Raw genomic sequence first — 144179 nt, forward strand, 5'->3', positions numbered from 1 at the left:
CTCTATTTTTCCGACGTCTGGCTCGATGCAGCTGACCTCCCTGTTCAGGGGTTCACAGGGCGGTAAGCAAGGTGCTGACAGAGCTGCATTCCTTTCTAGAAGCTCTAGGGAAGAACCCACTTCCAAGCTCACTCGCAGTGTTGACAGAACACAGTTCCTTGCAGCTGTAGGACTGGGATTCCCATTTCCTTGACCTGTGGCCCCCTCCATCTTCGAGCCAGCCATGGGGGCCACCGAATCCGTCTCGTACTTCGCATCTCTGTGGCTTTCCCTTAGCCTTCCTCGGCTGCTGTGAAGGTTTCATGTGATCACACCAGACCCACTTGGGTCTGCCTATCTTAAAGTCAACTGATTCTCACTTAAATCACATGTGCCAGCTAGGATCTTGTGGGGGCCCCCAGTGTGCCCACCATACCCTCTTTCCCAAAGCCACTCTGCAAGGTGTCAAATTTCCCTCCTTGCTAAGACTGTTGATGTCATCTAGGAGGTGTTTTGAAGTGAGGTCTGATCTGTGTTTTTGAAAGACAACTCCCGAGGCAGCATGCAGGAGAGAGGGGAGAAGGGGCACAGCAGTTGGAGAAAATCAGCTCCCATGAAAGAAGATGAGGGTGTGGGGCACCTGGGTGGCTCAGTCGTTAAGCATCTGCCTTCAGCTAAGGTCATGATCCCAGGGTCCTGGGATCGAGTCTCACATCGGGCTCCCTGCTCAGCGGGAAGCCTGCTTCTCCCTCTCCCACTCCCCCTGCTTGTGTTCCCTCTCTCACTGTGTCTCTCTCTGTCAAATAAAATCTTAAAAAAAAAAGACGAGGTTGAAAATGAAGGTGGTGTCAGTGTGGAGACAGAGCAGGGGAGGAGAAGGGAGGGGGAGGGGAGGCAGGAAGCAAGGCTGGCTGTTCCCAGGTTTCTATCCTGCGCAGCCAGGGCCATTAAGCAAAATGGGAAACCAACAAGGACAGGGAGCAGGTTTGCTGAGCGGGAAGAAGTGATTCTGATTTGAACACAAGGAACTGGAGAGACCTGAAGTATATGGACGTGAAAATGCCTCCCCAAGCCCTGGGAGGCTGCCTGCAGAACTTGAGAATACCCAAGGTAAAGCAAGAAAGAGTGGGAGCAAAGGAGGGAGGGAGGAGGAAGCAGGAGAAAGTGCAGTCGAGGCAGGAAGGAGGAGAAGCCTCTCAAACATATGACAGCCTGCTGGGGATTCAGATGCTGCGGGCGGTGCCCAGGCCACCGATGTGGGATTTGAGGCTCCCATCTGCTGCAGCACATGCATGCGCGCCTCTTCCCAGAGCACTCGGCTTCCCTGGGAAGCTGCAGCCCAGCATGGGCCTGCGCTCCTGATTTTGCAGGAATAAATGCTACTTTGGGACTTGATGGCACTCCAGATGGCACTCCGGGATTCCTGCCCACATGCCTTATGCTTCCCAGGCCCGTGAGCATCGGCACCACCTGAATTCTTCTCCATTCCTGCCTACCTTCTCCAAACTCCCACATGACAGCCACTTCTTTGTCTCGCTCTCCTTCCCCCTTCCTCTCCCTCCTCATGCCCCTGCCCCATGATACAATGGAAAGATTGTGGGCTCTGGAATCTGATAGACCTAGGTTAGTATTTTATTTAACCAGCTGTGTGACTTTGAGCAAGTTACTTAACCTGAGACTGAGATTCTTCACACATAGAATGGAATCAGTAATATGTGTCTCAACACGCCTGTTGCGAGTACCTGCCTAGTACCCTGGCACAAAGCAGAAACCTAGTCGATGTCAGCCCCCAGCCTCCAGCCTGGTGAGAGGCAAGAAGGCGCAGCCAGAGACCCCAGGGCCAGAATGACTGGTGATTGTGAGCTTTATAGTGAGGGGAACGAGTTGCCGTCTTTCTCTGCCACTTCTTACAGATATCATCTTGGGCTTGCTATCTATCCAAACTCTGCGTCTTGGTCTCCTCATCTAGAAAGCGGAGACAATAATAGCCTTTGCCTCTGCTGGGTACCTCCCATTTGCCCCTCCAGATCTACTCTCTACCTTATTCCACCTGCCCTGGGCCCACCTGCTCAAGGTGACCTGTATCAACTACGCCTTCTGGCTCCAGCTCAACCAAGGGGCCCACCGGCAGATCAGAGGAACAGAGATGAGTGGGCCAAGGTCGTCATTTCCAAGTCCCCTCCCTGCAGAATACCGTGCACCAGCTCCAATCCCAGTGACGACTCGAAACACTTCTGCCCACTGCATCTTGGCCTCAGAGTTGCAAGAAGAACACACCACAGCCAAGTACTAGATGGAACAAGGCTTTATGCACACAGAGAAGAGACAGAACAAGGTCGGCTTCCAAAGCGGGCATGGGTCCTTGGGGCCAGTAGGTCTCTCCCAGTGGCTGATATAGGGAAACTGGCTCCCATGTGCCCCTCTGTGTCCCCTCCCCGTGAAGGACAGATAGCCACAGTGGGGTTGGCCAAGTGCCACAGGACACACGTGCTTTGGACCAAAGAGTGTCCATCGTGCCTGAAACCGGGGAAGATATTCCCACACAAGGTGAAAACCTGGCCCAGGCTGTGTTGGATCCTTATCTCTCAGGAAGGAAGTGTTCCAGGCCCGAGAACACCTGTTCTTCCACGGCGAAGCGGCACTCAAAAAACCGCACAGGAGACAGCCTTTCCCCATGGTCACCTCTGGCCGCCGCTTCTCCTGATGACAGCTTCCTCAGGAGACCCTCCCAACACCGCTGTGTCCTTCTGGAGACCAGGACCTGCCCCGTCCTCCCACCTTCCCCACCATCCCCGGGTACCTCGGCTACCTGGCATTGGCCCTACTCCCTGCCCATGCCTTTGGAAGTTGTCCTTTTAGTAAAATCTCCCCAAGTTATCCTATTTCATGCCAGAACCCTGCCGGTGAGGAATGAATGGATAAATGCCAAGAGCGTGGAACATTTGCTGGCACAAACACTAAATGAGCGTTAGCTCTTATTGTGTTATTTCATCAGGTTTTCATGAAAATTCAATGAGATCGCTTTTATAAAGTGCTTAGTAGCGTGTCTGATGTGGAGGAAGACCCCAATTAATGATGGTACCAGGAGAGCACTTACCGCTCCTGATTTGACAAAGGAGAGGGAATGCCCTTTCTACTCTAAGAGGGGCACCTCTTGTCCTTCTCTTTATTCCTCTGTCCTGTGGTGCACAGTGATTATCTGGCCGGTAAGACCAGAAAAGGGACGAAGGGTAAGCTCACCGGGAGCCATTTTGGGTGACTCTTTGGCTCACCACCTATCCACAGGAATTCCAGTTGCTTCCCTTGGTCCCAGGGGAGGCACCCTGCATGGTGGAGGCTGGGTTCATCCAACTTCTCTGCCTTTCACAGCTTCACTTAAAGAGAGAAAGAGCAGAAGGCCCCATATGGCCTGGGGTCCAAGCCATTGTCTCTAATTTTGTTTTATCAGGAATAAAGCTAATAATAAAGCTAACACCTGGTTTCTCACTAGACTCAGAGCCTAGAGCAGAAAACGTGAGATGATTCACTACCTTATCAATCCTAAAGGGAAGTTGATTTTGTCTCATGTTTATTAGGATGATTCCACTAAAAGGTAATTTGCAAGCAAGAAAGAACAGCATTTGTCATGTGGGCTTCATGGGGAAATTGGCCACATGGGCCCACTTTGCAAAGCTTGTCCAACCTGGGTCTTCCATGCAGCATACTTAGCTGTTTTTGTAGTTGGGGCTAAAGATGGTGTGTGCTCAAACTTAACCTTCTCTAATATGGTCAACACTGTGGGTATTTGTCATCCGAGCTGGTTCCTAAACATTTTTAAGGCATGTCCTATATCCAAAGTCCCCATCTTATGAGGCATAATGCAAGGTAGAGGTTACTATAGAAACCAGATGGTCACTCCTTTGCCACCAGGGTGCAGGCATGCAACCCAGACCCCACCAATTAGACAAATCTGTGCTTACCTTTGACCCAGAGGGAGACCCCACAAGGGGTCTATTCCAGGAAGGGTGGTGGTGACTGCCTCCAATTTTCAGAGGCAGCCACTGTGACAAATACTGTTATTAGTGGCTGTCCCTAGCATCACCCTGTCAGATGTCAACAATGCAGGGGACAATGTCCGTGACCACTGGGGCTGGCCAGAGATGGGGGGGGTCTCCAGCTGACAAGTTCTACAACAGAATTCTGTCTCTGCACCTGTGGTCTCAAAGTCTGGCCCTCCTGAAAGTTCTGTATTTACTGGATAGCCTTCAATAATTTCCATTTCTGCAGAAAAGAACCAGAACTTGGTCTGCAGTGTCTGAAGCTGAAAACTTGGACTGAAGAACCATTGAAGCGACAGCACCTAAGACCATGAACAACGTGAGGGCAGAGGGCAAGTTATCTTCATCACCGCTGTACTACTTATGAGTTTATTTTGGCTTTTTATTCCATGTTATGCTCAGAAACCGTATCAGTCAAGAATCCTTTGGTTGCAAGTGACAGAAACCCAAATCAAACTAACTGAGCCAAACAAAACAAAAGAAAATCAAGGACTAAGTCACATAACTATAAGGTCTTGGTTTAATGTTTGCTTTAGGGACAGCTGGACCCCCAAGTTCAAGTGAAGCCAGGGCACACATTTAATTTACTTTCTTAGCTCTGTTTTGTTCTCTCTTAGCTTCTTTCTCAGGCCATCTTTCTTATCACCTGGTGATAAAACCGACTGCTGTTAGTGTCTCTAGGTTTACATCATTCTCATCCAATTCCAGAAAGAAAAGACAGAAGGAAAAGAACACAAACCCCTTGCCCCCGACATCCACACCCAATCACCCAAGTGGCACTGGTTGGCCCTGCTCAGGTTTTGGAGCGAACCCAGGACCAGTCGTTGGGTCCAGGAGAAAAAGAAATCCAACTCGTTAGGGTGGGTGAAGAGCTCATTCCTACAGGGTAGAAGGTAGTTACAGCCAGAAGATGCCCCACTGGAGCCACCCTGCATTGGAATGGGTAGGTCCCCAAAAGAAGAGGTGTAGAACCAAGAGAGCAGATTTCTACTACAGAACTGTAAGGGACGGCGTTATTCAATAAAAGCTACTAGAATGGAAACCATAGGGTTCTCCTTCTAAGATTAATACCTCTCTTTCTCTCTCTGTCCCTCTGTCTCTCCCTCTCTTTCATTCTCTGTCTCCCTCTCTTTCATTCTCTGTCTCCCTCCCTCTCTGTCTCTCTCTGCCCACCCCCCCACCCCCACCTCACACACGCGGACAGGGAAGAGGTTTCAAACGGCCCCTGTGGCACTAACAGGAAAATGGCCGTGAGGAGCGATCCCAGTATTACTCGGGGGACAGAGCTAAAGTCTCTGGTTACGTCAAGAGGAAAAGAAAAATCACGAACTGAAACATAAACTTCCTAATCGTAAGGACCGTGACTGGCGGGCAGAGAAAATCTCCTCGTTCTCCAATAGACCATCATCTTCAGCAAAACTTCAGTACATAACCGCTACTTTGACATGAATAAAGTGAGAAGAAGCGGACTGTGCTGCCACAGGAGAGGCTGAAAGAGAAAAACAAAGCTCGCTTCTGGTGTCCCTTCGTGTCCCCCTCCGATCCAGACACTGAACTTGAAGCACCACCATGAGCCAAGGATCATATTCTCGAAAAATCTGCCAGACATTCCTGCCATTGCAGCTTTATTGAATTACTACGGAGTGCAGACTGAGAAATATAAATCACGGGGAAGCAGGAAGCGCGTTTATTTCATTAGCCCATGTAGCCTCCATCTGAGGCCTGCTGGTGCCTCTCTCAGAAACAGCCTTGCAACCTCACCCTGCAAATACATTGCATTTTGTTCTGCAGCGGCAGCAAGCCCGGGGCTAGGCTATCGCTTTGTTCCTGCTTCTCCTCAAAAGTGCTTTCTGCCCAATTGAGTTGTCCAGATGGAGTGCAGAGCTTTAAGATGAGAACATCTTTGTGTCCTTTTGTTTGTCATCTCTTGGTCTCCTGGGCAGTCGCTGGCCAGACCTGCTTTTCACTTCCATTCCAATCCACCAGCCACAGAGGGGAAGAACTCGTTCCCAAGATGGGCCACAAACATCTGGAGGACATGCGAGAGCCCGGATGACCTTTGGCACAAAATGCAGTGCTCTGTAGATGGGCTGCCCGTGCGAACTACTTCATGGATGGCAGGGGTGATGAAGGCAGTCATGGTCTGAACAAAGCAAGCGACTTTGCCTGCTAAGATGACGGAGCGGAATGAGGATGGGAGGCCCCGGAGTGAGATGGACTGAGTTCAAATTCGGGCCACGCACTTACCAGCTGCATGACTTGAGCCCATGACTTCCCTCCTCCAAGCTTCCATTTCCTCTGTGGTATTAAGGTTTACTTCCAGGGATGATTGAGAGGGGGCCGCAAGGACAAAATGAGTGTCGGGGGGGGGGAGCTGATGAATATTTGTAACCTACAAAACGTCACTTGCCTTTGTCGCTGTTATGACCCCCAGTAATCTTTTGTAGGTTACATATAATCTGTTGTGGTTTGTATTTTGTATTTACAATGGGGGCAAGGGGCATTTCATAGGAGTTTCTCCGTTCATGGATTAAAAGATTATTACCCCCAGACCAAAGAAGGCGAGAGTCAGATACTGAAGCGGCTCAGCGTGAGGCAAAATCTGTCTCCTTCTTGCCACCTTTCTAGTGAGAATTCCCTTGCCTTCGCATCCTGTGCTGTTCTCCATTCTTACTGCCAGTTCACACTTAATAAATCTCTCCTGAAACTTTAATGGCTGCATAAGGTTTAGCTGACAATGACTTCATGTGTGATTCCTCTTGGGGGGACTGGCATTTATTTTGATAGGGGAAGAGGCCCTAACTTCTCTCCTAACCACTCAGAAGCTCCCCCGGAGTCCAGGGAGACATCTCTAAAATGTCACCATCTGGGCCCTTCCCACATGATCACGTTGAAATTCTGGGAGAGCGAGCAAGGAGAGGGGAAAGATAGCAAAAGAAAACCTTTAGGAGTTTCTTCTCCTTTTCCAATGTGAAGAGAAGCTTAGTGCCTGAAACGTAGTCAGTGTTCCATAAATAAGCGTGAATGGATAGATAAATGATAGAATTAGGGAATGCTTCAGCAAATATAGGAAGAGCTGCCCCATACTTTCTCCACTCACTCCCAAGGAAAAAATAAATGAAAGCTCACTTTGGCAGGGCACCTCTGAGAAATAGCCTAACTGTAACAGCACACTCCCCAGCTAATCCTTTTTACTGAAATTAACAGCAAGCAGAATAACCAATTTGCTTTTCACTGACAGGGTTTTTACCTGACTTCTTTCTGGAATGTGAGATTTAAAAAAAAAAAAAAGTGTGTGGGGGGTGGAGAACAAGATCTTGATAAGAGTGAAAAGCATAGGCTTTGATGTTTGTCATTTCTGAGTTTAAGACCCAGTTCTGCCATCACGCATCTCTGTGATCGGGCAAATGGCTTAATTTCAACTTTTATTTCTATCCATGAAGGAGAAACTCCTATGAAATGCTCCTTGCCCCCATTGTAAATACAAAATACAAGACACACAGATTGTATGAAACAATTGCTATTTCAGGCAACAAGCAATGTGGAACTATGATCCTCAATAGAAAGGAAAAAACAAGGTAATCCCTCCAATTGCATCAGCTTAACCTGGGGGCAGTTTCTGGTGAAAATCATTTCACCAGAAGGAGGAACCCAAACAGAGATCATGGCGGCCAAAAGCAGCTAGATTTGCGGGCACAGAGCACTGGAAAGGAGGACACTATGCAATCAAAGAGCCCCAGATATCTGCATAGGGACACTCTAAGCCTTTAGCTAAATACTAATCTGCTCATGTATAGGGAGAAAGCCCATGAAGCTGTGCAAAGAAAAAGAACAGGAAAAAAAAAAGAAGAAGAAGAAGAACGATCACTGGGGAGCTGTAAGCTGAACAATTCTCAGAGCTCACCCAGGACTGGAAATATTCAAGTTCCCACTGGCTAGAGTACAGAGACATTGCTGAATGCATATGTATACCAAATGGAACTTTTAGGGATGAAAAACACAATATACGAAATCACTGGATGGAATTAAGAGCATATCAAACACTACCAAAGAAAAGATCAGTGAATTTGAAAACATACCAAAAAAAAAAAAAATCTAAAACGAAGCACAAAGAGAAAAAAAAAGACTGAAAAATGTCAACAGCCTTATTGTCAAAAGTGTCAACAATATTAAGTGATATAACATGTATGTAACTGGAGTTCCAGAAAGAGAGGAAGGAGAGGAATAAATATTAAGTATTTGAATACATACTGAATTTTAAAAATTCAAATTTTGATGAAATCTATAAACTTATAAATGTAAGAAGGTCAGTGAACCCAAAGAAGGATAAAACAAAACAAAATCAAGGGAAATCATAATCAAATTGCCAAAGAAAAAAATGATAAGTAGAAAATATTAGATATTGTACAGAAAAAAAAATGTTACATACAGAGAACAAAGAGAAAAATTATCAGGGACATCCAATCAGAAACTACACAAACCAGAAGATAGTGGAGTGATAACTTCTAGGAACAAGAGATAAAAGTTGTCACTAAGATGTTATAACCAGAGAAAATATCTTTTCAAAATAAAGTTGAAACAAAGCTTTTATTTCAAACAAACCAAAGCTGAGAGAAGTTGTCACCAGCTGACCTTTACTACAAGAAATGTTAATGAAAGTTCTCCATGAAGTAGAAGAATGATACCAAAGGGCAGCTTGGAACATGGAGGAGTGAAAACACAGCAAATAAACAGTTCATAAATATGAAAGATATTGTCTGGTTTTCAATTTTTTTTTAAAGAAAAGTGGATTTTTTAAAAGATTTTATTTATTTATTTATGAGAGAGAGAGAGCACAAGCAGGGGGAGCGGCAGGCAGAGGGAGAAGCAGGCTCCCCACTGAGCAAGCAACCCGATGCGGGGTTTGATCCCAGGACCCTGGGATCATGACCCAAGCTGAAGGCAGGTACTTAACAAACTGAGCCATCCAGGCATCCCATTACTATTATTTCTAACTAACATTTACTGAGCATGTATTATGTGCCAGGCATTAGGCACTTTATATAATACTGGCTAAAAACATTGACTTTGGGTTAGACAGATCTATGTTTTAATCATACTGTAGCTACTTATTAAAGATTATTTAATCTCAGTTTCCTCAATGAGCAGAAGGCAGACACTTAACTGACTGAGCCACCCAGGCCTCCCTGGTTTTCAATTTTTAAGATAATTCAAATTTTTGCTTATTTATTTAAAAGATCATCTTAAGGTCATTTAAAACCAAAATGTAATAATGTATAGTTTTCTCAACAAATTGCACTCCAAAAACTGAAGATCTGTATGCAAAAAAAAATGAAACTCAACCCTTTTCCCACATGGTAAACAAAAGTTACCTCAAAATGGATCATACACCTAAGTGTAAAAAATTAAATGTAAAGCTACTAGAAGAAAAGAGAGAAAATCAGTACAACATTAGTGTAGGCAAAAATTTCTTAGGACATGAAAAGCACAAACCATTAAGTACTTTATGAAATGGATTTTGTTAAGATTCAAAACATCTGCTTTTCAAATCACTCTGACAAGAAATAAAAAGGCAAACCCACAGAATGGGAAAAAATATTTGCAAATATATATCTCACAAAAGCCTGTGTCTAGTATATATAAAGAACTCTCACAACTCAATAATATGAAGATGATCAACCAAATTTCTAAAATGGTGGGCAAAATATTGGGGAGACACTTAACAAAAGAAGATATTTGGCCCAAAAGCACCTGAAAAGATGCGCAATATCATTAGCCATCAGGGAAATTGACATTAAAACTATAATGAGATACTACATACTCACTAAAATGACTAAAATTTAAAAGACTGACAATGCCAAGTGTTGGAATGGATGTGGAGCAACTGGAACTCTCCTCTATGTGTTTTTGGTAATAATGTCAAACAGTACAACCACTATGGGAAACTCTGTGGTTCTTTTAAAGTTAAGCCCATGTACCATATAATCCAGCAATTCCACTCCTAGGTGTTTACCCAAGAAAATGCTAACATATGTCCACATAAGGATTTTTTACACAAATGTTGCGAGAGGCTTTATTTTAATTTTTTTTTTAAAGATTTTATTTATTCATTCATGAGAGACATAGAGAGAGAGAGAGGCAGAGGAAGAAGCAGGCTCCCAAGGAGCAGGGAGCCCGATGCGGGACTCGATCCCAGGACCCTGGGATCATGACCTGAGCTGAAGGCAGACGCTTAACCATCTGAGCCACCCAGGCGCCCGAGGCTTTATTTTAATAACAAGTTGTAGTATGTTCATACAATGGAACAGCACCTAGCCATAAAAAAGAATGAACTAGAGCTACTTACAACCACATGGATGGATCTCAAGATACCGTGCTGAATTAAAGAAGCTAGACACAAAAGAGTACATGCCATATGCTTTCACTTATATGAAATGGTGTCAGAAGGCAGGTTGGTAGTTTACCTGAGACCAAAGCTGTGGAGGATGGACAAACTGGGAAGAAGCACTAGAAAGACTTTTGGATGGTGAAAACGTTCTAGATCTTCACTGTGGTGGTGGTCGCAGGCACACACGCATATTTCAATACTCCTCAAAACCAAATTCATGTATGTTTTATTGTATGTAAATTATGCCTCGATAAAGTTTATTTTTAAAAAAGACACTTTTTCATAATTGTGTGGATAATGGAATGATAGCCCGTAGCCCTCTAGGTTGTGGTGATGAAGAGAGAAGGAAAAGTCATGCAAAATACAGTAAATGCCAGGATAGAAAATGAGTTTTTTCCCCCTCCAAAGTGTTCGCTCAGGAAAGAGATGGTTGCCTATTGTGCTGTTCACCTGGCATTTCCACTGTCCCAGAATAAGACTACATTTCCCTGTCCCTCTTCAAAGACGGGATACGTCCGTGTGACTTGTCCCATGAGACATGAGCCCCGCACCATAGTATCACTTCCGGTGGAAATGTGAAGAGCCAGGATGCATTTCCCCACACTCTCTTTCCACCAGTGCACTGGACATAGAAGCACATGTCCATATGCACTCTCATTAGCTCCAGCTTAGCCTCATGGGCAGCATCATCCCACGATTCTGGATCCCAAAAGGATCTGAGCATGTGATTATGAGTTGTTTCTCTGAAAAGGGGAGTCAATGTTTCCCACGCATCCATAACTCTTTCCTTTATCACCATGGTGCCCAGCTTTCCATGTTTATAAGAAGCCAGTCTCAGCAGCTTCCACTCCCAGGAACCATCTGTACCGCATAGAGACTGAACCCACAAGCATGGCCTCTTAGGAGCTGACCAGTGAGCCTGGTTCAGAGGTCTGCATCTGGCTTTCTGCTCTGCACACATCCTTCTGTCTGGGTGCCAAAGCCTAATGGCTGAAGCTTCTGGAATACCCCAGGCATGGCTGCATCAGATGTTTCTCAGCTTCAGTGATTCACAAATTCCTACTTGAAGGACTTTCTCAGGATAGCTATATTCTTGGAGCCTCTTTTCTCCAGCTGCCTCCAAAATGAGCTCTTCCCCACCCTCAGTTTCATCTGACAGTGAGGTGTTCCTCTGGAAATCGGATTTGAGATCATGCCTGTATCATCACCCTGCTCTGGGCTTTGAAGACATGGCAACGTTCTGTTTTTTGTGATGGAAGTTGTTGCAATGCCGGATACCAGGCGGGTCCGTACAGCCAGCCTGGCCTCCTGTGTTTCCATATGGCTCTAAAGCAGTTGCTTTGAGCTGTCAGTCCCCAGAAATGGGGCTCCCCTGAGGCCCATCAGCACAGGAGAGAACGTATAGAGCACAGTTGGGTGTGTGTGAGTACACAGATTTGGACAGAAGAAACCCAGCCCACTGGGCCCACTGCCCCACAGCATGTGCTCAGGATGGAGAAAGACTCACTCCTTCATCCCATTCCACTCTAGAAACCTGAACCAATTCTATTCATTTTATCTACTGAGACTGAATCTTCTAGAACCTGACACCATATTTGTTTGGAGAGTGCATTGACTTGGGTCGATGTCATCATCCCTGATGATGTCCACTTAACTCCTGCAGGAAAATGCCATTTACATGGACAAGGATGGTGACAAGATGGGGCTTATGATCAAGGAGTCTGACCTAAGGATCATCCCAGGGGCACAACAGAGCAGTTAAGAGCTTGGGCTCAGAAGCTGGTCAGCCAGGCTTGTATTTGATTCCAGCTCCACATTTACTAGTTGGGTGACTTCGGCAAGATACTACACATTTCCAACACTGTTTCCTCATCTGTAAAAATGGAGATCAGGGAATATTAAAACATAAAAGGAGCATTAGAAGAGATGATTCATGTAAAGGGTAAGCACACTGCCTGCAGCTCAGTAAACACTCAGTTAATATCTGTTGATATTATGCTGCCCTTCCCTGTGGGAAGCAGACAGAAGCTGTGACAGAGCCATTGCAATGTGTCCATCTGACTCCATTATATTTTCCACTTTTTAAGTACTACGGACTCAAAGACTTCCCAGGAAGTCAGGCTGGGGTCAGGTGACTGAGTTGCAGCCAGGAGGAGAAGGGTACACGTGATGTTCCCACATTCAAGCCTGACCCTTGAAAGGTACTCACTTGTGCTCTCTCTATCCCCCATTTGCACAGCTAGAAACAGAGGACGCCAAGATGGCAGACCCACGGGATGGATGAAGCTCAGGTCCCTGAGTGCCTGCGCGGAGAAGACAGGATAAAGAGAGTTGCCCAACACATACTGGACTTGGTGATAGTAAGAAATAATCATTTATCATACTGAGCCACTGCCATCTCAGGGCTTGTTACTTTAGCATAATAGAGCCTATCCAGCCTAAAGCACAAATGGAAACTAGCACAGGGAGTGGATGGGAAAACTAGCAGGTCAAGACACAATGCATCTTCCCAGTCAGGTGGAGATGAGCACCATAAATTTTTCATCACTAGGACAAGGATTGGCACAATTTTAAAAATATTGATTGCTCATTTCCCCCACAAGTCCCCACTGGAGCCAGACATTTGTGACAGCTTGGGGCAGGTTTTGTGACATGAAAACCTTAGTCTGCACTTTCTGGTCTTCACAGAGCACCACTGCGGCTCCACTTGCATGCCCCAAGCTTCGCATGATTGTGCGGATTAAAAACATCTTCTCCATAAATTTCAATAAATTGGCAGTGAATTTCTGCTGTGGAAACATATTCTTATTTAAAATTGCACATCATGGCATGTATTTCATCTGGGGACCACCTGTCACAGGAAACGGCCATTTGTAATTAAGGCTACACAAAGTCCTAGATGATCATAGCCAGTCCACGTGAGAACTTGGCCACATATGTTTAGCAAAACACCACACTCCCTGAACCGTGGTTGTCCTATGCCAATGGACCAGAAATTAACCCTACAAAGCTCTGTTTTGAAGACCCCAGGGCCTTTGTATATACAGTTCCCCTTGCCTGGAATACTCGCTCTTCATATAGCTAATTCTTCAAATCTCTGCCCAAATGTCACCTCTCCAGAGATGGCTTCTCTGACTACTCTTTCTGCAAAAGGTTCCTCCTCCCTTAATTCTCTATCTCGGCACCCTGTCCATTTCCTTCATAGCACTTACTATAATCTGTTGTTTTAGGGAGGGGTTATTTGTTTGTTTATTGTCCATTTTCCCACTAGATCTAAGTAACCATGAAATCTACCTTATTTCTAAAATTCAAGGTATATGAGCTAATAAAACCTTTTCTGTGCTTAAACCAGTTTCAGCTGGATTTTCTCATATTATAACTAATTTGACAACTAAAATCTTCCTAATGAATATATCTGCTCCCTATAGTTTTATATTGTTGTCTTTCCTGACACTATCGGTATAAATTAGAAATCTTCTAATGTCAGAACACCTGGGTGGCTCAGTCGGCTAAACATCTGACTCTTGATCTCAACTCAGGTCTTGATCTCAGGATCATGAGTTCAAGCCCCATGTTGGATTCCACTACTGGGCATGGAGCCTACTAAAAAAGAAAGAAGAAAGAAAGAAAGAAAAAGAAAGAAAGAAAGAAAGAAAGAAAGAAAGAAAGAAAGAAAGAAAGAAAGAAAGAAAGAAAGAAAGAAAGAAAGAAAGAAAGAAAAAAAAGAAAGAAAGAACTCTGAAAGCCAGGGATTATGTAATGCTATTTTATAGATGACAAAATCGAGGCCCAAAAGGTATAACTTTGTTTCATTAGCTCTGCATCCCTTCTTTGGCAGAGCCGCCCTCCCCTGACTTCGTGTGATACTGAAGGAGCGATCATTCAAGTATACCACAAGGGTAGGCACATGATCCAGGTGGGCCAATCAGAGCATCTCTCCATCTGGACCCTATGAGTAGGCAAGAGAGAGACACGTGACCCCCAGCAAAGCCAATCACACTCCTTCCTTGGCACATAAATGCTGGGATAGTAAGTATCTCTCTCTGACTTCAGGATCACACACTTAAAGGACCTCATAACAGCACTACTACCAGAAGCTATCTTACCGCCATGTGGAGAGAGCCTGCCTAGGAATGAAACCCACATCCAGGGAGAGTGAGTGAAAAAGAGGCCAATGGCATCTCTTGAACCCCTGGATCTAGCTGTGCCTGAGACATATTCCTTAGACTTCCCAGTTACATGAAGCAGTAAATTTGTCTTGTTACTTCACATGGTCTGAGCTAGGTTTCTTCCACTCGCCACTGAGTAAGGATGAAGTGAGCACCCTGAAGAAGCTCCATAAATATTAGTTCTCTCAATCTTCCTCCTTAAAGTGACCACTTCTCATTAACCTCACCAACCTATCAGTTGGCATGTAAGCCATGCCCCTCCAGCTGCTCCTATTTCCTCCCTATCCCTTATATTCAGTGACTATTGCTCTGTAATGAAAGGATTATGGATTCCCATTCATAATGAGTTTTACACTGAAGGCAACTTTGTAGAAATTAGCTCTTTCCTTCTTCATGGACCCATTAAAGTTGGGTAAAGGTAGCAATCTATGTACCCATCAGACAGATGAGAAAACAGAGGCACAAAGACACGAAGCAGTTTGCCTCATTAACAATCAGCAAGTCCAAATCGGAATTGAGATATTCTTCCCACTGCAGCCCAGCTGGAGAGGCACAGACAGACAGGTCCTAATTCGGCAGGCCACATCATAAACATCCATTCCCCAACCCTCAACCTTATCAGGTGCCTGGTCATTTTAGCCAAATAAACTCCATCAGATTGGGTTCCCAGATAAAATACAGGAGGCCCATTTAAATTTGAATTTCAGATAAATAATTTTTTTTTTTAGTATAAGCATGACCCAAATAGTGCATGGGACATACTTACACTAAAAAATCATCCATTGTTGGGCGCCTGGGTGGCTCAGTTGGTTAAGCGACTGCCTTCGGCTCAGGTCATGATCCTGAGTCCCTGGATCGAGTCCCGCATCGGGCTCCCTGCTCAGCGGGGAGTCTGCTTCTCCTTCTGACCCTCTTCCCTCTCATGCTCTCTCTCATTCTCTCTCTCAAATAAATAAAATCTTTAAAAAAAAAAAATCATCCATTGCTTAACTGGATGTCCTGTGGTTTTATTTGCTAAATGTGACAAGCTGTGTCAGATGTTCTCCCAGTAGACCAGATAAGGGGTGTAAGTTGCAATTTCTTTGCAAAGTCAGACTTTTCTTACACGGATCCCCAAACACTGCTATTCAGCACAGAGCGTGACTCTAATGTTTGATACTAGGGTAGGGTTTGATGTCATTTGCTATTGTAACTGGGATCCAGTCTTACCCTATTATATACCCTCTTTCTAAGAGCTTCCTGGAGGGTCTGTTCATGCAAGGAATAGTGGTAAAATGGGACTCAGGGTGCCATTTTATCAGAGGCAGGGCAGTGGCTTTTCCCATTGGGAAATAATGCCCATTGATCTTGGACTCTGAGCAATCAGATTAGCAGCCTGGCTGCCCTGGGAACAGAGGGGGCTGCCGAAGAAGGGACAGCCAGAAGGAGCTGAACCAGAACGAGAGAGCATGACTGGCTATTAACTTTCGATACTGTCTCTAGTCCAGTTTGAAGCAACCCAGTCAGTCGTCTCTTCTGGAACTCAGAACTGAGAACATGTAAATTTGGAAGCTGTGAGGTAAACCAAGGTGGGTCATAAAATCAGGGAGAAAGCTAGGCTACAAAAGGAGGAGGAGGAGAAAGCCGGTGTGCAAGGAGGAGCAGAAAAAAGGGCCTGTCATTCTCTCGGCTCCTCCTCCTCCAGTTCTCGTTCCTGCTGCCCTGCTAGCTGCATTTCCCTTTCCAAAAACTTCAAATAAATTCCCCCTCTGTGCCTGAGCTAGCTTGGGTGGGTTTCTGTTACTTATACCCACTCTGTCATTTACTTCCTTAACTAAGAGGAAAACAACCAAATAACGAAGCAGGGTCCCAGTTCAGTTCAGTTCATTGCAATTTATTTAATTTAAAAATAAAAACGGAAACAAAACAAAACCAAAAAAAAAAAAAAAAAACGAAACGAAACGAAAAACAGAACAAAAGTCAGTTTCCAATGAAAATACAAACACTTTGGGTGGTTATCCAGCTTTTTCCCCCCTGTAGGCTGTTCTGGGCTCAAACCAATCAAATGAACAAAGACCAATTTTGACTGGAGCCGTAAAGCATGTTGCACCAATTAAATTACACCAATATATTATTATAATACCTTTGAAATGTCTTTCAGACCAATAAATAAAAAAAAGACAAATTCAAATAAAAAAGTCAACTTTTTATTACCAAAACAAAAAAAAAATAGAAATTAAATAAAAGTCACAACACGGATTAAAAAAAAAAAAATGTGCAGTCAAGTTTTTTTCTCTCTCTCTCTCTCTTCTTTTTCTTCTAGGAATGATACCATGCCAGTAAATCCCTACAGAACATCTCCAGTTTGGCAATAAGCAGTCAGTTGATCATTCACATTTGTACTCAAGACAGCAGGCCAGGGCGACACTCCCCTGAATTTCCCCCTGGAAGGTGCTCCCCATCATCTGAAGAAGCACCGCCTTATAACAGGGATGGAAAGTCAGGGAGCACCAGCATTTTCATTCCGCCTAGGGTCTTGAAGCACTTCCTGAAAACTGATCATGCCTTAAAATTTACCTGTAAAAAGAAGTATAATTCTACTCCTTTGGCAGATGTGTAAACTAAGACACAGAAAGGCCCACAGAGGCCAGGAAAGGACCAGGAGAGCTGACATGGAATCTCCTGCTTGGTCCACCAGGTCATAAAAGTGTCTCTCACTTGTAATTCCATGGAAATGAATCAAGCATGACTTCCTTGGTTGGGGATCGGCTGGTAGGGATGATAGCACTTAATCAGGAAGCAGGGAGCTACGCGTCAGGGCTTTTGTCTCTAGTCCAGGTTTTTCCTTGAAAGGACAGAGTCAACACACAGTATGTAGAATCAGAGGATGTTAGCAGAATGTCAGAAGCAGGCAGGGGGCCTGAGAGATGGGCTAGTCGCCCCCCCTCCAGCTCTCATTAAAGGGAAAACTTAGCTTCCCAAACACTGCAGGTGCCTCAGGCCACCATCTAGTTAGCAGCACAGCAGGACTCAACTCAGACCCTCGGCCTCTGAGTGGAGGACGGTCTTTGCCACAATCCACCGTCTGGGTTGGTGGACAAAAGAGAACATGCATGTGTGGGGTTTTTCGGGGGGGAAGGGGAGAAATAGAATGATTTTCCTTAATAGTGTCATTTTAGAAGGATGGAAAATACTAAACAGACACAATCACTTGGCGAAAGGAAAAAACACATCACCCAGTAGGTAGGTGTTATACCTTAGGCGTATTGACAGCTACGAACTTGGCCAGCTGCCATGCATGCGGGACCAGCCGTGGGGCAATAGGTGCTGTCCGGAACAGATCACATAAAATGAGACAAGGCATGGGGAGCTTGGAGGCTGCAAGATGCCCTCCACGCACCCACACTTCCCACACACACAATTTGCTAACTACAGAGTTTTTTTCCCTTTGAACCTATATCGGAGCTCAGGAAGGAGGTGCAATTGAAAGAAAGAAAATGGAGGAGCTTCCCATAACACACCACTCAGCTTGACCTGAAGGCGTGCACAAAGCCACAACCCCAGAGCTGGTGACAAGGGGAGAAATGGAGCCATCTCCTTAGGAAAAGGACAGTTTCACTCCAATGAACGTTCTCAGTGCCTTACGGTGAATTCTTTCGCATCTCCCTATAACTGTTTGTTGTCTGTTGGTTTTCCCAAAAATACCCCCCCCCAAGACTAGTCCTCCTTATATATTTTTGTAGCTAGCAGAGGTCGACCATCTTGAAACAAGGCTTTCAATTTGCCCAGGCCAGTAGGATCTGAAGGCATCCCAGATTCCCCAATGAGACCATGAATTCCAAACCCAGTATCTGAAGATGTCCCATTGTGGGACTGACATCTTACCACCTGTAATCTGGGTGTCTAGAAGTTGAATACCTAGTTATATTACTTTTTATGATAAGAGTCCTGCTATACCTCTTTCCTGCCTCCTCCAGAACCATCTGGCTGGCTTCTTGGGAAATATTCCCTCTTCTGTATGCTTCCTCCCAACCCACTGTGCTCTTTCAACACCTTATTCATTTGAATGGGTGGAACTTTCTTTTCCCCCAGAGTCTAGGACTTCAAACCCATGACAGAATCCCTAGATATGGGGGGAGCACCTTATGCCTACCTTCCTTTCCTCATCCAAATATCCCACCTACACACTAACTCCCTAGAAGCAAACTCGCCCGCCTCTGTGGATTCTACACTTGGTGGATGGGGAAACCGTTTGCTATTAGTAAACAGGGTAAATGGTTGAGCCAGTTACTCCTTGGAGACTGTGGACAGCGTCACATCTGATTCATGCAGGTGAGAACCCAAGAGGCAGCATTCCAGTTAACAGTGAGATGTTAAAGAAATTGACAAGTTGCCCTCTTGCTGGTGTGGATCAATTTCCATTCATCTGCACAAAGACCACAGAGGGTCCCAAGCTCTGTTACACACCAGAGTTTTGACCTCTGACACCACCATTCTTTTCCCTGTCCATCCTCGGGAGATTGTGCTGAAGAGCAAGGCAGACATCAGGAAAGAAGTGGGAGACAGCAAGAAGCCCAAAAATCACCACGGGCTGACTCTTAAGTCCTTAGCAGTGTTCAGAGCATTCTCACTCTGCCCGAGACCCTGTCTTCCATTCCAGGTAGAGTAGCAAATTAACAAAGGCCACGTGAGTGGCATGAAAGACAAGCATAGATCCCACAGGATGCCTCAACCCAACACTTTCAAGGCTTAGCCGTGTCAAGGATGGCCACCGCATGGCATGAGTGCTACTGCCCCCCTTCCCTTTCCCAAGGCAGCCATTGCTATTCAATCACAGCACTCCTTCCCATGCGTCTAGGCTACTCACACCAGCACACCCAGCAGCCACTATCAATCGATCACCGATGCAAGTTCAGGTGGCTGAAATCTACTTGCCAACCCCATGCAGTCAGACCAAGCCAGCTCATGTGAGGAGGGAAGAAGCAAGTTCTGAGCTCATCCAAGGCAGATGGCCCCAGTCTCTCTTGCCCTTCCTCCAGAAGCATTTGGATGACTTTTAGGGATATGTTCCCTCTCCCATATGCTTCCTCCCCACCCTCTTCGTGCTGGCCAACACCACCTCCCCTGGACAGCTGGTCCTCTAGGAGGTGCCACAAAGTAAATGCCAGTTAGGACCCAAATTCTGACTGGCAGTTGGCAGGACTGGCAGAGAGCCCACTTCTCCCTTTCAGGTGTTGGCTCAAGGCTGCAAACTGGGCCAACCAAGATGGCACCAATCCTTTCTCAGCATATTGTCACAGGCCAGCAAAGAGGTAACCAGCTCACTAGCACAAGTCATTGCTCCCACGCCTCCCCCGAACCCACCCACAACCCAGCCCCACCACCCCCGGGGAGCTAGTTAAGCTTGTTGCAGATCTCCAGCGCTTTCTTGTAGACCTGAGTCACATCGTCCATGTCCATGAGGAGGGAGAAGCTGCTGTCTCCCAGCCGGTTCCGGTACCGCTTCAGGTACTGGGGTCGGGGCCGGTTCTGGAGCCCCTCAAAGTCCTGGATCTGGAGGAAGTTTTCAGCAGAGACGCAGCTGCGGATGCGCTGGCGGGCAGGGCGATTCTCCTGCAAATCCAGCAAGTCGAAGGAGTCGCTGGACAGGACGCTGTCGTCACTGATGACGCTGGAGGGCCGGCTGTAGCTCCGGGAGAGGCCCTCGGCGGGGACGCCAGGCTCCAGCAAGGATTCCAGTGTGGGCATTTCAGGGCTGACGAGGGCCGGGTCCGTGGTCCCTGCTGAGTACTTGCTGCTGTGTTTCAAGATGCCCTTCCTGCGGCACGAGAGGCCGTGGGACGTCCCCCTGGCGGGGTCCGGGGGGCTGGGGGAAGGGAGGCCACTGCCCAGCCCGTCGTTACTGTCCAACAGCTCCGAGGACTCACTGCGCTCCGGGGACGAGTAGTAACCTGACTCTCTCTGCTGGGTCTTCTTCAAGATGCCCTTCTTGGGCATCGTGGCCGACTGCTTGGGGCTGAGCTTGCCTGGCACCTCCGCCTCAGGGGGGCTTGGGAGGGGCACGGCGGTCCGGCCCAAGTCGGGCTCCATCTTGAAAGCAGAGGGTAAGGCAGGGCTCACGACGCCTTCGATGAAGCCAGTGCTGTGGGAACGATGTTCACTGTTGCTTCGCTTCTTCAGGATCCCTTTGGGCCTCTTGGAACTCAGCTTGGATGGGCTCTCGGGCACCGAGTCCTGGCCGGACTGGGCAAAATCGTTCTCTTTCTTGGACTTTTTCAGGGACCGCTGCCGCTCCAGCATGACCTCGGAGGCCCCGGGCTTGGCCAGGCCCTTGATTTTGGCTTCGGCCTCAGCCTGCAGCCCTGTGGAACGGTGGTGCCAGTCGATGATGCGAGCCAAGAGCGGCGACTCAGAGTTGTGGAGCGCATCACAGTCACAAACGCTGCTCTTGTAGCCCCAGTTCACCCACCAGTGGTTGGCGATGTCCTCAATGGTGGCCCGGCGATCGGGGTTCACCATCAGCATCCACCGAATGAGTCCTCGGGCATCTGTGGCACAAGAGAAAAAGAAGGATGCGTCACATGGAAGCCTTTGGCCTTGACGGGGCTGACGCTGCAGGGGTGAGGGGACACGTGCACTCTGGCAGGAGACCTGGTCCTGCCGCACCAGGGAGCAGGAGCCAAAGCCTTCCAGACGGTACACGGAAAGCATCATCGGGACACAACCACAGGCCAGGGCACGGTCACACCCTGGCATGTTTTTCCACAGAAACGAAGGACTGTTCTAGAACTACCGAGCTCTCCATCAACTCAGATCTTCATTAAATGGGGAAGGCCAGGGAACTGGAACAGATTTCAGACCCGACCCCAAGCAGGGCCCCACCATTCCTTCGGTGGATGTTATTTTACCAAAAGGGAAACCAGGGGGAGGTGACCCTGGCTTTTCTGTAGTCCTCCAAGGTGGGCTTGTATAAACACGCAGTGCTCAAGGTCATGGGGAAAGTGTGTCGGCATGAAAAGGACATCTAAGGCTGAGACGGTGAGAAAGAGGCTCCTTATCAAAGAGGGAAAGAGAGAAGGATGGCACACGTGGGCAGTGAGAGGTGCCATCCCCAAGGCTGGCCTTACCCCAGGCTTTTGCCAGGTGCTGAGACCCACGCCCAGCGAGCTCACCTCCTCTCCCTCTCTGACGTAAGCTGCAGCCTACCGAGCCGTCAGCTCAGAGAGCTCATCTAGATCTGCTATCCGCTTACGCCCTGGCTGAGACATTCCATGTGCACATTTCGGCTGCCAGAGAATTAGGGGAAAGCCCCGAAGGGATGTTGAGGAGGCCACAGGAACCAACTGACTCTCACAGCTTATAAATTGACTTATAAGATTAAACTGTGCTCCCCCAAAGGGAGGTGAATTATATCCTGGGAAGGCGCCACCTCCCCCTCAGCCACTTATGTGGACTAATGAGTAGCTGGCAGGGGTCAGGCAATGAAATCAGGGGTGAGCTGCACCCCTGAAAAGTAACAGGATGTTCCTTCAGTCATTCAGTAAATATTTTCTAAATTCCTGCAATGTGCCAGGAGCTGTGTTGGTACTGGTTGGGTCACCTGAAATTTCTCAAAAAACAACAACAACAACAAAAAACAAGAAACAAAACAAACAAACAAACAAAAACCCAGGCTGGTCTATTGAAAAAAAAAGAATGCGTATGCATACATATATATATATGTGTATGTATTCATTATTCACAGATTCTGTATTATAAATTCTCCTGCTCACTAAAATGTATTTGTAGCCCCAAAATCAATACCCGGGCACTCACTCTCCCTGTCATTTGTGTCCATTTGCAAAGTGGCAAAAAATTTGAGTCACCCCCAGCGCAGCACGTGTGTTCCCACCTGAGGTCGAAGGAGGTGCCGCCTCCCTGCCTTCTTGTTTCCACTCTCATGCTGTAAACAGGTGTACTTCTCACAGCCTGTATAGTCCATGTTTTTCACACTTTTGACCTTTTTGTTGGTGATTTCACTGTGTAAAATGGCCCAACGTGCTAACTATGGTTCCCAAGTTCGAGAAGGCTGTGATGTGCCTTACGGAGAAAGTGCGTGTGTTAGATAGGCTTCGTTCAGGCATGAGTCACAGCGCTGTTGGCTGTGAGTCTGATGTGAATGAGTCAACGGGATGTTTTAAATGAGGTGTCTCTGGACAGAAATATACATAACACAAGGTTATATATTGATCAGTTGACAACAGTACTGTGACCAGAGCTTGAGCCCTGTATTTGCCCCAGGAGCAGTGCGGTCTCAGTATTCACTCACTCCGTGCTCATAGCAACTTTGTGAAATGTAACTACCGCAAAGAATGAGAAATCAGCTGTGCGTGTGCACGCGTGGGCAGCATGTCTACATAGGAAGGTCTGCGTTAACTACTTTCCAAAGATGACCATGTGGACACACACTTTCCATCCACACATCACATCATCCTAGCAAGAGGTGGAGCTTATGATCTTGGTTGCCTTGACCCATAGAGCGTGGCAGAAGTGACATTATCTGCCTGCCCAGCACAGAAGGCTTGGAAGTTTTTTCTTCCTCCACCTTAGAGCCCTGAGCTGCTGTGGAAGAAGTCGAGGATTCCTCCTGGAGAGAGGGGCCTGGAGAGGCATGTCATGGAGAGGGAGCCCATGTGGAGGAGCACTGAGCAGCTGTCCCCCAGTCAGACCCAGCCCAGCTGCCATCCAAATGTCACGGTAGGAACAACCCAAGCATGGCCAGAAGAGCTCTAGCCAACCCAGAGAATGGAGAGACAGGGTACCTAGTTGTTCTTTAAACCATCAAGTTGACTCAGGGCGGTGGGGGAGGTCGGGGATAGAGTTGTTATAGCAATAAATACTGAATAATGAAACAGCGCCCATGGGCCATGCCCCTGGCTGGGGGCACAGTGGTGAAAAAGAGCAGTTGCCACCCTCATGGCCCTGAGTCTAATGAAGGTGGTATATATAACCACGTAGACTAGAAAGGACTTTATGTGGTATCTCTTCCAAAATGTGAATTTATAGTGGAGAAACTGAATCCACATGGTAAGGGACTTGCCCAAGTTCACACAGCAAGCACACAGGACTCCTAGGTTGCCTGGTGTAGAGGACATTTGTTCTAGAAATTCCATTTGGGAAGGTTTGGGCAGAGCAGCCTAGCAAGCCAGCTTTGCCAGAAGGCAAAAATCTGGAGAGAAAAAGAAGAGGAAAAGCAGGAGATTCCTTGCAGATGTTAAAACAAAAGCAAAAAAGTGTGAGCTACACACTCAAATAAGCCAACCACTCCCGCTCAATCCCTGAGCCTCCGAGGGCACGCACCTGACGGCTGCGTAGGCTCCCGGTACTCTCCGCTGCTGATCTGCCGAATGAGGTTTTTGTGATCGAAACCATCGAAGGGCATTGTTCCGTAAACTAGAGTGTAAAGCAACACGCCCAGGGCCCAGCTGTCCACCTGGAGCAGAGAGACGGGACATACAGGAGCTCAGAAGCAGGTTCCGGGATGCCTTCCGATCCATTAGATCACAGACTGTGAGCAGCCACCCCCAACGACCCCAGGAACTGAATTTAGCACTCAGCGGATGGGTTCCCACTGCAGCCTGACAATTGATACGCGGTGCGGCTGTCAGCTGCTGCAGAGCCCGACCTTTCCATCTCAGAGACCAAGAGTCCCAATCTGTGTAAGGACTTTCTTAAAAAGATTATCTCCTTGGATCCTCAGTATGATGTTGTGAAACAGGGAGGGCCTGGATTATTTTCAACCCCATCTGACAGATGGGAAGACTGAGGCACAGGAAAGCTAACTGATTTCTCCAGAGCCCCTCTCTGCCTCCAGGATGGGTGCCGGACTGGGACACGGGGCTGTTCACTCTAAATCCAGGCACCAATGCCTTCCTGCACCTTCTTCAAATGGATCAGGGGCTGCCAACTCAAATGCTTACAAGAGCCAGGCACGCAACCAAGATGAACAAAGCAAGAGAGAATGTGGGGTACGACGTGGGAGTGCATGGATCCACCTGATGGAGGCAGCCTCCCCTTGGCTAACTGCTGCCACACAGTAACGTAGGCCCGGCACTGCTAGATCCTTTCGGGAAGTCAGAAACCAGACTTTAATGCAAAGTCTCCCAATTATTGAATGTTTGGTCCATTTTCTTTTAGAAAGACTAATGTGGCCAGATAAAGCATGTTTGCTAGCCAGATCACAGGCCGCCAGCTTAGAACCCCAGAGCGAGATCATCAAAGATCAAAGAAACATTCATTACCTATGATAAATGGACAGTATCAGGTTTCTAGAGTGTTGTAAATGGAATCCAATGTTCCTCCCTTACATTCTTATTTTAGAAAGACTTTCTCTTCACTGCAATTGGTAGAGGCCCTTGGCATCCTTCTCTTCACCCTCCAGCCCTGCCTTCAAACACTCTCCAACAGATAAATATTTGGAGGGAAACATTTCAACCCACCGAGCAGCTGCTCTTTAAAGGATAAGGAGTGGATGGATCTCTCTGTAAAGAGAACCATCCTTTTAAAGAGCATAATCGCTCGCAACTCACCCATTTTCAAAATAGCATTTCCACATACACATCTCTTACAGTGGTCCTGAGAGCTTTAAGCACATAAAGAAATGAATTTCTCGTGCATTAGAAGGTTCGATTAAAACTGTATTTCCTTAGCGGAGCCTGGGTGGTGCAGTCGGTTGAGCATCTGCCTCTTGGTTTTGGCTCAGGTCATGATCAGGTCCTGGGATCAGGTCCTGCAGAGTCTGCTTGGGATTCTCTCTCTCCACTTCCCTCTGACCCTCCCACTCATGCTCTTTCTCTCTAAAATAAATGAGTAAATCTTAAAAAAAAAACCTATGTTTCCTTAATCGAAGATACATGCTGTCAAAGATATATGCAAAAAGATATTCATTGCAGAGTTAGGGGTTTTTTGCTTGTTTTTTTGGTTTGTTCTAACAGGGAAAAACTGAAAACAATCTGTCTAAATCTAGGGAATTGATTAAATTATGGTATATTCATAAAATAAAAATTATATCATCCTCAGAAACCACGTTTTTTAGTAATAACAAATTCAAAATATGTCACAATATAATTTTAAGTCAATAAAAGGCCACATGCACATATGTATACGCGTGTATATAATGATTGCCATTATTTTTTGAAATGCAGAGATCGACACTGGAAAAAAGTCTAAAAGAAAAGTGGCAAAAATATTAAGTGGGTATCTCTTGTGGGGAAAATTGCAGGTAACTTCATTTTCTAGATTTTTCAAATTTTCTCCCACGTGTCTATATTGTGGCTTTTATAATCATATAAGGAAAAGCTTTCTCCACTTGCTTGCCTTTTTGTTTGTTTGAAGTATTTCTTATATCCAGTTCCTGCCCTCCCTCCTCCCTTTGCTCCCCCACCCCCACCCCCATACACCCCAGCAACTTGCTCACCTCTGGCCCCCGGTAAGGTCTCCCATTGACAATCTCAGGAGAAGCGTAGAGTGGGCTCCCACAAAAGGTTTGCAAGAACTTGTCCTTCTGGTACAGGTTGGAAAGTCCAAAGTCAGCAATCTGCAAAGAGAAGCAAGACCCAGAGAGGCCGGTTAGCATTCCAGGGGGTACCTACCTTGAATCATCTGAGCACTAGGGCACCTGGGTGGGTCTGCCAGCTGGGTCACCATTTTTTCTCCAGTCCTTAGTCTCCATAAAAGAACCAGTCCACCCACAGGACTGGGCCAGTGACTCCCAGCCACAATCTTTGGTGTCCACAACAGATTCTGCTGGATCTGCACACATGTTCTCTTACTTACTCAAAACCGCTCCCTGCATGGACTTGACCTTCACTTCAGTTTAGACCCGCTCTGGGAAACAGCCACAGAATCACAGCCTTGACGTTTCCGACGCACAAGACAGTACACAGCTATTAATCTGGGAAGTGCCCATCTGTAGCCCCCCTAAAATCACATTGCACCCACAGTGACTTTCGAAAAGTCACACTTTGGAAAACCGTGACTGACATCACTGATACCAACCCCTTCTCACCCACCCCCACTCTCCCCAGAAGTCTATTTTGCCAACCTCGTGAGCCCAGGTGAAATCTAGGACCCCAGAGTCCTAGATTTTGAGTCACCATATATCAGCCCAAACTCTGCCATTAGCCATCTGTGTGACATGGAAACAGGTCCCTTAGCTACTCTGAGCCTCAGTTTACCCACCAGAAAATGGGAACCCAGGATCCTTTCCTGTTCTGGACCGTAGTATTAGTGTGAGAAAAAAAAAAAATCAATCACTCAAGATGAGACCATGAACGTAAACCTTTAAGTCTTCGAATTCCATACAAATGCTCTACCTAACCCTGCTTCTTTCGTACTGCACACCCCTTGGAATCACTCTCTTCTCTCCTGGTTTCTTGAAGTGTTTTATTCATTATCCTTTATGGCAGTACCCTTCCCTGTGTGAGTGTATGCGGGCGCGCTTGTGTGCATAAGTACATATAATCACATACATACACGTCATATATATACATACGTATGTACGTATACACATATGTAGCATATATAAACATACACACACACACATATATAAATAATAAATTCTCCTTGCCCATTAGACTCTGAGTCCCCTGAAGCAGGTAGCATGTTCCACATTTTCCCTCATCTTTGTGTCATCCACTGTTTAGCACCTGCCCCCACCAAGAAATACTTGTCACTCGAACAGGCAAAACACTTTGAAAAGCACAAGCCAACTAACAGAATATGCAGAAGAAGAAGAAACTTAGTCACCGCTTACTGAACAACCTCCAATGATCAGGCCCTGTTCTGAGCGCTTCACCCTCTCTGATCTAAGCCCATTTACACAACAATGTGGATATACTTCATGCCACTGACCTGTACAGCTAAACATGGTTAAAATGGCAAATTTCATGTTCTGGCTATTTTGCCTCCATTTTTTAAGCAGATCAGGAAAGTGGGGTTTAGGGAGATGTGATGAGGCATCTCAGGAGAGCTGACTAGCAGGCAGCAACGTAAAGCCGTGCCTCCAAGCCTTCACTCCAGCCTCCTGAGACGAGCCACTGTGGGCTTCTGCCATTCTCCGTGCGGATTTCCACTGGAGGCTTATAAATAGGCTGAGTAATTCACATGCCCAGCGAGCAGCCCAGCCCCGATGGTGCTGAGGCTTTCTTTTGAATGCAGCCCCAGAATAAGCCTATTCTAAAAGTCGCCCCTGAATGAATGAATGGAATGGCATTGAAAGCAGCTGGTGTATAACCAGCCTCAGAAAATGCATTCTCCAGGCTCAGATTGCATTTAATTGCCCGGAATTCCACTTTCTTAGCAAGGCCTCTGATTCACTTGTAGGAAGTTGGTTGGAAGCTTATGAAGTGTGCCCTGTCCATCAGAAAAGGAATGGAATGGCCACAGCCTGGGAGCACGTCCCAGGGCTTTGTCCTCGGGGAGCGCAGCCAAGGCGAGGCCCCAACACTGTGCGGGGCCCGGGGGCGGGGGGAGACATCCCCTTGCCACCCCGCGATGCACGATGTCCGCGGCTTCCAAATACACACACCTGTGAGAGGCACCCACCACCGCAGCGTGCAAATCCCTGCACGCACACACTCGCACCAGAGTGCTCCCAGTCCGGGCACGCTTGCTCTCTCTGCAGCCGTCCTGAGAAGCGTGTTTATGTTAGGGCCCACTCCCATCTCCACAGACTGATGTTTATCAGCCTCTCCCAGTAAAACTGTCATTTGCCGCTGACAGAAGATTCATAGAAATGTAGATTAGTCTGTGTTCTTGGCACTTCAGTGGAAAAGGAATATCAATCAACACACACACACACACACACACAGTTCTCAAACCTTGAACCACCTAAACTCGGGCGGCAGCTCTAAGATTTCACGCCCTACGGAGCCTCTATTGACCAGGAGAGCAGGAATGGCCACTGGGTATAAAACCTCTCAACGTCTCAATTTCTCATCTGTAAAGTGGAAGTAGGAAGAGCACTGACTGCCACAGTGTTGTAGTGAAAATTAAATGATGGAAAGTATGTAAAATGCTTGGAACACTCATTGGCACAGAAAAATTGGCCTCGAGAAATCTTTGCTTCCCACCCTTAAATCCGTAATAGTAGCTTTATCAACCTCACGATACTCAAAACGACACTGGTTTTTCCATTTCAGGTAATTATTTTAAAGCTTCTTCCTCAAATAAATATACTTTTTAGAAGGGAACTGCACTAAATATAAATATTAAGTAAAAGAACACAGAAGGTTTGAGGGAAAGGCGAAAGCCAAAGAGCGAAAGAAGAGAAATTTGGGAAATTTGAAAAAGTTGAAATTGGGGAAACAGTGATTTTAAACATAATAAAACAAAATACCTGAATGAAAGTCATACTTTGCTGACACACGAGTAACCTCCGGAGAAAGGTAACTACTCTGCATTTTTGCTAATGATGGGATTGTCCCCTGCCTGCTACGGGCTCCCAATCATGTCCCCACACTGGGCTGATACCCCATTCAGCCTGGGCTCTGGAAAGGATCTGAGAAGCCAACACTCAGGTCCTTAATTTTTGGAGTTTTTGTTATTACCAAGCCGTTCTAGAGGTGTGTGCTGCTGGATAAAAATCAGAGTTAGAAAGACAAAGTAGGAAGTGATTCTTCACATCTCCAAACAATTAGCCTCACTACAACACTCACATGCACCATGAAGACGCTGAGCTAAGTGAAGTAAGCCAGACGCGAAAGGATAAATATTCCATGGGTCCACTTCTCCGCAGTACCTAAAGGGGGGCTAACCTCAGATCTCTGTGAATAATCGCTGTGAGCTCACCGGATGAAAAAGGAAGTATCCGGATGCGGGTGGGTAAACGCTGGGGGAAAACCCTCAGGAGGTCAATAATATAAGTGAAGGGCTGATGGTCTTTTGCAGTGTCTGAGAGGAAGTACAGTGGGCTGGACAGATCAGAAGAACCTGGGGCTAGCCTTGGACTTGGCCCTCCTGGGTGATGGGCGGGCCCTGCCAAGTCACTCAGTCTCCTCATCTGCAAAGTGGGAATAATCACAGAACCCACCTCAGAAAACTGTGTGGGGACTGAAAAACAGGGATGAAAAGCCCTTGGAACAGTCCCCGTACCAGCTGATTCTAGATGACGGCAAGTCACTGCTGGTGGTTTGGTCTGCTTAACAATTATTTGCTAAGACCCAGTGCCCACCCCAGAGCCCAGAGGAATTATTGTCACCCACTTCTGGAATAGGCATGCCCAGAGTGAGAGGCTGCACTGCACGATGGGAGAAGTAAAGGATGCGGGGTTTGAGGGTTTGGGTTCAAATCCCAGCCCTACCTCTTACCAGCACTGAACTTCGGCAGTTAATTAATCCTTCCCTGCTCCAGCTTCAGTACCAGCTGGGAAATGATCGACCCCAAGCGATCCGGGGAAGCTCTTCACTGAGGGTACCTCCAGGATGCAGCCTCTCAGGGGACCCCAGTGAGCAACCTGTCACGACTCACCACTGCCTCAGGAAAGGCTTTTTGGTCCGTTTATAGTTAACAGACGCCCCACTTCCTGCTTAATGCTTCCAGAACACTACACAGGGCACTATGAGGCACATAGCAGGGCCATGTGGCCCTGCCGAGAAAGGAGGATCAGGGAAGGCTTCCTGGAAGAAGAGGCATTCAAGCTGAGACTGAAAGGAGGGGCAGGCAAAGAGCAGTGGGAAGAGCATACCAAGCACAGGGATCCATGTGTGCAAAGGCCAGGGAGTCAGAGAGAGCTCAGTGGATTTGAAGAGTGTGAGTCCTACGCAAGTTGCTTTCTCTGACCACCCTAGCTAAAAGCACCTGCGAGCCCCCGCCCTCACTCTGCACGGATTCTCTTCGCCACCAGACAATTACATTCTGTATTTATTTGTCTGCTGCTTGTGTCCCCAAGTGGAATTCTAAGTCCACTAAGGCAGGTACCTTATCTTCCTCACTCATCTCCATATCCTTCTCCTGGCCCCTTGTTACTGCTGGCTGAACAGCTTCAAGATTCCGAGCTCCATGATAAGGACCTGGAATGCCAGCATCCTGCACAGGGCCGGGTGCATAGTAGGAACTTAGTAAATATCTGTGGTCGAGTATATCCTGCCCCCAGGAGACACCCAGTTTGCTGACTGCGTAAGTGCAGGAATAGAGGAGAGAATGTGGCATGCGTGGATACACACGTGTACACAAACACATACATAAATGGATGAATGAACAAACAAACCGATGGGTTAATTAATGCAAGAATGCAGAGTTCTCACACGCATATAATCAAAGCCCAGGGGCCATATCCCGAGCTGCCCCGTTTGGCCTTGTTCAGCCTCTGAGATTTCTAGCTCATCTTAGCCCTGGCCATTCAAAGCTGCTTTTCTTGTCCGCAGCAGCGGCGATTCCATTGTCATCAGGGGCAACAGGCCATTTCCCCTCTGCCCCTCTACTCTGAGCCCTGGGAGCTCACCAAATTCCCAGCCCTCTTTGAGGAGGCGAGCTGACCCCAGTGCTTGGACCTCTTCTTATTGTAAGACATTTTTACAGGACCCTTCTATGGGAATTGTCGGCATTCCATTCTCCCAGAGAGTGGGATGTGAATCTGGCCCATTTTTATTAATTGCGAATTAATGCAATGCTGGGTATCTATTTTCGTAGACATAGGCTTACTCCGCAGAGGCTTTAGCAGGCTTCTCCGGAGTACGGAATGCAACCCAAAGAAGCACATTGCTCTCATTCTTTCTGCCGACAGACTATGTGAATATTTTTAGAAGCCACGCCCTCTCGCCCTGGCCAGATAAATAATTTCCAATGCCAGATGTGCTCTTTGCAAATCAGCATCAGGCTGAGAAGAGGGGAGGAACAAGCTACACGGCTCACACCAAACTACAGTGACATGCGACAAGTTTAAACCAGTAGCATTTTTACAGGCCTCCCACCCTTGGAATACAGAAGATGGAACCGCGGCTAGAGAGGCACCAGAGGGGGCTCCAAGAGGGACCTGGCTACTCATATCCCGTTGCTTTCTCTGCCCGCCCCTGGAGCCAGACGCTGATGCCAAAGGCTCGCTTGAACATGGAGGCCGGTGTCTGGCCACGTGTCTGCTGCCTTTGCTGCCGATGCCCTTTCTAAATATGTTTCCAGCGAAATGCTGAGTCAGGAAGAGCCGGGCAGACACAGCCGGAAGACAAATCAACACCAGCTGAAATGAGTTTTTAAAAAAATCTTGGAAATGCGTGTGAGATGATGAAAGAGAATGTGCCCAGAAGTCAAACACGGGAGTTCTCCTCCTGGCTGTCATCCCTTCACCCCAAACCCAAACAACCTAAGGGTACCTACTGTGTGGCAAGCACTGGGCCACACTCCAAGGAAACAGAGACACAATAAGCCCACGCTGATTCCCTGCGCGTGACCTTGGGCCTGTCACCTAGACCTACAGGGCCTCCGTCATTTGAGCGAGGGGGCTGGAAAATGACCCTCAATGTTCATCAGGCTCTAGGATTCTCAGATCCTAGCAGCATCCCTTGAACAAGCAAAAGGAAGAACCCGTGTTGGGGAATGGGAAGGTTTGGTTTCTGTGTGTGTGTGCAGGCACGTGTGCGTTTTACCTTGGGAAATGCCAGGAGAAGAGATTCTTTTTTTTTTTTTCTTTTTTTTTTTTATTCTTATGTTAATCCCCATACATTGCATCATTAGTTTTAGATGTAGTGTTCCATGATTCATTGTTTGTGCATAACACCCAGTGCTCCATGCAGAATGTGCCCTCAATACCCACCACCAGGCTAACCCATCCTCCCATCCCCTCCCCTCTAGAACCCTCAGTTTGTTTTTCAGAGTCCATCGTCTCTCATGGTTCGTCTACCCCTCCGATTTCCCCCGCTTCATTCTTCCCCCAGGAGAAGAGATTCTTAAGGAAAAGACAAGGAGGAAAAAAAAAAAAACATGAGTGAAAGTTCAATTTTTATAATGTTCTGTGTGTCTGCTATTAATCTATACAATGGACAGGGAGCGCAGATGGAAGGACGTGGTCCTGGGAGCTGGGAGGCCCAACACCACTACCCCATTGCTCATTCAAATGTGCCATTCCCCAGGGCTCCTGCGGCATTGTTCCCAGCACAATTGCTTTCAGAATTCTAACTATTCTTCTCCTCCATTGGGAAATTCTATGACTCCATAGGAAGCTATGTGCCTTATCACTTCTGGGACTACACCATGGGACCAAGAGGTCACACTGTCCCACAGAACCCAATCCCCAAGCCAGAGGCTCACATTCCAGGCCTTGTAAAGACTACATTTTGTTTGGAGAGCTCCGGAGGCAGGTGGCAGAAAGAATCTGCAGAGAAAGCTACCAGGGTGGATGACACAAACCCTTAGAAATGTGCCCCTCAGACCAGCACCCAGTTCTCTAGCCGTGGCCTGGCCACCACTCCCGAGGACCCAGGCACCTTCACGACAGCTGACTCCCTGTTCAAAGTCCTCTCTGGTGACCAACAATTGGCGCAGGGACCTTGGATACTGAGAGTTGAGTGCTAAGTGCTCTGTGCACTAAAATCCTCACATTTGCCCTTGACTCCCCAGGCACTCTGGGCACAGGGCACGCACATAACTGCTCGGGAAATACTCACTGAGAAAATGAACGAATAGACAACCACCCCCAGAGTCAGGACTGGCATCCCTACTGGATGCACCAGAAAACTGAGACAGGGGATTCATCTCTCCAAAACACTGCCATTAGTCAGGGACAGAGTCGTGATTCAAATTCAAATCGCAGGCTACCCAACTCCAAAGCCACCGCTCTTGATCTTGACTCACGCACAGTGCTCAGCAGTGTATGAAGCTAAACACGGGGTATCTTGTTTAGTCCTGAACGCAAGTCTGTGAGCATCACTGTTACCCCGTTTTATAGTCGCAGAAACAGGATGAAGTGGGGTTCCCATGGCAAGCAGCTAGGAAGCCACACAGGAGGGAATTTTCTGACTGGACAGCCAGTCCTCCTGCTAGAATAATCCAGAAAGGGAGAGACCTTGAGATCTCACTTCCCGATCCTAGGAAAAACTGCTTTGACCAACTGCTTCCTCCGTATTCTATGGACTAACACAGAAAGAGGTCAACGACTCGCAAAAACAAGAGGTCATCCTGACGTGACTTCGAGGATCCTCTCAAAGGACAATGGTAACTAATGGTGGCCGCCATGATCTGCAAACAGTGTTAATCCAAACTCGGAGCAAGGCAACAGGCTCCCTGTGATGCACCCCACCCCCTCCACTGAGCGCAAGAGCAACCAGGAAAGGGGGCGATGCAAGGTCGTTCCCATGCTTTGTCCGGGGACCAGGGATGAGGCACTAACGTCACTGGTGGCCAATTAGAGGGATCCCCTGGTGTCAGGAGTACTGAGGCCATTTCATAATGAAACCCATGCAGCGAGCTCCGTTTATTTTGAAACCGTATTTGCTTATTTTGCAGTCGTGATCAAAAGGATGTTGAGAGTGCTCCGCAGGAGGTGCTTGAACCCCGTGGGCCAGGAGAGCTTGCTTCAACTGCAGCAGCAGCCAGCAAAAACACTCTCCGTGGCAGTAAACCCCCTCACCGGACGGTCTGCTCCTTTCCCAGCAGCACATACCACCACAGCCAGCTGCCCAGTTCCACGGCTGGTTCGGGGGCTGGGAGGGTCGGGAGAGAAGGAGAAGGCACGGCGCGGCAGGGACAGAAGGCTGGCAGGGAGAGAGTTCCAACTGTTACATAACCTGGGGACCCACTGGCAACTCAAGCCCTCGGGAGTCAGACACACACGGGCTCAAACCCAGCTCCACTTACTGCTGTGTTACCTCGGGTTGGTTACTTAACTTCTCTGTGCCTCGCTTTCCCTATCTGCGAAATGATGTCAATAACGGCGCTCACCTCATAGGGTTGTGAAGATTAAAGGTAAGCGATAGCAGGCAAACATGACAGGACATACACACGCAATATGTTACGGCTGTAGGTGTTTTTACAGTGATGATTGCGGACTATGAGCTTCCTGAGGACAGGGACTGTATTTTGTCATCTTTTTCTCCCAGCACGAAGATCGAGGCCTGGCATGTAGTTGGAGATCGATAAATGCTGGTCGAATTGAAGGACTGGAAGGGAACTGAGATGACTCCCTGCATCCACCAGCCAGGGCAGGACGCAGCCGCCTGGCTCCAAGACTGCAGCCTGGGGCACCTTGAGCAACCCCCTCCCCCGCCCTGTGTATCAATCCACCAGGCAAGAGCTTTACCTTAATATTGCAGTTGTCATCCAGCAGGATGTTTTCCAGCTTCAAGTCCCGGTGGACCACGCCGTTCTGCAATGAGAAGACAGGCGCGGACTTGAATGGGGCGGCCGGCACGAGAGACAGAAAGAGGGAGCGGGAGGGTGAGCAAGGGGAGACATTTGACCGATGAAAGAAATGCGCCAGCCCTGGTGGTCTTTGCCTCCATCCTTCAGGGCTTCTCTTACTGTCATAAGGCTCCCCGCCAGCCAGCGACCAGAGACAGGAGAGCATTAGTCACTTGCTGTGCGGTGAAGGGAAAAATGACTGGAATCCATTCTCCCCCAGAGCCTGTAAAACAGCAGGGGGATTCTTGGTCGGAATGTAATTCCACTGTGTGAAAGCAATAGAGTCACGGGCGGCGGCGAACAATGTCTGTCTGTGCTGGGCTTCTCAGGGAAGAAGCAGATTTCTCTGCTGGAGACTCAGAATGTGGGGCTCACGGGCCTCTCTTGTCTGTCTGTCTGCCTGCCTGCCCCCTCCCCCCCCCCGCCCCGAGGATAGCAGAAGTCCCCCCACGGGCATTTCCTGAGCGGCTGGGAGGGAAGTTCTGCAAGACCCTCTGGGCTCAGCTAGACTCAAGGGCGAAGGGTGAAGGTGGGAGGGGCACAGGAGACCCTAGCCACTGGGCTGACCCAAGCAGGTCGCTGCCCTACCGTGTGACCTTTCTGTTCAAGCAAACTCTGGCAAGGCTGGAAGCTGGCCTGCACTGACAGGCAGACAGCCCCGCTGAGGCTGAAAAGGAGTCATTAACCAATAGGCTGCTGGTCTATCCCGCAGTAACACCTGGTGCGCACAATTCTTTGTAAAGCCCAGTGATCTTTTAATGGGATGGGGGGAGGGCATGGGCAGAGGTGGAACAGAAAGAACCAGCTACTTTGGGCTGGGCGGACAAATAGCAAGGAGTAAGTTTTTCATATCATTCAGCATAAAGGACATTTGCGATTGAAGCTCCTCTTTTAAGCAAACCAACTGGCTAGAACATCTCTGTCTTTCGATCGAGACTTCTTTAGTTCAGAATCGGCATGTTTATTACAGTTGGTGCTTTAATTGTTCATCTTCCTTTCCATTTGACAGTCCCTACCACCTCCAAAAGCACGGGCTGAGGAGGTGAAAGCTGTATTTCTACTCCTCTTTTTCTAACGCAAACCTTCCAGGATGTGTTTTGACTTCAGAAAGGCACAAACCAAGGCTCCTGGAGGAAAGATACAGAATCTAAGGTCCCCGATTTTTTTCTAGTTTTAAAGACTGGGAGCAGTTTTGGTTTATATTATTGCATTCCTAATTTTCAGAGTAAGATGGAATGAGTCTGACAAAGCGCCATTCATACAAAATCTCAAGTACTCACACATCTCAAATAATGAAAATATGATCTGCAGTCCTTTATGATGATGCCTGATGATAAAGTACAAAATACCGTATGATCTGGGTCATCAGTGCTTTTCGAGTCAGCAAAGAGAAGTCCAACAGTGTTCGCATGGGTTAAAGGTTTTAGATTTGAATAATATCTTCTAGTTACTTACAGAGCCGCTCTCAATTAACCAGAATATTTAACATACCAGAAGGCCCCATGTTGCAATCATTTGACTGAAGAAGCTGACTCTGTTTTGGATGCCATGCTGGACTCAAGTCACTATTGTCCTCAAAGTGAAAGACTGTTCCAGGTGTGACCATTCTGGGGGAAAGTGCGAATACTATGGGAATCATGACTAACGTGATTAATAATGATGAAGGCTGAAATACGTCTTGGAAGTAGCTATGTACTTCATTTCCTTCTCCAGAGACAAAGGGTGGCTAACCTGACTGTATTATGAGCACAACCCATTAGGTGTGTTGCAATAAAATGTATGTGTAGGTACGTAACCTAAGTGGATATGACCTATGCAAGGAAAGATACCGAGCGCACAGGAAAGTTCACAGCCAGTAACTTCACTCCTGGATTTTCCCTCAGGTGAATCAGTCAAATGAGAGGAAAAGGTTAATATATAAAGATGTGGATCACTATATATATTAACCGGAAATTGGAACCAGCCTTAAATGTCCAACAATCACAATAATTACAGAGAATTTTTAGTAACATAGGAACGTGTTCTGATTAAAATACTAAGTGACAAGGCAAGACACAAATGTACAAATACATGCACTGTGGTACTCCGAATCCTGAAAAGGAGGAAGAAGGTCATTGGCGGAGAAACTGGGGAAATCTAAATAAAATCTGGAGTTTTGTTAATAACAGCGCCCAAATGTTGCTGTCTTGGTTTCAACAAATGTACTACAGTAACGTAAGCTGTTCCCATTAGGATCAAGTGAGTGAGGGGCATACGGGAGCTCTCTGTACTAGCCTGGAAACTTCACTGTACATCTAAAATTATTCAAAATAAGAAGTTCAAATAAAAAAAAAACAAATGTTAGGAGTAGGAGGAAGAAGATGGGAAAGAAACGAACAAAAATGTCAATCATGGGTTATGCCTGGATTCTGGAATTCTGGGTGATGGTGATTTTCTTCTATTTCATAAATTCTCCATGCAGGCGACAATAAACAGGTATCACCGGCATACCGTGAAAACAGTCACATGAGCATCAAAACCGTCGGTGACCCAGGCTCTGGCAGGGCTTGGCCATACCTTGTGACAAAAGTGCACAGCAGAGACAATCTGCCGGAAGAAGTGTCTGGTCTCCCTCTCGCTGAGGCGTCTCCGCTCGCTGATGTAATCGTACAGCTCGCCCTTGCTTGCGTACTCCATGATGATCACAATCTTATCTTTGTTCTCAAACACTGCGGGGGGGACAGCAACACACAAACACCCTGTTTATCCAACAAGCTCACTTATGACTCCAGAGGGTGCGAGGAAGGACAACGGAGATGTCACTGAGCAGGGGCCAAGAGCGACCGGTCAGGACACAACTCAGGCCGTTCCCGCCCAGGAGCTGGGCGAGAGTGTTCCAGCCAGGTGGACAATGACATCACCGCTCTTGTGACCGGAGACACACCTCTGCAACCTGACGGGAAAGGTGCCTCTCTTTTCTGAGGGCCCCCCGCCCTTCACCAGGCTCGTTCTCCAAAGCCTCGCCCACCAGAACGCCCCCCTAGCCACAGGACAGTGCAGGATAACACCTACCTTCTATGAACTGTTCGATAAGGACCTCACAAGCTACTCTGAACCCAAAAATGGGTAGTTGGACTTGTCACCTCTTTGCTCAAAACCTTCTAGACTTCTAGACTTTCCATCTCACTCAAAATAAAACCCAGTGTTCCAAATTGGCCCAGCAGGTCCTGTGTGATCCCGTGGATCCATCCTAGCCCGATTCTGTGTATTCTGTGTATTTACTTAGCTCTTCTCGCCTACTAGAGTGTAAATGAGGGTTGGTCTATTTCATTCACGGATGTCTCCCCAGCACTCAGAACGCTGACAGAGGGGCTCAAGTCACAATTATCAAACGAGTGAACTCAAAACTTCCTAAGTGCATTCGGACAATTACAGGAAATAATTACTATGTGCCAGGCTCCTGTAAGGTTTTGAGTACCTGACATGTACTGACTCATTTAGATCATGCAACAAACTTTCAGGGAAATACCACTAATTTTACCACTAGTAAAATGGGGACACTGAGGCCTGGAGAAGTTAAGAGACTCGCACAGTGTGGCTGAGCCCTCCAGACTGGACGGGGCTCATCTCTGGCTTCCAGCGTGGATGGGGACCCATGATGCCACAGGCTGATGGCACGTCAGGACCACTGCAATCACCCCAAGCTGGGTTCCCTGCCTCGGCCCCTTCCCACGCAACCCCCACACCACCATGGGAATTGTTTTCCCAAATGCTTCTCTCTCCCACTTCCCTCTCACCAACTCTGACACTCTAGCCGTGATGCACACACTCAGCTGGACTAAGTCCGTGGGAGGAAGAGCCAGGAAGATGCCCATAGGAGCGGGTTCGGGGAGACCACGGAGCACAGGTACTAGCTAGGTCCTCAGCATCCCTCCACCAAAGCCACCCCATTGCTATCTGTTTCCTACTTTGGGCTTTCACTTAGATGTCCTTTGAGCAAAGAAAAAATAAATAATTGTTTTGAAACCCATCCCTCCCAAGGGACATGGCATAAAAACCTTTGTAGGCTATCCAAGATCCTTCCTAAAGAATCCCTGCCTATATCCCTGTGTCTCATCAGCTTCCACTGTTCCCCATCAGGCCCCCGATGTCCACTAATGCTGAACCATTTGCTGTTTCTCACAATCTCTGTCTCTGTCTCCCTGTCTCTGTCTCTGTCTCTCTCTCTCTCACACACACACACTGCTATTTCCCACCTCCTCCCCTCTGCCTTTACTACCTGCCTTACCTGTGGGGGAAATTCCAACCTATCTGTCAAGACTGAACTCAAATATGGCTTCTATTTTGCCTCCCTCTGCCTCTCACTGTGCTACTCAATACTTGTATGATAGCCCTTTCAAACTGCATGGATTTATTTGCTGGTTTACATATCCATTCCTCTGCCTGGATTGTGAGTCTGGACTTTTAGATGTAGAAAGTTTAAAATCAGACCCTCCTAAGTAGGATTCCTGGATCTGCCTCTTACTTGCTGTGTGACTCTGGGGGAGTTGCTTGCCCTCTCTGTGCCTCAGTTTCGTCAACTGTAAAATGTAAATAATACTAGTAAGTACTTCTTAGAACTGTTGGGAGTGTTTATTGATATTGGGTGTGTTAAATGCTTATAGCATGCACCCAGTGACATTAGCTATTATTGTACTATTGATATTATTGGACCCCAGGGCCTTAGCACTGAGCCAGACTCCTAGACACACTCAGTGAGAATGGAATTGAACTGGAACATGCCCAGGCCTGGGTCCTCTGTCCTCCCACACCTTGTCACTGGCTGTTAGAAGCTCAAGCCCCTCCAGTTCCTCCTTGGCTCCTTCAAGTCCAGCCAAACCTCTCTGATAAAAGGAAGGGGGAAGGAGGAGGGAAGGGAGGTGGAGGAGTCAAGAGAACGGCCAGATAAAATTGGCTGCTCCCGTGTCTGCTGACTTCGGCGTACCCTGCAGCTTTGGCTCTTGCCAGGGATTTCAGCCTGTTGTGCCCTTTTCATTAACAATAAACTCCGGAAACTGCAAAACTGCCTCGGGGTGCATGGCTCAGGCTCTGAAAATGATGGAGTGCTAGGCCCGGGAGAGGGCAGCGGGCTTTCTAATTTTAAAAAGTGGGGGAGGAAGAAAGAGGGAAAGTACTTTGACAGAGAAATAAATGAGGAGGTTCACATCCCCAAAAAGTCTGATGTGTCCCTAAAGGAGGCCAAAGTCACCAGTCCCTTCAGTGATTATCAGAAAGTATGGGTCGCTGGTCTCAGGCGGACAAAAGGACTGTTTCGGTGACAGGATTCCTCCCTCTCCAACTGGCCCGCCTGGTATCAAGCAGAGATAAACACGATTCATTTCAACACCAAATATTTTGCTACGTGAGGAACCTCCATCAGCGAGTCCCGCCAGGCCCACCTCTAAAATATATGCTGATTCTGTCCTCGTGTCTGATGTCCCCGCTCACCCCTTGCTCTGAATCTCCATCCTCGCTGGTTTCCTGCCTTTTCTCTCTTGCCCCTCAGCTGATTTTCTGTATTCAGAGGGGGCTGAGGAACATTTCCAGATGTGCGTGCCGTGGAGCGCGGGTCCTGCAAGATATTCTGGAAGAAAATGTGCCTGTGATCGAGCATCGGCAAAATGTTTTTTGGACAATGCTAATACCTGATTGCCCTTGGAGGGTCTGGTTTCTTTGACTCTGAGTTCTGCAGGTTGATTTGGCCATTTCAACATTCCTCCTGACATCCAGAGGAACTAATGGGGAGCCAATCTGGTAAACAACGGGTGGAGATGATAGGCGGGGCTCACGGGCAGCCAGGTGAGAGACCTGTCCAAGTGGCCACGTGGGGCTCCACCCTTCCCACAGGAAGCAGCACAACCAAGCCTCACGGTCACAGCCCTCATTGTAACCCTCAATTAACTAAATACAAATAGCAGTTCTAGACTTGGTACATCAGTGATTCACCAAGGAGGCCCCGTGGTGTTAGGTATGAAGCTTCCAGTCCTTCCTGACAACAGTGGCACTTACTGAAGGCCTACTATGTGCAGACTCTGAGCTAATAAGCACTTTGCTTGAATTATGTCTTATGGCTTTGGTCCTATGAGTATCCTCGCTGTACACATGAGAAATTCTAAGTACAACCAGGTTAGTAACCACCATGGCCACAGAGCGAGTCCAGGGCGGAGCCAGGCCTAGGCCCGCAGTCTGACCACACGTGCCATGCTCCTAGCCACTACATCATTTTACATATAGGTGACCCCCCCCGACCTCGGTCTCCTCATCAGTCACATGCAGGGCCCTCGGTGAGCTCACGGGTCCTGCTCCTTCCGGATGGTGATTCTGCCAGTGCTCAGTAAAGGGCAGCTATCCTCAGAATTTCTCATCTGCCTCCTAGCCAGCTTCTGCAAAACAAAACCGTAAGACTTTTCTCTCCCTGCTGCCATCACTCTTCAAAACGTGTTGTGGCTGGAACACTTGGGTGGCTCAGTCAGTTAAGTGTCTGACTCTTGGTTTCAGCTCAGGTGGTGATCTCAGGGTGGTGGGATTGAGCCTGGCTCTGTGCTCAGCACGGAGTCTGCTTGGGTTTCTCTCTCTCTCCCTCTCCTTGTGCCCCTCCTCCCTGCCCCACATGCACATGCTCTCTCCCTAATAAATAAATAAATCACACAAAAAAAAGAATGCCTACTTCTGAGAAACGCACATTAAAAAAAAATAGAAATAAATTTTAAAAAATAAAATATGGCGTGGCTTCCTCAGAATCACAAAATTTTCAAGCAGGAAGGGCCTTAGAGACCAACTATTATTTTTCCAGAATAGCCAAGGATTTCTAATGTATAAGAGCAAGGCCTTGGGAATTTCTCCTGAAGAATGACCAGCTTCCGCACTCCTGGCCCAAGGCTCCTTGCCCACACTAAGGTCACTATCAGCGAGGTGATAGGAACCCTCTTGGCCATTCTTCTGGCAAAAGGGACCGCTTCCCTTGGGCACTTTTACAACTGGTTATTTATAAGCCCAGAAAGCTTGTCTGTGTTTATGTTATTAGTCACTAAGCAAAAGCTTATTTTCCACCAGTTGGGAAGGGTTTCCTTTCTGAAAAATGAAAGCCTGTGTCTCTTGGCCAGACAGCTTTACCCAGAAGCCTGGTGGCTCCAGAACGGTAAGGAAAACTATGGCCCTTGACATGCCAGGCCTACCAGGAAAATCAAAACCCTGAATAGAAACTTAGCTCAGCTTGAGTCAGACCGCAGCACAGGGGCCATGTCCATGCACCGCAGACCCAGGTTTGAGTTCTAACAATATACTTGTATAAAGTACCTGCTATGGGACTGGCACTGGGGATACTGAGAGAAGACTTTACTAGGGGAAGAGTGGGAAAGGCAGGCCAGGCAGGGGGAGCAGCACGGGCAAGGGCAGAAACAGGAGCAGAACCACCAGCAGTTGGCAGGTGCTGGGGATTAAAGGACTAGAAAGGAGAGGCAGGCTATGAATGAGCCACCGAGCCCTTGAATGCCCACAAGGAGCTCTGTGGGGGAGGAGTCAGATGGGCCCAAATGTTGCCAAGGACAATAAAGAGATGGGACAAGGCACAGGGCAGCCCCCAGGATCCTGGGCCTATGAAATAGCCCAGAGCACCCTTCTTCCCGAGAGCCTTCCACGCTGGAGAGTGATCCCTCCTTCCTCAGAAGGCTTATTTGTGGTAACAATAGATAACACGTACTGAACAATTACTGCATGCCATGGATTGTCACATTTAATCCTAACAATCCCCTATTTCATAAATAGGGAACCAGCACTCAGATGGAGAAATAACACGGCCAGCACCGGGCAAGGCCTACCTTCTCTGTGTCCTCTTTCTCTCACTAACCATCTCCCCAAGGATATATATAAGCCAATACCACGAACAGGATGACTATAAGTCAGTACCATAGATAAATTCTGCCAATTGTCTAAAAATGGAATCATGCTGAATATATTCTTTTGTGTCGGGCTTCGTTAGCTCAACGCTGTAAGAATAATCCCATGTTTGTTCCGTGTGATGGAAGACTGTTCGCTCTCGTTGCTGTAGAGTACCCCTCTGTGTGAATGCAGCAAGGCTGTATCCATTCTACTGTTGATGGGTATTTGGGTTGTTTCCAGGTGGGGGTCATTACGAATAGTGCTGCTGTAAACATTCTTTCAATGTTCATCTGTATGCATTTCTGTTGGGCAGATAACCAATACGGATTTGATCCCAAATGTATGTGACCCAAAAGCTTCTGTTCTTCCCACGACTCCCCACCACCTTCCTCCATCATCCCTTTACTTTCCTTATGTAATACTCCATAAAGAGTCTCCTTCGTTAAAGAGACCAGCATCACTGGTTTTTTCTGAAAATGTTTTGTTTTGTTTTGTTTTTTATCAGTCTGGAGCATTTTCTGCTTTGTGTTGAAGGGGATACAAATGCAACAGAAGGCACAGTATTTGTCCTGGAGGCGTTGTAATGTAGCTGGATACCACCAGGAGTGTTTATGAAATAGATCAAGTGTTAACCTGTATGATAGACTTTAAGGACCTAGATGATCAGAATCAGGGAGATAACGCACATGGCCTAAGAAAGTTCCTAGAGAAACAAGCATGCAACTGAACCACCCAAAATGCCTTGGGTTTTGCTCAACTGAGATGGTTTTACCATTGTTTTCACATAGACCGATATCCAGACTCTGCTTTCTTCTACTGTCCCACAGAAAGGCCTTCTTCCCAGACACCAACTTGAATGATTTCTCTTGTTTTCTGTTTATTTTCCATTTCAAGGGAGAGTGGGGATTGGTTCCTAGAGAAACGGCTACTTCTCCAAATTAATTCTGAATTTCATCAGATGTTCAGTTTGACGGTCCAGCTCTGCCTTCTGATTGTCTCGCTTTCCCAACCACGCTAATTACCCAACTCCTAACGACTCCCTCCTGTTGCCCCCAGGGCAAATAACACAACTTGTATAACTTGAGCAAATGCGGTTTACAAAATAATGCTCTGGCCTGGGAGAAAGGCTGATGAGTGACGAGATCTTGGGATTTTAACCGTCCGCCAGCCATTCTAGAACCAAACTCACAATGCCATTTGGAAGGAAATGAGCTTGGGAAGGGAGAGGGTGGGAATCCCTTTACGGGATGCTCCATGGACAGCAGGTTACAAAAAAAGGAGGATGTCTTTCTGGTTTACATGTAACCTCAGAAGAGGAAGATTCGTTTGTTGGTTTTAAGCAAAAAAGCCAATGGCCTAGAGTGGACCAGTCAAGATTCTCCTCATGCCTTTGCCTTCAGTCAAATTAGTTCATTCTTTCCATGGGGTTGCCTCCCCACATGACAGCATTTTTACTGCCTTCCTGAAACCTCAGACAGATCATTCCACTCCTCAGGGGCGTGCTTCTGTTAAAGGTCGTACGATCCTCGTGGAAAGTAGCTTATTTTTCATTTCAGAAATGGAATGGTCTTTCCTTTGCAAGAACTGTCGTCGCAACCTAATTAGGTCCTTTAGTCAATGCAAGATCCATTTTTCAAGAGTTTCCTCCCCAGAACTAAATTTCAAGCACCTCACAGGCTCAGGGCTTCACAAAATGGTCTTCTGATCCCTTAAGTCTGAAAGCTCATGGCAGTGAGAGTGAGAAAGTTATACTGGGCTGGCAGTTCTCCCACAGCCAATGAGTTGGTCCGAGTTGAATCAATGTGTTTCCCGGTCTGGGCAATGAAAGGCTCTTTCGTTCACTAATTGTCTTTTCTTAAACCAAAACTCTCTCTGGATGTTGGCTGGCGTACGCAAGGAGAACCATCGCCAACCAGGCCACCCACTACCAGCAGTGGACTCCGCAGAAGGTAGAAGAAACGGTAAGAAAGCATATAAGCTCCCTGCAGAAGAGGGGATGCAGATGTCTTTCCAAGAACCATTCATTCCTGCCAAGACCATCAGTGTTATTTGGGGGCCCAATAACAAATCCTAGGAGGGCAGGGGATGTGGCCAGGATAAAGGAAGGAGCTACATGGGAGAGAGAATCAATGGCACCATGTTGGTCCAGCCATTGGATTCCATTCTCCTTCCGCAACCATCCCTGGGGTATTTCCATGGAAACAAGTAGGATTGTGAGGTGATGCGCCCCATCAACCATCACCACACACTCATCAGCCACACCCCACAGTCTTCCTGATTATTTTCTTTATTGCTCTGTCTGGGCTTTTTTGTCTCACACACACACTCACGCCATCCTGAATCTAAGAGCACTGACAACTGGTCGGAACACCTCAGGACCACCCCAGGCTAACGTTAACGCTCTTGTACTTGACACGGTGAACTCTGAGAAAAAGCAGGCTCCTCCAATTCAGGCAATGAATGTGGTAGAAATCCACCCCCTGTAAAGACAGCCTTACCGTTGCCCTCCCCACAGGACGCTTTGCTACAGGGGCACATCCCACCCTTACCAGCAGCCAGGGTGGAAAAGTCAGCCCTGTGGTTATCATATCTATGCTTCTAGCCATTGCTCACCCCACCGTGTATGGCTCAGGACTAATCCTGTCAACTCTAAATTCTGGTCCACCTCATTGTGCAAACACAGTGCTGTTGTTAAGAGCCTGACTCCCGGAGCCAGGCTACCTGGGTTCAAATCCAGGCTCTGCCACTTACCAGCTGAGTGACCTTGGCAAGTTACCTAAACTTTCTGAGCCTCAGTTTCTTCATCTGTTAAGGTGAAGACCACCGATCCTCATTGTGAAGGTTATCACAACATGCGTCTGTGTGTTAGGCTGTTATTAGTAGGCAGCAAGTCTTAGTCATGCCTGAATCAAATCCAGGATTATTAAGGATATATGTATTGGCAGAATCTACACCTGAGATCACATGTGTTCCCTTGAGGGATGAGAGGGAGGTGGGAGAACAGAGAAATAGACTAAGACTCAGGGACGTCAAAGGACTTGCAGCCAAGCCTGAGGTGGAGGCAAGCTTAGCTCTCCTAATTAGGGTCCGTTCTTCAGACACCAGTGGTGTTCCAAAGCATGGATCTCAACCTCAGAGCTACCCCTGCCAGATGAACCCACTGTCAGAAATCATCTGGGGAGTGGGCCTCTTCCATACCCCACAAGCCTTCTTCAATGCATGCTGTTAACCACCGAGGCAAATTAACAGAGCCATCACGCTTAAGTTCAAAAGATCTTATATTACCAGACAACACGGTTCCATTTTTTTTTCTTTAGAAATTAACTTCAAATACAAGTGGTATTATTTGAGGCACTAGAAAATATTGAATTCCAGGAAACCCGAGAGGGCGAGGCAGGACAACCAGGGAGGTAGCATTCGTTTTTAGTTGTTTTATTTCTAATCTCCAGCCTCTAGAAAAATGACTTGGGTGTAATCAAATGAAAACAATGAAAATAATACACTTGAAGGTCAAACAGCTAACTTAATAGGAAACTCATTAGAAACGTGGCTGGACAGATTCACAGCTGAAGAGCTCGTGCCTGTGACTAAAAGTGAAGGAAACTCTGGTGCTGTGTTATTAACCAGGGCAAGTCCTTCCTTTTGGATCCAGCCTGCAGAGACTTCATGTGGAATTTGTGGACCTGGCAGCAAGGGGAGTGTGTTAAAATGCTCAGCAATTTGCCATGGGTTCAAAAGAGTAAACACAAGCATAATACACCACTTTGCCAAGTTCAACAAACTGTTTCATGGGGCTCTGAGTCCCTGATGAGGGCAGCAACGAAATGGCTAAGTAAGGAAACCCAAGCCCAAAGGTATCACTCACTGCTCACTGGTGATCGCTGCCAGACACACTTTCTTCTCTGGAATTCACTGATGACAAATGATCAGACCAAGACAAGTTTCGAGAGCAGGGCTCATTTCCTCTTCATTGCAGGATTAAGTCCGTATTTCTCAGTCTGGCCAATTAAATCCGAATCCCCAGGGGGGGAGGCTCGGGCATCAGCATTTTTTACAGATGTCCCATGAGATTTTAATGTGTATCCAGCGCTCAGTATCACTGGTGTAGGCAATCTGGCCGCGACCTTCTCTTCTAACTCCTCCCAAAAGAGGGTGATACTCCAGTCATTAAGGACCTCTCAGAGCCCTAAACATCACAGCAGGAATAATCAGTGTTATTTATTGAGCATGTACCTGCCACTGTGCTTAGCGATCTTTTCCTTATCTGATTTAATCCTCACAAGTTTATCTAGAAAGTAGCGAGCTATTGGCCCCATTTTATAGGTAAGAGAACTGACCCTCAGACAGGTTTAAGTCACTGGCCCAAGGTCACATAATAGCAACTGGAAGAGCAGCTGGCTCACTCAAATCGAAGCCTGCTTGGGACAAGAAAACATATACTCATCCCACTAGAACAATACCTGCCTGGGACGTAAGTACTCAATATATTTTTGTAAAAGCAATGAGTGATCACATGAATGAATGAGAACACTGCGTAGAATTAATGACTAACAGCCCTTGTCAGATCAATTCGGCCATCCCCTGCCTTCGAAAAGGCCTCAATCAGGATCTGCTTGCTGGCTGAGAAGGCTGGGTTAGGGCACTTGACCTGAGAAGAAAAACGTGAACTGGTTCGACTGTAGGTATTTCCAAATAACTGATGCTAGAAATGAGCCCTGCCTTGGTTTCTGCTCCACGGAGCAGCTGTTCTCTAACACGGTGGTTCTCAAACTTGAGAGTGCAGTCGAGTCACCCGGAAGGCTGGGTGGGCCCAAGGAACACGGACGCTGCAGCTCCAGGGTCCCTCTGAGAACGGTGGCTCACATGCATTGCTGGGCAGTTGATCAGCATCCTGCCATTCTCGACGGGTTACTTTGCAGGGGCAGCCACACTTTGTGACTCTGGGACCTCTGCTAGACCTTTTGGATGTGTCTTGCACCAGCCCCACTGCCCCTGGCCAAAAGTTGAGGGGCAGGAGAAGGCGGGAGGTGGAATGCCCTGTCATCCAAGCTTACAGCTCACAATACAGCCTCTGGGCTCTTCCACAGGCCCTGCCTCTTGGTGTCTCCTCTGCATCTCTGGCTAGATTATTAGAGCAGTGATTTTCACCACCAGGCAAAAACCATATGCCCTTCCAGAAAAATCTATCAAATTCTCAGGAGACACAGGTAGCTCGAAAAAGCATATTGTAATGTATATACTTCTAGGAAGATGGAAGGAACTTTTCACTGATCTAAAAAAAAAAAGAACAACTCATCCAAAGTGCCTTTATGGCAGGAATTCAGAGAAGTTTCTAGAATACAGACTCCTTTACGTCTTCTCCTAGGCAGCAGGTTTAAAGCTCACAAGACACACATGCTTATCAAGGGAGGCATGTCTGTTTGTTTCATTTGGCTTTTTTAAGTTTCAGAAACTCTTCCAAAGGTGAGAGATCACAGCTGACCCGTGTCCAATAGGCTTCCCGCTTTGTTCCAGAAAGCCAGAATCCCCCTTACCTAAGACAGGGCACATGATGAAAGGGTTGGCCCATTCTAGCGTACTGCAATGCAAAGGGTCAATGAAGGGATGAAATCTTGCAGGGCCAGGAACAAAAACCAAGGGCATAGAAGTGAAGGCGCCAGCAGAATCTCCCCCACTCACTCCCCCACCTTTTCATTCCCCTCCCCCCTCCCCAGCGGGACTGTTACCAGATGGGGTGCTAGGTTTCCCTAAAGTGCTGTGTGGCAAGACGTTCATTCTCGAGGTTTTGCAGTTTGTGTCTCCTAGGCTTTCAAAGGGGAAGCCAGGGCGAGACAATGTGCCTTTGATGTTTGCACTCGGGTCCTGAAATCAGAACCTCAGGCAAAAACTGTTTTTATCTCTTCCATCCTAGGCAGCCAAGTTGAAAGCTCTGGTGGGCACTTCCTTTTCAGCTGTTCTTTCCATATTGTCAATTCCCACCCTGCTGAGAGAATGGAATTCCTTTGACTGGAAACAGGGGTCCATCTCAGAGATGGTGCCAGAGATTTCTTTCTTCCTTTTCTCTCTCCCTTACGTTATTACCCTTAGTATCACACACTAGAAGGTGTAGGTCTATCCTCTTTTATTTACTTAGCATTAGAAACCAGTTATGGTTTGTGTTTACACAGAGTCGACAAATTTGAGGGTTAATCACCTTCACCCACAGGTCAATAGGAGAGTAACCCCGGGGTCTGGTTTGAGAAAGAAACATTTGAAAGGAATTATTTTTGAGATTTGGTGAAGAGCAGCGTTAATTCAGTGAAGTCGCAGATGTCGTGAGCCTGTGGGTACTCTGAATAATGTACAAATAACTTACATTTCCATGGACTGCAGTGTAGAAAACACTTGATCTTTGAGTTGACCAGATTTGGGCCCCAAGCTTGTTCCTGAGATGTATGTAGAAATATTTTCTAAAATACCCACAAAGCTGACATTTAATGCTCTCACATATTTCAGACAACAACTCCTGTGAACACCAAGAATTCTCTGTATCACGGGGTCCAGAATAATGCTTGCCCCCAGTTAGGGGTCACGGCAGACCACCAAATGACCTGGCTTGTCTTAGGCGCACCAGCTTCAGAGTGACTAGGTTCAGCGCTCAGATCTCCCGCTTCTTAGTCGGTGTGACTTTGGGAAATGTACTTAGCCTCTCAGACAAAATTTCCTTACCATAAAATACGGATGTTAACAGTTGCATTTCATGGATGTAAGGATCAACTGAGATAATACAAGCACACATCCTAGCATAGGGTAAAACTCAGTAACTCCTAGCTATTATTAGTACTATTTTAAAGTGTAAATAAAAGCTACCTTCTTCCTCAAAATCAGTGGCTTTGCCTTATTCTTGGTACAAAACCCACAGCTCTCCTTGGCCAATCTGGGCAAAATCTGGCCCTCCCTGACCTCCTCTCTCCACCACCCTCCTACTCACTTGCTCCCTCAGCCTCACAGACCCTCTGTCACTTCTGCCAACACAAGCTCCTTCCCTCCCTTGAGCATTGTTCCTGAACACATGGGGTCAGACGCATCCTTGCTTTGCCATGTTGTTGCTTTTGCAGCTGCTACTACTGTGTGTGTGTGTGTGTGTGTGTGTGTGTGTGTGTGTGTGCGTGCGCGTGCGTGCATGTATTTTAAATCACAGAAGTCCTGGCTGCAGAAGAACTCGTAAGGTTCTTCCACAGTTCCATTCACTTGGCTAATGTCCAAACAGCCAGTTCATTCAGCAAAATCTGCGCATTGCAGCACCCAGCGAAGGCTCCTGATTGGCTGGTCAGACAACCAATCAGCTTCCAGGGAGAAGGTTCCCTTTCACACAGCGATTGGCCGAGAGACCTCAGACTCGGCCCCCCACCCTTGCTGCCACCGCACTGCCCTTACCACACCAGGGGGCCTAGAAGGAGAGAAAAGGGGATGCCTGGGGCACACAGGTGGGCTGCGGAGCCAGCAGAACAAGACACAAAAGCAGAAACATAGGGCGGATGCCCGGTGGTGGAGAAACCAAATGAGGTCAGGAGGCCTGTGTGCCAGGGCCACCAGCGAGCCATGGTACTGAATGGGGTCATGAACTGAATGGGGTCCTCCAAATTCACATGTCGAAGTCCCAACGCCCCATACCTCAGAATGTGACCCTACTCAGAGACAGGGCCTTTAAAAAGATAATTAAGGTTACATGAGGACATCAGGGTGGGCCCTTAATCCAGTGTGACTGGTATCCTTATAAAAAGGGGAAATTTGGACACAGACACAGAGGGGACAGCACATGAAGACATGGGGAGAAGACAGCCATCTATAAGCCAAGGAGAGAGGCTTGGAAGAAAGCTACCCTCTGACACCTGGATTTCGGACTTCTAGTCTCCAGAACTGAGAAACAACACATTTCTATTGTGCAAGCCACCCAGCCCATGGTACTCTGTTGTGGCAGCCCTGGCGAACTAATACACCCAGCGTGTCTTAACGTTCCAGGGCCTCAATCTCCACAGCTGCAAAATGGGACACCTGGCCTGCCCCTCCCACAGGTGTGCTGCGGGGATCGACTGAGGCTCAAGGTGGGGAAGCTTTGTCAACCATACAGAATTCCACGGATGACCTCGGGAGGTCTAACTTCACTCTCAGGGCCCTGGTCCTGGGGTCCCGGGCAGTAAAGCAGATAAAGTCAGAAGCCCCTGGGGACTGTGGGGTCGCAGTTAGAGATGAAGGAGCTAGACCAGTGCCTTGGCAATCCCCTGCTCCAAACCTCCAGGGAAGAGGCTGGAGCTGCCCTCCTCCACAGTTATTTAGTGGATGTGGGAGAAACAGAACTTGCGTGGGAGAAGGAAAAGAGAACAGAACAGAAATCAGAGATTTCTAAGAAATGAAAAGAAAAAAAAAAAGCCACATTTATGTCCCTGGGAATTTTCTGGATAAAAACAATACATTTTATTTGTATGGTACTCTGCAGGTCACAAAATACTTGATAGCAGTAAAGATTTTTCTTTAACCTATCTGAGGTCAACAATCTGATGAAAGCTATGCACCCTCTCTTCAGAAAAAAATTAACCCATGCACTCAACATCTAAAACATTATACACCAGCATGGTCCTATCCTGCAATGATGAAAAAGTTCTGTATCCATACTGTCCAATATGGCAGCCACTAGCCACGTGTGGCTATGGAGCCCTTGAAATGTGGCTAGTGGGACTGAAGAACTGATTTTTAATTATTTTATTTTATTAATTTTAATTTAAATATCCATCTATAGCTAGTGGCTTCTATATTGGACAAGGCAGTTATACAATATTCCAGAGGACTTACAAACACCCTGAAGTTCCACTGACTCTTGCCAATGGACCAAGTTAGGAACCACTTGTAATGATTGTACTGTCTTCACAATAATTATCTTTTTTGAGCTTACCAGAACCTGTATCATCTAATTTAATCCTACCAACAACCCAAAGAAAGAGGTAGAACTGTTATCAGCATCTTACAGGTGTAGATATTGAGGCCCTGAGAGGCCCCCCAACTTGCCCAAAGTCTCATGTCAAGGCCACAGTGAAGGATTTGGGACTAAAACCCAAGAGCCTGATGTGAGAACTCAAGCTCTTTCCTGAGTCCCCAAAACCTGGTGATAGGGTTTTATGAATTGAGGCCCAAGCTCCCACCTGAGGCCTCGATGGAAATTATTTCTAGTCACCCAAAGAACTTTAAATTATGTGGTACCTATCTTCAAAGTTATAAGCAAGGGTCCTTCTCTATGCCAAGAAATCCCAAACACAGCACACTGGTCCACACTGTGGAGGTCATCCTTCACAAGTACCTTCAGGTTCCCATGGTAACCAGGCCACAGGGAGCAAAAACACTCAGAATTGTATAAAACTCACTCTCCTCCTGCATTGTGTGTCCCCACTCACTTCTAACCTCTAGAAGTTCCTCTCATTTGCAGACATACTCAGATTTGTTTTCTCAACCTGGAATTCTCCTTTCCCCAATTCTTCCTCAAAATAACTCCTTCAAGGCCCAGCCTATATGCCACAAAAACTTCTAAGCTCCAGGACTCTATGGTCCCAGAATATGTTGCTTGCGTATCTACGTAACATTCTTCTGTCCTGCCTTGTAGGGTGCCTTGAATAGGAGATCCATAACCTGGTGTCTCTTTCAGTTTCTAACCACATTGAACATGGTGCTTAACACGGTCACTCAGTAGACCAGTGGTTCCCACACTTGTTAAAACATGGACTGCCGGGCCCCACCCCCAGAGCTGCTAATTCAGCAGGTCTTCAGTGAGGCCCTGGAATCTGCATTTCTAACATCCCAGTTTATATGGATGTTACCGGTTCAGAGACTGCACTTTGAGAATCCCTGCAAGAGATGTTTGTGGAATGAATACATGATTGAGTGAATGAAAATTTCTCTTAAGCATCCTCTCCCCAAGGGCTCCAAAAATGAGCTTTAGAAAAATCAAGATAAAAATTGTCACCAACATTTACTTCTAGATGAGGAGCAAAAATAGAAGCAACAGGGAGAAAAAATGGCCAAAAACAGCAGGGAACCAGAAGAAGGAAAATTTAAGATAGATATCAGAAAAACTTTCAGGTTACCATCTGGTTTCCTCTTAGCCATTACTGTGTAAACGTATTAGGATCAGACCACAATTAAAAATACTATGATGAGACCAAATTAAAAATAGGTTCAGTTTTCTGACTCAACCATTTATTTAAAAATATTCTGGAGAAACACTCTGACTCAGTAATTACGTCCAAGCCTAGAAAAATTTTCATAAGACAAAAAATAATAATTATCAGAAATGAATATAAAAATGATTACAAGGAGGGTCACAAAAGCCCTGCTTATAACCACCAGAAATTTGAAACAACTTAAATGTTTAATAAAAGAAATTAGATCCAATAAATTATGGTACATCCATAAATGGAATACTCTATAAAGCCTTTTAAAATGTCCTTACAGGGAATATCTATTGCCCTAGGAAAGGGTACAGGATATAAAACATGAAAAAAAAATTAAGTCAAAAAACAGTATAAACAGTATGCTCTAACTTTGGATAAAAATCATATAGATATAGAGAGATAGATAAAAATATAAATATAGCTAGAGTGCTATTTATCAAATGGGGGGTTAGAACTGAAATTATTTTGAAATTTTAAATTGTGTATCTCAATCATTTCTGCCACAAATACATATTGCTTGAGTAATGTTTTTTACAGATTTAAAAAAAAAAGAGAGATAGGCTATAGGAAGTTTATACTCGCCATTTCTTCCCAGGAAGGAGTAACAAGTTGAAGCACGAGCATTTTTGTAACTTTCTCCCGGCCCCACTCTCCTACAAACACCGACTACAACTTGGATTCCATCGGTGAAGCATCTGCTCCACCGAGAGATCCCTCTTCTTTCTTGGTACTTCCGGGACCTGCTCGAAGATAATTCCCAACTCAAAGAGCCTCCACTTGGAGTAACTCATGACTCCACCACTGGGGCATCTGCGTTGGGGAACGACATTGACAATGGATCCACCGTGACCCTGATCACCCAGCAAACTGCCATTTTTTGGAAACCGTGGCTGTCTCCCCTACCGGCTTTTAATAAGTCGGGTTGCTTAGCAACCGCCAAGAACTGGCAAGAAGGCAGAAGGCAGCACCAGCCAGAGCTATTTTACGACCAAAGTGAGCTGTGCTACGTGTGTCTGGTCGCATTCAAGGTAACCAAGTAAGAGATAACACCTAGCTATTTTTGCATCATGAGGAAAAATACCTGGCTTCTGACCAGAAGGGCAATTACCTAAAAATCTTGGCAGGCCCCATTCATGGTATGAGAAATGGTAACTGGTACACGGGTGAAAAAAAAAAAAAAATCACTGACCTTCATAAATACTGATGATATGAGGATGGTTGAGGGATGACATGATCTCAATCTCTCGTCTGATGTGAACCATGTCTTGTTCATCCTTAATTTTGTCCTTACGAATGGATTTTATAGCAACCTATAAAGTCAGGAAATGAAATGTTACCCAGAGAACTAAACAGATGCAAATCAGCCATTGGGGGAGTTTGGAAAATAAATACAGATGTTACTTGTTGGCAGAACCGACAATAACCAAAACAAAGCTTTGAAATACCCCCTGTCATGTCTTTCATTTATAGCAAAAACACCCTTCTCCTAACAACAGAAAACATCAGGTTCCAACAGCCTAGGGTTTGGGATGCTGGGTTGGCTTTTTTTTTTGTTTATTAGAGGGTTTTTTGTTTTTGTTTTTGTTTTCCATAAAGCAGAGGCTGCTTCATGTGGCCAGATCCATTTGCTCCAGGGATCCTGATCCTTTGAAAAAAGGAAAAAGGAGAGCTCGGTTTACAGGGTCTGGATGATTAAATATGGATGGGTGAAATCAGTATCACTCAGCTCCACCGGGCAGTTGCCGCAGCAAAGACTAGAAAAAGCTTTACTGCATGGGGCTTCTCGAGGCCAGTTCTGCTCAAACGTATGGTTTTCAAGACTCCAGCCTGTGCTGTGTTTGTGCAATTGCTCAGCGGCCAAATCCTTCCTTCATCCTTCCTCTTGCCCAAGGACCTTTGATACACGTGACAAGACAAAAAGGCTCTGCTATAGAAAAATCAGGACAAAACAAAGGGAGTGACAGCCAGACTCCCTGCCCAGCCCCAGTCGATTCCCGTGCCAATGTCTGTAAATGCAAACTGTAGTGAGCTGCCAGGGCCAACGCACAGAGCAGTTCCTCAAAAGAAACACATAAATAAAAAAGCATTAAATGACAATGGGAATCTAATAAGGAAAAACGTGTTTGCCAATGGACTCATCTTTGCTCATAAACAAGTTGCTTCGTAATTTAATCCACCCTGGCTCTAAGGGAGGCAAAAAGTACTTTGGAGGGGGAAGGTGTCCATGGGTAACAAGGAAGCCTGCCAACCAATGTGCTGCCATCTCCAAAAGCCTGCTTAGTCCCCTCCAAAGTGGTCCCCCTGTGATGTCAGCTCTCACCTGGACCACCCTCTCCTAGATGAAAGGCACTTAGCCCATCCCTCTGGATCACAAAGGCATGAAGTGCTCCTTGTTCCCAGCAGGCCATCCCCACACCTGGATTAAGACAGGGTGAAGCCCTGTCAGCCTCAGCAGGAACGCACTCCCACCTGTGAGCATTAGCATCTTCTGGCTTACACCAGGTCCCCACCAAGCACGATACATGGAAACATTTCTTTTTTTTTTTTTTTAAGATTTTATTTATTTATTTGAGAGAGAGAATGAGATAGAGAGAACATGAGAAGGGGGGGGAGGGTCAGAGGGAGAAGCAGACTCCCTGCCGAGCAGGGAGCCCGATGCGGGACTCGATCCCGGGACTCCAGGATCATGACCTGAGCCGAAGGCAGTCGCTTAACCGACTGAGCCACCCAGGCGCCCCCATGGAAACATTTCTAAAAATACAACTGGTCCATCTCTAACTCAGTAAGAATTGGGCAGCTATCATTATTGTTATTATTACTGTCATTATAATTATTGTTGTTTTGCTACTTGCTGACCTCCTAGCAAATGGGGGAAATGGACAGGCAGGTCCCCATTTTTCTCCTCTGCAGAACCCTCCCCAGCTGTAATGAAATGAGTACTTGTGTCGTCACTTGGCTCTATACTAGTGGGGATCTAATTCACTGCTTTATCTCCAGTGCTTAACTCCGTGTTGGCACGTGGCAGGCCAGAGAAAAGCCTTAGTGTGGGCAGGTGGGCAGGTGCTAGGTAGACAGAAAGGGAAGGGGCGGGGGGCAGGGGTGATGTCTGCCGTTAGGTTATGAGAACCCAGACCAGAGATGTGATGGTGGAACCGGAGCAAAAAAGGAAGGACACCCTAGACAGACACCACCACCGAGACAGGCACGCTGGGAAGCTGCTTCGTTCTTCTTTGGCATCCTACCTGCAAGGGGAACCGAGGAATGGACAAAGCAGACCGGAAACACGGGACGCTGGGCTGCAAACCCAGGGGCCGGCACCATCCTCCCTTAGACTGGGGGCAGACCCCGAGGCTGCATAAAAGGAGGCTGCCCAGAGATGAATGAGCTTCCAGCTTCAAGGCCCCTTTTCACCAGGGTGCCAGGCTCAAAGCCACCCCAGGCCCTCCCGACAGCCCCATTCCGTATGCAGCAAGAAAAGTCTCCCCGTGCTTACGTCAAATGTAAAGATATGACTGGAAGGCTTTATTTTGTCTGAGCTGGGACTGTGATCTTGAGCGCTTGCTCTGGGAGGAAGCAGACAGTGAACACACACAGGCCGTGGAGGATGTGGGTGGCTGTTGGACCAACTCCTGCATTCCTCCAGGAACTAAAGATGGGCCAGGGGAGAAACCACCCCTTTGATTAAGCAGCAGGCTGAACTTGGCCTCAAGGAGGCCCTATTGTCAAATGACAAGAGGCATAAATTCTTTCCCCTTCCAGGGTCAGGGGAGGGTGGTGACATTCTGCCGGGTAAGAAAATAAGCCCAGTTGTCAGTTCCCCCCAACAGTGAAGTATGTTTGCCAGGGGGATGCTTTCAGCCCACTATGAAAAGGAAAGCGCTCACATTCTAATAAAACCCCACTCAGCACTGAGGAAACTGAAGGGGCTCCATAAATGTTAATAACCATGGCGGTTGCCCCTCCACAAAAGCTTTCCTCTTCCTGCAATGAATCTTCTATTGAAAATGGAAAAGAGGGCTCATTCTGCCCCCTCTCTCAAAGGGTTGGAGGGAAGTCAGTCGGAGACAAATGCTAGAAATCACTTAGAACCATGCAACTGTCAAGGCCGGGGGAGACTCTCAGTTCAACTCCCAAGAGCAGGGAGCTGCCTCACCCAAGGTTGCAGGGCCCGTTAATGGCAAACCACGGACACAGCAACCCCACAGTAGTAACAGCAGCTGGGCGTGGAGCACTTCACATATGGTGCAGACCTGGTGCGAAGTGCTCTTCACACCGCCCATCTTTACCTCCTCATTCAGGCGTCAGCCCCAGGATGCCCTAGGACAGCCCTCCCTGACCCCTCTCGCCACACTTGCCCCCACTTTATCTTCTTTGGGACCTATCGCACCATCTGAAATTCTCTTGCTTCTTTGTTTGCTGCATATTCAGCCCGTGACCAAATCCAGTTTGTGGCCTGCTTCTGTAGGACCCAGAAAGCTAAGAATGGTTGTCATGTTTTTAAAGAGTCATTTATAGAAGTCCAATGCGCTATCCATTGCGCTATGGAGCCACCATAGGGAAAGGGAGGGAAAAATGAAACAAGATGAAACCAGAGAGGGAGACAAACCATAAGAGACTCTTAATCTCAGGAAACAAACTCAGGGTTGCTGGAATGGAGGGGGGTGGGAGGGATGGGGTGGCTGGGTGATGGACACTGCGGAGGGTATGTGCTATGGTGAGCACTGTGAATTGTGTAAGACTGATGAATCACAGACCTGTACCCCTGAAATAAATAATACATTTTATGTTAATTAAAAAATTTTTAGAAAGAGTCGTTTATAAAAGGAGACAGAGATCTATAAACGTAGCTCCTGTAACGTAAGGTAGTGCCTGCTTCATGAAGTCCAGGGGAGGAACTGGGCCAGCACGCAGGGACGCAGGGTTGCCTAACGGTCAGGGGCATGGCTGAGTCCTGGCTGAAACCACTCACTAGCTGCTGTGTGACCTTGGGCAGGTTGCATAACCTTTCTGTGCTCCAGTTTCCTCACCCATCAAGGAGGTACCCTGTGAGGATTTAGGTGAACAGGGGAATAAGATACTCCCACTCGAATCAAAAGTCTGTCTCAAGATACCCACTTCAGCCTCTGGATTTGGACTGTTCGTTCACTTCTTTCTTTGGAGCACCTTCCAGGTACCAAGCACAGTGCTGGCACGACCCACAAGGGAACCAACAAGATTCTGTCCCAGCCCTCAAGGCTGGGGGGAGGGCGGGGAGTGGCAAAAATTGCACAGATAATTACGAAATTTTCCTCACGGCCAAAGGCTACCGAAGAGGCACACAGAGGTGTGGGCATTCTGGAAAAAACCTCCTCTCCAGTTTTCCTCAGTCCTCACCCACATTGACAAAGAAAGACAGAAGTAAGGAAAGAAGGGCCCAGCAGGAAGAGCTTACCAAATGTCTGAAATCATACACCCTCCAAAAAAAAAAAAAAATCCAATTTGTTGCTGCAGGAGCCAAAGAGATGTCACTCCGCCTGCAAAGTGACGGGAACTCACGCACAGTACAGCCCCTTTCATAAATGTTCCCAAGTCTAGACAGCACTGTGTGCCTTATAAAAGGGTCTGCCTTTGTATAAGGCCACCCTATGGTTTAATGTCTAAACCGTCTGCAGCAGCAGGTGTGGCCGGGGACCTGTGAATTCTGCCCTGCGGCGCGCCTGCCTCTTTAAGAGGCGCACTCATCCCAGCCAGCCCCCAGCCCTCGGGAACCTGAGCAGGCCCCGCCTCCTCTTCTCTCCACACGCTTTTTCCTTTTTGGAATAATCACCACAAACCACCTGTTCTGCAGCCTGCTGGGCGTCCTTGGCCACAGTGGCTGCCACCGATGTTAAGAGCTGGGTGGCCGGGCAGGTTCTGGGAGGCAGCAGGGTACTGCGAAAGCTCAGGCTTTTGCTGGCTAGCTGACCTCAGGTGAGGTCATCAGAGCATCACAGATCTGTTTCCTCACCTGTAAAGGGGGGCTAGGAAGCCCCCTTCCTTGGGGCTGTTGTAAGGAGTGGGAATAATGTGAGGAAAGTACCTGGCACACAGTAGGTGTTTACTGAATGGTGGTGACAATAGATGAGGCCTGGCAGTAACGGGGTCCTGGACCATGTTTTAGGGGTGATGAGCCCCAGCAAATAATCTTATAGGCCTCTCCCCTCCCCACGCCCCACACCCATCCTCCCCATCCCCACATTTGTACTGAGGCAAGAGCAGGTTAAAATTCATACCTAGCCTGCCTGCCTGCAGAGAGTAGGGCAGCCAGCCGTCCTCCTGGCCTGCTCTGGGGAGTAGGGGAAGTTCTGGACAGGTGGTATGTTTGCCAGCCTCTAAGCAAGAGCATCACAGCCCCCTTCCCTCCTGAGCCACCTCCCATGGATGCTCACTCACTGCCACCTGTCAGCCTGCAGGGAGTGTCCTAGAACTGTGTCTCTCAAACAGGGGTCATGGACACCTTGTTAAAATGTAGATTCTGAGTCCAAAGGTCTAACAGGGGGCCTGGGATTCTGCACTTCTAGCAAGCTCCCAGGTGATGACAGTGATGCAGGTCCAGGGACCATGCTTATGAGTGGCAAGATCTCAGTGCTCTGTCCTTGGCCCTGACATATCCGTATTTTAAAATCAGTGGCAGTATTCTTCTCAGTGGCAGTAACTAGCATTTCTTAAGTGTGAACTGTGTGTCAGGGGGCCTTATCTCATTTACTACAAGCCCATTTTACAGGGGAGGAAACTGAGGTACAGAAGAGACAAATACTGCCCAAACTCACACAGCTTGTGAAAGAAAGAGCTAAGGCTTCCACTGAGGCTGCTGATTCTAGAGGCTCTGGGTAAAGCCGGCATGGACAGCAAACATGGCAGGTGACAGACTCTCTCCCCGGATCTGAGAGAGTCTCCAAAACTCGGTGTGATGGGCCCCCTCCAAGCAGATGAGGTTTTATAGGGTCAACTGTGAGGCAGCCAGGAGGCAGCATTTGGGGTCTGAGTAGCAGGGAAGAAACACAGCCATAAACACGGCATTAGCATCACTTAGTAGGAACAAGTTTGCATTCTAATCTGGGCAATGGGAGCTGGCAGCTTCCCTGCCATTCACAAGGTGTGATCTCACCCCCGGCCACGTTTCCCGGGAGCTGCCGGGCACTGAGTCAGAGCGGCTCGGGGATCTTTTCTCACCCAGGGGCCTGGAGGCCACTTGCAGCGGAGGTGAGCAGCCAAATCAAGTTGGAGGCCAGTGTAAGGGTCCCTGCTCGTGTCTGGTTGATGGTCAGAGTTCGGGGCAAGGCACGGTTTCACACTGGCCACACAGAAAGGCTGTGCATGGCCATCACCGCGGTGGTGCGACCCAGGAGGCCATCCTGCAGCCAAAGCCCCTAATTAATTAAATGACCTCCAGCTCTTTGTGAGGAGCCTGGCCAACTCAGGACAACACTCGAGCAAGTTGCCATGATGCAACCGACCCCACAGGGACCCAAGCCAACTCCTCCACGGGGCCCATGGGCCTCTTCCTCTCCGGCCTGTTGATTCATGTCATTACATGGATGTTTTTTCAGACAGAAGCAGATTAGGAGCCAAGAGTTGTATCAACAGGCGCTGAGGAGATGCACCCCGACGCCAGGAAGTGCGGCATGTGGAAGAAAGAGCTTTTTCTTCAAAGAACAGCATCCACCGTGCACCACCAGCAGCCCTTGAACCTTATAAAAGGTTCTGAAAATAGAATCCTCTTAAGTTGATTCTCCAGCCTCGATTTCCCAAAGCTCCCCATCAGAGATGATGTGGCCTCAGATGAGGCTGATTTTTCCCCCGCCGTGAAAAATGTGTTCTATTTCCAGGGGCACCTGGGTGGCTCAGCCGGTCAAGCGTCCGACTCTTGGTTTCAACTCAGGTCATGATCTCAGAGTCGTGAGATCAAGCCCTGCGTCAGGCTCGGAACCCGCGGGAAGTCTGCTTGAGAGTCTCTCTCCCCCTCTCCCCCACCCCTGCCCTTCTCCCTGCCTGTACTCTCTCTCTCTCCCTCTCTCTCTAAAATAAATAAATAAATCTTTTGAAAAAAAATGTGTTCTATTTCCAGAATTTGAATAGCGAATTCGATTTTTATCTGATGGGCCTGCTCAAGAGGACCTCAGAGAGGCCGGGACGCCTTTATCTACAGCCATAGGCTTCCCTTCCTCGCCACACCTCCTCTTAAAGGCCTGGGCTAAGCATGTCATTACTGCATGGGGTGATGCCACAAGGGAAGTGGAAGTCACAGCTCAGAAACTGTGGGCACATTTACACTCCCTGTACCACCAGGGGTTTGCAAACACCAGACAGTGGCCACAGCAGACCAGAGAGGAATCAAAGGAGCGGCAGAAAAAGGAAAAAAGAAAAAAAAAACGCCCGTGGAAAGTTCACAATGGTGGCGATGCCAAGAGCAAGCAACGAGCCAGATGAGAGCATGGGATCTGATTCTCTGGGAGAGCAGTTCCTCCCTCAAAGAGTGCTGAGCACACCACCTGCATCAGATCCAGGGGTTGGGGGGGCCGACTGTCAAAATGCAGCTTCCGCCCCCCCACCCCATCTACTGAATTCCAGCAGCAGCATTTCTTACAAGCTTCCCAGGTGACTCTGCTGCACTCTGACGTTTGAGAACCGTCAGAGTAAACACGGCCATGATGGCACTTCTTATTCCAAACTTAAAGGCTGCACAGTCATATTAAACATGAGATGATTAATGAAAATTAATGAACTGTCCATCCATATAGAGGCAACATAAAAACAAGCTGCTTCCCTGAGGGGACTCTGTGACCCGAATTAATTTAACCCTGGCAAATGGGAGGTCTGCTCCCTGGGGACAGTTTGCTCAGCGTGGACCTGTGGATGCTCGAAGGCCCCAGAAGCTGGCTGGTAATGGGGTGCACACATGCTCTGCACACAACCTGGGGTTCCCACACCTGGAAACGTAAATGTCTCCAAAGGAAGAGAGAGGAAGTGAGCCCTGGCGCCTCCTGTTCGGCCTGCTCTGTGACAGAGGATCTGGCTGGGGCTGCGAGGAGCCTCCTCTCACCAGGATCCTCCAGAAGTCTTTCCAGGCTCTGCCCTAATGAATGACCCCAGGGCCCGCTGCAAGCAAAGGCTGCTAGAAGCACAAGAGATGGGACCCAGACAACAGCAGGGCCACAGAGGGACTGAATTCACAAGGCTGTTTAGCTGGAACCCGAGTGGCCAAGCAGCTGTTTATTTTTGGACTTCCACATTTCCGAAAGCCAAATGCAGCCCCAACTCAGAACTCTAAAGTGCAAGCTGCTTTTCTTCCAGGTTCCAACTGTCCCGGGGAGGGAGAGGAAGGGCCGGGCCAGAGGGCCATGCTGGACAGCCTCGCCTGGTAGCATCTGATCGCTCTGACGCTGTTCATAACCCGGCTTGGATAAGCATAGGGTTGTGCAACTTTTATTTATCAACCTCCAAGCCCAGCAGAGCCCAGGCCAGAACGGCTGGGAAACCACATCAGCACCTTGGCCTTGTCCTCAGTCACAGCTACTTGGCCAGGCGCCCCTGCACAGAGGTACTCAGACCAGCACATGCCAGAAGCTCAGTTCCCTCCTCTGCAGATGAGGATGCCAACAGTGCCAACCCCATGAGGTTGACGGGGGTGGGGGGTCTTAGCAGATTGTGTACAGCACGGAGGGTGGAGAAGGCACGGAGGCATATGGCACCAGGTGTAATAATCAGCAGATGTTACAGCTGCAAGGACCTCAGGATGTTCCATGCCAACCCCCTCATTTTACAGGTGAGAAAACTGAATCCCAGGGAGGTTAAAGCACAGGCCCGGGTTCACAGAGTTAAGAGCAGCATTGGAGCCCCAGTCTGGGATTAATACTCAGGGCAAGGAGTGCTCGCCAACTTCCAAGCCACAGCTAACAGCAGGACTAAAACTGCCACCCAAAGATTTACCATGCACCTGGGAGGCAGGCCCCAGCGCCGCCAGGCCTCCGGACTGCCGAATTACGAACAAGCTGAGATGGGGAGTGACAGATAACTCCGAAGCGTGCCGGCAAATTATGACCCTTTTCACAGCACGGCACCTCCCTCTCATGCCAGGGGGCTGCCTTCCCTCAGACATGCCCGAGACACGGTCTTCAGTTCAGTCCAGAAATTGTTCCAATTTCTGAAGGCTGATTTGATATCACACACGAGTAGGCATACTTGGGAGGTTTTTATTCCATTATTTCTTAATCCGCTGAAAACACTGCTTTTAAATATTAACTTCGGGCTGCTACCGAAATCACTGACCTTGGGAACAATGAACAAGGGACGCAAAAGACCTAAGAACCAAAATTAGTTTTCCAAAGGAGGAAAAAAAAATTAGTCGACTGAATTTAGCTGATCCAGGTGAACAGAACAAAGAAAAAAAAAGGTTTTTAATTTCTTAAGATGGTAAAATATATAGAACATGCAAAAAAAAAAAAAAAAGCATGGCTTTAAATTATATTGCGTATTTTAACTGCGGATGATTTTATAAATAAGTGAAAGGGAAGACTCTTCAGATGTTATTTTTATCCCGACAAAACTCTCGTTCGGAAAGCTGATTCGTCGCAATGAGAGTGTGAGAAGACACGCCGGACAGGTAAGGAACAACTGTCAGGCTGTAATCTGTCCCCTGGAAGCTCTCACTGTCCATTACCCAGAGGGTTAGCAGGCTGGGCCCTGCTCCAGAGCCCCGCTGCAAACCTCCTCCCCACCCATGCTTATCAGCCCACTAATTAGCCCCTACAAACCTGCTGGAGAAGCTTGTCACAGTAGGGCCTCCAGCTATGCAAGCACAGCCCCAGGTGATGTCCGTTGGACCCCCAAGGAGCATATGCTCAGTCCCCAGCAGGTTAGCTGTGTGAGCTTCATCCAGCACCCACCACTCAGTTCGTACCCTCAGGGAGACCGGGGTAGGGGTCTGTGGCTCTTACAGGGACCCCAAAGAACAGCCCGGGCAGAGAATGAGGTGCTCCTGGACATTCGTGCTCGTCATTTCTCCGCCGGGACCCCTCCACACCCAATCATCTGCCACTAATGTCTTCAGCTGACGAGCTCCTCCGTATCATCCCCCGCGATGGGGCCCCCATAATGCACGTACAGGTCCGCTTCCCAACCTCGGTCGCCATTCACACAGAGACCATTTCTGTTGTACTCACTGTATCTCCAGTGCCTCGCAGGTGCCTGGCATATTCGATGCCAAAAAGCTGTGGCTCAAAGGGACTCCAAGTATTAAAAAGGACCCTTAACATTTTGCTAAGTGAAATAAATCAGACAGGGAAAGGCAAACCCTGTATGATCTCACTTACATGTGGAATCTAACACAGCCAACCTCATAGAGGTAGAGAGTACACTGGTGGGTGCCAGGGCCACGGGGTGGGGGAAATAGGACATGTTGGTCAGAGGGCACAATCTTCCAGCTCTAAGCTGGATAAGGTCTGGGGATCTCACGTGCAGCACAGTGACTACAGTTAACAACACCGTCTTAGGTACTTGAAGGTTGTTAAGAGAGTAGATCTTAAATGTTATCACCACACATGCGCGCGCGCACACACACACACACACACACACACACACTGATGATTAGGTGAGCGGATGAAGGTGTTAACTAACCTAACAGGGGTAATCATTTTGCAATATATCTGTGTATCAGATCATCGAACCATACACCCTAAACTTACATACATTATATGCCAATCATATCTCAATAAAGCTGGGGGGGAAGGACCCTTAAAAAAAAAAAAAAGTAAAGCAGGACATCTTATCAGTGCAGAGCCACCTGCCACTGAGTCTTCTTTTACTTACTCATCTCTCAAGTGTTGAATCCCTACTTGTCCTGAAATCACTGAGCCTGACCTTGCTCATCTCTCAAATGGAGATGATATGATGGTGTTTAGAAATGGGACCTAGAGGGGTTGATCAGGTCCTGAGGGTGGAGCCCTCATGAATGGGATTAGTGCCCCTAGGAAAGAGACCCCAGAGAGTTCCCTTGCACCTTCTGCCAAGTGAGGACATGAGAGAAGGTGGTCATCTATGAACCAGGAAGGGGGCCGTCTCCAGACACAGAACCTCTGGGTGCCTGATCTTGGACTTCCACCGTTTGAAACTGTAAAAAATAAGTTTCCATTATTTATAGGCTAATAAATAAATAAAATGGAGATAATAACAGGATCCACTCCAGAAGGGCTGGGAGATAATTCACAACAACAGCTAACAGTAATCCTAATAATTACAGACTATCAAGCCCTGACTATGTGCCAGGCACTGGGCACCATCATGTTGCTCAACCTTTCACTCGTTAAATTCTCGCAGAAAGATTATTATTTCTGCTTCTCAATGAATACAAACTGAGTCTGAGACAGGTGATGTAACTTGCCTTAGGGCACACAACGAATAAATCGGGTTCTGAGAGGTATGTCCTTAAAAATGATGCAATCATGAGTCAATTCTCCAGCAAGCAATTTGGGCAAATCTGCTCTGGATAAGGCACGGATCTAGGCCCTGCCGAACATGATCCAGACATTCCCTTCAAGTGGCTTACAATCCTACTGGAAAGGGCAGTGGACATGGGGGCTCCTCCCTGCCCTGCACTTATTCACCCTTCTACTGATAGAAACACCCTGACTTTGCTCTGGGGATCCCAGTACGTGCAGTTTTAAAGAGACAGTCAGTCAAGATAAAGCACCCTCCCAATGCCAACAAGTGGACCCATGATCCTAGGATCTGGCTAAGAAGATTCTCTCCCCCCAGAATTGAGTTTTGAGTGGTCTGAAAATAGCTAGGCCATTCATCCCAACAACAATCTCTGAAAAGAACTAGTTCCTTGGGGCTTCCTTGGGTTTTGTCTTTTCCCCAGCCTGGGCCTCTGGGATACACCAGACCTTCCAAATTCATCTTCTCCTTAATGAGTCACAGAGTCCATTTCTGTCACTAGCAACCAAGACCCCTAACTTCTACCGGGAGACATCAATGGGTCAGCGTGGGAAGAGAGAACCTGCTGTGCTTGGGGCTAGAGAAGTCAGAGCGGGCTCCTGGGAGCAGGTGGGATGGAGGACTGGACCAGAAGATACACAGGCTTTGGCACAGACAAGGACACTACCAATCAAGATACTTCACCCTCCTCAAGCCAATAGGCAAACACATGGGCCTAGAGATTGGCCAAGATGATGCTTTTTCTAGGACTGTAAGACCCTTCCCAGCAAAGTGTCTTTTTGTGAGATCACAGGCGAACTGATGTAGGTGTGCAGAGATGGGGCCTCCTGAGAAGTCCTTCCATGCATCACCCCCCACCATTTCTACCTCTGTGTCTCACTCACACTCCTAAATAAGACCAAAATTGAGTCTCACTTTGCTCATTCATTTTTCCATCCCTTAAAAGGACACATCTCCACTGTCCCCTTTGCTCACACATACTGCACACCTACACTCAGTCACCTCCTTCATGAATTGGGCCATGTCTCACTTGACTGGTACATGTCAAAATGCCAATCTTCAGGGACCATCCAGATGTAATTTTTACAATAATTTCCTCTCGCACCACAATAAAGCCATATTAAATTGTTGTGGAGTTTTGCCTTTTTTTTTTTCTGGCTGGTTGGGGGTTCAATAAGGATTATTTTGACCTATCTTGCAGAAAAGTGGAGAAAGTCTAACCATATTCTCTGCCAAATAATGTTCACATCTGTATTTACCAGTTGTTGTAGACTGAATTGTGTGTCCCCCCAAATTCATATGTTGAGGCCCTAACCCCCAATGTGACTATATTTTAAGGCAGAGCCTTTAAGGAGGTAATTAAGGGTAAATGAGGCCATAAGAGTGGGGGCCTGATCCAACAGGACCGGTGTCCTTATAAGAAGATGAAAAGACACCAGGAGCATGCACACACCCATGATAGGGCACGTGAGGACACAGTGAGAAGGTGGTGGTCTACAGGCTAGGAAGACAGGCCTCACCAGAAACCAACCCTGCCAGCACCCTAATCTTGAACTTCTAGCCTCCAGACCTGGGAGGAAAGTAATTTCTGTTATTTAAACCACTCGGTGTGTGGTATTCTGGTATCCGGCCTGAGCACAGTAATACCCTGGTCCTTGTCCAATTGACCTAAATCACAGTCAACATATAATCCAACCAAAGGGAGGGTCATTCACGGTCAATACCAAGCATAGCAAGCAGAGCCTACAGGACAGGAACCCTAACTGTCTTGTTTATCCCTGTGTCCTCAATATCTAGGAAAGAGTCTGGCACCATAGCAGACATTCAATAAATAGTTGTTGAGTTGAATGTAATCAGACATGATGAATATTGTCTTAACTTTTCTAAGAATGAGAATACCCATCCACTCACTACCACCAACCTGGCCCAGTACCTACAAGTTGCTAAAGTCAGACAACCTACCCAGATGATATCCCGGATTCCACTCCAGTCCATGTCACTTCTGTCCTTGTGGGGAAGATCACAAGCCCAGGGATGCAAGACCACGGTGCGTAAATGACCCCCATGCACTATGCATACAATGCCGTCCCACTTCACTGTACTCTCCCCACCAGCCCCTGAGACGGGCTCCTCGTTTTGCAGGAGAGGAAAACAGAGAGTGAAGAAAAGGGGACTCCCCAAGTCACAGGTCATGAAGGCCACACCCAAGTGTCAAATGGGTACTTAGATTTTGTGGCCAATGCTGCCTCTGCTGGGCCACACCTGTTCCCACACTTTCATCAAATCCACAGAAGCGCAGGGTAAGGAAGAAACACCCTGAGTCCTGGCACTGGGATGCTTCCTTTCTCGGGAGGTTAGGCCTGGGGGGAAACTAGCTCAGATATCAGACTGTTCAAATTTCGTGGACGATCCGGCCGGGGAGCTAATCAGAACAATTTGGGTGTGCGGCTAAACAAGGACACCGCTTCCTGGATCAAGCACTGCCTTGATGGCAACATTTCATAAGAACCGTTCCCTTACAACAAAATTGTCAATCCCAGCAACCGCAGGCCAGAAACATCCGAGCTGAGCCCCACCAAGCTGCTTTCTCATGTACTGTACACACAAATACCGATATTCCCCAGATGTTCTCTATGTAAAACATTTGGTTTGAGACACAGCCCTTCTTTCCCAAAAACCCTTACATTTGTTTAATGGACTCATACAGTTCAGCTAAAATGTCCTGGATCAGACATCTGAAGCCAGCCCGGCTCTGATGCAAGCATCCCATCTGCAGAAAAGACGAACAAGTAAATAAGACAGTCTTCCCCAAGATTTATGCTCCCTGCATCTTTAAGCAGGTCATAAAATGTAAGCTATGTATGGCTAATAATGCAAGTTGCTTTCAAGTGTGTTTCTGAGTCCATCTCCGAATTAATCTAAGACTGATGTTCCAACAGAGAGTGGGTCTGGCATGCTGAACAAGAGGCCACATTCTGCTTCTTACTCCCGCAGGAAAGAAGTTTAAAAAAATCAGTCATTTGAGCAACCTTGAGGTAAAGGTGAGTTTTTCCCGGTTTTAGTTATTCAAATATGGCAGTATCTCCTTTAGTTCCAACGCCACTGACCCCCTAACCCACACTCCGAAACACAGGTAAGAGACGGTGAAATGGAAAATGTTCTCCCTGAGTGACCTTGGCCAGCCTTGCTCCCCCCACAATGGCTCATCCTGTCACATGAAAAACAGAAGTTCATGAGATTCACGGTCAGGGCCCGTTCAGCTGTGAAGATTATAAGAGGAAAGGAAATGAACCCTTAGGAAAGCCACCCAAGAAATGTCATTGAATCCATGCACTGAGCCCCTGCAGACAGCAACCCACAATTTTCCTACTAATATTTATAATAAGCTTGGTCACAGCAAATCTTTGGGGAAGTGGAAAAATGGAAGGAGAAAGCCGTCAGAGGGAGCCAAGACAGGACAGAACCAAGACAGGACAACTAATTTTTACCTTCCATCTTTAACGTCCGTGTCTTGTGAGTTTTCAGTATTGGGCAGGCGCTATCCTCTAAAAAGGTCACAGACAGGAATGAAAGTTGATGAGGGAGAAGGCCGACAAACTATAAATAACAGACACGAGAACCCCAAAATAAAGTTCTGAGGACCAGTTGGGAGAAGTTCCCCCAAAGACATCAAGAAGAGGTCTAACGTTCAAGTACTTTGTTTTAAGAAGGAAAGAAAGTGTACGTACACTTGAAAAAGACTTCCATAATAAATGGCTATAATTTTTTTAAAAAATTGGCTCTTAAATGGGTAAGCTCCAATTACCTGGAAAAATACACTTGGAGCTCTCTGTGATAACTTCTATGTCCACTTACCAGGCACATCAGATTAACCGGTACTCTCCATTTCTTTGACTGAGGCTCATGGCAGGTTGAAGACTAGGGGTTGCACCTGCTACTCTCTGCTTTCCCTACAGCCTTCTTGTTCAATCAGCCAATTACCCACCATCATCCCAGGCAAGTCAACTGCCCCAGTATGGCGGCCTCTACAGTCCATGGAACTCCTCCTCTTCCAACAAGGCCAGCAAATCGTGACACGATTGTAAGCCCTTCCACCCTAAGGATAAAAAGCCCCAGATTTCAGACTTTTCTTTACTCTCTTACTGCCAAGAAAATGCAAAATGCAGTAAGATAACACACAGAAAATACCCGGGAGGGGTCCCAACAACACTAAGTGCTCCAAAATGCTTTTACGATTATAGTTAACAGAGAGCCCCTATGCAATATATGTAAGTAAGAAGGGGACTCCAATGAGGCCTTCAAAATCTTGAGAGGTCGAGAGGACAGTGTCAGAGGGCACAGTGAGAAGGGGATGGGAGAAGGGGAGCAGCTGGGGCCACTTTCGAGAGGACATTTCAGGTCACCCCACTAAAAGAAGTCCCTCCAAATATACTTCTGTAGCCCCCAGGGAATTGATTTTGCAGGATGGGATTATTTTGCTGAAATAAACAGACACACAAAGGTCGCTACAACTGGGGCCTAGAAAGAAAACAAGCCAGCTGCCGCATTTACGGGCAGCTTCTGATGCAATAGGAGCAAAAGGTCCCGGCCCAGGTCCAGGGGGATGGCTTTGGACACACCCGTCCTCCCCGGAGAAAAAAAGCATACCAGGGGGCAAGGCTGGGAGTTGGGGGAGGACTTGCCTTCCTGTGGGTAACGTCCCACTTGGCCAGGCATTGATGGAGACATCTTCGGGAGTGCAGACGTCGGACCTCTGCAGTCAGCATGCGCCAGCCAGTGACCTAGGGGACTGTTTAAAAATGTTGGTGCCCGGGCGCCATCCCCAGAGAGCTTTTAAAAGGTTATTCTAATGCTCAGCCGGGACGGAGAACCAGTGGTGTAGCGGGAATTGCCCTCAGCGGGGTCGGACGGACCAGAGCAAGCGCAGGTGCGGCCTTGATCCCTTGGGCAGATCAGCTACTCTTTTCCAGCATCAAGTTATTTAACTGCAAAGTGGTAGTTAACAGTCACCCCATCACAAAGCTGCTGTGAAATGAGAGGATACGTGTCAGCGGCCTCCTTTGGTGTGCCTTGCAGAAGGCACACACGTGCACCCTGTAACTGTCAACCTTTCTCTCCTTTCTTTTTTTTTTTAAAGATTTTATTTATTTATTTGACAGAGAGACACCGCGAGAGAGGGAACACAAGCAGGGGGAGTGGGAGAGGGAGAAGCAGGCGTCCCACCGAGCAGGGAGCCCGATGCGGGGCTTGATCCCAGGACCCCGGGATCATGACCTGAGCCGAAGGCAGACGCTTAACGACTGAGCCACCCAGGCGCCCCAACCTTTCTCTCCTTTCAAGGCTCTTGCAAGTGGGTCAGGAATTCCGGGCCGCTCCCAATCCTAAGGGGTTTCCTGAATTGCTAAGTGGTTTTAAAAAGGGTGGGGGAGGGGCGCCTGGGTGGCTCAGTTGGTTGAGCGACTGCCTTCGGCTCAGGTCATGATCCTGGAGTCCCTGGATAGAGTCCCACATCGGGCTCCCTGCTCGGCGGGGAGTCTGCTTCTCCCTGTGAACTTCCCCCCTCTCATGTGCTCTCTCTCTCTCACTCTCTCAAATAAATGAATGGGTGGAATCTTTAAAAAAAAAAAAAAGGTGGGGGAGAAAGGCCCATCTTTCCTTATGCTGGATCCCCACCACACATAAAAAATCCACACACGCACACACACACACACATGCATGCACCCCTACTAGGTGAAATGGGCATATTCTATAGTGAAACTATGTAAAAAAAATCGAGAGTCACAAGCAGCAAGCTGAGGGAAAGCCTAGTTTCTAAGATCGGCGTTGCTTTTCCCGTCCAGAAGAAAACCTATCCGGGGTGAGACGCTTTCTCAGAAAGCCCCTGCCTCACCCCCATCTCCCCCAGTAGGCCAAGTGCAAGTCTCTTCCACCTGGCAGCCCTGTACAGAGCTGGCACATAGTGGGCCCAAGGGAACGTCTGCCAAATGGATGAGTTACTGCTGCTCCTTAAGGCCAGGTATGGACACATGTAGATCAACAGAGCTCATAATGCCCACCCGTGTTAATCCCCTAAACAGGCATTTGCATAAACGCACCTGAACTTTGATTCCAAGCAACTGGCAGAAAAGGATAGGAAGGTCCATCCAACACGCACAGGGAGCAGCTGCTCAAAGCCCAGTGACCGTGAACAGCAGCGTCACCACATTTCAGGGTTTGAATCCCACCTACACCTGCAGATGTGGGCAAGTGACTTAATTTTCTGTGCCTCAGTCTATCCACTGTAAAACGGGGATAATCATGGTGTGCACTTGTTAAGGTTACCATGAGGATGAATTTAGGTCAGTGATTTAACACGCGTGGGCTATAGCCAGGTATAATCACTGCTGTGCAACTGTTTGCTATTATTACGACTCCACGGGAGGATATCAGGCAAAGAGATCTCACGTTTCAGGCCCACTAAGAGAACTCCAAGATCTGAGAGCCTTCTGGTTATCACAAGAGAAGGTAGAGACTGAAGAAAGTGGGGTGCTGTATTCCCAGGTGAATACAGCAACTAGCTTCCCATTGTCCAGCTGAGTTTTTCTTTTTTTTTAAAAAAAAGATTTATTTGGCCGGGGGGGAGGGAAGGACAGAGGGAGAGGAAGAGAGAATCTTAAGCAGACTCCCCGCCAAGTGCAGAGCCCGACACAGGGCTCGATCTCATGACCCTGAGATCACGACCTGAGTCAGCTTAACCTACCGCGCCACCCAGGCACCCCAGAGCTGCGTTTTCCAAAGTGCAGACCATGGACCAACCCCATCCCATTCACTTGAGTTGCTTGGTTAAAATGCTGCAGATTCCCAAATCTCCCTAAGTCCCACCCCAGCCCAGCTGGATCAGACTCTCTGGGGAAGATGCCAAAGATGGTGCATTTTGACAGGCACACCCGGCAGAGTCGCAAGTCCCCTCAAATTTAAGAACCACTGGATTGGCTGAGCTAGAGGATCCAGGTCTGTATCCCCCGGAGCCTCACACAATGCCTGACACACAGCAGGTGCTCAACAAATACCAGGTGAATCCACGCAATGGTTATAACTCTCCAAGTGTTCGTTCAGTTTTTTGAAGGCCCACTATGTGTAAGGCCCATACAAACCAATGCTGAATCAGACTTCATTCATTCATCTAAACATCTTTACTGGGTGCTTACAACATGCCAGGCAGTGTTCTAGACACAAGATACAGAAAAGATGATGAATGGGGTTGCTGTTTACAGAGAGTGACAAGTGCCGAGTACGGAGCTAATAAAGCAAAGTAAAGGGCGGCACGCTACTCTCATTAAACTCAGCATCTAGAGCAACTCTGCTCTTCAGAATTTCTGTGATGATGGAAAAGACCTTTTCAGCACCGTCCAATGGTAGGGAGGCGCTAGCTACAGGCACTTAAAATGTGGCTAGTGCAACCAAGGAACTGAAGTTTTCATTCTAATTGTAATTAATTTTAACAGCCACCCGTGTCCTTATTAGACAGTGCAGGTCTAGAGGCAGAAGAAGAAATGGAAACGGGAAATGATAACACGGGCATTATGTGCTACAGGGGTTGGGAGGGAGTGGGGAGTGCTTAGAGCACCGTGTGTTATCAAATGCCTCTCACCCAATTACCAGATGCCTAATGTTCTCTGGCTCCGAGAATTGAAAGAACAAGGTCAGGTACAAGGCATTGTACTTGGGCTGGAATTTTTATAGCCCATGATCAGTTGGAAGAGGTATGCAGCCCGGCCAAGCCCCAGAGACTGTGGTTCGGGAACACACTGCCACCCACAAAGCCTGCCCACAGCTGCCAGAGAGATCTCTTTCGGCCCCACCGCTCTGTGGATGGTCAGTCATTCTGTCCTCGGCTAGAACGTCCCACTGGGCCCAAGACACTGCACGGATTTTATGAGATTTCCCCGCTTCAAGCCTAAGTACAAATACAAGCCTCCTAAATTCCACCGGAAAATTGGTGGCTAATCCAAACATTTCATAAAATTAGAACTCATTGTGGGGCTGAAAGGAATTCAGGCTGTGCCGCCACCAGAGAAATGGAAGATATTTGTTATGATTTTTTCCTTCATGAGCTGTTTTAAGAAGCAAGTGCTTTTTCTGCTTGAAATAAAGAAGGCACGCGGGGTGGGTAGGGGGCGGGTGGGGGAGGAGGGCGATGGGAGGAAGGGGAGAGTTTTTGCTCTTGTTTTGTTTTCTCTGGGGTTTGCAAAAAAGCATCACCAGATGACAAATCAGAGGAATCCTGCCTGACTCCCTCATCCCGCAGCTAGCGGAGATAATAAACCTTCCTTCCCAATCGCTCGCTTTTGTAAAGATGGTGTTTTTCCTGGAAAAAGGGGACTTTTGCTCCTTCATTTTCTTCTTGGGCTTTAGCCCCAGAACGTTCACATCCAGAGATTTCATGAGCAAGGGGGATAGCCGAATCATTCATTCGGGCATGCGTGTCGCCAACACTGATTCACCAGGCACTGGACTAGGCACTTGGGTTACATCAGCAAGCCAAAGTGATGAAAATCCCTGCCCCGGGGAGTGGGAGCATGCATTCTAGTGAAAGAAGACGAACAAGGGAGGATTCGGTGACTGCCACTTCAGAGGTACGTGGGGACAGGGCGTGAAGACTCGCCAAGGGCAGACTCTGGAAGAGGCGGGAAAGGGGGCTCTGGGAGAGCAGGAACCCCGTCGTCTGACTGTCACTCTCCCCTTTCACCCAGAGCAGAGCAGTGTCTGACACACAGCCGGCCCTCAACAAACACTTGTTGAGTGAATAATGAAGCCTGACACCAAAATCGGTCCCAGAGCTCTCATCTTACAGATGAGTTAGGCAAAGCTATCGAAGGGATGGATCTTGCCCCAGCTCGTGCAGCTCAAGTTGTGGCAGTGAGGGGACTGACCCCAAGTCTCCTGACACCAGCCCCAGACTCATGATGCCCCACAGCCATTCGGCAAGTATTGATGGCATTCGTATTGTGGGCCAGGCCCTGAACTAGGCACTGGGAGGACACAGATGAGTAAGACACAGAATAACTGAGATTATGGGACAGAGTTCCTCCAATTACCATTTTCACAAGCTTGGAGACAACTTCTCTGAGCTTTAAGTCTGGATTCAACCAGTGTCTACCATCCAGCATGCAGATAAAAAGTCAAAGCAGGAGGGCTGCAGAAGCTTCCAAGGTCCCAGACCCATGAAAGGCTAGGGAACCCAGTGGTTATGACCATGACCCTGATGTCAGACAGCCCAGTCCTAAATCCCAGCTCTGAGACTTTGAGCAAAGTCATTGACCTTTCTAAGACTCCTCTTCCTCATCTGCAAAATGAACATCCTAATGATACAGAAGAATGGGAGAGAAGGCATGTCAAGTACTCAGAACAGCACCTGGCATACACCGGTCACTCAATAAATGTTTCCTGCTATTAACACTGTTAGGGAAAGGACCCTCCATCTGCTCTGGAGCCTCCTACACACTCAAGGAGGTGCACAAGACTCAGGGGAGATTTCCACTTAATTCCTCTCCTCTCCAGGATTTCTGCTACCAGCTGCATGCACACCCATTCACACACCAGTTCCCTCCCTGAACGTCACATTTGATTCTGCCTGGAAAACCTATCATTTGACCATGAGGAAGGATGCAAGGTAGGGTTCTCTCCCTAGAGTGAGCACATCCCTACCCTGCCTTTCCATCCAAACACATTCACGTGCTGGGCCCGGAGCTCACCCGATCAATGGAGGCTTATCCTCTTCCCTCCCACTCCTTCTGCTAGTTGAAGGAAAAGTTCACTTTGAAATCTATTAAGAACCATTACAAGGTAATTACATGGCATCTGGGACCACTGAGAGTTTCTCAAAGTTTGTGGGCATCTTTTTTAATTGACTCTGAGAAAGTCAAGGCTGGCTGCATGAGGGATGTACTTGAGGCCAAGGGATGAAATTCTGAGAGATTAAAGCAACACACACACACACACACACACACTCACAGACACACACCAGGGAATCGGTCTCCTTAAATGGACCAGCTAAGACGGGTAAGTGTGGGCCACAAAAATCGGGATCTGAAATGACCAGGGGTAGCCGCAAGTTCTAGAACCAAGAGGTGGTTGAGTCGCCTTGGGGCAGAGGTTGTATCTTGCTCTTTATTTTCTCCCCTGTGCCCAGCGCAGTGCCGGGCACACAGGAGGAGTTCACCAACTATCTGAATAAATATTTTTAAATGCTACGTGGGAGAGGCAGAAGGAACACTTGCCACAAGAAAAAAAAAAAAATGACAGCAGATATTTCTACTCCTTCTTGGGAAGCTGTCTAGACTCATAGCTGAGAGCTGAGACAGACTTGAGTTTCATTCCTGCCATCTTCTCCAAGTGACAAAGAGAGTGGCCCTGGGCCTCAGTCCCCTCTGCAGGGAGGTGGGAATAGCTGTAGCATCTCTCCCTTAGAACGGGTCTAAGCACGACAAGGACATCATCACGTGATGTAGGTGACGCCCTTACCCCGAGGCCTGGCAAAAATAAAGTGCTCCCTAAAAAGGAGTTTGATCGATTGATCAACTGATTCCCTCTTTAAGGATAAAATAGTAGTAAATGCATGAGTCAAGTCTTCCTTTTAAGTGAAGCTGCCAAAAATATCTCTTGCCCTGGGAAGAGACCCTCCTTAGTCTTTTCCTCAACCCTCAAGTCTTGCCACCACCCCACCTGTCACCAGGCTGAAGGAGCTGAGCCCTCCCGGGATGCCAAATGCCCCCACCACTGCTAAAGCCACGGGGAGAAAAAAATGTGGTCTTCAGGGAGAGCCACAGGCACGACCAAGAGCAGAGCCAGCCTGGGCTCTGGCTTCACCAGGACCCCATGGAAAGCTCTACTAAGCGCTAGGTATCTTAGGGATAAGCAAAGATCCCTCTAAGCAAACCCACAGAACATGAACTTGCCCTCCTCCAAACCCCGAAGAATCACAGCTCACATTTATCGAGGACTGGCTACATGTCAGACACTGCTCTCACCACCATTCCTGGATCCACAGGCCCACCTAGGAGGCACGTCCTACTATTACCGTCCCATTTTACACATGAGAAAACGGATACATTCTTGGAAAGTGAGAATTTTCTATCTCACGCAGAATCTAGCGCAGAACCCACCTCACAGACGTGCTTAACAAAGCACCGCCTGCCTTGGGCTGAAGGGGGTGCGTGTGCATCCGACAAGACCAGGAGCTGGGAAGTAAGAAGGCCTCCCCACTGCAGGCTGACACTCCACATGGGGAGACTCTCCTTACACTTGTCAAAGCCTGCACCAGACCATCTGAAAAGAGTTTTGAGAAATAAAGATACTTCCCTTCCCCCGCAACAAGGCTCCTTCTGCCAAAAACCAAGCAACAGGAAATGAAATCTACATTTCACCAATTTCATTCAGTGAATCCCAGGATTCTCTTTCTGTGAGCCTGGAGACCAGTCTGTCTCAGCCCCTCGATTTACAGGTGAGGAAAGGAGGTTCAACACTGGGGTACCTACCGCACGTGATGCACAGCACCCAGGCTGCCCAAGGCGCGGGCACAGCCAACGGGCTGTCCGGCCTTTTCCAGGAGGGTTTCTTCCAAGAATAACACGTAAGGAGCATTTGCTGTGGACCACACACGTTTCTAAGTGACACACAGCGCATTTATCCTCACGGCCACTCCCATTTCACAGATGAAGAAACTGAGTCGGGCTGACCATCTCAAGGTTGCACAGGAGGTTCAAGCGGGCTCTCAAACCCAGGGAGCCTGGCTCAGAGACCATGCTCAGAACCCACCCTCACGCTCCCTTCCAGAGCCACAGATGGGATCATCCACTTTCCTTCCACCATCCTGGAGAAAACACAAGAGCATCCCTGCGAATCATCCCTGAGCGGAGCCCAATTCTTAATGAAACGGCAAGAGCCAGCAAGGACTCCCAAACCTGCAGCAATCAGCTGTCCTTGTGGCTTTGGAGCTACAGGAATAGGAGAGCTTGACACAAGCAGAGGGGATGGGAGGGGATGGGGTCTTTAGGACATACTAAGACAAAGAAGCAACTCCTTCTATTTCCCTGGGAAATTGCCCTCAGGCCCTGAGCCACTTGACTGCCATTCCCTTCCCCTCCCAGGGAAGGGGGAACCTGCCACAGCTACCTCCTAGCCCTTCGCCCAGAAACCTCATGCTGTCTCAGTATCTCTCATGAAAGCAAGCGATGTGGAATTCTTTTCTTGAGTTTAAAAGGCAAATCATAATGGTGTTTTTTCCAGACATACATTAACTCTCCACTCCAGCCGGTTTACAATTCTTAAAGTACCTGATTTACAACCCAGGGAGAAAATGTTTTGAAAACCTTGCAAACGTACTTTGCATCTAAAGCTTGCCTACTCTGCAGAGCTGATCACCAGGCTTCTCAGATGAGGGGCTGGGGTCTCCTGGGAAGATGTGAGAGTGTGGGAGCAGCCTCCCAGGGTGGGAAATGGGCTCCCTCCTCCTCCCCCTCCTCCTCTCTGGTAGGGGTGCAGAGCTGCAGCTAACAGTGCTGAGCTCTTGGGGCGCCTGAGTGGTTCAGTCGGTTAAGCATCCGACTCTTGTCTTGGTTCGGCTCAGGTCATGATCTCGAGATCGTGGAATTGAGCCCTGCGTTGGGCTCTATGCTCAGCACGGAGTCTGCTTCAGATTCTCTCTCCCCCTCTCCCTCCTGCTCATGCTTTCTCTCAAATAAATAGATAAAATCTTTAAAAAAATTTTTTTTTAAAAAGTGGGCTCTCGGGGCGCCCGGGTGGCTCAGTTGGTTAGGCGACTGCCTTCGGCTCAGGTCATGATCCTGGAGTCCCAGGATCGAGTCCCGCATCAGGCTCTCTGCTCAGCAGGGAGTCTGCTTCTCCCTCTCCCGCTCCCCCCTCTTGTGCTCTGTCTCTAAAATAAATAAATAAAATCTTTAAAAAAAAAAAAAAAAGTGGGCTCTCCACACCTCTCCACACAGTGGTGAGGAGGGGGGTGACTCAGAAAGGGAAGAGGGTGGGGACCCAGGGGGCCTTTCCTGCTGCCTGCCAGGGTCACAGAGCTCCCCCTCTCAGGATTGCTGCTGCACTTCTCATTCATTCATTCATTCATTCCTTCCTTCCTTCCTTCATTCATTCTTACTGAGCAGCTACTGTAGGCAGAGCACCAGGCCACAGGCCAGAGAGCAGTAAGGAGTAAGACGGCACCCCTGTTTCCTTCTAACGGAGGAGGAAGGGGAAGGTATACACAGACAAATCATCGAAGCTGCATAGTTTACATGTTCTGAAGGAAATGAACAAAGGGCCAAGACAGAGGAATGAAGAAGTGGGAGTTTGGACACTGGTAGGAGCCTTGAAGGATGTGGCAAATTCCTAATTTAGTCCCCACACAACCCATGGCAGGGTTTTAAGCAGGGAGAGCCACGATCTAGGATAAAAAGACCACCAGCTACTCTATACTCCATGCTGGTACTTCTCACCAGAATAAATAATAATACCAGTCCTGGTTTCCTAAAGCCTGCTAGGCACCAGGCTCTGTGTTGGAAGTTTCCAAATTCTACTTCTCATGGCAATCCCACTTGGTAGGATGCTGAAAGCTGCCCTTTCTAAGTGAGAAAACAGAAGCTCAGAGAAAACATGTAGCTTGCCCAGGGTCATCTAGCTGCCAAGTAGCAGGGATGAATTTGAACCCAAGTCCGCTTGTCCTACAGCCATGATTTCTTCCCCTACACCTCATTTAGATACTACCTTGTATTGTTCCCAGATTATTCCAGATGTATGACTCACATGCCCCAACTGAAGTCTCAGTATCTCGGTGCAGGACTTGTCATGTTCTCCGAAATGGCCAACAGTCCTGAGCACTTAGGAAGCACTCATTCAGTACATCTGGTTTACCGCTAGATTAAAAGGAAAAGGAGGCATGCCAACCTCCTACATACGTTGAGTCTTTATTACGTGTTTTTAGTATGTTGTGTCTGAATATTACTACTCAGCCACAGAGCAGGGAGGAGTGGTGGATAATAAGAAGAATGAGGAAAACCACCAGCAAGTGCTGCCAGGTAGGGATGTGGGGATCATATACACACAGGGTGCCCCATGGAAAAACAAGTGAATGGCAACCCGTTCTCCCAGGGCCACCCATCTGGGGGCTGCTTTGGGCCAGGAAGGGGACCTTTTCAAATTCATCCACCTCGAGGGAAGCCGTTTTCTATTTCAGACAGATGTACCTTTTAGACTAACCACAGCCCCAGATGCACTTAATACACATCTACTGTGTGTCAGGCACTGGGCTAAAGGCTCAGCTACATCATATCATCTTTTTTTTTTTTTTAAAGATTTTATTTATTTATTTGAGACAGAGAGAATGAGAGACAGAGAGCATGAGAGGGAGGAGGGTCAGAGGGAGAAGCAGACTCCCCGCCGAGCAGGGAGCCCGATGCGGGACCCGATCCCGGGACTCCAGGATCATGACCCGAGCCGAAGGCAGTCGCCTAACCAACTGAGCCACCCAGGCGCCCCTACATCACATCATCTTATTGAATCTTCTCAACAGTCTGAAAAGTAAGAACTAGTATAAGCCCCAGATGAGAGAACAGAGGCTTCAAGGAGATTAAGAATGAGGCCAAGGTCACACCATTGTCAAGCTGTGGGATGGAATGTGGATGTGGGCATCTGGTTGACCATGGCACACAGGACACTGCTTTCCACTTCCAACACAAAATGAGCGTGAGCGTTCTGGGGACCCACAGATTGGAATCTTGAGGACCTGACATATATGGGGCTTCCACTCCCATCCCCACTCCCCACCCACTACCCTGAGCCCCGCCTTGTTTTGTTGTGTTTTTTTTAAATAATAACTTTATTGAGATCTAATTTACGCATCACAAAATTCACCCATTTAAAAATGTACAATTCAGGGACTTCCAGTATATTCACAGAGTTGTGCAACCATCACCACAATCAATTTTAGAACATTTCCATCCCTCCAAAAAGAAACCCCACCCCCATTAGCAGCTACTCCCCATTTCCTTCCAACCCACTCAAGCCCTAGGCAACCACTCGTCTACAGTCTGTCTCTCTGGCTTTGCCGAATTTGGACATTTCACAGAAATGGGATCATACAACATATGATCTGTTGTGACTGGCTTCATTCCCTTCGCATCATGTTTTCAAGATTCATCCGTGTTGTCGTGCGTTCGTAGTACTTCGTTCCTTTTTACTGCGGAACAATAATCCCTAAATATTCCATAAATAAAATTATGGAAAGGATCATATACAATAGTCCATAAATAAGCTGAACGTACCACATTTTATTTATCCGTTCATCAGCTGATGGACATTTAGGTTGCTCCTCCTGAGGGCTCTTACGAATAACACCACTAGGAACAACTGTGTTCACATTTCCGTGTGGACGTGTGTCTGCATTTCTCCTGGGCAGGTCTGGGAGGGGAATTGCCCATCCCCATCTTAAAAGGCAGTTACAAGTTCACCAAACAGCCCCACCGTGAAGTCAACATCTGGCTGCTCCTGGGCCGTTTCCAGAGAATTTTATCAATATGGCCAGACTCCCCTCACGGGTGGGTCATCTGGCCGAGCCCCTCCTATTCCGGGGCCTGGGATCTTCTCATTCCCGCCCTGTACAGTGTCGTCTGGGCCAGCACAATGATAAATGCATTCTGCTCTAAAACAGATACTTCACAAATCATAACTTACAGATGCTCCAGGACTTTCATGTGGGAAACACAAACGAGACTTAGGCCGTCTGACTCCGGAGCCACTGAGGACAGGAAGCCGACAGGCCCGGGACGGCCGTCTCTCCCCCTCACGAGTGCAGGCGCGCATGCAGCAGACAGGGAATCCGTGCACAGAACGGTCCGCCCGGCTCTGCAGTGTTTGCCCGTGTTAAGCCGCATTCATTCCCAGCAATTGTTTTTCAACCGCAGCAAATCAGAGAGCTCCTTGAGGTCACAGAAGACGACCTACGGCCTTTCCATGTCCTAAGATAGTCCCTTTTGCCCAGTGTATTCACATCAGTGTCCATCCCACAAGCCTTTGTTGAGGACCTACTATGTGCTAGGCACGACAGGAGGTTTAAGACAGTAAGGCCGGGTTTACCGGCAGACAAGGCACCCGGCCCCAACCCTCCTCTACTGCTGCTTCCCAGGAGATAGTGAGATGTCCTGCGTGCTGTGGGTGCATTTCTATCTGCAGGCAGGGAAGTGAACCAGCTGACCCCTCCAGGCCTGCTAGGGCTTCCAGAATCTGAGGCTACTCGAGGAACAAAGAACTCAGTGTGTGTCCAGGTGGAGAGCTCCCTGACTTGATTCATTAAAACAGACTCATGGCCCAACAAGCAGACAGCTCTCCAGAAGCAGACACATTAATGCGGTTCCGATCCTTATCTTCTCATACCTCAACTCTTGCGAAAACCTCCAGGCTAGCCTCCCTGCTCCAAGGCAGCCCACCAGACTGCTGGGCTCAGAGCCCCGCTGAAACCAGAACCCAGCCCAGCCCATCTAGAGGAAGAGATACGGTCAAGGTCTCCTCATTCACACTACTGGCGTCCAGACCCTGGCCCTGCTGCTGCGTGTGACCTTCACGGTCTGCAGCTCAGTTTCTTCATCCAGGAAATGGGATAATAACAGGCACATTATGACAATTAAATCAGTTAATATGTACCTGGCGGTGTACCTGGCCCATGTTATAAGCACTCAGAAAGTATTAGCTGCTATTACTATTATTAAATATTATTATTACTACCCCATCCTATCTTGCCAATCTTGCTTCCCACTGCATCCCAGCATAAACCCTGCATTCTAAGTGATCTGGCCTGCTCACCCTAGAATCCCCTTTGCCTGAAATGCCCCATATTTCAGTCTTCCAAAACCCAAATCAAGGATCATCTTCAACATCATCAGCCCTCCCTAATCTTCCAGAATGCCACAGCCCTTTCTCTCTATTCCTTTCCTGAACAGTGCAGAGAAAACCGCCCCCCAGGAGAAGAATCACCCCATGGCTGGTCTTCCGACACCACGAGCAAAGTATCATGCCCAAATCCAGAGGTCACCGGTTGTGCAACATAAGGAAGGTTCTCCATTTCTCTAGCAGCAGTGGGTTTCGAAACAGACCACGTGACCCTCCAGCTGTATGACCTGGGCAAGTTACTTAACTTCCCTATGCATTATTTTGCCCATCTGTTCAATGGTTCTAACTCAAGTGCACACCTCTCGGGGTTGTTGTGAGTGTTAAATGAGAGATGTCTGGAAAGCAGTTAGCGCAGCGGGACACACACCAAGCTTTCAAAAGTGTCAGCTGGTAGTCATCATAGTAGCTGTGGCCATACGGGGAGGGGGTGTCCCTGTCCAGAATCAAACGCAATCAAACAAACTAAGCTTCAGTAAGCTACATTCCAACTGGACAATCACCTGATATCATCCAGTCCTGTACCAGGCACTCAGACCAGGTAACTGCTTACTGCGCCTTCCACCAGATGGATAGTTCCGTGGGCCTCGGTCACTCCTGTGTCCCAGCATTTTAACGTGGAGAGCAGCATACAGGAGATGGTAATAAATCCTGCAGCCACACAGAACTAGTTCAATATCTGTAAGTACATTTTATCTTGGCTACTAGACTACGAGCTCCTTAAGCGTGAGCATCACGTCTTGCTTTAGTAAAGATTTATTAAATGAGTGATGCAAAAAATACCAAACCGAGAATCAGGTTGCTTAGACCCAGCTCAGTCACTGGGTCATTCTGGAGGATTAGGGAGGGCAGATGATGTTGAAGATGATCCTTGATTTGCGTTTCAGAAGACTGAAATATGGGGCATTTCAGGCAACCCCAGAGAAGTCCCTTAATGCGTCTATGCTTTATTTTTCCCATCTCCGGGATGAGAAGTTTGTACCGTGTGTTGGCCAACGCGTCTTACTCCCTGAAACTGGGTTTGGGTCTTCAGTGCAACATGGCCCTGCAGACGACAGCCATCTGGCTCAGCAGGCCAGCTTACGATATGATAGCACCCCTCATTTGCAGTTTTCCAGCACCACGCAAGGAGTAACTTTGGGCCAGTGCTTAAAACACCCATTTTTGGTCAAATCAGTTCCTTTGCGGAGTGAGGACGCTCCATCACCCAAGCTAGAGCTCTGGTACCCCCAGGCACACCAATGGTAAACTGGGGGCACACTCTGCCCACTAGTCCTGCACCTCCCATGCCAGACCCGCCCAGAGACCTCACCTCCTGCTCATACCACACAGCATACTGCTCACAAGAGATAACCTGGTGCAGAGGGAAAGTTGAACTTGGCCCTTGGCGGGGAGGTGATCACATGACACCGCTCCTCAAGATGTTGTTTGTTTTGGGGTTTGGGTTTTTTGGCAATAGTTTGCACAGCCTGAAGGTCCGGGCAGTTTGGCTCAAAGAAAATGCATGCCGTGTGATGCCACAGGGGCTCCACTCAGCAACGGCCCTGCCCAAAACTGTATCAAAACAAAAGTTGTGCAAGAAACAAAGCCCAAATTCAAGGCTTTAGAAATGCACGCAGATCCTGTCAGAATCTGGCTGATGGTCTTGGCTTCTTATGGGTGCACTTTTCTGCGAACCTCGCATTCCTTAATTCACCTAAAAAGTGGGTTCTTTCCCCTACCATTCTCTGAGTGATAGCATGCTGATTTTCCAATGCACCATGTCTCTCTGATGGTCTTAAAAATCTAAGGGAAAGTCTACGTGAGGTGAGAAAAAAAATTCTGCTAAAAGAAGGAACTAAACCAGCTAATTTCGCCTCTTGAGGCTTTCCATCGATTATTTTATTTAATTATTACACAAGTCCACGAAACTGGTACTATCTGTAGCCCATTTTACAGATGAGGAAGCTGAGGTTTCAAAAAGTTACAGAGCGCGCACCAGTTCACAAAGCTAGTGAAAAGTTGGGATTTGAATGTCCGCCAGGGCTCTTAGCCCTTCTGCAAGAGTGCTTCCTTGTGGGGTGTGTTAATCTCTGGAACAAGCCACTTGGAGTCCTTGTGTCATGGACACCCTCCGGCAGTGGCCACAAACCACACTTGGGAATTCAGAGAGGAGTGTGCCTGGACTAGGCCAGGCCGAGGGCCACTCCAAGCTCCTGATCCTGCAACTCTCTTCGGAAGTGGCTTTCACAGAACACAGAAGATGATGCTGCGTGGTGCTCTGTTTGATTCAGAAGGCCCTTCCAGATGTACAATTAAAAGCCACAACATTTTCATTTTTAAACACTTCTCTGCCTCTGAGCTGCTTTCAACGGGAGTGCTGATCCCACAGCATCTCATGCCCGGGACGCCAGCCACCAGCGCTGGCAAAGCGGCTTAAAACCCCTCCTCCTCTTGAGAGGTGCCATAAAAGACATAGCAATGAAAAAGACAAATGACATGAAAACGTCACTTCGGAATTCTACCCAAAGCCCGAAAAGTCAGACCTGAGAGAGCGCTCTCTCGATTCTCCTCCACCGCACCCCGAAAGCAAGTGATAGCTATTCACTGCATCCTTAGAACCAGAAGAAAACTCCCAAGTTCATACTTCAGATGATAATGTCTTGCTGCTCTTGACAGATTCTGAGTCACCAAGTGCTGTACAGGCGAGAACAACTTGCTGACCAATTTTTTTGGGTGTTTGTTTTATTTTCTGTTCAGCCAGGCACAGGGAATTTTCCACCTGACAATTCCTGTTTCTCACTTAAGTTCTTACACCATCTGTGAGCACTGTGCTCAGCAGGGGGAGGACTCCAGGCCAAGGAGGGCTTCCCATCACCAAACCTCAGTTTTCCCATCTGGTTAATGCAAGCCTTTCACCAGATGATTCTGCTAAGGTTCTCAGCTTATCTATGGAATAGAAAGCAGTTTGAGGATTGCCAGCTTCTGAGCCTGGATCTGCTACCAGATTTAAAATCTTTACATAATTTTTTAGTAAAACAAGAGATTTGGCTGAAATTAATAGCACAATGGGCAACGACCAGGGCTGGACAATAACAGAGCAGGACTGGAGTCTGCTGGCGGAGAAATGAGCCTCTCCCGTTCTCAGGGCGCCCCCTCGTGGTCGTTCGACTAAATCCCGACGGAATGTTCAGAGTTTCTGCAAATAAAGGGAAAGACACCCACCAAAAGAGAAAGGCAGGCTCCCGTCTACTGATGCAATCCCTTTCACTCTAACCTCGTCTGTGGATCAGACCAGCGAGACGAACGCCTGACAGGAAGCCCCAGTGAAACTCGGAAAGGTGTCTGCCATAGACAAGATTTCATTCTTTCAAACAGTTGGCGGCAGTTGCCCAGCATTCAGGCTTCTGTGTCCCCTGGCAGATCCCAGATACACCCTTGCCACTCAACCCCTCTCAAGCTCACATCCTCAACCTGCAGCTCCGACCGCGTCTGTTTTTCATTATTACGCTTTCCAACTTCCCAGCGCGATTCTTCAACAGCTATTAAGACAACACGAGCAAGGAGCTAGGCTTAGTTCTTGCTTTTTCAACATCCAGCCTGGGGAATATCACCTCAGAAGAAAAGCATGAATGAAGTGCACGTTTCTCAGCCTCTTCTTCCGCAGACCTGAAAGTCTGTTCCTCAAAGGACATCTCTACAACCATCTCCTCTTTAAAATGCTCAACCTACAAAAAAATGGCACCTGCCCAGAGTGAATTCTTAACTACTTGCTGGCTATCAGATTTGTTTATCGGAGACCGCTTTAAAAATACAATGTACAATGTCTCAAATTTCCAATTAATCTATGAACGACTTCTTTTTTAAGCTCTCGAATACAGTTGGATCAACCCAAACAGTGAAGCTTAGGATGAGGGAGTTATCCAGGTGTCCAAATATTTGAGAATTCGGGGCTAAACCTTCTGATTGGGGCCCCATTTTCTCCATAGAACGGTCCCTGTACAGATTGAAAAGAAAATTACCAACATCAACCTACCTACCACTTCATTCAACAGTTCATTTTGCTTTTACCCTGTGGTCATTCGTTAAGTTTATAAGCAACCCTGGGCCCCGAAATACCCCAAAAGTGCACACGAGGCATACCATAATTAGTTCCTGACTTTGGCCCTAAATTGATTAAAATACATCTGATATGCTTCAAATCAAAGAACCATGTTAATTTTCTGCCACACACCACACAAAATCTTTCTGCAACAGTCAGTCACTTTGAACCCAACCCTCTGGCCACAAGCAGTGTGGATTTCAAGGGCCTGTTCCCCAGAAAGGAAAAGGACAACAAGCCAAGTTGGGGACACGCAGAGACCCCAAGGTACTCCAACCGCTTCCAAATGGGGCTGGGACCCTGGCAGGGTTTCAGCTGTCACAAAGAGTGGGGCAGCTGGCCCAGTCCCCTAAAGCAATTCAGCAGCCCTGCGACCAGGACCTGAAAGGCAGTGGGGTCGGCTGCAATTCAGCATCTGCGTGGCTACCCATGCCCTGGGCATTTCAGTCCTCCCCGAAGCGGAGGTGAACTGTCACAACCCTCAGGCATGAAGTAGTCTTTATTTTTGCGCCCTAACCTTCTCTCTTAAAAAACAGGCAGGAATCCACCCTCCCTTGCAACTACAGCAGCACGGGGGTGATGGGGAGAGGAGTGGGAGGGTGGGGGTCGCCTTCACGTACAGGACACGGGACTCCGGGGACCAGCTCCCTGCTGAGGATGTGGGTCTGTTCGGAGTTAGAGCAATAAAGCATTCCAGGGCTTGGTCTGAATGCGTGCCCGCGAGGGAGACCTCCACGGTCCCAACGTTTGCAAAGTGTTTGCAAATCATAAACACTACTTTGCTGCTGGGAGAAAAACCCCCAAAATATGCGCAGACAGGATGTAACAAGTGTTTCGAGAGAGAGACACGCCTGAGTCACGGGGAGCTGGGGAGAGAGTGAGGAGTCTGTCTGGGGGTTCCCGGGAAGCCCCTCTCGGACAAGAGAGTCTCAGAGCCCCAGCCCCCCGGCCGGCGCGCCCTCGGTCCGCAGCCCCGTCTGGCCCTCGCCCCGGGGGGGGGAGGGGTTCCCCCACTCACCACTCGACCCGAAAACCTCTCGGTGGCCCTCTTGACTTTGCCATAGGTGCCTTTGCCCAGGGTCTCCTGCAGCTCGTAGCGGTGCTTCAAGTTGTGCTTGTGGTGATGCCGCTTCACCCCGTGCGGCTTCCTGGGCTCCGGGGCCGCCGCCGCCGCCGCCGCGGGGGCTGCGGTGGCCCCCGCCACCACCTCCGGGGGAGAGCCCGGAGCCCCCGGCCGCAAGTCGGGGCCGTCCCCGGCCGCGGGAGCAGCGGCCCCCTCCATGTCGGAACGCAGGGCGAGCCGGGCTGGAGAGGGCAGGACTGGGCACAGCGTTCGCGGTGTCGGGGTCCCCGCCGAGGAAGCCGGGGCGCGCTCAAGGTCGCCCCCGCAGCATTGGGGAGGCGGCCCGATCCCGCTCGGGCTGCGGCTCGGTCACTGGCGGCGGCGCGGACTGCACATCTGGCGCCCCCGGCGCGCACGGTCCGCGCACCGCCCCCCGGCCGCGGCGAGCTGCGGAGCGTCGGGCGAGGTGGCGGCGGTGGCAGGGGAGGCGGCGGTGTTTGCAGGAGGGAGGGGAGAGGGGTGGCTCCGAGCGCAGGCGGGGGAGTGTTATGTGGGGCGCCGCGCCCCCCGACCCCTCCCCGGGAGGACGCACAGACGGGGCGGGGGCGGGGGCGGGGGCGCCGAGCTCGGCCGGCCCCCGGGGGAGGGGAGCGAGGGGCGGCGTGGCCGGGGCTTCCCCACCTCCCCGCCGCCACCCGGGGCCCGGGGCCACCCGAGCTGGGAGGGGGATGGGAGCGTGTCGCGACTCGCCCTTTGTGCCGCGCGGGGTAGGCCGCAGCGGCGGCCGGGGGTGGGGGGGGCTTTGTCCTCGCTCGGCCGCGACCCGGACCGGAGGCTTCCAAGCCGGGGCGCCCCCTCCCCGGGCTCGCCCACCGCAGCTACCGCGGGCCCGCCGTCGCCGCCGTCTCCTGCTCCGGCCGCTCGGCCTCCCCGCCTGCTGGCGCCCGGGCGGCGGCGGCGGCGGCGGCGGCTCGCCGAGCCCCGGGGCGGGAGAAGCAGGAGCGCTCCGAGCCAGAAGCCGCCGGGACCCGCTCGCGATCCGGCCGGGGGCGCCACGGGCCTGGGCACCCCTTCATTTTGTTTTGGGTATCGCCGCGGCCGCCAGGCCGGAGACGGAGGAGAGGCTGGGGGAGGGGAGCAGGGCGGGTGTTGGGTTACAGGCGGTGAGTCACGGCCCCTCCGCCGCAGTGCGCACCCCTCCCGCCCAGCCGGGGCTGGCACCCCGCCTCCGAGGCCCCCTTCTCCGGCTGGGGCGGCTGCGCTCCGCGGAGGACCCCAAGAGGGGCGCCTCGACCCCGGCCCCGCGCCCTCGCCGAGGAAAGGCGCAGGCGGGGAGGAAGAGAGGCCCAGAGGCTGAACCTGGGGTCCGCCGCCGGACTGCCGGCCCTCCGACACCAGCCAGGACTCTGGCCGCCAGGGAAGGGAGAACAGTTGGGGGCGCGGAAGACGTGGGGCGCCCACCCTGTCCGGCGACGGCTGCCTTCGGAGGTGGGCGAACCGGGGACCTCAGAGGGAGCAGGGCCCGGAGCCTTCTGAGCAAGAGGCGACTTGCAGGCCTCTTGGCCCCCTTGGGCCTTGGGAGTTTTCCTCGAACTGAAAGGCCCGGATCTCGGAGTTGGTAAGGGCGCCCGTACCCCACAAGTTGAGGGTCAGGCGGGAAGGGCGTCCGACAGCGGTGAAGCAGCGCCCCCCCCCCCCCCACCACCACCACACAAACTCCTTCTCCTCGGGAGCTTCAAGGCAAGAGAAAAAGAGGCCTTAGGGAATTTTTTTTTTGTAATGGTGCAGTAGACTGGGATAGGAAGAGTGAGGTATGAAGAATGTCTGGTGCCTGGTTGGTCTTTACTTTTTCACCAGGGCGCCCCTCTCGACCTTCCTCTGCAGCTCTCAGTCCATCCCTTCTGCATTCCTGCTGTCTTCACTCTTGTCTCCCCCTTACCACCTTATCCTGGACTCCTGCAACAGCCTGTCCTGCCCGTCAGCCCCCTCCCTGCTGCTAGAGAAATGGCCTGAAATGCTGCCATCATCATATCCCCCATTTCTGTGCCTCTGCCACACTCTTGTCCTTATCTGTCCTAACTTCTCTCCTCCGGATGCTGACATAAACCTCTCTCTGCCCCTTCCTGCCTTCTCCAAGAGCACACTGGTTATTGCATAACCAGTGTGCTCTTGGAGAAGACAAAGGCCATGTCTATTCAGTTCCTATGCTGTCCACAATTGTAGGGCCTCCCTGCCCCCATCCTGAAAGTGAATTCTTTTTTGTTTTGTTTTGTTTTGTTTATAAAGTCCGTAGACATTGTGCATATAAATTGAAGAGTCGGGGTGAGCAAAGTGTGGGTTGATTCTGGCTCCCCGGTGGATAGGCTGTGTGACCTTGGTCAAATGACTTAACCTCTCAGCGCCTGTTACTTCTCCTTAAAATAGGGAATAGCAGATCTGTTTTACAGGTGAAAAGACTGTGTCTGTGGTGGGAATTGAAACAATTCACCAAATATTTCCTTGTTCTTTCCCTCCCGAGGGATGTGGTAGGAATCCACTACCCTATATGACTCACTTAGGCCAATGGAATGAGAGCAGAAGGGATATGCATTGCTTTCAGGGAGAAACTTCTAAGGGCCAGTGGGCAATCCCAAAAGTTCAATCTTGGCAATCTTATGTTGTCAACCATGGAAGTGCAGCAACAGAGCCTCCCCCAGCCAGCGCAGGGCTCTGTAAAGATGACTGAGCAAGCCCAGCTAGCATGCATTAGAAAAGTAGTGTGAGCAGATTTTAGACTTGTGTTGTGTTAAACCAGTGAGATCTGGGGGTTGTTTGTTACAACAGCGTAATGTTGCTTATTCTGGCTAACAGTGTTGCTCCTAAATGCTTGGGACTTAATCGGTATTTGTTGAATGAATAGCATTCTGATACTATTCTGATATTATTCTGATACTATTTTATGATAGTATCTGATACTATATGATAACAATAAACCCTCTGCTGTAAGGTGGCTGTGATAGTCCCTATTTTCAATTAAGGACACCATCTCAGAAAAATTAAGTAATTTGCCTGAAATCGCAGAAGTCATAAATAGCAAGGCCAGGGTTTAAACCCTACCTGTGCAGTTTCAAACCTCATGCTCTTCCTCTTCTACACTTGCCATGCCACATCTCCTTAAATGGGAAGGATGGAAACACCCAGTACAATGCCTGGCACACAGTCCTACTCAAGCACTGGAAGTTCCTCTCCAGACTGAATTCCTATAGCATTTATAATTGGAGCCACACTTAAGCACAATATTATCATGCATTATGCTCAAGTGTTTTCACATAGATAAAGCATTTCCTCCGACAAGATCCCAGGCTGCTTGATTAAGAGCTTGAGATCTGGTGTCAGACTGCCTGAGTTCAAATCCCTATTCTGCCACTAGTAATTGACCACCTTGGACAATTCTTTTCCCTCTCTATGCCCCGCTTCTCTCATCTTCAAAATGGCAGGTGGTATTAGGGGTGCTAACAGTAATAGGCGTGAGGGCTCTTGTGAGGATTAAGGGATATAATATATGCACTCAATAAATCATGGCTATTAATATCATACTTGTTTTTATTATACTTATTCTTTATCTTGCATGACTCCTGCTGGCATTGAGGCAATTATAAGCCATTTAATCATATTACTTACTTGATTAGACTCTGATTTCTGGCTTCATTCTCATTACGGGACAGAGGTACTAACATCTGAAGTTAGAAACATGACATCCACACTGCCCTACAGCTCATATTTACATAAGGCTCATTACTTGTTCTTTGTTACACTTTTCTATTTTCAAAGCAATTTAAAAGAAAGTATGCTTGCTTTCTTGAGAAATATTTGTTCAGAAAACATAGTAATACCAGTGTCCTTTATCCACCATCTACTGTCTGCCAGGACCTTTATATGTATTGCCTCTAATCACCATCATAAAACCGTAAGGTGGATGTTATGAGCCCCGTTTGGCTGTTAAGAACAGGGAGCTCAAAGAGGTTAAGGTGCCTATGACCGGGAAGTAACTGGCCGAGTCAGAATTGGAACCCAAGTCTCTGACTCAGGTTTTGCTCCAACCCCTATTTTAAGCTGCCCGACATTCCAGTTCATATCAATGAATGCCTGTGCTTTGGTTGACAATCATTTTCCATTTTTCTAGATGAGGTTTTGGAAAGCTACCTAAGATCGTGACTTTTTTTTAAGAGAGAGAGAGCGTGCACGCATGCGTGTGAGTGGTGGGGGAGGGGCAGAGGGAGAGGTAGAGAGAATCTTAAGCAGGCTCCACACCCAGCACAGAGCCCAATTCGGGGCTCAGTTCCACGACCCTGAGATCATGACCTGAGCAGAACGAAACTAAGAGACGCTTAACTGACTGAGTCACCGAGACGCCCCAGCTTGTGTCATTTCTAACATAAGTATATTGTTTGCTAGACATCTTACACTGAAGAACCACCTGAGAAGGTACATATTCTTCACTGTGGCAGAAGACTGCTAGCTAACCACCAAATAGTCATGTTTGTCTTTCCACAGGGGAGCTGACAGACAGTTGCTCAGCTGGGGATGTATCTCCCAGCCTCCCTTGCCTCCAAGCCTGGCCACGTGACTAGTTCTCTCCAATGAAATATGAGCCAAATGATGTTCACTTCTTCCTAGGCCAGGGTGTTTAAAAATTGCCTAGCGGGAAACCGAGGACTCCAAGGCACCAGAGGATGGTGGAGTCACTAGATAAAAGAAGCTCGTGTCCCTGAATCTCATTGAGGAATAAAGCCACCCTCGGGGCAGGACATTGGACTGGCCCATGAGTGAGAAATAACCTTCTATGAAGTCCCTGAAATTAGAGGGTTTATTTGTTACAACAGCTAATACTGCCCTAATACATACAGCTTACACTAAGTCTGTATTTACGTAGGAAAAGCAAAATGGAAGATGATCACAACCATCTGAAGAGTTAGAACCAAAAATGCCATGTGTATGTTTTCTGTCTACTTGCTGACTTAGGGAGAAAGCAAATTACTTCGGGCCAGAATTTTTCTTTTAGTTTTTCCTGGATTACATGTATCAGAGATCAAAACAGAAAGCTGTGTTTCTTCCCCAGCTGAGCAGCTAGAGAAACAGTTAGAAGGGTGGTTAAGAGCCTAGTTTCCAGAATCAAAACCAGCTCAGTTCAAATCCTGACTCTACCACATTCAAGGTGTGCAATCTTGGGTGACTCGGTCTTTGTTTCTCTGTTGTCTCACCTTGCAGATGGGGACATTAATAATGCCCCACTCAAAGGGCTTTTGTTAAGGATTGATTGAGTTTATGCAATAAAAAGCACTAAGGTCAGCACGAGGTAGTGGTGACACCCCATAAATGTCAGCTGTTATTATGATTTGCCACCTTCCCTATTCTACATTACATTCTATTTTGTGCATGCAAGGGTACCAGGGAAAGCCAGGCACAGAATCATGAACAGAATCAGTTGCTCTTACAAGAGCTCAACCAAAATAATCCAAACTGAGCCTTCATTTGCAATATGTCTCATCTATTTGGTGACTGAGAGGGCAGAGGACCCCGCTGGGAAGGAAGGGCATCAGTCTGGGCATCCACCATAGTATGGGGACAACCAACAAGACAAGACAGGGTTTCTAGCCTCTGCTGTCCCCAGGGGATGCCACCCAGGGTAGGTGCCTTCACCTCTCTGTGGAATGACATCACCAGGCGAGATGCCGTCTGATGACCCTTGGGGCTGACAATTCCTGATTCCTTTTGGAGATGGCAGTTTCACACTCCTTGCACGTGTCTTCTTCTCCCTTCTTTTCCCGCATGGGCAAGCAGATGACTTCCAGCAGTTCCATGTGCTTTGTTTTCTCTGTCCTAAACATCATACTGAAAAAATAAGATAGCTTCTCCCTGAGGGAATAAAACAGTGGGGAGGCATTGGAAGGTTCTTTTATGGAGAAAAGAAACCGAAATGTGATCAATTCCCCATCCGCAGGAGAAGCACCGGCAGGACTCCAGAGCGGGAAACCACACCTTCCCACCCCTGGAAAGGGTGACTGCCAGAAAATCGAGAGTAAACATGTCCCATGCAGGGACACACTGGGGTCATGTGAGAGAATAACTCTTAATTGGCTACAATGGAAGAGTGTGGAGGTTAAATGGGGGGGGGGGGTTTCCAGGCGGGGGGGGGGGGGATGTAAAGAGCTCATTTCCTCATATTGCTCCCTGGATGGGTGAATGCACTCAACCATATTAGCTAAGTGCTTACCATGGGCCCATCACAATTCTAGGTACTGGGGATACAGAAGTGAACAAAAACAAAGTCCCCGCCTTCATCAGGTTTACAGATAAACAGTGAGCCACGGACAAATAAATCTATTACCTGCCAGGTAATGGTAAGGGCTGGTGGGAATAGATCAAGTTAAAGAGGCAGAACACATTGAGAGTGGTAAGGAGAAGACTTTCTGACAAGGTGACATGTGAGCAAAGGCCCTAAGGAAGCGAGTGTGTGTACAGCCTGGGTATCTGAGGGATAATATGCACATCTGGGGGAAAAGCCTCCCCGGCATAGAGACTCATAAGTGCAAAGACCCTGAGGCAGGAATATGCTTGGCATGTTCATGAAACAGCAAGTGGAGTGAAATAGGGGAGAGTAGTAGGCGTTGAAGCCAGAGAGTTACCAGAAGACCAGATCCTGTCGGCTCTGTGGAATGATGAAAGAACTCTGGGTTTTATACTGAGGCAGGCAGGAAGCCATTGGTCGATTCTTTTTTTTTTTTTTTTTAAGATTTTATTTATTTATTTGAGAGAGAGAATGAGAGACAGCACAAGAGGGAAGAGGGTCAGAGGGAGAAGCAGACCCCCCGCCGAGCGGGGAGCCCGATGCGGGACTCGATCCCGGGACTCCAGGATCATGACCTGAGCCGAAGGCAGTCGCTTAACCAACTGGGCCACCCAGGTGCCCCAATTGGTCGGTTCTGATTAAAACAGTGACATCCTCAGAGCCAGTGTCTCGCAGGCTGTAGGAGGAAGACAGCGGTGGGGTAGCGCGTTACCCAGGAGGAAATTAAGAAGGAGCCAGAGAAACCGATTGATCGGGAGAAAATGTGCCCGCTGCTGCTGCGTGTTTTCACCACCAATAACAGCCGCCACCACCGAACGGACGAGTTTTCCCGCAGACACGTACCATCCAGCGAGCTGCAGATCTACACTTGGATGGATGCAACTTTGAAAGAGTTGACTAGTTTAGTAGAAGAAGTCTACCGAGAAGCTAGAAAGAAGGGCACACACTTCAATTTTGCAATTGTTTTTACAGATCCTAAAAGGCCTGGCTATCGAGTAAAGGAGATTGGCAGCACCGTGCCTGGGAGGAAGGGGACTGAAGGTGGCAGAAGTTCCAAATAGGAGACTATCTGGACATAGCAATCACACCTCCAAATCGGGCACCACCTCCTTCAGGGTGCATGAGACCATATTAAATTTTATTTACTATTTCTTGAATTATTTTTCATTCAGTTATGTAAAATAAATTCTTTTTCTTCCTCTCATCATTTCCATTAAGCCTTCAAAGTCTAAACAAATTGTAATGCGTCTATCTAGGAATTAGATTTGTCTGTGTTACAGTATGGATATTAATAGAAAGTCCATGTTTCTGGTCCTTCTATAAAATACGAAGAAAAGTGCTCTTAGCATCCTTTGTAAAATTGTATTGTTAAATACATGTGTGCAATCAAAAAAAAAAAAAAAAACAGTGACATCCTCAGACTCAGATTTGAAAAGTCTCCCCCCAGCCATTGTATTAAAAATGGACTTGGGGAGGGAGGGAAGTGATGGGGGCACAGGGCTCTGAAAAAGGCTAAGGGGCTCTGGAAAGTTCTCGCCTACAAGAACTACATACAGCACCTCAGTTTCCTCAGTGCCTTCCTCCTTGTGCTCACCGTGGGTCATTCCTAAAACACATATCTATCTGACTCTTGTGTCTCCCTCTCCTGAGATTCTGCTGATCTCTGTGGCCTTGAGGTCAAAGTCCAAACTCTTAGCCTGCCGCTGGCTGGGGAAAGCATCACAGGGTAACAAGAGCATTGGCCTTGGCATCAAAAAGACCCGGATTAGAGTCCTGATCTTAGTGCTCACCAGCTGTGTGACGTGCCCAAGTCGCTAGAGGTCTCTGACCTCAGTTTGTTCTCTTTCCTCCTTGTCCTGGATGTTATCACCTGCGTGTCAGCTTCATGAGGGTTAGGACTCTTGTTTGTCTTGTTCCTTGCTATATATTCAACACCCAGAACAATGCCTAGCACCTAGTAGGTAGGCACTCAACAAATATGGGTGGAGTCAGCGAATGAGCTAATAACGTAGGAGAGAGCATCTGCAGAGTGGCTAGTGCCCAGCCATTGTGCCCTTCTCTTGCTGACTCATGCTCATTGCCCTCTTCCCCTTAGTGGTCGAACCTAACGGTACCCTCCTGATCCTTACCCACACCACCTCCTCCCACCAAGCGCCATATTTTCTGGGGACACCTCTGTTTCATGCTGCTCCACCTTTGCACATGCTGTGCCCAATGCCTGGGATGGCCCCTTTCCTGTCCTCCAGATAACAAACTGCTACTCATCTTGGAGACCTAGCTTAAGACGTCACCTCCCCTCTGACACTGTGCTAGACAGAACTAAAGGCTCAGTTCTCTGTCCCCAGGGCACTCAGTCCCTGGGTCTCTTACAGCACTTACCTCATGGCATTATAATTATTCAGCTATGTGTCCAGCTCTGCCCAGTTGCCTGGGAACTCCAGGATGGTCAGCACGAGAACAGCACTGTCCAACAGAAATATAATATGAGCCCCGTATGGCATTTTAACTTTTCTAGCAGCCACATTAAAAGCAAGTTTAAAAAAAGAGAGAGAGAGAGAGCAATTAATCTTATTAATGTATTTTATTTAACCGAATATGCCCCAAATATGATCATTTCAAAATGAAATCAATATAAAAACCCATTGATAAGGTAGTTTACATTCTTCCTTCTGTACAAAATCTTTGAAATCCATTGTCACATTTTACACTTACAGGAAACCTCAATTCAGAGCTAAATTTTCAACTGAAATATACCTTAGCGAAAAGATAAAGTTGTATTTCACAGAAAAATATTTTACACAGCTCCAGAGTTTTTTAACTTAAATTTCGGTTAATTGTATAAAATTAAATGTTTAGTTCCCTAGTTAAAGAGCCTCATTTCAAGCACCCAATAGCCATATGTGACTAGTGGCTACTGTTTCCAACAGTGTAGACCTAGATCTTATTCTTTATTCTAATAGAAGTATAGATGTGGCTTGTAATATATAAATACTGAAAGGATGGATGGATGGATTTTACTAATTATACACCCTCCCTAGTTTACCTTCCTATTTCTTACTCTGGAAATGCAGAGCACAGGAAAGAGAGAATGAAATTAAGGGAAAGGTGAATCCATAGAAATCTTCCTTGGACTCCAATTTTTCATTTTGTCCCATGGGACAAAGTTCAAAGGCATCGAAGTTCTACTCTCTGATCCATGCAGCTCAGCAACCCAGCATATTCAACTCTCTGCTTAGATGTCAAAGCAAAGTGGGGTCTTTACTGACCATCCTGTTTAAAATTGCAGCCCATCCGCTCCTCCTCCATCCCAACACTGGGGCTCCTTACCCACCTTTACCTGTTTTCTTCTTCACCATTGCATTCACCAGCATGTAATACATTACACAATCTGTTTCTTTGTTGTGTTTGTCTGGACAAAGCAGGGATTTTCATCTATATGATTCTCTCATAAATCCCCAGTACCTGGCATGTAACAGGTGCTCGATAATTATGCATGGAATGAATAAACGGATAGATGAATAATTTGAGTTCCAGCTGTTTCACCTGCTAGTTTTATAATCCCAGTAAGTAATTAAAGATTAAACCTCAGTTCCTTCATCTGTAAAACGGATGTATAGTAATATTTACCTTACAGAGTTGTCTGATAGGATCCTACAGGGGTTAATGCTTATCCTATAGGACTAAGAAGATGGCTCTGAAGCGTTTAATATAGTACCTACATTGGCACTGGCAAAATGTAGCTGTTCTTAGTCTGTTTAAATAATAATATTAGATTCATTCTCTCAGGTCTATACCAACCGTGTAAAGCAATCACAATTCCCCAAGTAATTCTGTCCCAAACAAAAAAACTAGGTCAGGAAAAAATAGTCTCGGGATCTAGATTTCCTACACGATTGCCTATATTTAACCTGTCCTGTTTGTATTTGTATTTGTATTTGTATTTCTAACCCTGGGATACAGGTCCCTCAGCCCTGCCCTGCCAAGAGCCAGGGCAGCTCCGTGTCAGGCCACTCTGTTTACTGTCACCAGGGACTTAGGCTCGAAAAGCAGGCACGAGAGGCAGGGCATTCCACGTGAGTCATCAGCCTGCCTATGACGGCAGAAGCTCTTGGCCCACCTGCTCTGGGGCAGTCACCCAGGCCTTAGATGGCCTGGGGCCTGGCAGCCAGGCTGCCCAGGCGGCCAGCTGGTGAGGGATGCATTAGCCGCCTTCCAGGCAGAGGAGCCAGAAACTCCAGATTCCTCTCAACGGCCTGCTTCTCCTGCTCCCTCTCCAGCCTCATCCTCTGAAATCCTTAATTTAACAGGCACATCTCCAATCTGCCCCGCCCTTCATGACGCTCTGCGTCCACCTGTTCATTCATCCAGCCAGCACATGGTATTTGAGCGTCCCTGACGACGCAATCATTGAGTCTGGGCTGGGGATAAAGGGTAATATCAGACGGTCCTCTGCCCTCGGAAAGCGTCTAATACCTCGCACTGATGTGGTGCTTTACGGTATACAAGACAGTCTCACACAAGTGGTCTCTCTTAAATCTCAAATTGATATTTTATTGGGATTAGATGCTTTTATCCCCCTCCTCCCCGGGCAACACACACATTTCACTGGATGTCCTAAGAGATGGAGCGCATTACCTAAGGTCTCACAGTCCACAAAGGAGGAGCCAGGACTCACACTCAGGTCTTGTGCTGACACCACAGGGAGTACCCAAGTGACATCGCATCTCACAAACAGCAGTTCTATAAAAGTCAAAAAAAGGGGTATGTGGGTGGCTCAGTCGGTGAAGCATCTGCCTTCAGCTCCGGTCGTGATCCCGGGGTCCTGGGATCCAGCCACACATTGGGCTCCCTGCTCATCGGAGAGTCTGATTCTCCCTCTCCCCCTCCCTCAGCTGCTCCCCCTACTCATGCTCACGCTCTCTCGCTCTCTCTCGCTCTCTCACTCTCCCTGTCAAAAAAAGTCACAAAGAGCTCACTAAAAGATAAAGGCCATTTAATTGTATATTTAATAGCTCCGAAGAGAAATTGCATGTTATACAAGGGGCCAAGGGAGACTGGCTCCCTCCCTCAGCACAATAGAAGGGGACATCAGGAATTTGGATGGATCAGGAGCCTCACCAGATCTGTCTGTCCCTTGCTCTTCCAATGCAAGCACCCAGCCCGGGATTCCTGAAACCTCTGACCGCAGAGGTATGAACAAATGCTGGAAACACATGCGCAGGTATGACCCACACCTCCTTCCCCCTGAAGCACCATTTCTGGTGCCCCTACCTTTATTCCTGGAGTCTTCTGGGAGAAACATCCAGGTGGCTTTACGAGCAAAACACATCTTCCCACAGCTGAGTCTCTGCCCATTAAAAACCCCATCCAACAGAGGCTTGCTCCGATGAGCCAAGGCACAAAATATCTAACAACCAGGAGCGAGAAAAAGAAGTTGGCAAAACCGAGGAGGGGTGGAAAAATTCAGCAGAGATCCAGGAGACGTGGATGCCCTCATAACAGGAAGAAGGCAAGCAGTCAAAGCTCTTCTTCAAGAAGCAATTTGGCAGAAATTCAGAAATTATGGCTGCAAGTAGCCAACCCTTCCCTTTTTGTAGATGGGAAAACTAAGGCCCAGGGAAGTTCATGCTCTTACGGGGTGACATGAGGGCGATGATGTACTCTGTGCAAAGCTCATTACCTGTATGGTCTTATTTCATCCCTGCAAGTCTAAGAGAGAGGTATTATTGCTCCCCAGTTTTACGTATAAAGATAGAGCAGGAAAAAAATCAAATAAGAACAATATTTATGATATCTGAAGATTATGTGAAATTCAGATTTCAATCCATAAATAAAGGGTTATTGGAACACAGCCCAACCCATGTATCTATGTATATCTATGGCTGCTTTCGAGCTATAAGAACAGAAGTGAGTGTTCTGACAGAGACTGTCTGACTGTCAAAACCTAAAATACTTACTACCCAGCACTTAATAAAAAAATTACCAGCTCCTGGGATAGAGACTCAAAGAACTTGAGGAACCCTGGGAGAGGTGCCTGGGTGGCTCAGTCAGTTAAGCGTCTGCCTTCAGCTCGGGTCATGATCCCAGGGTCCTGGGATCGAGCCCCGCATCAGGCTTCCTGCTCAGTGGGGAGCCTGCTTCTCTCTCTACCTGCCTCCCCACCCCCGCTCGTGCTCGCTTTCTCTCTCTCTCTTGCTCTTGCTCTCCCTCTCTCTCAAATAAATAAATAAAATCTTTAAAAAAAAGTGATATGATGGGCGAAAAATATGGAATATGAAGTTAGAAGACCAGATCTGTCACTGACTATGTGATCTGCAAAATGGGGGTTAATAATAAAACTCCCTGTGGGGTTTGTTACGTGCATGAGCTAAAAAGCTAGATGCAAAAACTTTCTGCACTGCAAAATGCTCCACATTTGTGTCCACTGTTGTTTATGAGATTACAGCCAGTTTAGGGTCCCGACCTTCCAACTCCTTGTCCTGTACACTTTCCACCATATCACATAGTCTCTCTGGGCCTTTCCCCATCTATTAAATGGGCATAATGATACCTTTTGTCATATAGACAGAGTCAAAATGAAAAAAAAAATAAGAGCATGTTTGTGAAAGCCACTCATAAAATACTTTGTATATGGTTAGCTGCAGGGTCTCTACCTCCTGTCTATAATGAAATGGAATGCCATGAGTTTTCAGTGTCCAGATCAGAGTACTGGGAGCCAAAATGAAGAGCAGAGAAAAGGACAGGACAAGAACACCCAGCCTGGCTTCAGCTTGGCCTCCTGCCCTTTCCAAAACAGCAGCCACCTCAGTGTTCATTTGAAAGAGGAGCTGATTGGATTCTCAGCACCTTCATTATGCCGGGAGGGCATTGAGGGAGATTAATGTGGCCTTTGGGGTATTTCCACTCCGCAGTCCTATCCAGCCTTGCATCTGCTTCTGACCCCTGGACTTCCTCAGGCTACCAGCAGGCTTTCTCCTCAGCTGCAGTACCAGCCGCTCAGAGCAGGCATACCGCAGGGGATGAGTAGACTCCGGCCCAAGGGACCAGATCCCGACACGGACAGAGAGGACCATGGCAGCCACCTGAAGAGTTGGGAAAGGGAAGCAAGGGCTCAAATAAAGGGGAGTATTGTCATTTTTTACTGTTATGGCCCCAAGTTCTCCTCAGGCATCTTGGGAACCCTTTGTCCCTCAGATCAGGATGCAGTGAACCACTTGCTAAATGTGAATGAATGACTAACAAGGAAAAAGTAGTATGCTTCATCCTGTTCTCTTGATAACATCCAAGAGAGTTGTGCTATCGCATTATTGTATCCAATTTACAGATATAAATGTGGGGCCCAAGAGCCTACATCACCCATAGACATTTGTAATCCAAGCCACAGTTTTAAATGCTGGCTTCTGTTGGGGCCTCGGTTTCCTCATCAGTTAAACAGGTGCAATTGTCAAGCCTATCTTACTGGATTGTCAAGGGCATCCAATAAGAGGAGGCAATGTGAAAACTTCCTTTTTGTGGTTATTAAGTGTAAAGGTTCACTCTCCAAGGAATGTACTTTAATAAGACACAACTTAGCCAAAAGGATAAAACTCTAATTATAGAATTAGATAAGCTTGAGACGTGTCCACGCCGGTAAAGGAGAACTGCCCATTATTTGTGCAAATAAGTGGCCTATGGCAATGATGGCCAGGACAAGGGTGACCTAGTCCTCTGAGGGTGTTTTCCTGGATTCGTAGAGTCCAGGCTTGACTGTGGCCTCTTGAGTGAAACCCACAGATGACAGAATTGCAGAGACAGTGGTCTCCACAAAATCCACGCTCATTCCTCTAACAGAATCATCCAGCACAGTCCCCATTTACAAGCACCCTGTCAGAGCCACAGGGGTCTAAGGCTACAGTGAGCTGTGTTTGTTCATGTCACTGGCCTTGTCATAAGTAGAAACCCATCAGAGGCTGCTTTTCAGATCACACACACACACAAATTAAGATTACTTAACATTAAAAGATCTTCCAATATAAAGTTACCTAAACTGCCTAGACTAAACCTTCCTATGAAGGTGCATACATATGTTCCTTTGGGATAAAGGACCTAATCAGTGCCTTAATGTCAGTACTGATAGTACCTGTCAGAACTGCTCACCTGTAGGAACGGATGTCCTCTCTCACACCTCAGCAGCTGTCTCAGCCATCACTGTGGGTTGGATCTGGTACAAGAGTTCTCGTCAGGGCATGATCCAGAACGTCTAGCCACAGACCTTCAGAGTTACTTAGGACAGTGGGGAAGAGGTGCAGAGGTGCCCAGAGACAGCCCCTGCAGGGCCACCAAATGCCATCTAACTGTGAAAGCTCAGTTCCTGATAGTGAGGATTGGCTTCCCTGGGGTGTTGCTATTCACACACTCATTCTGATTGGCTGTATGCAAATAAGCAAACTCTAATATGTTGATCCTAGATATGTTGATTAGCAGGGCTCAGGCTGGCTCTTCTTTCCCCACCCATCTCTCTGTCTTATATGAATGTATAAATTAGGCTACATTAATATGCTGATGCTGGAAAGATGCTGGTCCGTGCTGGGAGGAAGCAGCCCTCATGTGCTGATGTTGAATCCAGAACTGGGACTTCCAATTAAAAGCATATATATTCATACACTCTACACACCCCGTAGTAGGGGTTCAATAAGTATTCTCTTTCCTGGTTTGATTTGCTCCCTTCCCTCTACCCCCAACCATATGGCTGGCTCCCCTCCTTTGTAATTCCATACCATCACTGCCCTTCCCATTTTGTGGAATTATCTGTTTATCAATTTGTTCTTCTCCCTAGACTGTGAGCTCTTTGAAGGCAGGATCTGGGTCTCCTTTTCTTTCTTTCATTTGCTTTTTTCAAAATTTTATTTAAATTCTAGTTAGTTAACATACAGTGCAATATTGGTTTCAGGAGTAGAATTCAGTGGTTCATCACTGACATAAAACACCCAGTGCTCATCACAACAAGTGTCCTCCTTAATACCCATCACCCATCTAGCCCATCCTCCCCACACATAGGCTCTTACAGGGTGATGTATGGAATTGTTGAATCACTATATTGTATACCTGAAACTAATATAACACTGTATTTTAACTAACTGGAAATAAATAAAAACTTAAAAATAAAAAATAAGAACAGAGGGTATTTCTATTCTTCTCTACCATTTTTAGCTTATTGGCTTTTTAAAAATTCTTTGGGTTATTACCTACCTCATGGACATAGATGGCTGCCATGGTTCCAGACATCACATACTCATACTACTGCTTTCAAAGGAAGTAAGAAAGGGTGGGGTGAGGGGGTCAGCCAGGGCAAAGGGGAAGCTCCCTTCATATGTCTTTCTGTCCCTTTATGAGCGATGAAAATACTTCCCAGCACACCACATCAACCAACACTTGGTCCCATAGTTACACTTAGCTGCAAAGCAGGCTAGGGAAGCAAATACCTGGCATATTCAGGCTCCATATTAGGAGGCAGAGAAGGAGAAAGGAGGTTGGGGACGGCTGCTAGGGAGGTAACCAACAAAGGTTCTCAGAGACCTGATTTCCATTAGACATCAAAAAATTCAACCCAGGGAACCAAATGGTTAACTTTGAAGGAGGGACTATAAATACTAATAACCTGTTGAACACTATAGAGCAGCTTAGTATTAAGTACTTGGTGTACATTGTCTAATCTTCTTAACACCCTTGAGTGACCTTGAGGCCACTAGTGTTAGACCCATTTTATCTTCGACGAAACAGAGGCCCAGAAAGTTCAAATTACTCACCCCAAGTCACACAAATAATAAATGATGAACTCCTGACTCAAAAGTAAAGGCTCTTCATCTCAACACTGGACTACAGACGACTCATAAGGAGGTTTTCCTATCATGGTTCATACTGTTACATAATGCTTTACAGTTTACAAACCTTTCCTACATCCCAGGTCATTTGATCCTCAGAATAATTTGTCAAGGTAAGAAATATCACGCTGTAGGAGGATGTTTAGTTGTTCCACACCATTCTACTTCTCTTTTCATTTGTGGTGGTAGGACTCATGGCCTTTAACTGGATACATGGCACTCTAGAATACAGACTGTATTTTCCAGGCTTCTCTGCAGCCCAGTGGGCCATATAGGTTCTAGAGAATGGGATGTGAGTAAAAGCCATATGGGTAGCTTTGGGGTCATGCTTTTAGAGAGAAGGAAATCTTAACCCTTCCATCATCTTGGAAGTGAATCTGATGATAAGCCATAATGAACCACATGGAGGGTAAAACTCTACAGAAAGGAGACACCAAGTAAGAGCAGCCCAGCCAACTAATACAGCAGCTGTGGTCTCTCTGCCCTATTTCTTATCTATTTCTATATTATTTAAGCCACTGCTATTTGAGGTCTCTTAGACAAGTGAATCTATGTTCTGAAATAGTCCCTAGATGAATTTTGGTATAATTATCCTGCTTATAGCAATGTTCTTGACCTCCCACTTCACCCAAAAGTAAGATCTCTCCTTAATTTATGCTCAATGACCCTGACTTCATGGCCATGGGAGTGGACAATAAACCCAGATGGGCCAATCAAAATCTCTCTTCTAGTTATCTGAAATGAATGTTAAGTGATTCCAGATCAGTCTGGACTGATTACTTGAACAGAGAAGAAGTAAACTCAAGAGCTATGCGGTATCCATCTTCCGCAAGTTATAAGGACCAAAGCACAGAAAGTCAGTCTGTAGAAAAAGAATGAAGCAGATGGGCAGAGACAAGCTGTATGGTCCTAGATGAATTCCACACTCCTAGTTCTAGTCTTTTCCTAAGGCCCAGCTGTACCACTTGCTCAAGTTCTATAAAGCATCTCTGGATCCTTACAATAATTCCTCCTTTTGCTTCCATAGTTCAAATGGGTTTTTATTATTTGCCAACATTATTCTAAAGAATGCGATGAGACCTGGGGTGCCTGGGTGGTGCAGTCAAGCAAGTCTGACTCTTGATTTTAGCTCAAGTCATGATCTCAGGGCCCTGGGATCGAGCCCCGGCTCGGGCTCTACACTCAGCAGGGAGTCTGCTTGAGGATTCTTTCTCTCCCTCTCCCTCTGCCCCTCCCCCAGCACTCTCTCTCAAATAAAGAAAGAAAGAAATCTGGGGCGCCTGGGTGGCTCAGTCATTAAGCATCTGCCTTCGGCTCAGGGTCCTGGGATCAAGCCCCACATCAGGCTCCCTGCTCAGCGGGAAGCCTGCTTCTCCCTCTTCCACTCCCCCTACTTGTGTTCCCTCTCTCGCTGTGTCTCTCTCTGTCAAATAAATGAATAAAATCTTTTTTAAGAAATAAATAAATAAGGCACCTGGGTGGCTCAGTCGTTAAGCGTCTGCCTTCGGCTCAGGTCATGACCCCAGGGTCCTGGGATCGAGCCCCGCCTCGGGCTCCCTGCTCGGCAGGAAGCCTGCTTCTCCCTCTCCCACTCCCCCTGCTTGTGTTCCCTCTCTCGCTGTGCCTCTCTCTATCAAATAAATAAATGAAATTTTTAATAAATAAATAAATAAATCTTAAAAAAAAAAAAAAGAATGCCATGAGACCGGTAACATTATGCAAGTGGCAGAACAGAGACTCACCTTCTCTAATTCCGTGTCCAGTGGTCTTCCCACAGCAAACCTATTTCATAGCTTGACTTGCAAACCTGCTCTCACTTCTCCCTTTTCCTTTCCAATGGACACATCCAGGTAGGACAGGGTTCAGGACCTAAATTCCAATCTGGACCTGGCCCCCCCTAAGTTCCCCCACTACTTAAAGTAGGAGCTAGGTCTCAGCTTTCTTGCTTGTTTTCAGAGGCTCCAATGCATTTTAGGACCTTTTGTAATTATTCGGACAGATGAGTGAAAGTTCAAATTTTACTCACATCACTGTCCTAACTAACCCTTCGATAACTCCCATTTCCTGCAGTTTAACCCCAAAGACCTTGACCACTGAGGCCTGTCCTCCTTAGACTGTCCCTTGCCTGCTCTGCAGCCGTGAATCCCATCATGTGGCTCCAGCATCCCTGAGCTGCTTGTGGCTTCTTGTCTTTACTCATGCTCTTTCTCCCATTTCGTGATCCAGGGACGTTGGCCAATTACACGCTTTTACTAGTCAGCTTTTCCTGCAGTCACAATCAGCCCCCCAGAATCTCAGGGACTTACAACAAGACATGTTTATTTCTCGTGTCTGGGCTTCCCTGTCTTCTGTGGCTCTGCTGGGCCCAGCTGGGCTCAGCCCCAGGCCGTGGGCCAGGTGCAAGTCTGTCCCACATGTCTCTTCATCGCAGGCCCCAGGCTAAAACAGAAGTACGAGGGGTATGTTAACCTCAAGACAGAGGCGGATGCTCAGGAGGCCAGGCCAAACGGGAGCGCATTTCAAGCCTCAGACCAGATGTGATATACATCATTCTGGTCCCTTCTGTTGGCCGGTGCAAGTCACGCTGGGGAGCAAACATCCATGAGGTGAGGGTATGCACTCCTCCCATGGAGAAGTAGGGCGACCGTGAATATCTGATCGATCAAGATACAATCTGTACCACACCTCATGTCTGCATGTGATCAAGAGGGCTTTCCCTCATCCTTTGGGAAAGAAAAGCATTGAAAAATCACTTCCTCCCTCCACAGTCCCTAGCTCTCTGAGTGAGGAGGTAGGAAAATTGGGACTGGTCCATGTGGAGTCCCTCCCAGGGAACCTGTTAGCTTGCATACTACCCAAAGTGATTTTCTCCTCTCCTCCCACCCTGTGATAAACTCCCCAGAGTAGGACTTAACCCGTGCAAAAGGGTGAGGAAGCCAGTCTATTAGTGAAGCAAAGGAGCAGGACCACCACACCAGCCTCAAGCCCAAGCTGAGATTTCCAGCTTGGCTTTCCTGGTATGAAACTGATCTCACCTCTATCTGATTGCTGTATTCATTTCTCAGTTGGTGCACGATGTGAAGGGGAGAATTGGGTAGGGTCTCACCAAGCCTCCAACACCAAGAATGCTCTGACTTCTCCCAGGCCCCCATCTGACTAACAGCTACTAATTATAAAAAATAATTAATAATCATAGCTTACATTCATATAACGTCTATTATGTGCTAGTCACCATTATAAGTGCTTTTCAAACATCAGTTCATTTAAAACTCATGCAAACACTATGAGGTAGGCACTACTTCTAACATCCACATGTTAAAGATGAAGAAACCGAGGCATAGAGTGGTCAAGTGACTTACCCAAGGTCACACAGCTAGATCAGTGCTGGATTTCAACTTGGGCAAAATGGCTGGAAACATAACCTTAACCACTCCACTTTACTGCCTCCATCTCCACTACACCCCACCCCGCTCCCAGGCTGGATGAGGGGAGCCTTTGTCTTATTGGTGTTTGCAACACCCTCCACAAACTGTTATCACCACACTGACCACACTGTATTAGAATGACCTGTTTATGAGTCTGTCTTCCCTCTTGGCTCTGAGATTCTCCAGGGCAAGAACGATATCTTATTCTTACTACTATATTCTCTGTTAAAGATGCTTCTATGTATTTATTCAACATTTTCTGAGCATGACTAATAGCAAGCACCGTGCTGAGTGCTATCTCGTTATTTCTCCCATTCACATGATAGCCCAGATGATAGCAAAGTTGTACAGTTAGAATGGTAGTTGTTTGGGGAAAAAAAAAAAAAGACCTCAATCATTCCCTTCCTTGAATCTGGGCTGGCCTTAAGACTTGCTTTGGCCAATAAAATGCAATTGGCAGCTAGTTCCAAGCTTGGACCTTGTTCTAGGGGCCTTGTCTACTTTTATTCTCTTGAGGCCTTGGACCACTGCCACAGGGACAAGCCTGGGCTGGGCCAGCCTGCTAGAGGATGGGAGGCCACATGGAGCAGACACGAGCCAACCCAACTGACGCCATTTTAGACCAGTCAGCCCCCAGGCCATCTTGAAGCTGACCACAGAGGCGTGAGCCAACAGCTCTAAGTCCCACCTGCCCAGAGAAGCAAAACCATCAGTCACATACAGTCTCATGAGCTAAATAAATGGCTGTTGTTCTTAGCCACTAAGTTTTAGAGTCATTGTTACACTAAGACAGTTGGCAATCCTGGTGTGCACAAGATGGGTAGTGAAAGGTGCAGTAACTGCACACAGACCCTATTAAGGATAAAATGGGGAATGACCCATTGTCAATGAGGCCCAAGACCCCAGTTCTGCCTCCTCCTTTTTTCTCTCACTTCAAAGGTAGTCACATGGTCTGCAAGATGAGAAAGGACAACAGGGTTCCAAATGCTCTGCGAAAAGAAGCCCAACAGCCCAACAGGGCTTTCATTCCAGGCTCCCAGGATTTTAACACACTAGCTCTCAAACCCTATGATAAATCCTGTTCTACCAAGAAGCGATTATTGTGTACCCCAGAATTAGAACATCTCAAAGGAATGTTCAATGAATAAACCAAAGTGCCAGGAAAGCCTCTTATGTAATTCAAAGGGAATGAAGCCAGTCCCTCTGGAAGTGACTTGGATCTTGGAGAGGACACTTATCTGTTTTTCTGGTTAGTGATGAAGGACTCAGCATCTGTAGAAAAGGATGAGAACTTTGCTGTTCTCTCATAAAGTCCTGGCTCCTCTGCCCCAAAGCTTTTTGATTTTTCACCTACTGGGCTCTATCTCAATAAACTCAGATAGCTCTGACCCCGCAGGGAAAAAGGACCTGTCTTCTTTATTAGCTTCTTCATTGCTCCAGTGCATTTATGTAACCTGCCAGTCATCTGAAGATGCATTTCTAGGAGCGTAAGTAGTAGGACAGAGACAAGCCTTTCCTAGGAATAGCCTTTGTCATTCGTTCATTTAAAAAAAAAAAAATCCTCTTATGCTGGCACTGGGGGGAGGCCCTGGGAGTAAACCAATGAAAAGACGTAGGACCTCCCTTCCAGAAAAAGAAGGAAATGGAGAAGGAAGACAGAAAGGGAGAGAAGATCTTATAACTTCCATGGTTTTTGTCTCTTCAGTGAGTGTTTTTTGGTTTATTTTGTTTGAGTTTTTCATGTATCCAGAGCCCAACATTGTGCTGCTAAGGAAGACAAGAGTGTTGAGGACATAAAATAAAATTAATAGTTATGAAATGTCATAAATTTAGAGTATAGTGATGGTTGCACAACTCTGTAAATATACTAAAAGCCATTGAATTAAACACTTTAAACAGGCAAACTTTATATGTGAACTCTATCTCAATAAAGCTGTTACCAATAAGCAAACAAACAAATAAATAAATAAAATAGAACACATCTTAAAAAAAATTCATAGTGATTGCTGTTAATAATTATTAAAATTTCCTTGGTTTTGTTTTGTTACTTTTTTATAACAAAATATACATAACATAAAACTTACCATTTTTACCATTTTTTGAAGATTTATTTATTTATTTGAGAGAGAGAGAGTGCACACAAGCAGGGGAAAGGGCAGAGGGAGAGAGGATCCCAAGCAGGCTCCCCACTGAGCACAGAGCCAACTCAGGGCTCCATCCCAGGACCCTGAGATCATGACCTGAGATGAAACGAAAAGTCGGACGCTTAACCAACTGAGCCACCCAGGCGCCCCTCATTTTAATGATTTTTAAGTGTACTGTTCAGCGGCATGACGTACATTCACACTGCTATGCAATCATCGCCACCGTCCCTCTCCAGAACTTTTTCCTCTTCGCCACCTGAAACTCTGTTCCCATCAAACACGAATTCCCCGTTCCAGTCTCCCCCTCAGCCTCTGGCAGCCACCATTTTGCTTTCTGTCTCTGTGAATTTGACTCTTCTAGGTACCTCATATAAGGGGAACCAAACAGTTTGTCCCTTTGTGACTGGCTTATTTCACTTAGCAGAATGTCTTCACGCTTCATCCATGTTCTAGCTCCTCTCAGAATTCCATTCCTCTCTAAGGCTGAATAAAATTCCAGTGTATGTATCTACCACATCTTGTGCATCCATTCATCCATCAGTGGACACTTGGTTGCTCCCACTTTGGGTGACTGAGTAATGCTACTGCGTCTCGATGTGTTTCTGCTTTCATTTCTTTGGGGCACATACCCAGAAATGGAATGGCTGGATCACATGGTAATTCTATGTTGAATTTTTTGAGAAGCCACAGTGAATGCATCATTGTACATTCCCATCAGCACTGCACGAGGTTTCTCTTTTCTCCACATCCTCACCAACACTGATTTTTTGGTTTGTTTGGTTTTTTTTTTAATAACTGGGTGTGAGGTGGTAGCTCATTGTGGTTTTGGTTTGCATTTTCCCAGTGATGACTGATGTTGAGCTTACTGGCCATTTGTATATCTTCTTTGGAGAAATGTCTATTCGAGGTCCTTGGTTTTATTTTTCATGACTATATGCTACTTTCATGACCATGTTTTTGTGCCAGGCAGTCTAGCAAGCTCCACAGGTGCATTATTGTATTGCATTTAACCCCACACAAGCAAATTTGGAAATATGATTCCCATTTTCCAGGTGAGGAAACAGGCTCTCTTTAAGACCTACCACCCACAAAGTGGCAGAGAGCACTGTGAGGAGGCCTGGCTGACCTCACTGAGCCACAGCTGTATTTCCGCATTTCCGGCAGCGGAGAGACCTGTGGGAAGGTTGGCGGGGAGGGGGGCTAGTGCCCACCTGGCCCTGGGAGCACTGGTCTTTGTGTCTCACACACTCCATGTGCTTCTTTGTCACACTTCCCTCCTCCACTTCCTTCCTTCCTTTCTCCTGTCTCCCTTCTCCGATTTGGAGCCATTAAATGTCTCCTGCCTGCCAGCTAAGATCTGATAAACTCTTAGCACCTCGGTGAGAATAGCTCCCTTCCCAGGAGGATTTCCATTTTCAAAGGCATAAAGTAGAAGAAAAATGCCCCGAAAGACCCTCTGGAGAGTCACCCCTGGAGACCTGACTAGGAAAGTGGAATCTAACCTGGGGTGAGCCTGCCAGAGAAGGGGGGGCAAGCTGACTCCAGCCCCCACCCCATAACCCTGTGACTGGTTTCTTTTCTTTTCCCACAGGAAGATATGACCCAACTACTCCCTAGTTCTTAATACAATGAATTGTTGGCATAGCTACAAACTGAGCACCTACTATGTGCCTGGCACTGTCCAAACACCTTACACAGATTCACTCATCTAAGCCTCCCAACCACCACTGGGCCCATCGAGAGACGGGGAAACTGAGCCTCAGAGAGGTGGAAATAACCAGCTCAGACTCCCGGCACCGTGAAGTGGTCCAGCCAGCACTCCAGCTCACATGCTCTGGGTCCTAAGCCTGCACTTAGCAGCTTCACCTTGCCTACTGTTCTCTCTTACAAGAATTTAGAGACAGATATACATGATAGATACATGGATGGATAGATGATAGATAGATAGATAGATAGATAGATAGATAGATAGATAGATGATAGATAGGTAGATAGACAGACAGAAAGAAGGGGAGTTGGGGAGGGCAGGAGAGAGGCTTTTTCTCCATTCCTGACTCTGACTTACTCCTAGATAGCTACACCATCAAAATCAGCCTCCTCCAGCTCCTCACCAGCCCCTCCCCCGGAAAGGAAGTTTCTGTTGTCTGTTTGCACCTCCCATCACCAATCCATTGTGCTCTTTCTCAGGGAGAGGGAGCCCCGGGGCTGACCCCTGTGGGGTATACCACCAGGGTGCCCTTGACCTCTGGCTCTCAGAGGGCACAGGCAATGGAAGGACCAGCAAGGGCCAGACGGTGCCCTACTGCTAGCAGTTTCTACATCCTTCTATGGCCATGGATCCTGCTCTATAGCCCCCTCCAAGGCTATAGCTTTTCCAAATCAAGTCCCTCTGCTGTATTTGTTGGCCCCTACAAACATGTGCACAAATATATACATATATACACACATGTGCGAACACGCATGCATACATACATGTGCACAGATATATACATATATACACATGCATGCATACATACATGTGCACACATACACATGCACACGGAAACACATGTCCACACATATGCACATGTACATACATATACACATGTGTGCATACACACACACCCTTAAATACTGGGCCAGCCAAAATTCTCACACTGGTTTTCTCTGGGCAACAGGATTATAGGTGATTTTTTATTAATGCATTTCTAGATTTTCTATGATATTCATGACTTCAAAATTTTTTTAGTGTTTTTCTGTTTTCAAAGAAATGCTGGTCCATGGGTGAGAAAGCAGAGCCAAAAGTGGGGCAGGCAGTTATGAATATATTTAGGGGGCAGAGTTCTTATTTCCCCTGAAATCACACTGGGGAGGGGCGCCTTCCCTGCCTTTGCAAAGACCCCTCCTCAAGCCCTCCTGTGGCCATCACGGAGCTGAGACTAATTCTGCTTTCTCACCAAGGCTACCTTGAGGCCATGAGCTTTGGAAAGGCCCTTAAGAGCCCTTCCATGCCTCCAAGATGACCAGAAGTGTCAGCTAGCCCTCTGCCTGGGCCCTTGTTCCCCAGGAGCCTCCCTAGCCCCCTGCTTTCCATCTGTGGGAGGAGACCCTGGACTTCCCAGGCAGATGAAGTTACAAGTCAGGACGAGAAGGGCAAATACCCTTATGTAGGCAGAGGCCAAGCCTACAACGCCCACAAGCCCTCATGGGAGTCGTGCAGTGAGAAAAATGTGTGTCCCGGGAACCAGGTCCTCACTCCCTTAGTCTCCCCGTCACCCCACCCCTGCCCCAAAGGGGGCTTCGTTCAGTCCTCTCTCGGGACCTGCTGTGAGATCCAAGACACTCTCAGGCAACAACAGCAAGTCAGATGGACACGTGTTGCCGCTCCCAGGGTTACGAACATTTTAAATAGAGGAATTCTAGAAGGGCAAGCCTCAAGAAGGCCTTTCCTGGAGGCATTTCAGGCAGTGGTTGGGGCAGTCTGCTGAGAAACAGAGAGGGTCACGCTGCCCTTACACCAGATCATAACCAACTTTGCGCTGCATTTCGAAGTAGGACCAACACAGGTCAGCCAGGCCACTGCCCACGGCTACCTCGGAGGAGAAGCTAATCTAACAAGGATCTGGCCGCACCGGAGGGAGGAACCAGTTATTGAGATGTGAAATTGGGTTAAAGTAAGCGAGTCCAGCCCTTCTGCCCTACTCCCCGGCCCTGCGGAACCTACCTAACGGTAGTCAACAACCTCTATAGGTGGTAAACAGACTCAAGCCCAGATGTTTAAGCATCCTGTGTTCTGCACCTAGCCGGCTCCCAATCTGCTGTGTGATCTTAGGCAAAATACTAAACCTCTCTGAGCCTTGTATCACGGCTAGCAATACGAAGCAGTTGGATTAGGGGGCTCCAGGGTCTCCTCCAGCTCCAATATGCTATGATGTCCCCTGCCCTTCCCTCTTCCTCCCCCTCCTGCTCCCTCACACACACACACACACACACACACACACACACACACACACTCCAGTCCCAAAGAACACATCCCAAGACAAAGGCAGAGTTTGGGTCAACTCAGTCCAGAGGCTTCTGGGAACTGCAGTAAGCCTGCAGCCCACATTTGGCCAACTGTGGCCAACTGTCTTAGGGACTGAAAGAGCTTCTCTTTCCAGGTCAACCAAAGGTCCAGGCCTAGATAAAAGACCTGCCCCACGCTCAGCTAGTTGAGTTGCTCAGCCCGTGCCCAGGATTAACCAAGGCTCCTCACTGACTCCAATTTCAAAACAAAACTTTGAAAGAGAACTGCATTCAGTGGAAAATCCCCCAGTAACAAGGCCCCCGGGAGCATTCTGGGAACACCATCTGTCAAGCATCACTCGCACAACCTGTGACCAGAACAGCCTTTCGGTGTCAATACCAATCATGAGCATCGTATCTTGTGTATTTAGACAGTGGTACTGACCCTTCAAAGCCCTTCATCTGGGCTCAATTTGGCCTCATACAAACTTTCCGAAGTAGGCAAAGCAAGGGACTTTCAAGTAACTTAGTCCTGTGTTAGAAATGAGGGAACTGGAGCCCAAGAAGTAACAGAGGTGAAAAGAGAGATATTCAGAGCAGGAACGGAGTCCCCTAAGCAATGTTCAATGAGTTTCCCCACACCAGTACCTCCCCAGTCTGCAGATGGCTGCCCAGCAATGATGTTAGATGGTCTTGGATGTTACCCCAAACCTGTATTCTTTAGTGTCCCTAGTGATGCACAGACAGCTTTGGGGACCACTGCCCACTATGCCATGTGCACAGAATCTGGGAATCCTGGAAACGCGAGGCTAGAAGGACCAGCCAAGCTCACTGAGTGCAACCACCTGCTCAGGGCAGATCCTCCCTCTGCAGCATCCACAACTACTGAGGACACAGGTTCTGACACAGAGACAGAGACCAGCTGAAATCACAGCTTGGATGAAGGAGGAGCTTCTTCCTCACGTAACACTCTGGGGCTGATAGGGCCACTCCTTAGGGTTGGGGACACAGGACTCCTCTGCTTGAATTTTTAGGGCGTATTGCAATTTGGGCCCCCTGGGAAGCAGTCTCCATGCTGGAGGTTGGCGTGCAGGATCCACACTTGTGGAAAAGGGGCTGGACTGAGTGGAGGGAGGAGTTGGGCTGTGATGTCCTTGCGGGGTTGTCCAAACTGAGTTGAGGGAGCCAGGCCTTTATACACACACAGAGACTAGTCATTGGATACTGGCTGCCCTTGGGAAGGTGTGTGACCTTGGGCCAGAAGACTCTCTTCAGCTGAGAGCAATTCTCAGCATGGGCTGATGGCCGAAGGCGGGCAGCTGTGGGAAAGAGCCCTTCGGTCCTGAAAGGTAATCCGAGCAGCACAACACAGCATCCACTCTGAGGTTGTAATGTGTTGAGTTGTGCCCCCCCAAAAAATCCATATGTTGAAGTCCTACGCCCCAGTACCTCAGAATGTAAACTTATTTGGAAATAGGGTCATTGCAGATGTAATTAGTTAAGTTTAGATGAGGTTATACTGGAATAGGGTGGGCCCCTAATCCAATATGACAGGTTTCATAGTGCCAAAGGGGAAATTCAGACACAGAAGTGCACACAGGGAGAACTCCATGTAGAACAAAGATTGGGGTGATGCTTCCACAAGCCAAGGAATGACAGAGATTGCCAGCAAACCACCAGCAGCTAGGGAGGAGGCACAGAATAGCTTCTGTCCCACGCCTTGATCCTGGGTTTCTGGCCTTCAGACTGTGAGACAATAAATTCTGTTGTTCAGGCCACTAAGTCTATGGTACTTCGTTATGGCAGCCTCTGGAAAACTAACACGGAGATGTGGCTTTCATCCACATGGCCCAAAATGGCTCACCGCCATGTCTGCATTCCAGCCAGGGGAAAGGAGAAAGAAACAGGGGAAAGCAGACAGACCTCCTCCCTCACCTACAGTCACATCCCATTGGTCACACAACCTGATCACATGGCCACATTTGCTGCCAGGGCGGCTGGGAAGTAGAGTCTTTATTCTGGACAACCGTGCGACCAGGTAGAAATTCTATTACTAAAGAGGAATGAGACCATGACTAAAATGAAGTGAATCCCTTCAAGGAGCTCAAATGAACTGGGGGCATAGACATAAAAACAAACATTTCACTGGGGCGCCTGGGTGGCTCAGTCATTAAGCGTCTGCCTTCGGCTCAGGTCATGATCCCAGGGTCCTGGGATCGAGCCCCACATCGGGCTCCCTGCTAGGCGGGAAGCCTGCTTCTCCCTCTCCCACTCTTCCTGCTTGTGTTCCCTCTCTCACTGTGTCTCTCTCTGTCAAATAAATAAATAAAATATTAAAAAAAAAAAAAAAAACACTGGGCGCCTGGGTGGCTCAGATGGTTAAGCATCTGCCTTCGCCTCAGGTCATGATCCCGGGGTCTTGGGATGAAGTCCCACATCAGGCTCCCTGCTTCTTGGGAGCCTGCTTCTTCCTCTGCCTCTCTCTCTCACTCTCTCATGAATAAATAAATAAAATCTTAAAAAAAAAAAAAAAAAACACTTCATTTAGTATTCTGCCAGGAGGTCTCCAAGCAGGAAAGCATAAGGGATAGTGAGAGCAGAAAAGAAATTCAGTCTCATTCTGCCTGAGAGCTGGGGAAGCTTCCAGGAGGAGGTGACACAGGAGCTGGTCCCTGTGGGACAGAGAAGACATTCCCAAAGCATATTCAGTGGGCAGTGCACAAGGAGCTGTACATCCATGATCTCGTTTCGTGTTCAGGACAACCCTGCAAAGTAGCCATTCTAATCTTCATCTCGCAGAGGAGGAATTTGAGCTAAGTAGAGAGATTCAGTTACCTAGACAGGTTTCTTGTCAAGGGTCACAGGACTAGTAAGAGGCAGGGCAAAGGCACAAATTAGGTCTTCTAATCCCAAACAGAGGTTCTATTTGTAATCCAGATATGAATTGGAGGCCCCCATCCTTGAGATCTATATAGGACTGCTGTCAGGAGGCACACACACAGACAAGGACACGAATCCTGTCCGATCTGTGGGCACATTCCCAGGGACTCATTCACCCATGGTCTCCTACCTCTGCCTCCAGAGTCCTGGGCCTTCATAAGCTGTCTTGGCCCATTCTGGCATCACACTGGATTTAAACCCTTCACCTGTTTCCTAAATAAGTAAGTAAAATGTTTAGCTGGCAGAAGTAGTGGGGAAGGGTCACAGTTCTCCTGCATGACCACTTCCTGACTCTGATCCCCAGCTCCCTGTGTCCCTCCCCAATACCCTCCTCACCCAGCTCTCTTTCAAGTTCCACCACTTTCTTTGAAGCTCTGGTGATCCAGGAACCCCTTGTTCAAATCCCCCATTGATAGTCCTGGCCCATAATTTACTTACCGATGCTCAGCCCTGCAGCTGCCTTTCTGTGCTCTGTTCTGTACACCCGGGGCTAGGTGTCTGCAAACTACATTTCCCAGGGTCCCTTGCCAGGAGCTTCCTGGTTGGTTCCACCAATGGGAGGTGTCGGTGGGAGATGGGCGGGCAGGTGGGAGGAAGTGAGGAGTTTCCACCTCTGGCCCTGGGGAATGGGGGGGGGAGGGGTGACTGCAAGGACTCGCCATAGTGACAACAGCAGTTGGGTGATGCTGGATGCCAGCAGCCCTGACAGAAGCAGCTTCATCAGCGGGGGCTGAAGAGGCCTCCCTTCAACTGACCCAGACCTCACTGCGACAACACCCCCAACAGGATGCGGCTCCTGTCAGGCGCACTAAGCTTTGGTGCCTGAGCGGTTTCCCGTTTGTTCTTCCCGCCCTCCTCCTCCTCGTTTTTGTTTTTCCAGCCCTTCTAACATCTGTATAACAATACCCTGAATTAAATTCCCTCTGTTAGAAATACCTAGTGTGTATTTTATTTCTTGACCCAGTGTCTTCAAACTCAACATACATGTTAAGACTTCTTTTGCTTCTATTTTTAGGGGAAAATGAAGATTATATTGGACTCTTTCCCTATGCCTCCAGTGAGTCACACTAAGATCTGTGGCATGTTCTCCGAAATATATATTTTGGGTTATTGACACAACTGGAACATATAGTACTTGGAAAATTACTACAAATAATAGTCATTCAATAACTGGGCCATTCTTGTTGTTTAATATTAATTTTAAATTGCCAAGAGGGACCCATTAAAGCCACCTCAATTGAAATTTTGGAGTTATGATCTAATATCATCCCTCTAATAATAGTTTGCCCAGGGCACTTTATAAAAATATCACCTCCTCCTTCAAAGCAGGTATCCATGTGTGGTCTGTCCCCACCCAAGCTGGGAGTTCTCTTCAGTCAGATCAAAAAGGAATTCATGTCCCAAGCGGAGGACCGACAGTGGTGTGGCAATAGCCAGATGTTGGTCCAAGGTGATATGAAAGGGCAGGAGAACGATCTTTGAGTGGTTGGTACATCTCCCAGTGTCCAGAAGCTTCTGCTTTGTTGTTTATTCTAAACGATTCCAAAGTTGTACCCAGCCTAGATAAGGAAAGCACCCTGGATTTTGGTGAGTTCCTAATACTCTTGGTGTGCACTCCAAGGGGTCCACCCCAGTCAGTTTCATCAAAGTTTTCACAATGGTTCTCTCCCTACATGGAATTCCTATATCAGCTCTCACTTTTCTCCAGGGTTTTACTTACTGCTTCACCCAGGTAGCCTCCACTACCTCAAGCAAAGTTCTATTAAAGGGATCTGGAAATAGTTCAATGGAAACCATGAACATCACGGTCAATTTAGATTGCACTGTGGTCAGTAAACACACATCTCTCCTCACCTCCAAGACTTCCCATCCTACAAGGATCTGACAAAGGCACAGCTCTGTTTGGATAAAGTCCTCTTTTGTCAGTTACCTTGTGTTGAGGGGTGCAAAGAAACCAGTTGGAAATTCAGCGCAGGCTGGAGGTCAGGGTACCTTTGGGAGGGGGTCAGGCTGTCACTTGCATTGGGGCCAGGATGGAAGTAGGAAGGAGTTGGGGAACCAACAAAGTACCATGACAGGCTCAAAACATACTTTAAGCTAGGACTGGGGGAGGACCTGTGTGTCAGAACATAGGAGCCTCCACGGAAGCTTGGGAAGGAAACATGACCTTCCCCTGTTCTCATGCATCTTTCAAATAATGGTGATTGAGTCACTCATTTCTTCACATCCCGAGGAGCCACAACTGCCTCACGGCAATGCTGCCCAGTGGTAACATTGTGCCCTCTCTGGACTCAGATAGACCTGAGTCAGAACACTGGCTCTGGCTCTTATTACCTATGTGTCTTGGGCAAATGGTATAATCTTCTGAGCCTCGGTTTCTTCATATGTTAAAAAAAAAAATGGGGGGGGCGCCTGGGTGGCTCAGTCATTAAGCGTCTGCCTTCGGCTCAGGTCATGATCCCAGGGTCCTGGGATCGAGCCCCGCATCAGGCTCCCTGCTCGGCAGGGAGTCTGCTTCTCCCTCTCCCACCTCCCCTGTTTGTGTTCCCTCTCTTGCTGTGTCTCTCTCTGTCAAATAAATAAATAAAAATCTTAAAAAAAAAATGGGGGTAGTAATGCCTCCCTCAAAGGGTTGCTGTAAGGATGAAATGAAATCATGGATCAAGGCATAGTGCCTCACTTACAGAAACACTGGACTAATCAGGTCTTGGCAATAAGCACACTGCCTGGTACCTAAAGTCCTATTAAATGCTTTTTGGCCCCTTGGCCCATACCCCCATGGCCCCTCTCTCAGAACCCTGACCCACGCTGGGCCAGTTGGGTTTTGTCCATCTCAAATGTATAACTCGTACAAGAAATTCTGGTTCTTCTCTGTCGGTGCCTGAACCAAGATGACAGGTAAGAGCTGAGGTGGTCATTCTGTGTCCTGGGTCCAGAGAAGCACAGAAAGCCTGTGGGAGGAGGGAAAGAAGAAAACAGAGAGGCAGAATGAGAAGCAGAGACGAGAAGCTATTGCCGGGGGAGTGCGAGTTGGGGAGAATTAAAGAAGGAGGAGAGAGGGAGCACATATTTGCTTTTCACAAGATGCGCTAGGATCCTCCCACTGGGAATCCCCTTTTTGCCTGAGTGACTTGCTGAGCCCAATCTAAGACCTCCATTCCTTCCTGTCTCCCCTCAGCTCGCTGATTCCTCTCCCATCCTTCTGGTTATGGGCATCGTGGTTCCTCCTTCTGCAGATGAAAACGTGAGATGTAGAGCGCTCCAGTGTCTTATCAAAGGCACGTGTCTGGTAAGCATCCGAGTCAGGACTCAAACCTTCATCAGTCTGTCTCCCTGAGGAATGAGCATGGATCCAGGAGTTGGAGGACTGGATGGAGGAGTGGTGCTGTCACTCACCAGCCACCTGACCCAACGCGGTCACCCAGTCACTGAGCCTCCTGCCTGCCTGTTTTGCGAAATGGAAATCACGATGTGTCCTCCCCTGCCCTCTAGGCTTACAGGTGCAATACAGTATGTGAATTCACTTTTAAACGACAAAGTACTGTACACATGCTAGCCATTGTTCACTCATAGATCTTTCTGTATCTTTGCCTGCCTAATTAGACTAGATTTGAGATAGGAGTCTTGTCTCCTTGAATGCCCCCCCAAAGTACTTGGAAGCCTGCTGGCCCTTGGAAAAAAATTAAATAACTCCAAGTTGAGAAATAACAAACATATTTATTTTCCTAATGCAGAGGATACAGATTTCATAAGGAAAATAAATATGTTAAGAAATTACTCAATGTCTTAACTCACGTTCCCAGCTGTTCTTTGGAAACACTGCGGATGGCATTTGGGGTGATTAACAACGAAGAAATAATTTATGTGAGTGTCTGTGTGTTGTTTCTTAAAGTAGCTATTAAAAACACAACTGAATAGCATGTGTTTTTCCATTCTCTGGAAAGCAAGAAATATAGAGCTGTTTTTACTCAAACTTCTCCAAAGCAAATCACCTTTTGTGATGGAAAATGTTGCCCAAAGGAGAGAGCTTTTCAGAAAAATTCTGAGTAAAAGAGAACAGCACCAAATAGAAGCCCTGTTTACTGAGAACAAGAGCCTTGCTTAGCAGGTCTGAGTCCTTTCGCAGCCTGTTTCAATCAGCTGTCTCTCATCGGCAGGAGCATTGAAGTCAGACAGACCTGGGTTCAAATCCAGCTGTGCTTGCTGTTAGCTGAGTAGCCCAGTATATCTCATCACCTCTCGAAGCCTTGGTGTCCTCGTCTGTAAAATGGGGATGAAGTACTTTCTTCACAGGCTTCTGGAACGATTAAATGAGGTTACATATTAAAAGTACGCACCATGTTGTAAACTCTGAATATTTCGCTATTTCTGTAGTGGTTCCCAAGCTGTATAATCCCAGTGAACAAAGAATACTGGCCTGCAAAGCACCTCCTAGGTATAACGACCACGCTCTTCCTAGTGGCACTTACTAGAATATTCTAGTCCTCAAAACTGAGATTTTAGGTCTCTCATCCTAGTCTCTAACAGAACAGGGATTGGGTATAGAAAGGTAAATTTGTTTTCTCGTTTTTATTGTGCAAAACAACATTGGGGCTCCTGGTTGGCTCAGTCGGTTAAGCGTCCAAACTCTTGGTTTCGGTTCAGATCATGATCTCCTCAAGGTTGTGGGATCAAGCCCCGCGTTGGGCTCTGTGCTCAGAGCGGAGTCTGCTTCAGATTCTTTCTCCCTCTCATTCTCTCTCAAATAAACAAATAAAATCTTAAAAAAAAAAAAAAAAAAAACATTGCCACATATAAAAGGAAGATGAGGAGGAAACCCACTAACCCACACGATACTGGCATTTGGGATGATTAACAAAGAAGAAATAATTTATGTGAGTGTCTGTGTGTTGTTACTGAAAGTAGCTATTAAAAACACAACTGAATAGCATGTGTTTTTCCATTGTAACACATTTTCCACTGTAACACATGAGGTGGGAAAGGTGGGGAGAAGGAGGAAGGGGAAGTGGACTGAGAAAAAAGGGAAAAGAGAATCTCAACTTCATCTGTAATTTTTAAAATTTCATTCACATAAAAATATTTAAAACAAATAAGATAAAATGTTAACAGTAGTAATTCAAGACGGTGGGTACACAGATGTTTGTTATAATATTTTTTGTACCTTTCTGTATTTTCCACTATCAAAATCACTTCCAGCTAGACAAATTATCCATTATAACCATAATAAATTTCTAGTGTTGAGAACTTCACCAGCATCCTGGCTACCCTAACAATTGATGTCATTTATATCCTGGTGCTGTTTTTTCTTGTCTTTATGCATGGGCATAGATATTTTACAGAGCACAGTATAGAACCCATTTCCACTTAGGGGTCTGCAAGGATGGCAAAGTGGCATGCTGCCCCAGGGGGATGTTTCGTTGGGCAGTTTGCTTAACACACATAAAAGGGCACAAACCTTACTGTTCACCTGAGAACCTGACTGTTCTGGCACCTGATTGTTCTATGGCCTCAAGGGCAGGCAGTCTCAAGGAGTTTTGATGTTGTTTTTACTAGCCTGGTCCTTAAATTTGCAAGTTCTGCATCATAACATACCCTCTTCCTGTTCGAGCTCATCTTCACTCACTGACCCATCGATTCATTCCAGATGTCTGTCGTGCACCTCTGCGCCCCCCGGCCCCCTGCTGGGCTCCAGGAAAATGAGTCGGACCACGTGGCGCCCCCTCCAATAACTCAGGGACAGGTGTGAAAGTCAGGCAGGTAGACACTGTCTGCACCAGGGCCTTCACACGCCCCTTTGGATTCTCACAACTTTGAGAGAAAGGGCACCTTGGCTCCTCCAGGGAGAGGAGACTTGATTCAGAGAGGCTGCGTTCTAGGATCTGTCAGGGTAGAGACAGAATTCAAACTGCACTTCCTGATCATAAGTCCAGGGCCCTGGCCCCCAGGCCTCCAGCCAGAGCCCTTCTGTAGACCAGAGGAATCTCCCTAACGGAGAAGATACTGGGCACCAAGAGAGGCCAGTCGGGGAGATAGCTCAGGGGGACAGATAAGCTGGTTCTCTTTAGACTATACCCCATGGCCCACTTCCTTCCCTATGGCCTCATAGAGGGGTGTGCCTGGGTAAATGAGGAGAGCGAAGAGTCTAATTAAGACATTCCCAGGCCCAGAGTGAGCTGAAAAGAGTGACAGCTGAGAAGAGTAATCAAGAGGAGGCCTTGACCTATTACTGATAGAAAGCTATAGAATGTATGAAATGTTCATAGACTCAAACTCAATAATAGGATATATATTGTGGTGGTGGTGGTGTTCAACACTAGGCACCAGGCCTCATTTCAGCACTTACTACTGGATCCTTACATTCTCTTAGCAGGGAGGCTTTCTACCCATTTTTTAGAGATGAGAAACCAAAACTCTGAGAGGGTATGTGACTTATCCAGGGTCATCCAGCTACTGACAGATGGAGCTGGGATACAGGCCCTGGTTGTCTGACTCAGAAGCCTATGATTTTCCCACTAACCATAAGCAGCTGCCTCTAACTTCTGGGAACCTAGCCTAAGAAGATAATCTCAAACTTGGAAAAAACTCTATTATGTATAAAAAAGTTCACCCCAGGGCTATGTAAACTTACAAAAATGGACACAACCTAAGTGTCTAACAGTTCATATTGTGCCTGGCCCACCCCGGGCCCTCGACAACCATCTTTCAGATGAACAAAAAGAAAATAGTTAAATTATGAGTTGCCAGGCTTGATGGAGTATTAAATGCCCTTTACTAAGTGCACTTAAGAAGAGTTTGTGATAGGGGCACCTGGGTGGCTCAATCGATTAAGCGTCCAACTCTTGGTTTCAGTTCAGGTCATGATGTCAGAGTTGTCGAGCCCCATGGCGAGCCCCACGCTGGGCTCCGTGCTTATCACCCCAGAGTCTGCTTGGAATTCTCTCTCTCCCTCTCCCTCTGCCCCTTCCCCTGCTCACGCACACTCTATAAATAAATAAATAAATAAATAAATAAATAAATAAATAAATAAAATCTTAAAGAGTTTGTGACAATATCTTAAGTGCTTGTTATAGGAAAAATCAGGATACACAGTACTTGTATTCTAGGATCCCAATTATATTCAAACACATTTTGTGTAGACAAAAAGGATGCAGGAAAATATGACATAGGGCTTCAGTCTCTGTACTTGGCTTCTTAGTTTCAGACTAATGAAGATTTCATTTTTTTTTCCTTCTTTCCCTATTTTCCAGAGTTTCAATTATAAGTATGGATCACTTTTATAATAAAGAAGAAACACTGTCTTATCTCAAAGAAAACCTGCCTTCCAGAATTCCCATCTCAGACAATGAGGACATGGAACTGGAGCCTGCTGGGAAAACTGGAACATTGGCCCCGCCAAATGGCCAGCCCAACAGGCAGGCCCCAGGGGAGCCCCAGCTTAGCAAAGTGGCCAGGCTGAGATGCAAACCTTTTTGTAACCACTGTGCCACGTGGTCTTTGCAAGGTATGGCAGAGGACCCAGAGCCGCCGGGGGCACAGATCCTCTGAGGTTGCCATCATGGAGACCCCCCACCCCCAGTAATCCCCAGATCCAGCACCCCAAGCCCGATCTCGCCAGCAGTCCTGAGTTTTTATCGTGTGTTCATGTATCCTATGCACACACGATAACCTCATGGTTGTGGAATATTCGAATCAGAAGACATCTTAGAGATGACTTAGTTCAACCCTCTCTTTGATGAACGAAGATACTGACACCCAGGGAAGTAAAGGCACTTGCCCCAGGTCACACAGATGAGCCCAAGTCTGTGTTAGCTCTGCTAGAACTAGAACCTGAATGCCCCGGCTTCAAGCCCACTTTCTGTTTTTCCCTCTCTACACCAAATTCTCCCCAGTTCCATTTCATTCTTCCAAGGAGATTCAGTAGTCCCACATGGCAGAGAAAGCAAGCTTTCTTTGTTCCATAAAAATTTCATTTCCAATATTCAAGGGATTGTTGCAAACGACAATAATATTAAGTTATTAAAGCAACCCCAAGTAAAATGAAAAAGCCACTTCTCAGAAACTGGCTCCAAAGTCATTTTTCAGAAATTAGAAAAAAACAAAAACAAAACAAAACGAAGACTAGAAGAGGGCAGGAATAACACAATTGATCCAAACTAAACACATGTAAGGTTGAGGGCTCAGCCAAAGGGAGGCCGAAATAGCCAATTTCTTTGAATTACCCCCATTTTCCATCCCCTAATTTAAATGAAGACTGTCATTTTATTGGCTTGCCAGCCTTTAGGAAACTTGACCCTGTTCATTTATTCAGTTACCTCCCCATCCCCAGCTCTCCAGCCAGAGGAAAGCAGGTGGCCAGGCTAACTCACTTGCTCCCCCTGGGGCTCCTCCGTTTACATCTCTGCCAAGGAGCCGCTCATTTCTTTATTTGCTTACTTTTCGTTTTCTGACATCCTTAAAGTCCAACTTCTACCCCCCAACCCAAGGGCAGAAACTCCAGAGTCAGTCTGAACTTGGGTTTTAAACCCAGCAGGGCCATAAACTACCTGGATAGCCCTGAAATTTGAGCTCTCTGAGCCTCTGTTTCTCAGTCTATAAAATGGGGATAATTAAATTATACATGACTTTTGTGAGAAAGAAATAAAATTATGCATGTAAAATAACTAACACATAGTAAGCGCTCATTCAATAAATGCGAGTGTTATCCCACATGACAGCTTGCGTGACACACATATCAATCATCCCTTTAGCTCGGGAAAACTTCCTGGTTAACACTCAAAGTACCACAAGAGATTCCAGATTCTTTAAGGACACAAAGGGGAAATCGTTACCAAAAAATAAATGGAAAAGTAAGGTTTCCCCTTAAAAAGAAAGCAGAATGAGTAATCCTAAGAAACGCGAACAGAAATGCAGTTGGATAAGAGTCCAGCTAAAAGCACTGAGAAGTCCTGCAGAAAGAAATCGATATCCCTTGCTTAACTAAGCATGTTCTAAACTTACTTTTGACAAGTAATCCCTAATAATTCCCAAAGCACCTGCATTTTCTTAACACACATTTGGAATTGGTGCTCATTATTTTAAGAGTATTAATAGCTATCACTGGTCAAGTTGATGCCTACGAGTAGAGTTGTCTCCACTCACACATACTCGAGAGTCGTTGTTGTCCGAATGAGGTGGTGGTCTATAAGGAGTTGCCCACCATCCACAGGCAGTAAGGCAGCCTGTCCCCAAGTCTGCCCAACCCTGCAGCCCATGACCTTTCCCCAGAACCATATGCCCTCCCAATTTTTATCTAATTTCTACCCTCTTCTCCCCAAACTGAGTTGCAGCTAGTTCTTCTCTCTCCTCATATTCCACTGACTCAAACATTTTACCAAAACTCCATGATCAAGCTGATGTAGAAAGTTCTTTAGTGAGCAAATACACACTGTGAGCTCTCTAAGACACTGTCCAGACCGCACCTGCCTCTAGACCCTTCTTTCACAAAGCATCTCATAGGACACGCTTCTGGAAATGCTTCATTGGCATTTCCATCAGAAGTCACAGGGGAGGTGGAATTCTGGTTGTTTTAGCGGAGTGGAGTCTTGATTTTTCTTTACTGTGTGAGTGAAATCGAAGTCAGGCACCAGGTTCTTAAACAGTTCTGGTCATCAGTACTGTACATCCTTGAGCAAATCCTCAAAACTCCTCCTCTTGAGACTTCTGATGTGCCAACTATGAAATAAACAGGGTATTCTAGATAGCTCATCTTTGGCATTCCCAACAAGCACTTAGGCAATGAGATAATCCAAGTTTATTTCATAGAAATTTAGGTTCTAAAGTCTAACTGCCTAGATTGGAATTCAGGCTCAACCCCTTACTGTGTGATCTTGGACAGGCTAGTTAACCTCTCTGTTCCTCAGTTTCCTCATCTGTCAAACGGGGTTAAAATCATAGAACCTGATTTGAAGGATAAAACGATTAGAACAATGCCTGACACAATGAAGTGCTTGATTAATGTTATCATTATTAGCTTTAGCCTTGCTGCAAAGTGATGCCCAAGAGGTTACAAATCCCCAAATGCCCCGGTTCCTGGATGGAGCTGACCTTTTGCCCAAAAGTTTCATTCCCTCCTCCCCTTCTCTCCCCCCTCCTCCTCTCCATTCTTCCCCACCCCCAGCTCCCCACTCTGAGTCTGAATCCCTCCAAGAGGGATCTCAGAGGAGACTAAATGGAAGCTGCTCTGCCTGAGGATGGAGAGGCCAACCTCCCACAGCTGGACCAGGCTCACAGCAACCAGTTGAGCCACACAAGGTCGGAGACAGCAGCAGGGTCACCAGAGAGATTGAACAGGTCACCAGCCCATTTATGGACACCTGGCTCCTGCCTGTCTACAAGCCTTGGGGTCTCGGGGCCCATTGCAAGGGCAGAGTCTTCCTGCTGGGCTCAGCCACCGGGACTCCACAGCACCTGGCTGCCCAGAGCTGCCCCCAGGAGGGGCTCACAGCAACAGGGGGGTTCCTTGCTGCTTCTGGACCAGGGAGGAGCTGGCAGAGGGAGGAGGGGCAAAGGTGGGGGGCAAGCAACAGTTAAACATGCTAGGATTTCTGCCATGAGCAGACTCTTTACAATTGATTAAGCGCAAGCACTGGGGAGAGAAACAGGTGAGCTCAAACACAGCCACACCCCTGTGCCACCTACGTGTCCCCGTGTCACCTGGCCCTTCTGTGCCTCTATTCACTGAGAGGATAAAATGAAATGATACGTGGAAAACTCTCAGAAGAATGGTAAGCTGGCAATAAATCTTAACTTATTATCAACACTCATTTATTCCTCACAACAATCCTCTTAGATAGAATTACTATTTCCATCTTCCCAGTGAGAAAACCAAGGTTCACAGAGCTCATAAGCTTTGGAGGCTGGGTTCAAATGTAGCTCTTCCCCCAAAGTCTGTGATGTTGCAATATCCCTCCCGCACTGGGGTGTCAGACTGTTCCTCCGTGCACATCCCTCTCTGGTGCACACACAAGCTGCGAAGTCTGCCAGCGCAGCCAGGATCTGCTATGCGTGGGGCACTGACCGCAGGGTCAGGGACACAGTGGGAAGGGACCGACATCATGTCTACCCTGGTGGAGCACAGGGTCTGTGACTGAAACGGAAACAGATCGAACCAACAGGAGCGAGGGAGTAGAATTCCAACGTGAGACGAACGCTCCAAAGCTGAGCCAGCCGAGGTGAATTTCTTGCCCCACGTGGCTACTGAAATTCAACTTGGAACTAATTAAGATGAAACAAAATGAAGAATTCAGTTCTTCAGTCACATGAGCCAAGTGCCCAACGACCAACACAGCCAGTGGCTACCATCCTGGTCAGGACAAATAGAGAGGCTTTTCATCCTCATGGGATCCTCTATCAGAGAGCATTGCATGAGAGGAAAGGGACCAACGCTGGGAGCTCTGGGGGTTCAGACACAGAGAGGCTTCCCCGAGGAAGTGCAATTGGAGCTGGAACAGAAGGAAGAGGGGAAATCCACTGCTGAAGAAGGTGGGGGAAGGGTGGGAAAGCATGCTAGGTGAAAGGGACAGCATCTGTCAAAAACCTATGCTGGGGGGCGGGGGGTGGGGAACAATGAGACTAGAATGCAAAGAGAGGGAGTGCAATGGTTCAGAATGGAGTCTCCAAGGGGCTGGCTGCCTGGGTTTGAATGCCCAGCCCTAGGTCTTCCTAGCTCTGTGCCGTGGGACAAGTTACTTGACTTCTCTGTGCCTTACTTTCCTCACCTATAAAGCAAGAAAAATAATAGCGCCTCCTTCCCAAGGGTTGTCCTGAGGATTGAAAGAGCCAGGCATAGCACCGTGTGTGTGTGTGTGTGTGTGTGTGTGTTTGCCATTATTATTCCCAGCACAAGATATGGTGGGAGAGGTAGGCAGGACTCAGGCTGTGCAGGCCTAGTGGGCCAAGGGAAGAATATTGGTCTGTAACCTAAAAGTAAGCGGAAGCCTGAAAGGTTTTAAACAGTGAGGGCAGAAGGTAACTGTGGGCAGTGAAGAATCACAGCCCATCTGAATCTTAACACCAGCCAGGCATGGGAATGCAGGACGATATTGCCGGGCCTGGCAATTTTCCAAAAGAGGCTGGAAATCCAGATTTTTGTATGTAAAATTTCCTAACTTTTTTAAAAGTAGGTCCCAAATTTTACTCCCAAATTTTTAAATGTCTTGAGGGGCAAACCAACCACCTGCTAGGACCTCTGGTCTACCCACAATCCACAGGTCCCCAAACCTCAATAAGCCAAAGTCTCTAATGAAAGCCACATCACCTGGTAAGCCAGCTGGCTCCAGAAAGAAATCAGTGATTGCCTAGACCAAGAGTGGCACATCAAAAGAGTCGCCAAATGAAATCTGAACCATATTGCTACATGATGGGGCTAGAGGTCCTCAGGGCCTGGATAAAAGGGCCCGGCAATAAAAATGTGCACAAGCTGCACAGACTTTTTATTTTATTTTTTAAACTTTTGGTGGTTAAAAAAAAAGAAAGAAAATATATGAAAGCCAATATTCTCTTCTCGCTGAGGTTGTCCAATTAATGTATGATCAGCCTCTGCATTGAGGTCATTCGCCCTTCCATTCAAAAAATATAGGGAGCAGGTGTTCATTTGGGAGGTCTGCAGTTCCTGTCATTTCCTGGTGCCTGGTTATAAAACCAAACCACTTAATCAGGACATGGCGTTGGGTGGGAGAAAGAGAGGAAAGACTGGTAGGATGAATAAAAATTCGAATGAAAGCCTTAGGCCTGAGCAAGAATCGGGTATTTCAGGTTCTCATTCTGGAGATCTTAACCCTCCTTAACCATCGCTTTTCAGTGGAAGTTTTTCCTCCAAAAATATTGAATATTGAATGTATACTAGGAAGTGGGATGCACAGCCCCGGCCTTGTGCTCGGATACCTTCCAGTCAACCAGTTGGTGATTCCATTCCTCCAGATGAAGGGAGAGACCCAGCTAAGCACGTATACTAAATGGTAAAAACAAAGAGAATAAAGAAAAATTTGAATGTCTTTAGCTTCGAATTAAGTCCCTCCCTCCCCGTGCAATCCCTCAGTCAGGAAAGAAAGATGGGCATTAGGTTCCTCAGGGAACACTTCAGGAACACCGGGAAAGTAGAAACTGTCTCTGAAGAAAGAAGTTTCTAGCACTTCCTCCAAGGGTCAAGCCAGGGAAACATCAACGTAGAAACACTGGGTTGCTATTTACGAAGGGTGGGAATTTTACAGGGTGAAGTATGCCTGTTTGGGCTGGCACTGAATCAAGCTGGAGATTGGAGCTGAGGCTGAGGGCTGCCAGCCTCCTTTCCATCTCCCCCTTTGCCACCACGCATCCTGTAGATGCCGGAAGGGCCAGTGATGGGCTGCCTTATAGGACCCGTATGTCCCAGTCCAGGTTTGGGAACAGAAGAGGAGAAAGGGTCCAGATATGAGGAGAGGGGCATCTAAATCAGATTAGGGCAGAGTGACTAACCTGTGGTCTATAGATCAAATTAAGGGGCTCCTTGAACTTGGACGAGAAAAAAAAACTTACCTTGATTTTCACTAACCTCTAACTGAAATGAAGCATATGCCTTTCTACCTGCGTGTAGGCAACAAACCACGGCGGTATTAGCAGTAACCCATGCCCTTGCCCCAAATTGTAATCACAGATATTTTCATATCACATTTCATTTGCGGCAGAAACCTTGGAAGAACATCTATGTGCATCATTCCACCAAAACCCGCTGCAGGATCTTGTTATGCAATGCATTAATAAAGAAGCACGTATATATGACTATATCACTAATTCATTTTCTTCAATAGGTTCTAAGGCATAAAAAGATTAATAGCCCTCAACTAGAGGATGCAGGTGTGTCTTTTGAAGTCCCGGCTACTTGAATTTAAAGGGCATGAAATATAAGGGCAGGCAAAGGACAGGGGCGGGGAAAGGCATCTGGGGCTAGGGAATAGCATTCGGAAAAGCACATGCTGTTCAGACACTGTATCTGTTTGGCGGGGAGAGTTGCGGGGTCAGGAGGTTGAGAGTGTGACCAGAAGGCCCTTTGGCTTGGGCCTCAACATCACAGAGGGCCCCCAATTCAGGCTCCTGAACCTAATCATCCAATGAGATTGTATGACTATTGAACTTTTCATGCATGTGTTGAAAGTGTTAATTAACCAAAAACATCTAAAATATACCACAATTTTCCTAATCTTATTTTGACATGTCTTCATTTTTCTTCGAGGCACCTCTCTTAACCTCTGAGGGAATGAAGTTGGCCAAGAGGGAAGGATTTACTGGAGGTGGGTAAGAAGATGAGGTCAGCAAGGTGAGCAAGGGCCAGATCAAAGAGTTGGGATTTGAGCCTGAAAATTATGGATTTTTTTTTTTTGAAGTTTCTGTTTGTTTTTGTCTTGTTAATGTCATTCGAGTGACCTAACCAGTATACCGCTCATTTGCTGACTTCCCTGCCAACACCCATCCCCTTTCCCCTTGCAATGGTAGCTCAGATTTCTTTTGGAGTACCACCCCTCTATGACTCTTAGAGGTAGGGAGCAGTGCATGTGACCCAGAACAGGCCAGTCAGGTCACAGAATCCCCCAAGCCACAGTGATTGATTTAGATGTAAGCCTATCACAATAATTTCATCCCTCTGACCTTACAGGGATTGTTTCAGGGATGGATACTTACCCAAGATGGTCCAGTTGGAGTAAATCTTGGGATTAGTATAAGCACCACTGGTAGAAGAGTGTCTTTATTCGGCTGCATTTGGCCTAGGAAGGTTTAAGCCTAGAGTAGTTATCTTATTGCCATATAAAGCCTGAGAACGAAGCCAAAGGTGGAAGAGCAGAGTCGGAGATGGAGAGAGGTAGGATGCTGATGATAACACTGCACCTCTGGATAAAGCCAGGCCAAATCCTTTCTAGACTTTTCAGTTCAATAAACTGATAGGCTCCTTTTTTGTTTGTTTGTTTGTTTGTTTGGTCTTATGCCTGTGGAGTTGGGTTTTCTGGGAACTGCAACCAAAAGAGCCCGAACAGATCCAAGCAGATCTGATTTTAGAATGGGCATGCCATCGGCTGGGAGAGTAGTGATCAAGGTGACCCTGCCTTGGAGGCCAGAGGACGCAGAACTTCACAGTGGGGGACTACGACTCCACTTTCCCTGGGGAAGGCTGCAGTAACAGATAGCCCCAGCCTCCAGTGGCCTACAACAACAACTTACTTCTCACTCACATTGTTCGTTGGCTGCAGGCTGACTCTGGCTCTGTGGCTGCGCTCCAGAGGTCTTCCCCATTCCAGGATCCAGGCCGGGGAGCAGGTCCTAATGTCGTTTCATGGCAGAAAGGGACAGAACAGTAACTGAACCACACAGGGGCTCTTAACACGGCTGCCCAGTGTGTCATGTCTGTCAAGTCTGCCCAGACTCCACTGGCCAAAGCAAGTTTATGGCCAATTCCAACATCAATGGAAGAAGAGCTGGAATCTGGGTGGCAATGGGCGGGGATGTATAATCCTCTTACGAGAAGGGCAGTGACTAATTGGAACAGTAATAGTAGGATCCACTGCCAAGACTTTGGGGTGATTTGGTTCAAGCACCTCATTTCGCAGAGAGGACACTGAGGCCTGGATTAGTTAAGTAACTCGCTCACAGTCACTTGGTTTGCCAGTGGCCAAGCAGGGATGAGGACCTGGCTCCCAGACTAGAGCTGTCCCCTGGGCCCCAGCTGCTCCCCTGAAGTTCCACTTTGGCAAGTGAGGAGAGATTGTCCACAGTCCACTGTTTGTCTGCCTCCATTCCCTCACACGTTACGTTTCCCAGCACAGGGAGCTGGATGACAGGCAGGGCAAAAGGGAAAATTCTCCAGAATCTTAATTTGAGTTTGTTTCTCCCTGGCGTCCAGCAAGAACAGAAAGCTGGTTCAGGGTGATCAAACAGAACCGTGGAAGCAAGTTCAAGAAATTATGATTCTGCAACATTTAAGGACTTATGGATTTAGATTTGGAATTGGGGATTTGGGGTTCCTTCCTTTTATTCTGATGTTTATCAGCTTCTAATCCCACAAAAAAGAAAAAATAATGGTGAACTGAATATCTAGAAGGTATCAGACGCTGACAGATCTGATATACATGTAACCTTTATTACATTATAATCTCTCTGGTCACTTGGAATTTTTAAAAAATATTTTTCAAGTGACATGCTTCCCTTCCCTTTCTATCCCCTTTTTATAACACTCCTGAGAATACACAAAATATGAAAGAAGCCCTGTTACCACTACCAATATTTGATCAGCCAAATATTCTATAAAATATTTTTCAAACACTAAGTGTTTAAACTGATTACAGATGCCAAGAATTTTGGAGAAGTCGCAGTCTGGAAAACCCATTCACCTCAGTGCAACCGGGACTGAGCTTCCAGATCTGGGCAGGGCATTTGGGTTTGTGCTCGGCTTCTCCAGGCTCCCTAGCTGGACCTCTAAGTCTCTGATCCAGAAAGAGAGGGTGGACTAGGTTGCCAGGAATAGTTACTATTACCACTGAGGAAATGGATGAATTCTATACCCTTTACTGGCCCTCACCATACCCTCTCCCCTACCTTCCTCTTTCTGCCCTTGCCCCCGTGATTTTACTGTCTCTATATTCCTTTCTCCCAGACACTCCATTGATTCTTCGAGGGCCTCTCTTCACCCAATTTCCTCATTAACTAGCGCATTAGCTTATCCAACCCTCAAGATAAACTCTGTGTGACAGATGTTATTATCTTCATTATGCAGATGAGGAAAGTGACTCTCAGAAAGGAAAATGATCCATTTCGGCCATATGGTTGCCAAGCCAGCGTTTGTTTGTTTTTGTTTTGTTTTGTTTTGTTTGTTTGTTTAATTTTAGTATGTTATGTTAGTCACCATACAATACATCATTAGTTTTTGATGTGGTGATCCACGATCCATTGTTTTCATATAACACCCAGTGCTCCATGCAGTACGTGCCCTCCTTAATACCCATCACCGGGCTAACCCATCCCCCTTCCCCCCACCCCTCTAACACCCTGTTTGTTTCTCAGAGTCCATAGTCTAGGGCCATACCACCCTGAGCGTGCCCAATCTCGTCCGAGCCAGCATTTGAACCACATCTGCCAGACTCCAAAGCCACAGATGCTGAAATTCATTCATTCCCAGATACGATAGGGCACCTACCATGTCCAGGTCCTATATGAGACTGGAAGTAAGTGGTGGATAAGACCAAACCCTCATGTAGCTTATTCAAAACTCACTCAACAAATATTGGCAGAACCCCCGCCATGCGCCTGGGCCATAGTAGTTTATAATCTACTAGTAAATGCAGAAAAATTCACATGCAACTAACAGCATGATTTGCTAAGTGCTACAGGACTGGTGAATAAGGGGTAGGGGAGAACAGAGAATGAGTGAGAGACACAGTTTCTACCACTTGTCTTGTACTGGGTTTGACAAACCTTGGAATAAGCCTACCCCAACCCCACTCTCACTGAATCTAATTATCTCCTTACTTAATAGCTCATCAAAAGCAGGGACCTGCAGGCATTTAGGATATACTGGCCTTTGGTCTATTCTTCACAGCTGGAAAGAAATGTATTGGAGCAGTGCCTTAAGCCAGAGTCAATTTCTGTGCAAGAAGCCAGGCTGTAGACTTGCAGCTCAGTAATGAGAGGGTGCTGGGAGAAAGCCTGAGATGGTTCTGGAGCAGTCCAGAGCTGGCTCTGCAGTCAATTACTGATGGTGAGTGAAAAATGAGGTCAGCCCCTGACAGCGAGGCCCGGGAGAAGCAGCGAAATACCACAGAACCCCCATTCTCTATGGTCCCCAGGACACGGCATCTAAAAATAGACACACAATACCACTGGATCTGCTGTAGATTTCACAACTGCTGGCCCAGCACAAAACGTTTGGCTTTGGCCAAATCAGGATGCAATGAAAACCCACCGGGAAGCTGAGCATGACCAAGATCAACATTCACCAGGACAACAGCAATCCCTCTGTCCATCAGGCCTTGACCATGATGCTAAGTTATCCACTGCCCTAAGTCCTTGTTCAGCTTGCTCTGCAACTTACAGAAAACTTGCCTTGCAATGCCAGGGACTTTCTGAAACATTTCATTTCAGGGACACTGGGGCAGAGGTACTTGTGGAAGTTTGCCCTGAGAACTAGAAAATAAGTGAGAAATGTCCATGATTTCAGTATAAGGGGAAATGCAGCTTCAAGCGTGGGATGTGGGTGGGATGGGATAAGAAAACATTTTAAGGAGAAAATAATTACAAACACATGAGAGGGAGAAAGGGCATGGCCCAGGCTGGAAATGTGCAGGAAAGGAAAATGAAAACAAGAAAAGATTTGGCATTATATTTGTGGGTTTAAAACCAATTTCAAAGTTGACAGTTCTACTCTACTGGCAAATATCTGTTTCTATGTTTTATGAGATAGTATTTACTGAGTAGCTAGCATGTGCCAGGAACTGCTGTCAACCTTGTGCATGTATCATTCCATCTCATCCTCACACCAACTCTGTGGGGGCAGACACTCAGATTATTCCCATTTTTTAGATAAGGAAATTGATTCACACCCTTTAAAGCTTGAGCAGATCTTAGCAATGATCTTAACCAGCGGTTGCTAAGCTGACTTGTGCATCGGAATGACCTAGGAAACCCTAGAGCATCTGGGGACCTATTCTAGACACCACCACCCCAGTCAGCATGCGGGTAGGAGTGGGTCCAGGAATCTGTGTTTACGGAGCACCCCAAATGAGTCTCACGTACAGCCTGCTCTGGAATCCACTTACCAAGCCAACTGACTTCTTTGTTTTCCAGACTAGAAAGTTGGAGCCCAGGGTGTTCTAGAGACGTGCCCAATATAAGCAGCCAGCTGGCAGGAGAGTCAGGCCTAGAACACAGAGTTTGTAATATGGCACTCTTGCCAACATATTATATGTTCCTCACTGGAATCCTAAATGGGGAGAAGGTAGTTTCTTTCTCTCCCACCAAATCACTACACTTAACACTGCTTTCACCCCACTCTTGCCTACACCCTTCAACTGAACTCAGTGCAACTAAACAAAGCTTTGCTGAGCACCTACAATGAGCTACACAGTATTGGTGCTAGGAATCCCATGATGAACAAGACTCATAACAAGCCCTCATAGAGCTTACAGAAAGAACATCTTTAAAAATGTAACAACTTCCTGAATAAACTGGAATCAGGCAAAAGCAGTTTTATTTTCTCATCATTGTCCCTTCAAACCTGCTCTGACTTCCTATTCCTTGGAAATCTTAGTCATCGTACATGGATTCTCTAGCTATTCCAGTCACTCTTCGGTATTAAAGGACAGCCTCAATGTCAGGTAATTTGTAAAGTCCCATTTGGTCTAATGACAAAACTCCAACCTCTCATCCAGTTAAAAATTTCTCCCCACTGTGGACTTGGGACTGGCTCAGGCTCAGAAGCTGCAGGGGAGAAGGGGATTGTGCATGCTCCTTTGCTGGTTCTTGCCTTTCTCCTTAGCTCGCTGTGCTCTTTTAGGCACCTCTAGGGCAGGGGCAAGGGGCTGGGAATCAGTAAGCAGAGATGGGAGAGGTAAAGAGGCGAGGTCTTTTGGAGCCAGGGTCATCTCTACTAGTCAAATGTCCTCATTAATGCCGAGGTCCAAACAGTGGTTATTTCTCACCCTGAGGACTCCCTCCCCACTCCCTTCTGCCAATGATGGAATTGGCCTCTTGCAATTCCCTAATGTGGACCATGCCTCCCTCAGCTGACCTCCCAAGCCCTGGCTACCAGCTCTCTATCCTATTCACACATTCTCTGTTGGGGCTCACCTTGTGCCTCACAAGGGATCTCTTGAATGGGGACCCCTTTCAAAATCACTCAAGTCTGGGTCTCCTTCTTGGGACCATATCCTGGACCCCGTTGCCATTGGGAGGACCATTCATACCAGTGTGTAGTCCATCTTCCTATCTTTCTCAGCAAGGCAGCTCTAGTCGGCCCCTCTCTCTAGACCCTCCAGGCATGAGTTGTGCACCAGTCACTGTGTCAGGTGACTTCAATGCCAGGGATTTTTTCCAAATGATTCTTGGAAGTCCTCCTCATCTAGCTTGGAGGAAGGGGAGAGAAGCACACCCCTCCTTTCCCTCACTCTGTGTACTCTCCATCTCTCAATTAATCCTCCCCACCCCACCCTATGGTATGTCCTCCACGTGGGTGATGAGCTAAGAATTTTTTTCAAGAAAAACTGATATCACAATCTCTTAGCATGAACTACACAGATGGTCTCAACCTTTAGGTACTTTGCCAAAACACCAAAAGTCAAATTTAACATCCTGTTACACAAGAAATTACAAATTCAGGGTACAAAGGGAACATAATAGCAAAGGCATGTGGGACCAGCCCACTTTACCCAGTCCCGAGGTAAAGCACCAAGTCCCTGCTTTTCTAGAGCCTTTCCAGAGAGCAAATGAGTAGCTCTTTGCTGTAGCTCACAATTCACCCATCTCACCCCACCCAAACAGCAGCAGCTTTACATACTACAGTATATATTTAACTAGACATGTGTGGATTCTATGTACTTCTGTCCCTATCTTTAAAATCATAGATTGTACCCCAATGTTCATAGCTGCAGTGTCTACAACAGCCAAACTGTGGAGAGAGCTGAGATGTCCATCAACAGATGAATGGATAAAGAAGATGTGGTGTATATATATATACACAATAGAATATTACTCAACCATCAGAAATGATGACTACTTACCATTTACATCGATGTGGATGGAACTGGAAGGTATTATGTTGAGCAAAATAAGTCAATTAGAGAGAGGCAATTATCATATTGTTTCACTCATATGTGGAATATAAGAAACAGAGCAGAGGACCGTAGGGAAAGGGAGGGAAAACAGAATAGGAAGTCATCAGAGAGAGAGACAAACCATGAGAGACTCTAACTATAGGAAACAAGCTGAGGGTTGCTGGAGGGGAGGTGGGTGGGGGGATGGGGTAAATGGGTGACGGGCATTAAGGAGGGTACATGATGTGATGAGCAGTGGGTGCTATACACAAATGATGAATTATTGAACTCTACATCTGAAACTAATGATGTACTATTATAAGTTGGCTAACTGAATTTCAATTTAAAAAAGAGAATTTCAGTAGAAAATTCTCAAAAGCAAAAAAAATTTTAATTTATTAAAAAATCATAGATTGTAAACTCCCACGAAGGTAGTCTAGGACATCTCTAGAATGATGAGGATGATGATGACGATGATGTTGCCAATGACAGTGATGATGTCAGTTAACAATAATGATAACGATTAGGGGTGAGGGAGCAAAGAGAAATGATTGGCTCATACATCCTATCTTTTCTAACTATAAATATACTGTCCAGCCTTCTAGGTCCAACTTCCATCAATACCATTCCAAAGATGTGAAATATTTTATCAAATACTTTCTGTGTGTTAAGGAACATATTGTAGTAGCCAGCCTCCAAGATAGTCCCCAGTGATCTTCACCTCTGGTATTCACATCTTTGTGTGGTCCCTTTCCTTCCTGAATAGGGCTGACCTATGTTACCAAAAGAATATTGTGGAAGTGATTGTGTGTGACATCTGAGGCTGGGTCATTTAAAAAAGAAAAACCAAACCTGCAATTTCCAACTAGCTATCTCTTTGAACACTCACTCACTAGACAGCCAGCCGCCATGTTGTGAGGGCACTCAGGCAGCCTTCCGGAGAAGTCCATGTGGTGAAGAACTGAGGCCTCTTGCCACAGCCACACTGGCCCCCGGCCATGTGTGTGAGCCGTCTGAGAACTGGATCCTCCAGCTTCAGTGAAGCCTTCACAGGACTGTGGTCCCTGCTGACACCTGGACTATAACCTCATGAGAGGTCCTGGGCCAGAAGGAGAGACCTTTAGTGCCCAAGTTAAGCAATTCCTCAAGTCCTTACTCAGAGATACTGTGTGAAATAATAAATGCTAGTTGTTGTTTTAAGCTGATAGGTTTTAGGGAAATTTGTGGCACAGCAATAGATAACCAACATATTATGATGGTTAAAAGCCTGGGCCTGGGGCGCCTGGGTGGCTCAGGCGATTAAGCGTCTAACTCTTGGTTTCGGCTCAGGTCATGATCTTAGGATCATGATATTGAGCCCCGTGTCAGTCTCCACCTTCAACAGGGAGTCTTTGTGTCCCTCTCCCTCTGCTTCTGCTCTTTCCCTCCCCTCCCGCCCCATTAAATAAATAAAATCTAAAAAAAAAAAAGCCTGGGCCTGCATTTACAGTGTGGCATTCAAATCTCACCTGTATTAATCATGACTGTGTGATTTTGAACAAATAATTCAATGTCACTGAGCCTCAGTTTCCTCATCTGAAAAGTGAGGAAACTGATGCTTGCTTCATAGACTTTCGAGAAGATTAAATTAAAGGTGCCCATAAGGCAGTCAGCACACGGACTGGCATAAGGAATAAATAAGTATTAGTTATGATTGTTAAACTCCTCAAAAGCTTTCCTGAAGACCCATATAAAATGAGCCCTACTTTCTCTGAATGCTGAGAGTATTCATTATTGTTTGTTTTGTTTTGTTTTGTTTTGTTTTAAGATTTCATTTATTTGAGAGAGAGAGAATGAGAGACAGAGAGCATGAGACGGGGAGGGTCAGAGGGAGAAGCAGACTCCCCGCCGAGCAGGGAGCCCGATGCGGGACTCGATCCCGGGACTCCAGGATCATGACCTGAGCCGAAGGCAGTCGCTTAACCAACTGAGCCACTCAGGCGCCCTCATTATTGTTTTTAAAAAAACAGAAAGGGAATGGGGTTGGAGTTTCCGTTATCTGAGCACGAATCTCTATCCTGGGGACTTGACATGTATTATCCTAGCTGATCTTTGCCCAGTCCTGGGTGTAAAGGACTTGCAACCTAGGCGTGGGAAGCATGTTCAACCTAGAATTTTGCCATCTGTGGCTTGTCCAGCAGACAGATGGGGCTAGCCTGCCAGAAGTCCACATGCATGAGGGCCCGGGGAACACCGAGGAACTATGCCTCCTTAAGGGAACAGAAATCCTTAACCTGGTTTAGCCGAGTAAAGACGACCATAAATCCTTTGATACTCTACCCATTGAGAGGTGGGATCTATTTCACTCCCCCTGAAGCTGGATTGGCCTGTGGCGGCTTTGACAAATAGAGTGTGGTGGAAGGGACTGTGCCAACTCCAGATCTAGCCTTTGAAGAGGACTCACCACTTCCTCTTTGGTCTCTTGGAGCCTCCAGAACAGACCAGCCTTCAGACAAATGCCACCTAGTGATTCTAGTTAATACCACATGAGCTGCAGAATCGCCCAGCAGAGCCCTGGCCAAATTCCTGTGCACAAATTTATGAGATATAATCAAATATCATTGTTTTAAGCCACTAAATTTTGAGGTAGTTTTTTATGCAACATAAGATATATGTGGGACATCTGGGGTCCACTTATCCCAAAGTGCCTATGGATAGAATTCAGGAAGTCCATAAATTTGGAGAAGAAAAAATTTGTATCTTTACTTACACAACCTCTACCTCAAATATAGCATCGTTTTTTATTTAGAATGTAGGCAGCAAACTATAGCAGCATTCGCTGCCTCTATGACTCGGACACTGAGAAGGGATTTATAAGCTTTTCCCACTGCCAAGTGGGTTCATGACTGGCTCATGAATGTGTACACACGCACACACACACAGTGTGAGAATGCTGGACGAAAGATTGGAAACACACAAGCGAGGACCCAGGGCAATGGGCCAGTGTTACATTAAGAAGGATGTGTCAGGGCATAAGACTCTATTCGCAAACTGTCTCTGACTCCAGCCTGAGCCCCAGAAACAGGGAGGCTGCATTGAAAGTGGACAAGGGGCGCCTGGGTGGCTCAGATGGTTAAGCCTCTGCCTTCGGCTCAGGTCATGATCCCGGGGTCCTGGGATCGAGCCCCGCATCGGGCTCCCTGCTCCGTGGGAAGCCTGCTTCTCCCCCTCCTTCCTGTTCGAGCTCTCTCTCACTATCTCTGTCTCTCTGAAATAAATAAATAAAATATTAAAAAAAAAAAAAAAGAAAGTGGACGAAAGAGCTACTTCAATGAGATAACAGGGAGACCCAGTCCAAAGTGGCACTGTACGGCAGCTCGAGCAGAAGCAGACAAGTCAACAAGAGCCATAGAAAAGAGGAGCATGTGGTCCACGTCTCCAGACCCCTGAAAGCATTCTGTGAACACAGGCTTGATTTTTCATGGGGCTACTCTGAAATAGTTGGGGATAATCGTGAACTAGTCTAGAGTGTAACAAAATACAAGGGGGAAAGAGTAGAGATATTTTGGGGGGACTATTTGGTGACATCATTTTTCTCCCATGGTGAAATGGCGCTTTTTTAAAAATATTTTATTTATTTTTATTTGAGAGTGAGCGAGAGAGAGAGAGAGTGAGGAGGGGAGGAGCAGAGGGAGAGGGAGAAGGAGATAATCTCCAGCAGACCACACTGAGTGCAGAGCCTGACATGGGGCTCAGTGCTAGGACCCTGAGATCATGACCTGAGCTGAAACCAAGAGTTGGTCGCTCAACAAACTGAGCCACCCAGGTGCCCCAAAATGGTTTGAAAACATGGGTTGTATGACATTGGCAAAATGATCACCATCTGGCAGGGACTCAAAGAGAGTCCATGACTTAAGAAATTGAAGTGTAAGTGGTAGAACCGGGATTCAGACTCAGGTCTGCCCGGCTCCAGAGTCCATGCTATTTCTGCAAAGTTGGTCCAGTCTCCCATCCTATTGCTCCTTCTCAAGGTTTCTGGGTTTTCTTAACACATCTTGAGTTCCCAAACACCTGTGATGCTGCTCATGGTGTTCCTTTTGCTGATTGTCCTCCCCCAGTTCCTCTTCCCCTTCCCCTCACGCCCCTGAAAATCCTTTTCCTATGAAGCTTTTCCTCATTCCATCAGAAGCGTTTTTTGTTCTCCTCTTTATGTTTCCATAACCCTCCATGCATTATGGATTTTATCACATTGTGAGATTTGGCCTCTTTGTCTCCCTGACTAGATTCATAATAGAATTATTAATAATAATAGCTACCATTCACTGAACACTTACTAGATTCTATTCCAAAGACCTCATGTTTAAGTCACTGAATAACACCCCTATAAGAAAGGCAGTACCATTATCCCTATTTTCCAGACATGGAAACTAAAACACATAGAGCTGGACCAACTTGCCCAAGGATACCAGGTACTGGAGGGCAGATCGGGGATTTGAGCCCATGTCCACCTGACTCCCCAGTTTACATTCTTCACCCCTAGGTTATAAGGCAGAGATCATGACATGTCATTCTCTGTTTTCTCTGCACCCAACACAGGATCTGGTCCTCAGTGTAGACTCAATAAATAATCACTGGATGAATGATGGCATAAACACATCATCTCTGCTTGTGTAGTGCTGTACCCAGCTCTGGGTCTGGTCCCTAGAGCATGGGAACATGACCACTAATATTTGTTGGTTGATTCACCAACTGAATAAGTTCTTTTTCAGCTCTGTGCCCGGTGATGGGGGGCGAGGGGGTGGGGTGCAGGACTACAGAAATGAAATCATTCTCCTAGACAAGAATTGTCACAACTCTTGATTCTGAAGTCTCTGTTCTTTTCTGGGGTCATCACCACCAAAAATCATTTTGAAAAGCCTAACCAAACCCAAACACTGCCAAGTTCTTAGACTGACCCCCTGATATCCTGGGGAGTCCAGTGAGCAAACCAAGGAGGAACTGAACATGTCATCTGTGGCCTTCATGCTACAGCCATTTTCCAAACCAGATGCAGTGGTCTGGTCTTGAGGCAAGCCAAACCCATAAAAAGCAGACTTAGCATTCTCGAGCCACTACTTCAATAAAACAATAATAATAATGAGTTGAAAGAATAACTGCTTCTAGACCTTTATTTATGAGACCCGGGGCCAGCCAGGCAACTTCGGTGTAAAACCTTCTAGGTGTCACATGTGACGGGGAAAGATGAGTTGTGAATATAGATAGAAAAGGATCCAGGTCGCAACACAGAACACAACCAGCACCTATGGGCTCCTGGCCATCAGAGCCAACTTCCCCGAGATGTGGGAGTCGGTGGGGACATGGACCAAGTATTTCCAGCTCTCTGCCTTCTGGACGTGAGGTCAGATTATTCTTCTCTGCCCCCTGTCAGGTGCAGCCATGGCTTTGCTCTGGCCTCTGTGATGGGAGTGGAAGTGACGAATGTTGCTTCTCCACAGCCCCTGTGGGGATCCAGGAGTCTGAGTTGCCATGGAGCCTCCATCAGGCTGGGTTCCCAGGGACTCCTGAGCTAACCTTGCTAACCCCCAGTGGGCAGGCAGCGTGAGGACAAATAAATCTTTGCTGGGCAAATGGGTAAACCACTGCGATCAGGGGCCTGTTTGTTACCTCAGCCTAATGAACCCATCCTGGCTGATAATGAAGGTGACCTCTCAGAGGGAATCTTAGGAGATAAAGGAGCCAGGCTTCAGGAAACAGGGGGATGAGCAAGCTGGGGACAGCAAATTCAAAGAAGCTAAAACCAGGGTGTGTATGAGGAGTGAGGAACAGTGTCTCAGGAGGGAATCACCCTGGAAGCAAAACTTTGAGACAAGAATTTGGATGTAAGGGGGCGCCTGGGTGGCTCAGTTGGTTAAGCGACTGCCTTCGGCTCGGGTCGTGATCCTGGAGTCCTGGGATCGAGTCCCGCATCAGGCTCCCTGCTCAGAAGCAGGGAGTCTGCTTCTCCCTCTGACCCTCCTCCCTCTCATGCTCTCTGTCTCTCATTCTCTCTCTCGCAAATAAATAAAATCTGAAAAAAAAAAAAAAAAAGAATTTGGATGTAAGGGATTTATTTGGTGGTTGATCCCAGAAACACCGAGAAAGGAGAGAGGAAGTGAGATGGAGAAGAAGAGGAAGCCATTATAGGGAGGAGTCTTTCGCGAGTAGGTTGCCCCTGGGGCTCAGTGCCACTGGGAACCTCTGAGAGATGGAGCAGAATACGCCCCAGAGCCATTCCCCTGGGGTATGTGGAGGCTGAGGTGCTTATTTGTCAACATTGGCCAATGGCAGAGGCTGGTCCCCAAACATCAATCCCCGGGCAAGCCAGCAGGCAGAGCTGTAGGCGCTCATGCCTGTGGGGTGCCTCAGGCATGAAGTGGGATGAGACGTGACAGGAGCAATGGGCAGGACACAAACAGTATCTGTGACAAAGAGTGAGGAGAACCAGCGTATGCATGTACACAAGGATAGATTATAGGAACCACCCCAAAACCACAGGCAACATCCCCAGACCAAACAAATTCTCCAGGCTCTTCCTCGCTTATCAGGATGACGCAACCCCTTCCTACCTGTTATCCCTGCCTCCGGCCTCACCCTGGTCAAATCCATCCTGCAAACTCAACCAAAATGGCCTATAAAACACAAGAAGCTGACAATGCCACGTCCCTGCCCAAAATCCCTCAGTGGTTTTCCATCTCTGTCAGGATAAGCCCGGAGCTCACTGGGGAGGCAGACAAGGCTCTGTGTGAGCTGGCCCTGCCCATCTCAAAAGCTCATCTCTCCTCCACTCTCCATCTCAACCTTGGTACCACAGCCACACCAGACAGCTGAGCGTCCCCCACAGCCTCGGTTCCCTCAAAGCCCGATGCCTTTGCAAATGCTGTTCCCTCTGCCTAGAGTTCTAACGCGGCTCCCCTCCAACTCTGTTCACCTGGTCAACTCTTATTCATTCAACAAATGCTTTATTTACGTCATACAATGCACCAAGCAAGCTATAAATAATCAGATGGGTCCTCCTATACACAATGAAGCTTATGGGGGTAGGTGGGGTAGAGACCAATAATAAAAAAAAAAGTATATGAATAAGAAAATCAAATAAAGTAAATGCAGTGAAGCAAAAAAAAAAAAGAAGAAGAAGAAGACAC

At 47.5% G+C, this 144179-nt stretch overlaps 1 protein-coding gene, 1 long non-coding RNA gene and 1 pseudogene across 4 annotated transcripts; 1 reads left to right on the forward strand and 2 right to left on the reverse strand.

Moving 5' to 3' along the window:
- Positions 1-16430: 16430 nt before the first annotated feature.
- NUAK1 (NUAK family kinase 1) lies at positions 16431-88020 on the reverse strand. 3 transcript variants are annotated; one of them, XM_081822339.1, is made up of 7 exons: positions 87490-88020; positions 54204-54324; positions 37476-37627; positions 34819-34884; positions 26008-26127; positions 23892-24024; positions 16431-21100 (listed from the first exon to the last, which is right to left on the reverse strand). In XM_081822339.1, exons 1-7 carry the CDS (start codon positions 87751-87753, stop codon positions 19947-19949), a joined length of 2010 nt encoding a protein of 669 aa, XP_081678465.1. In that variant the 5' UTR covers positions 87754-88020; the 3' UTR covers positions 16431-19946. The 3 variants fall into 3 exon arrangements, with proteins under 3 accessions (XP_081678465.1, XP_081678467.1, XP_081678466.1); XM_081822341.1 differs by lacking the exon at positions 87490-88020 and adding an exon at positions 46681-47001; XM_081822340.1 differs by lacking the exon at positions 87490-88020 and adding an exon at positions 40386-41320 and having other exon boundaries at positions 54204-54293.
- On the reverse strand, positions 62866-79784 carry LOC145721895 (uncharacterized). The gene is made up of 2 exons (XR_014145901.1): positions 70785-79784; positions 62866-70522 (listed from the first exon to the last, which is right to left on the reverse strand). It is a non-coding gene; the product is annotated as an uncharacterized LOC145721895 (long non-coding RNA).
- A 242-nt stretch (positions 88021-88262) lies between the features above and the next one.
- On the forward strand, positions 88263-95066 carry LOC102745318 (histone deacetylase complex subunit SAP18 pseudogene; annotated as a pseudogene).
- The last annotated feature ends 49113 nt before the right edge of the window (positions 95067-144179 follow it).

The sequence above is a fragment of the Leptonychotes weddellii genome, chromosome 5, assembly GCF_054177405.1.
Source record: "Leptonychotes weddellii isolate Sample4059 chromosome 5, ASM5417740v2, whole genome shotgun sequence".
Classification (NCBI taxonomy): domain Eukaryota; kingdom Metazoa; phylum Chordata; class Mammalia; order Carnivora; family Phocidae; genus Leptonychotes; species Leptonychotes weddellii.

What these genes read in the sequence shown, in the direction of transcription:
- NUAK1 (XM_081822339.1), bottom strand. Translation starts at nt 87,753, where the DNA reads ATGGAGGGGGCCGCTGCTCCCGCGGCCGGGGACGGCCCCGACTTGCGG. An exon ending in CTGTGCACTTTTGTCACAAG is followed by an intron (nt 34,885 to 37,475) that starts GTATGGCCAAGC and finishes TTCTCATTGCAG; the next exon opens with AACGGCGTGGTCCACCGGGA. An exon ending in GGAGCCTACGCAGCCGTCAG is followed by an intron (nt 21,101 to 23,891) that starts GTGCGTGCCCTC and finishes CTTGTGCCACAG; the next exon opens with ATGCCCGAGGACTCATTCGG.